Source organism: Cyprinodon tularosa, unplaced genomic scaffold (genome assembly GCF_016077235.1).
Source record: "Cyprinodon tularosa strain WSP-4 unplaced genomic scaffold, ASM1607723v1 ctg274, whole genome shotgun sequence".
Classification (NCBI taxonomy): Eukaryota; Metazoa; Chordata; class Actinopteri; order Cyprinodontiformes; family Cyprinodontidae; genus Cyprinodon; species Cyprinodon tularosa.
In genome coordinates, this window is record NW_024038979.1 from 492,123 (window position 1) to 626,851 (window position 134,729).

Sequence of the window (134,729 nt, forward strand, 5' to 3'; positions counted from 1 at the left end):
AGGTTGAACAAAGGTATTCTCGGCCGCCCTGGTGGTCTGTGGGGGAAATACTGCACTTGCAATTGCAGGAGCACCGACCCGCACCCACAGGCTCAGAAGTCTCGTGAGAGTCAGTCTTGCTTTACGGCGAGAACTGCTACACCCCCCAGTTAAAAGCATGCTCATTGCTAGCACAGTGGCGATCCTTGTGCAGTTGTGCTACGTTCACGCAGCAAAAGCAGCAAAATCGTGTCTGCTGCTTCATTTTTGCTGCTTGAACCAGTTAGTTCTGACGCTCTGGCTGTGCGGTGCAAAAGTGTCTGACGCGCGTTGGGCTGAGCTTCACTATCCTTTCTCTGCCTTGCAGCTATATTTGCTGTGATCATTTGGAATAAAGTAGTTTTAATATGTTTTTAAGTGAGAAAATACACCTGAAAACGTAATCAGTGCCGTCAGTTCATTCAGATTATTATCCTGCCTTCAATATTTTTTCTGTCGGAGCCGCTCAGACCCCCACATACCAGCGGTGCGCCGACAGAAGGAACCCCTTCATCAGCAGCCTCTGGCCAGGTCACGTCCTCGCGGTTCACCGCGGCAGCTGGTAGGTGTTTTTGTTTTCTGCATTTTAAGTTAATTTAGGCGTCAATAAACTGTTTAAGAGGAGAGATCATAGCCTCTGATCATCAGCGCTGTGTCTCTCTCCCTGCTTCAGCTGCTCAGACGCGCTGGGCCTGCTGCTCCTTTGCTGCGCCTTTGCTGCGCCTTGACTCGCGTCAACCATTGACTTTGCATGTAAACTCGCTGCTTCTGTCGTGCCAGCTGCGTCCAGTGTGAACGCAGCATTGTCATTCGTTGCGTTCGCCTGTCTGCTAAGCTCAAAACAACCGCGCCTGGCTTGACGGAGAAACCAGGAGAACAGCTGTGCATATTTACGACAGTGCACTTTTACTTTCGCCCTCTGGGGGGAGCCTCGCTGGAAAATCAACACCGGTTGCATAGTGTACCTTTAAAGTAAGGCACCTCCACAGAATGAAAGCATGATTCAGCCACCATCATGTTTAACTATGGAAATGGTCTCCTTAAACTGGTTTGAGTTGTTCTTTTGTAACACAGAGTTTTTGCAGTTGGGCCCACATTGTTACCACTGTGATATCTGACCACAGCACTGTCTTCCACATATGCTGTGTCCCTTTCATGATATAAATGATTTTAAGTGGATGATCAGGTGTTAGTAGGTCTGAAGTGGTGCCATACTCTTCCCATTTTCAGAGCAGAGCTCCACCCATCATTATAACATAACTCTGCTTTAAACTTATCCACATTTATATCTGTCCTCTGGTTCCCTTTATATCGTTGATAGATATATGGATACAAATGTAAGTGCTAATGTTAAAGAAGATGCTCTGATCAGAAGAAACAAAAATAGCTGACGCGAAAATTAGATTTGTGGAAAAAAAAACATTGTGCATCATGTTGAACTCACTACCTATGCTTTGAAACATAGTGGTTGCAGCATTATGCTGTTATGATAGTTTTCCAAATAATTTTGAGGGTCGCTGCCAGAGAGAAAAACATAGAATAATTGCCATAAAAAAAAAATAAAACTGTTAAAGGCTGCAAAATACCTGAGACTGGGTTAGAGGTTAATTTATTTTGGTATCTTAGAATGGCCTAATCAAAGTCCTGACCCAAATCTAATGAATGATCAAGCACAAGTTTAGAAAATTATGCAGCTGCCGAATTCAGTAAAAACAACATAGAGCAAAGACATCTGGTATTTTAAAACATTTTTAAATTCTTTTATTTATTTTTTTGCTGTGGAACCTGATACTTTCTGCTGCTTTTTTGGCCCCAAATAAAAGTGCTGCTGGCTTGTTTCTCTTTTCATTTCTGAAGCAACTTTTACTCCGTTGACACTCCTCTCTTTGCATTTTTTAGCAAACATCAGCATCAATGTGCTGGTATTACGGCTGGCTCTGGATCAGCACCGTGTCTCCATGTGCTGCCTACGGGGACCACGAAGATTTTGTTTTCATTTTGAAAGGACTGAAGAGTTTCTCTGTCTGATCTCAGAGCCTGTCTTTAGAGCTCCGATTTCAAAGGGTGGCGGAGATAAGACTCATTGCTGAGAGTCACTTTAACTTTTATTAAGTGCTTTAATGTTTATTTACAGAACAGCATTTTTTTTCTAAAGCTTTGGAACAATTCAAGAAACTAATAAGTCAAAACCAGACGCTTTGAGAGCGAAGCTAATGTCCCAGTAAGCTTCTGACTTTAGGTGGTTTAGGAGGGCTTTATGACTTGGATATGAGATTCTGCCCCTCAGCTGGTGGCATTCCTTTCTTTCTAAAATGCAATTATCTTTTCCCATTTGACTGTTTTTGTTTTCCCTTATACGCTCATTTCCTGTTTTGAGCCACACCAGACAATCAGTAAACCTCCACTTCTATTAGAAGTATGAGAATATATTTGCAGCCCCTGGGGGATACCTGTCTTCCTCTTTTGTGATTGTCATAGTGACACCAGAATTCCAGAGAGCCCAGGTCCCGACCTCCTCCTGTTGCACCATAAAGCCCTGACCCTTCACCTCTGCACCTGGGGATGGAGGTCGCAAAACTTACAGCCCTTGATTAGAAAGTGGAGGTATAGATGTGGAGAGGGTGCAAATGGCGGCAGAGGTGGTTTTTAGATGAGTCCAGTATGACTCTTACCCAGAGAGGCATTACCACTCTTTGGAGTGATGGCAGAGGACATGAAAATGCAGAGAAGAAAACAACTTTAGAAGATCTGTTTTTTTCTTAATGAAGTCTGTCTTTAGTTGAAATCTAGTTTCATGACCTTAACTAAATACTTCTAAATGGAAAATAGACTATTAAAAACACAATTATAAATTTAAGGAACTTTTATTTAATTCATTAAAATAAGAATTTTTGGTTCTTCTTTAGCCTTAGGATCCCCATTTTTTTAAACAAACATGAAAAATCTGTCCAATTATAATAAACGTTTTTTGTTTTTTTAAATAGCTGACAGTTGGTTCAATGAGCCTACAATACCTGGATAGCTTGTTTCAACACAACATGGCTTTTGGAACCTTCCACAATGGCTCTTATTTGGCTAGAAAATTATAAAACAAATGTTTAGAGATAAGTAAATGTTATAACTAAGGCAGTTTTTGGAAAACAAATTGCATTGCAGTAGATTGACAATTAAAGTGACAATTATAGTTTCATTAATTAGGAAACTATACGTTTTTTAAAATAATATTCCACTGATTTCATCATCCCAGCATTACATAATCTTTTCTTCCAAAAAAACAAAAATGAAAAAATAGAACTAAATATTTTGTCATGATCTTGGGACTGATGATTGGCTTACAGTATTTATTAACACCATTCACCTGTCTAACTCTGCCCATTTTTTTTTTAATCCCTGCTCATCTGATCCACCTACTCCTGCCACTATTTAAGGGCCTTGCATCCAGTCATCAAGGCCAGATTATCTTGTCCTCTCTAGCAAGTGGTGTGAGAGTTTTTAGAGTTCTTTGGTGTTTCTGATATCCTGATCCTGACCTGTTCTGCCTCTCAACCACCGAGCCTGGCTGTTCCTGTCTGATCTCAGTATTGAGAGGGTTTTTTGCATTACCTTAGTGGTTCTGATTACCTGATCCTGTTCTGCCTCTCAACCACTGGCCCTGCCTGTTCCCCTCTAAATGGTTTGCCTTAACTGCCTTCAGACTGCTGGACCTCTGAGCCTGTCTGTTCCTGTTCTGATCTGTTTGCCTGGCCTGATTTTGAACTCCTGCTTGTTCTCCAGGGCTGTACCATCTGGGACACTGTAGGCGGCACCAACCGCAATTTGTTGGCAGCCCACGAGCTGGTTCCTACCTTGTTCTCTGGGCACAGACTGAACTGTTACACCAGAGTTTCCCGCCTTAAGATCCCTAGCCCCTGCTACTACAGTTCAGATTTTTTAATAAATGCCTTTGGAGTAATCCCACTGTCTGTCTTGCCTTGAATACTGGGTCCTCTCTGCTGAGTCTTTACATATTGTTTTTTTTTATACAGCAAGTTTCCTACACTATGCGCTCATCACAATTAAAATTATCTTGTTTTTCTATTTCCTTTTACATTTGTGGGTATAAATGATATTAATTTGTCTAGATTGAAGGAAAAAAATTATATCTGGAATTAAAGGTTGTAGATCTATTATATGTCAAGCTAAATAAAATAAACATTGTCCACCTAGTCGTCAAACAAGGTTTTTTAGTCCTTAAAGTTTGTGAAGTGGACAAGTGTGTGTTGGGGATGCACAAGACAGGAGGGTCACCTAGGGGGCATTTAAGCAAGCTCCGACAGAAATAATGGCCAGGAGACAGAAATGTTTTTCCATTACCTACCATCTTCACGCCATCTTCATCCAAACCTGGAAAAGCTCTTAAATCAGCATCATCCTTCTTAAAACTCCAAAGTATCCCAGAGGAGGCTGCAGAGATAAAATCAGACGCTAATTCAAAAGTTTTGCAATAAGAAATTCATGAACCGTGAAGAACAAATATCCGGGGATGCCTTGTTAACACAGCAGCAGATTCATTTACAGCTGTGGTCCCTCATGTTTCTAAAACCGATTACATGTCTGTCTGTTATTATAGAAATAAAAACCTCAGCGCTCTCAGGCGTTGTGGAAGCAAACTTGCGGTAATGGAGCTTCCAGCTTCTTAAGCTGCTTTAGTCTGTAATTACATAGGTTGATGTTTTAACTCACATTTAGCCATGTAATGGTCCAGCCGGTGCCTTAGTGTAACTGAAGAATGTGAACCGTGTGCAGAGAGAAAGCCACCACTGATAAGAGCCTAACAGGATTATCTGAATTAGATGTCAGAGAGAAACCTGAACCAATAAAACACTTTAATCAAAATTATCTTTGAGATACTGTATCTACTTTCCTGAAGTAAGAGCAATAAAATGTCAATGGATAAGTTATGAAGATCAGGACATCTAGAGAGGTTGTGTGATCTATGGTTCAAAACAGATTGCAGGTCCCTAAAGAAGACCCTTAACCCCAGAATGCTCCTTGTCGGCTACTCGGTGTAGCAGCCCACCGCTCCCTAAAGAATGGGTTAAATGTAATCGGCCATCAAAACTAACAGGTAAACCAAGGAGAACGGCAATCAGAGAGGCAACAAAAATGACAAATGGAACAGCAAAGCTCCACTGACCTGACAGTAGCCAGATGGATATGTGTAGAACTGAGTTGAGTTCTTCTTATCTTAATTATCTAGGATGGCCGCCGTTCAGTCTATCCCTGAAAAGGAGGGATGTTTAGTAGAATGCTTCGAGCTGATTCTGTGACGTGCCAGCTAGTACCCGCCTTCCATAATACGCTTTCAGCCATTCGGAGCGGCGAATCGTGATGTTTCAGCAGAGTAAGCTGATAGATAATACTTTTTCCATTTCCAGTCAGAAGAAAAGCACAAACATGTTTCCCATTTACAAATGCACAAAGCGCTTCTCTTTGTTCCTTTTTTTCATGTTTCCCTTTTAAACATGTTTGTAATTCCCAGGCAAGGCCCTTCTCACTGGCGTCATTCCTTCATGTCCCGCCCTAAAAAACACTGCTGGCACTTCAGGTCATTCATTCCTGCTGCCACCAGACTCTATAATACTGCAATATAACCACAATAACTCCTGTAAAAAACACTGTGCAGCTATATCATAGTTTTTTTTTATTTATTGACTGTGCAATATTCTGTGCAATATGCTGACTGTGCAATATATGTGAATATAATAGTCATACCACTACCTCACCGTTGTTCCTTACTTACTACACTTTAATGTAAAAGTAAATCCACCTGTATATAAGCCATCCGGATTGTACATATGACACCTCAAATCTTTGTGCTACTCACTTGTATTTTTTTATTTTATTTCTTATTTTTATTTGTTTTTCATTGTGTGTGATACATGTACACTTGCACCTTAATCCTTATTTATCTTGATACACTGTATATATATTGTTTATTCTTAATGCACCTTTTTCCTCCTTGTTTGCACCTTCTTTAATTACTAGGCCAATATCTGACCAGTGAATTTCTCCGCTGTGAGAATCAATAAAGCTCATCTAATCTAATCTAATTAGTTGGTTTATGGCTGGTGGTTCGGAGGCGGACATATTAGCATCTTTCAAGAGGATTTGTTGTAAGACTGAAAACAGATCAGAACAAGGTTAAAGATCCACAGCCCAGGTAGGAGAATCTGTCCAGTCTCACTTAACGAATTTAACCTTGATGTAAGAGCAACAAAAAACACGTAGAGCGCACAGAAAACATAAAAGAAGAAAATTAAGTACCAATCATCCCGAACACATTTCACAACATTTCATTGATAAAAGGGCGGTGGCTGCATCATCCTGTGGGAAGGCTTGTCTTCAGTAGACAGAGAAGCTGCCTGGGGTTGATTGAATGTGACTGACCAGCACAAGGTTTACTTTTTATGTTATTCATCTGGACCTTGTTCCCTTTAGTTAGCCCATTTAAATGTTTTTTTAGATCACTCCACAAAGCTCAGTATTGTTTGGTGCTTTTCCTTCTGTAATTTTATTCAAGGATTACATGTTAGTTTTATGTTAGGTATGTTTATGTATCTCTCCACCCCTTTGTGATCAGCCTCCCTGTCTCACCTGTGTATATAAACTCAAAGGTCTGAAAACTTTTAGTCATTTGCTCCTCGCTGGTTTATACTGATCTACTTGCTTGTTTCTTGCCATTCTTCAAGTCAAGCTGTAAGACATTGCTTCTCATTTTTATTAGATCCTTTTTTTTCACCTACCATGCTGCTTTTGTCTTCCCGTCTGAGTTTGGGTACAGATCCAAGAACCACACTTCCTGACAGGCACAGTATTAAATTGAGTGACATATAATAGCATGAAAAGACATATAAAACATCACACATATTTATTTGCTGTTATAACCACCAGTCTCTGTTTGTGTGATGTATATTATTTTTACTCTAATGCTGCGTTCACACCGGGGGCAGCTGGCGCGACAGAAGCAGCGAGTTTACATGCAAAGTCAATGGTTGACGCGCGTCAAGGCGCAGCAAAAGGTCCCGCGGCGCGTTTCGAGCAGCAAGCGCAGCGCGTCTGAGCAGCTGAAGCAGCGCGTCGGGCGCGTTTTGGCATCTGACGCGCGTGACGCGCCGCAAACGCGTTGCTGCTCGAGATGGAAAAATTGAATTTTTGCTGCTCGACGCGCCGCGTCAACCAATCAGAGAAGCTGATCTGGGAGCTGGCTGGGAGAGAGACACAGCGCTGATGACACAGACTGCTCTGATCACTTCTCTTAAACAGTTTATTAAAGCATAATTAATTTAAAATATATACATCTGCCGGCAGAATATGTTCGCTTTTATTATTCTGGTGCCTGCAGATCGGATTATTTAGATGAAAAACACCTACCAGCCACCGCGGTAAACCGCGAGGAGGCGACCCGACCAGAGGCTGCTGATTAATGGATTCCTTCTGTCGGCGCACCGCCGGTATGTGGGGGTCTGAGCGGCTCCGACAGAAATAACAGTGGGAGGCAGGATTGTAATCTGGATGAACTGACTCCACTGATGAAGTTTTCAGGTGTATTTTCTCACTTAAAAACATATTAAAACTACTTTATTCCCACTGATCACAGCAAATATAGCTGCAAGGCAGAGAAAGGATAGTGAAGCTCCGCCCAACGCGCGTCAGAGCCACTTTTGGACCGCGCAGCGAGAGCAGCAAAGCTGCTTCAGACGCGCGTCAGAATTCACTGGTACAAGCAGCAAAATGAAGCAGCAGACGCGATTTTGCTGCTTTTGCTGCCCCCGGTGTGAACGCAGCATAAGAACTTTACAATATGTTGACATTTTATAACTGTCACATTTGCAATTTTAGCCAAATTTTCCTAGATATTAAAAGTTGGAACTGAAAGCTGGAACTATTTACTCCACAGTATAGATCAGGGGTCACCAATTAAAAATCATTCGGGTCTGAATAAAGAAAATGATCAACCAGTAAAGGTCAGGAGACATTTTTAATTATAATCAGTTACTTTAAACAGAATTTAACAATGAAATAAAATTAGGTTTTTATAAAAACCTCATTAACATTCGTTCAGCTTGATATATGGACAATTTCCTGACTCACATATTTTATGAAACACCTGAACTGACCATTTGTTATTTCTTATTATTTTTAATGGCTTAATGAGAGCAGTGGGCTTTGGGCTGCCCTGCAAGGCTTTAAACCTGGGTTTAAATGACAACAAAGCCATTTGCAAGCCATTCCAGGCTCATTCATGAGCTTATATACATATTCCCAAAAACTAAGACCGTTTAATTAAATGATTGGATGCAAACTATTGTTACTTCATCATACCAGGAAGCAGATTTCTCATCTCCATCAAAATATTTATTTTATACTAGGAGGCTTAAACGTTTCATTAAATCCAGTCAAAACGGCCCAAGAGTGCCTCTCACAACGTCAAAAGAAAGTTTTCATCTCAGGCCTAGATGAAGAGATGCTGATGAGTTTGGAAGCAGAGAACAAACATTGTTCATACAAACCATTTGTGTATGATCCTAATTATCCCTGTTACAAAAATCCACCAAAAAAAGAAAATAAGTGGGCAGAAACTGAACATATGCTGGCAGGATGATGGTGGGGATTTTTTTCATGTCATATTAAATTAAGCGTTCATTTCCATATGTTTTTCTCCTGAATTAAATAATAATATAACACATGCTCTCCTTGAGCTCCAAGGAAGTCGGAGCGGGGCAAGATGGGAGGAACAGCAGAGGCTGTAGGCTTTGCTTTGCGCAGGAGGTCTGGAGCGCAGAGGAGCGGAGACGGAGGATGTGGGATTTCGGGATTAGACACTGTCGTCGGACAACATGCGGTAATTTATAAATGTTTTAAATCAGGTTGGGTCCGGATTAGTTAGCAGGTCCGCTAATCCGTGACCTCTGGTATAGATGTAACACATCTAGAAAATACAGATTTTTTTGGAAATTGCTTAAACTGTCATTCCCCCACTGCCACTCTGGGTCTCTGAGCAAGACCCTTAACCCCACACTGCTCCTCAAGCGCCCCACGATGGCAGCCCTCTGCTCCCTAAAGGATGGGTTAAATGCAGAGGTACATTTCTTTAATATGAGATCAATAAAGGTCAATTAGTATAATTAATATTATTGAATCTAATTTGCAATCATGTTTTACTACAGTCAGAATTCTCAGAAGAGAAAATATAAATTACTTCTCTCTTAACGAAAGTTGCTCTGGGTAAAGAAAATTTAGGTGGATGTCCTTAAATCTAAAGTGTCAGTCGCATTAATAATCTTTATGGTACTAAGCTGAAGCATTCCAAAGTCGTTTTTCGTTCTGGAACAACTGACCAGCCTTCTGCTTTTCATCTAAAGAAGCAGACATTGTTTGCTTTGCACCAGTCAGACTTTTCATGCCAAGATGCCAGTTTGAACCCTGCACTGCAGCCATCCATCTGATTGTCCTCCTGGCAGCGGCAGCAGCCCTCTAAGACGCCCACCTGTCCATCACTGTTTGTTTGCCTGTCCTCTGGCCTGGCGGCTGTTGAGCCAAACCACAAAACCATCTGCCCTCTGCCTGGCCCCGCTCCTGTCTAACTGTTATTGCAGTGTAAACCACGGGAACCCCGGTGCTCTGGCACACTTCTGCATTGTATTGGAGACGTGAAAGAAGCTGGACTGGACCAGAGATTCTGCCTGAGGCAGTGGTTTCCAGTCCAGCTTCTGCTCTACTCTACCCTGTTTGCCTCAGGGCAAACAGGGTAGAGTAGAGCAGAAGCACCAATGCATACTCACTCTGATGCTAATGAGATAACAATAGATTTACTACTTTGAAAGACAGGATCGGCTTGATTAATGCTCATTTCTTTCTTTAGGCTAAAGATTTGAATATATTTTTACTTACTTCCATCTTGATCAGAGGAAAACAGCAAGCGATTTCTATTATTGCTTGTTTCCACTGGGAATTTAACCTAAAGTCTTCGGCAGCCTCAAAAACAGGAGTCTTCAATCCTGGTCCTCAGAATCCACCATTAAGTGGAGGCAGGAACACATACAGGCTCTTCCAAGATTGGAGTTACCATCAACTCAGTTCAGTTACCATGTCACTCTTAAAGAAAAAAAAGTTCACTCAGCTTGATGCTGTTTCTACTGATTTTAAGGGTTGGAAAGGTGTGTTCAGGGAATCACAGGAGGTACAAAGTAGCCCAGTGTATTTCTACAGATTCTGCAGCACTGAACCAATGAAAACATCTGTAAATATCATGCTATAATGTGCTGTCTGTATGGATAGGGATTAATTCATCTTTTTCGCACTGTGCTCATGTATTTAGCTGTTTTCCATGTTAATAAATGGGGTTCTCTCCATTCAGCCCCCTGGATTATTCTTGTGTTTTTGATGCTTTTTGTGTTTTGTGTCAGATCTCCATTAGACATTTCCCCCTGAGTTTATTTTTAGTAAATCTTTAGTCTTCCTCCTTCACCTGCTCTACATTCGGTTTCTGCCCCAACTGCTTCCTCACTTTATATGATTAGCTCCTCTGTTTTATTTGTTATTTTTCCTTCCCTGCTTCAGTATGTAAGCCCTATCTTTCTGTTGCTGCCTACTGGATCCTTCTATTACCTTTTCTAGTCACTTGCAGAAGTTTACTAGTCCTTTAACACAAAAACAAAGACAGACTTCTCGCCTCTATTTCCAGGTTTTATCTGCAAACAAACACTGCAGTGTCCGAAACTTTGTAATGAGCTGCTTGTCAAGTTCCTGATATCTCTTAGAATTATTTGTTTAATTATTATTATTATTTATTAAGATGGTTGTTAAGTTTAAAATTCCACCATTTTTCTTTCGTAGACTACTCAAAGATTCACAGAGCTTCTGCTTTTCTCTCCTCACTTGTCTTTGTTTGAAAACATCTTTCAATTTCCTGGGTAGCGGCCTTCAAAGGGAGCAGGCGGGAGGGTGGTGGGGGGGTTGAGTGGGATGCCAGAGGCACAGTGACAGCTGGGAGGCAGGAGACTCCGAGCCGAGATCAGAGGGTTTGAGTTTCTGACCGCTGCAGACACGGTGTCATTCTCTGAGCTGCTGCCCCTGCTGCTTCCAGACACACACTCACACACAGAAAGTAGATCCAAACATGGCTGATATGATGCACTGAGGCGAAAATGATCAACTACAATTAGCATCTCACTGCAAGAATGCAGATCCTGAACTCTGCATACGCTATATGTAAATAAACATCATTAAACGTGTACTTCATGGAAAATCTTGTAAAGATGTGATGTGATGATCATTAAACCTCAGAGGTGTCTTACGTACTATAGAAAATAAATACAGTATATTTGTGTTTTATGAACGTAAAATTCCTGCAGCAGTAAAGTCAATTGATTATTGTATTTAAACTCCTTAGGAAGAAACAAGCCATCGTAAAATGCAACTTTTCAACTGTTGCCATCATCAAATATAACATAGAAATCCAGATTCCAGTTATGGTTCTTTCTTTTAAGGAAAAAGACCTTGATGTTTCTGGACATGTCATTCAATCTGAAACTAAAATTAAAGTGCTATGCAGTAATGACCTCTTATCATCTAGAAGGAACAGATTTGTGATGGGAAATGTTATGTTATATTTTTCACTTTTGTCATGGTGTCCCAGACAATGTCTTGACTAGGATAAATTTTGAAGAGTCAAAAAGTTTATTGGCACATTTATTGAGAGTAAAGAAAATAAAGCTAAAGTTGTAGTCAGAGTTGCACTTGCTGTCAACCAAAATACAAAGCAGCATCCAATGTCATGATTAATCAAGTCAAGATGCTCTCAAAATAAAATGGCACAGGTAAACTATATTAATGTAAGCAAAACTTAAGAAAAACTATTTTAATGGAAAACAATGAAAGCTGCAACAAAGACTGCAGAACCATTTATAACTCGAGGATTCTCAGACAGCTTTTTGCTAAAGGTAATTTAAATTTTTTTATATGGAGGGAAACAAGTTATAAAGCAACACTATAGAAATAAATCAGACAAGAGACGTGTGGCTTAAAAGCGAAGTGTGTCCCACATCGTCCTTCATTAGCATTCCTGTTGTCACACATTTGTTTTGTTAGTTCTTAGTTAAGGACATCATGAGGAAATTATTCTGGGTTGAAATGCAAAAGTGGAATCTGGGGTCTTCCAAATAGAACATGGAGCATACAGTCAAGTAGTTAACAACATGGCTTAAAATAAAAGTCAAGGTTTTTAAGTTGTTATTAGAAAATCCTGATTTCAGATCACAAGCAGGTAGAGCTGAAAATCCTGACCCAGTTACATCAGTTCTAAGAGGAAATATGGGCTAAAAGTAGTGTTGCACCAATACCGATACCAGTATCAGGCGGGGCCCCGATCCAACACGATCCAAATTGTCCAAAATGGGGGTATCAGTATTGGCGAGGATCAACAAATTGAGCATTTTGAGAGCTGAAAGTTTGTACAGCTATTGTCACCCATTCCAGGTAGGCAATAAAAAGTTCTAATGGATTCACTTTGTATTAATTTTTTACCTGCTTCACAAAGGTAGGCAGCAGTTTGACAAAGCCATGATGGCAATTAGTTTACATCCAAATAGTATGCAGTTCTTCATATATATAAACACACACATTCATTTCAAACAGATGGTATCGGTATGGTATCGGTATCGGCCAATACTTCACAGCCAGGTATCGGATATCGGTATCAGGGCCAAAAAAGGGCATCGGCGCAACACTAGCTAAAAGTCCAAAAAGGCTTCCAGAAGGAAACCTAAAACTGATAATAATAATATCGTCAACGGGCTTACATAGACTATAATTTATATGCGTCAATAAAGCCAAGGCAGCATCTACTCTTTTGTGTTCATGGTATTAAATAACATTGGATGGAAGAATCCGTTTAAATAATCCTGTTATCCAACTTCCAAAAAACTGTTTGTTTATGAAAGAATATATAAAGAACTTGTTGAATTTAAATGAGATTAACCATTTAAAATGTATAAAAACCCTCATCCGGATGTTCACAAACATCAAAAACCTTCTCCACAACACCTGTCCCCAAACCACGCCCTTCTTCCCGTCGCCAAAGGTCTTCTTAGGCTGCCTGGCGACTTGCAACCTCAAGCTTTTATTCCCAGCTGATGATGTAAGTGTTGAGGGAAGAGTGAAAATAATCTTATTCAATATACATAATGTGTTGACTTTGGAAGTGAAACCGTTCTGCTGGAAGGACCGCAGAACCTTCTCTCTGGCAGCGCTCCGGCTCAACACATTTTAGTGATTAATGACCTCAAACAGACTTGAAACATCTGTCCCACTTTCCCATCCAACTGTGTTTGGCCGCTGCATGAGGCTGGCCAGCTTTAAAATAGACTCAGTTTGTCTGCTTTGCTGTGGCTTCAAAGCCCAACCAGGTAATGGTTACTAAACATTATATTGTAACTCAAACAAATACCAACAGCAGTTGGTAGAGCCATGTCAGCCTATTCTGTCCTTGCTATAAAGTGACATCAGCAACCACCAAGCTCCCATTTGCAGATGTGTAAGTGAGCCGGGAATAAGGTAGGTAAGCTCTGAAATACTCTCCTTGTCTTACCTCAGAAACCAAAGTGTTGACTGCCCTCATATTCCCTGTGCATCTCGCACTCTCAAGGAAAAATATGCAAGAGTAGTGCTAAGAAGCCTACCGTTGGGAATGAAAGAGTGACGGTCAGGAGTAGAGCTAGAGGGGAAGGAAGTAAGGAAGAAAAAAGGAGGTGAGTGAAAGATGGAGAAGCAGAGGGACAGAAAAAGAGAGGGAGGGACTGGTCTTTGTTAAGTCCTCCACATCTGGCTTCTATTAGGTTGTGGGGGCCGCTAAAATAATGTTTTTCACCCGACAAGCCTTTCTGTGCTATAAATTACCCAGCAGCCACTGTGCCTTCTTGACTGAAACTCTTCCAGAGGTCCAGTTTTTGTTTCTCAGGCGCTCCGCTCTGCTCTAGCTCACCCTCCCCACCCCCATTCTTGCCCTCTCGGCTCACTGCATTTCAGCGCACCCTCTCAGGTCCACCATACTTCCTGTCTAGTTTTCAAACTTTACTGTTCTCATAATTTTAATAATTTATGTCTTTGTAGGTCATAAAGTTGAGTTAAAGCAGCAGTAAGGCAGAGAAATGCAGCATTGCGACTGTTTAAAAAGAGTTCCCTGGCTCGTTTTAGCAAACAAATTATGGAGTGGTACAATAATCATAGAAAAACATCCAATGGGGTCTGATGAGACAAAATTGTAAGTTATTGACCATAATGATTGCAGTTAAAAATGGAAAGCTTGAGAAGTTACACGAATCATCCTGACTGAGGAATATTGAGGTATTCGCATCATGTCGCCAGTTTGTAAACTTTGAACAATAAATAATACCATGAAAAGTAAAATTATATGGCAGTGTTTAAGGAATATATCTAGAAATCAGATAGGAGGTTAAAGCCTTGCGGACAAATGGATCTCCCAAATTTACAGTGACCCTAAGCATGGCTTCAAATTACTCATAAAGCCTCTTTAGAACAACAGTCAGTGTTATAAAGGGGCCATCAGATAGCTCAGTCCCACTTAGCATTTGTGAGTGCTTTTAAAAAGCAGATAAAATAGATTTATAGATTTATAAAATAGAATCTTTGTGTTATATATATATATATATATATATATATATATATATATATATATATATATATATATATATATATATATATATATATATATATATATATATATATATATATATATAACATATATATATACATAGGTATATATAAAATGCCATTTAAACAGGATTTTTGTTGATCTGTAGGAGAAAAGAATTTTATCAGAAAATCAGTGCATGAAAACAGTTATTTTCCTTCCATGCCACCAGTAAGAGCTATATTTAAAATCTTTATAATAAAAAAAAACAATGACCAACAAGAACCCAGGTTTATCTTACCACAATACATGGTTAGAAGGGTGGTAAAGAAATCTACAAAGAGCACCTTTAGACAGCAGGATATTTGAATTACTGGTTGTTAATTCAGTAAAAATATATTCAAATATCTTTAGAAGAATTAAGAAATTAAATTGTATGTTATGTTAAATTCACAAAGGAAAAGGTGAGTAAAGAAATGGGAAAGACCTGAGTTACAACATGCTGCATAAACACACTTTAAAGTTAAGTGCTTACATCAGAATGTGTAGTATTTAACATCCTTAGTCCATTCCTGTCTAGTGTGATCATTACCAGGGGTGAAGCAAAGTTCAGTGTGCAGAAGCGCATAAAATTAGTGCAGGTATGGAGCTGGAGCCATGAGGTCTAAGGGCCACTGAGGGGGCCAACGCCGGGCCATGCAAAGGAGGGAGGTAGTTAAGAGGAATGGGTTTGGAGCGGCGGGTCAGTACTTCTTCACCAGTAAAACCAATTAGATGAATATGAAAGGACAGCGAGAGGATGAAAGGAAGATGCCTGACCGATGTGTAAAAGAGAAAACGCTGACCTTTCCAAACTTGATTTTGCAGCCATTAACCACCTGCTTTATTAGGGCAGCTGGGTCCATATTGAGGCGGATGCTTCGTCAGGTGATCCCCCTACTCAGCGGCACATCTGCTCTGAAACCAGAGCCCATTACGCCCGTGATTTGATGCATTTAGGGAGCTCTGTTTTTCAGCAGTTACTGCATCTATTATGAGAATAAAACAATTTGAGATCCCATAAAATAAGATTTTATTTAGTTTTAATAGCAGTGCCTGACCTTAGTTTGTCTAGAGAATAATAATAATGAGGTTGGTTAGAAAAAGAAACAGTGTACTACTTATTGTGTTGTTATGGGGAAGAAAGAATGAAGACAAATTTAGGTGTACGCTTTAAACGAGGTACTATCTGGTGTTATGTCACCTTTCCTCTGGGTACCAGCAGTTCTTTAGTCTGCACCAGCAAATATTGGTGTCATAATGGAACAACGTTTACATTGTCCTTCAATAGTTAACACCTGAGATGTTTTATCCTGGTTCAGCTGAACTCCTCTATTTATTTTAATCTGTTTGTCAAAGGGACCTTCAGATATTCTGAGGTGAGCAACAGAAATAAATGAACCTGTGCCTGTGGACACATTTCAGCACATTGTAATTCTAGCTGGTCATGGCCTGTTATCTGGGCTGAGGGGATGTCATCCCTCTGCGGGCACCGATGCCCTCTGTCTTTTCTCCCCCGTCTGTCTGTGTCTCTATTACTCCATCCCATAATTACCTTCTGAACTCCTGCCAGATGTTGAAAGGGAGCCATGTCATGATCCTGTTTAGATGGGCTGACTGTCTGGAAGCTGGATCGCATAGAGCCATCTGCTCTGAAACTGTTTTCCTCAAGTGAAATGCCTCCAACTCATAACTTTACCAGTGATTTATTACGTTACATATCTGTGATGTCCTTATCTGGCACTGGAAAACTGCCGTTGCTTTGGCTATCTGCTATCTGGACGCCTGTGTATCCTCAGGCTGCCAGAGTTTATCTCGGCTTACAGCGGGAATGTCTAGATAACAGATGAGGAACAAGATAGACAGTTTGGATGCTGAGATATCTCCAAAATGCCAGCTCTGGATCATCCCAGTTTATCCAGTTGAAAAATGACACAAACAACCTGTCAAAGACCAGCACTAACAGATGTGGCATTTATGCCTATAATCTGAAAGCCCACGTTACTGTTCTGTTGTGATCTATCGGATCATTTGAATGGAGGCGGGGTGCGTGGGTGGATATAAGCAAGGAAAGCTACTCCTCCATGCGGGAGTCTAAGATATCAAAGCCCCAGGGCCGAGGAGGGTGGATGCAGCGGGAGGTGTTTTCTAGGAGGTGGGGGGTGGGCTTTTGTCTCGAGGCCTCCACCAGGAAGCTTTGAAAAGATCCCCGAACAGGCAGATTTGTCACGGCTCTGGGCTCTCACTTCTGATTGGCTGCAGAAGGCTTGCAGATGTTGGAGCTCCAGCAGGGGGTTTGGATGAATCCAGCTCCTTGCTCTCACTCCACAGGACGGTCATGCAGTACCAGCGGCTCTCTCTGTCTCAAGCACAACCTGCTGGAGCCGGGGAGCTGCATGGCTCCCAACAGACAATGTTCGCTTGAGTGACTCTCAAAGACAGACGCACATTTACCACTTCTTCTTCTTCCTCGCATCAAAGATGAACATCACTGCTTTACCCCCAAACCAAGTCTGCAGCTGAATTATATTATGTTTGTTAACTGACCATGCGTGGAGCCACTTGAAGGTCCTATTGACAGACTAAACATGTTGTCATCGGGTCAAAGCTCTGCACTGTCCCCAAACACAGATTACAACCTCACATGGAATTACTGCCTCTAATCTTAACCCAAGCTAGTTTTTTCATTTTTCTTTTTGTTATAGACCAAAAGTGCAATTAGTTTTAAAGAAGAATAATATTTTTAAGTGCAGTACTGAGCAAACAAACAAATAAAAAATCTCAACCATCTACAAAGTCTTTATGCTTTGCCTCCAAGAAACCAAATATGTTTATAGTCTTTTAGGGTTGCAATGGTCAATAATTTTCCAGATTTTCTCACTGCCTTCAAAGTTTTTATTTGGCTTTTTACAGCTTTTTTTTCTCCTCACAGTTGCATAATGTCACACAACAGCAGAAAAAAGAAGTGTCACTTTTTAAGCTATCATAAGATTGCGCCTTAGAAAAGAAAACTAGTGAATCTATTTTTATCTATCCTTAATGTATTGAATGCTAAGGTCCATTTTTTTTAATGCTGTTAATGGACGGTTTGTTTGGCTATTTCTAGCCTGGACAAATATTTTAAAACTTTACTATTCAGAACATGTGTCTGTTATGATAAGTGTTACCACTAGGAGTCGCTGTGGTGTTAGTATTGTTAGGTGGCAGCTAGATAAGAACAGAAGAAGAATCTGTACGACTAAGATAGCCGAAAGTAGGGCTGCAGTGTTTAATAAATAAAAGTACACAAAGACAAGAGCAAGACTCCTCCATTATTAACAACACGAACACGACATGGTACCAGGAGTAAACTGAGAAGCCAACATGGATTTGAAACCGCCAGAGATCCTGAAGCTGACGGGCAACGTCGACGAAAACTGGCGTACATTCAAGCAACGCTTTAGCTTGTATGTTACGGCCATGGGGCTGGATACAAAGCGGGATTCAAGAAAGGTAGCGCTTTTGCTAACCCTTGCAGGGCCACAGGCCATTGAAGTATATAATACGTTTGTGTTTGAGACGGCAGAGGATAAGGAAAAGATGGACGTTGTGCTTGCTAAATTTGATGCTCACTGCACTCCGAAGAAAAATGAGACATATGAAAGATACATGTTTCGGTCTCGTATGCAGCTGCAGAATGAGCCATTTGACAGTTTTTTGACAGCCCTGCATCTGAAATCGCAGTCGTGTAATTTTGGGACACTGAAGGACTCCATGGTCAGAGACCAGATTGTTTTTGGAGTTGAAGACAAAAAGCTAAGGGAGAGACTTCTCCGCGAGTCCGAGCTGTCGCTAGACATGGCTATAAAAATATGCCAAGCGAGCGAATTATCCCAAAAACACATGAAAACATTCAGTGAGATGCCAAGTGTGACACCAACCGTGAGTGACGGAGCGGCGATCGGTGCCGTGTTTCAGAGGGGGAGACGTCGCCAGCCGACCCGGACTGCCCAGCGGGCCAGTGAGGACAACACATTTTTATGCAAACGCTGCGGATCACAGCACAAGCCGAAGCAATGTCCTGCGTTTGGGAAAGTATGCTCCAACTGCCATGGAAAATATCATTTTGCCAAACAATGTTTCACCAAAAAGAAAGGAGAGCAGAAAGGCAAACATGTGAACGTAGTGGATGATACGGATCTAAGTGATACTTTCTTTGTTGGGCTCGTTAACTTTGAAAATGAAGAGGAAAAAGTTAACAGCATCACAAATGATGACAAATGGATCACTCCTCTGCTGATTAATGGGACTATGGTGACTATGAGACTGGACACTGGTGCTAAAGCAAACCTCATTAGCATGTCTGATGTACGGGAAATGCAGGTAAAACCAAAGATACAAAGAAAGAGTTCAGCACTTAAAGATTATAATGGTCAACCCATAGAGTGTTTGGGTACATGTAAACTTAATATTAATGTTAAAGGTAAAGTGTACACGGTACATTTTTCTGTGGTGAGTGATAAATGTGAATCACTGTTGGGTGATAGGAGCTGTGAAGAGCTAGGGTTAGTGAAAAGAGTGTACTGTATTGAAACAGCCTCAAAACATGACACTAATGCTATTGTGCAAAGCTTCTCTAATGTGTTTAAAGGATTTGGGACACTGCCCTTTACCTACAAAATCCAACTAAAGGAAGGCGCCCAACCAGTTGTGCATGCACCACGGAGGGTCCCAGCTCCACTGCGTGAAGCCCTTAAACAAGAACTTGACAGGATGACCAATCTGGGGGTGATCAAAAAGGTCCAGGAGCCTACAGATTGGGTCAACTCCATGGTGGTCACAAAGAAAAAGAATGGAGAGTTAAGAACATGCATGGACCCGAAAGATCTAAATGAGAACATCAAACGTGAGTACTATCAAATACCCACACGAGAGGAAATTATCAGTGAAATGGCAGGAGCGAATTATTTCACAAAACTAGATGCCTCACAAGGCTTTTGGCAGTTGAGACTAGATGAGAGCAGCACTAAGTACTGTACCTTTAATACACCTTTTGGGAGGTATTGTTTTCTTCGACTACCATTTGGGATCAAATCTGCACCAGAAATATTCCACAGGGCTATGGAACAGATCATAGAAGGCTTAGAGGGAGTCAGAGTTTACATCGACGACATTATAGTATGGGGCTCAACCCTCGAAGAGCACAACCAGAGACTGTTCAAAGTGATGGAGCGCATACAAAAGTATGGACTGAAACTCAATAGAGCTAAGTGTGAGTTTGTAGTACAAGAGATCCTGTTCCTTGGAGACAAACTCACAGCTCAAGGTGTCCAACCGGACCAAGAAAAGATAAAGGCGATACTGAACATGCCAAGTCCAACAGACAAAACAGATGTGTTACGCATAATGGGAATGGTCAATTTCATAGGTAAATTTATTCCCAACCTCACAGCTAAGACGTCCTGCATCCGAGAGCTCTTACAAAATGACTGTGATTTTGCATGGACCACAAAACACGAACAAGAGTGGCAAAGACTAAAGCAAGCTCTCACCATAGCGCCAGCTTTAGCTTACTATGACCACAACAAAAAACTGAAAGTGTCCACTGATGCATCAAAAAACGGCATTGGAGCAGTACTTCTACAAGCTGAGGGGCAGTACTGGAAACCGGTGGCATATGCGTCGAGGGCAATGACCAAGTCTGAGTGCAAGTATGCCCAGATTGAAAAGGAGTGCTTAGGTGTGGCCTATGGGTTGGAAAGGTTTCACAGTTACATCTATGGACTGCCATCCTTTACTGTGGAAACTGACCACCGGCCACTGGTATCTATAATAAAAAAAAAACCTTAATGAAATGTCGCCGAGGATCCAGCGCTTGATGATGAAAATGCAAAAATACGACTTTGAGCTGGTCTATACACCGGGAAAACACTTGGTGCTCGCAGATGCCTTGTCCAGAGCACCTGTTGAAGGCTCAGTTAGCGCAACAGACGAGGACATTGAAAGTCACATAAAAATGGTGGTGACTGCTCTACCAGTGTCTGATACAAAATCAAGACAAATAGCAGAGGCAACAACACAGGATACAGAGCTGCAATGTGTCATTCAGAACATGGATGATGGATGGGTTGCAGTCTCATGCCCTCGATACTATCATGTGAGAGGAGATCTCAGTTTTGTTGATAGACTGGTACTAAAGAAAGGACGGATAATCATCCCAGAAGCTCTGAGGCCTGATCTTGTAAAGAGGATAAATGAAGGGCATCTTGGGATTGAAAAATGCAAAAGGAGAGCAAGAGAGTCTGTGTACTGGCCAGGACTAAACAAAGACATAGAGACACTAGTTAGCAAATGTGAAACATGCCAAAAACACAGGAGTAAACAAAGCAAAGAACCAATGGTGATACCAGAAATGCCCACATCCCCATGGCAGAAAGTAGGGATGGACTTATTTCACCTCAAGGGCAAAGACTATCTTGTGGTAATAGACTACTTTTCCAACTTTCCAGAAATGGCACTACTTACAAATACATCCTCAGCATGTGTGATCACGCATACTAAATCCATATTTGCCAGGCATGGCATTCCATACATGGTAGTGAGCGATAATGGGCCATGTTTCAGCAGTAGGGAATGGCAAAGGTTTGCAACGCAGTACGAATTTCGTCACGTCACAGCAAGTCCACACTATGCACAGTCAAATGGTCAGGCTGAAAAAGGTGTGCATATCCTAAAGCAACTGCTGAAAAAAGCAGCTGACAGCAACTCTGATCCATATTTGGCACTACTTAGTTATCGGGCCTCTCCACTTCAGTGCGGATTGTCACCTGCAGAACTACTGATGAATCGAAAGTTGCGTACAACACTTCCCAGCTATTCCAATCATACCACACAAAAGAAGCACGGGAAGCTTAATAACAAGCTCAAAGAGCAAAAAATGACACAAAAGAGATTCTATGATGTATCGGCCAAACCACTCTCTCCACTGACAAACAACGACACAGTTAGGATTCAGGATGCGGATGGTTGGCATGTAAAAGGAACTGTGGTGAATGAAACTGCCCCAAGGTCCTTCAAAGTGAGAACAGAGGATGGACAGGTGCTGAGGCGCAATCGCCGTAGTCTCCTGAAGACTCCACACATGACCAGTGAGTCCACCAATGCTACTTCAGCACCACCTGGAATAACTGGAACTGTACCTCTGATGAACTGTGATGCAAATATACCACCGGGCAAACAGGATTTGAGAAGGTCAAAACGTGAAATAAAGAAACCTGACAGACTGGACTTATAAAAAAAAAAAAAAAAGAAAGAGATATAAGAGATGTAAAACAAATGTTCATTGTAATTTATGTTTTGAGTGCATGGTTTCTCAAAGTTTGTGTTACTGTTACTTAAGAGCAAAAGTGCTGTCATTTCGCTGTACAATGTTTATCGTTCAATCACCTTAAAGAAAGGGGGATGTTATGATAAGTGTTACCACTAGGAGTCGCTGTGGTGTTAGTATTGTTTGGTGGCAGCTAGATAAGAACAGAAGAAGAATCTGTACGGCTAGGATAGCCGAAAGTAGGGCTGCAGTGTTTAATAAATAAAAGTACACAAAGACAAGAGCAAGACTCCTCCATTATTAACAACACGAACACGACAGTGTCTCATCCAAATTTACCCCCGATAAAGATGTACACAATATTTCTCGTTACCTGATTTAAAGGGTTTTTAAAGGGTAAACTATCCTGAAGGTAAAAATTTAATGTTCTTTGTTTTTGTTTTCATTTAACGTTAGCATCAGTTACAGCATTTGATTATTAGGTAACCTGTTGAAAGAAGGTGCCTGGCACAGTATGAGCAGCAGGCATGGCTGCTAGCTATTTAGCATGTTGCTCTGTATACAGTACATGGTTATAAAGCAGCAGAGACTATCCTCTGCAGCTGTGGTTACAGTGAATTATATGAGGTGTTTCTTTTCTTTGGTTTACTGGATAGTTCAATTCCATTCCCACTTTAAAGATGAGTATTCACACTTGAGAAGTTTAGACCATTCAAAACAAATTTGATTTTTTCTTTTTTTTTTACCATGCACTCTGTGGTGATGTGAATGAATGAATATGAAGTTAATTCAGACAATGCAAGACAAACAAGTTGACAAACAACAATAAATGAATCTACCAAATACACACAAAAAAGATTAGTTAACATCAACCAAACCAAACACCAATTTCCAAACAAGCTAAATTCAAATGAACATAAATAGAAACAAAACCCTCCACCAAATAAACATGTCAGCATACACAGCCAGAGAAGCGACAATGATAAATGTAAATTGTCTGAAAAGGGGTATGAAGAAGGACAACTTAATATTCATACCCCTACCTCTAATTTCTCTTAAATTACCTTAAAGATGCAGCAGTGGTCTAAGGCGTTGACCAAAGCAAAGATCGACCAAGTGATTTATTGTCTTTATGTTACTGTTGCATTTTGGGATGTGGTGGAGAGAATAAGCTATTAGACAAAGGCAGTGTTTTTTTTTTTTTTGTTAAACAGGAAACCTTATGCTTTTACTTTGGTTTTCTTTAGTAGTACTGATTACTTCAACAGTGTAACAGGTCTGACTAAAAAGCCAATCAGACAGTTGCAGCTGATTTAGAATGCTGCTGCCCGTGTCCTCACTAAAATTAAGAAGGTAGAGCACATCACCCCAGTCGTAACACTGGCTCCCTGTAGCTCAGAGATTATACTTCAAAGTACTTCTGTTAGTCTACAATAATAATAATAATGATATAAATGTTAATACATTTTATTTATAGTGTCTTTCAAAATACCCAATGCAATAATACATTAAAAAAGGGAAGGCAATCAGTGGAGGTGTGCAGTCTTGAACAGATGTCTTTTTAGCCTTGATTTAGACAGAGGTAAAGTATCAGTTTTGCATATCAGGATGATAAGGCTGGCGGACGCTCAATAAGGTGGATAGAAGAGGAAAATATAAGGATTTGGGAATGACTAGCAGTCTGAAGGAGCTCTGTGAGGTATTGGGGGGCCAAGATTATGGAAATGAATAAGAGGATTTTGAAATGAATTTTGAAATTGACAGGGAGCCAGTAAAGCTCCTATAAGACTGGGGCGATGTGATGAAATTAGGTTTTGGTAATTACACAAACTGCTGAATTTTGGACCTGCGGAAGGATATGGAGGGATTTATGAGGAAGACAAGAAGAAGAGAGTTGCAGTAATCCGTGCGGGAGGTGACAGGGCTATGGACAAGAACAGAAGCAGAGAGCGTTGAAATAGAGGGACGACGATGATGAATGTTTTGTAGACGAACCGAATTACAAAAGCGCCATCAAGGATTATATCCAGACAGTTGACCTGAAGAGAGGGCCAGTTGGTTAACCATGCTTTAATTTCAGCAAGGCAAGAGGTGAGGGAGGGAGTTTGGTTTACTAGATAATTAGAGTAGGGTGCCATTCCCATTTAATGAGAATTGTCATTCTTATAAGAATGACAATTTATATAAAATTTCTGAAAGATGCTAGCGGAGTAGAGATGGTAGATAATAAAGAGCATGGGTCACAGGACAAAGCTCTGAGGCACACCGGTTGTGACAGGGGATGGATCAAAGCTTTAAGATTTAATTTGGATGAACTGAGTGCAGCCAAAGAGGTAGGATTGGACCTGTTGAAGGGGTGTGTGAGAAATCCCAATTAAAGATTCTATATTAAGAGAATTGGCATTTTAAATTGTGTCGCAGGCCGCACTCAGGTCCAGCAGGAGAAGAATGGAAAGAAGAACTTTTGGCTATTATCAGCAGACTCTGTGATTTTTTAAGACCAGTGTCAGTACTGTTTAGTGGCGTAAACCGGACTGGAATTAAAACATAAAAAATACTATGGGTTATATGGGAGTGAAGTTGGGAGGCAACTGTTTTCTCAGGTATTTTAGAAATAAAATGAGGCAGAGGTTGAATAATTTGTGTTAACTTCATGCTACCATAATGTACTTTTTATTATTTTTTCTCAAGTACAACACTTTTATTTAATGTTTTAGAAATAAACTCTGTTTGCCTTAAACAGTACTCACATAAATACTAAAAGGATTCATTTCAATTTTTGTAGTAGTTCAAAACAAAACATCTGTTATTTGCATCATTGGTGTGGAATAACCTCTGTTGCATTGCTTTTCATCACAGCTCTTGGTTCACTTGGAATTCAGTGTGAATAGAAACAAAAAAAAAAAAACTCATGGACTATTTAAAATGAGCCAAATCACTATGTATCGTATTATAAGGATATTACGGAACAAAGTGGCAACAGGACATCTGGAGATCCAGCATGAACAGATAACTATTTAATCAGAGGATGATGAACAGGCACTAAGGGAATTTGGGGGAATAGGGAAACAGCAACTTGAGTACCAATGGGAAGTGATGGCCAACGTGGAAAACAGCCAATTGCATCAACATAAACACAAAACAGGTGTGAAACTTGAATTTAAACTCCCCCAAAGGTGGATGCCAGATGCATTAATAAGTTCATGAAAAGAAAGGAAATAACAACTCAAACCTGTTTGGAGGGAGCGAATAAAAACTAAATCAAAATCCAGACTACAGGGGCTTGATCCAGAAATTGTTCAGTGCAGACAGGAGACCCTGGTGGCAGCTATGCAGGAACCTTTAAATCTTTGAGGGTGGTGATGGCTCAGTATGAATCTTGGAGGCCAGTAGTACAAAAGCCAGAACCTGTAAAGCTGTAGGCGGAAGTAAATTTAGAACCAACAAAACCGTTTCAGAAGGTTGATCCCGAGGCGAGAATATGCAACAGTTCCAACTTGAAACCTTCATCAGAGAACTTTTGGATTTGAATATGAGACATGTCCACCTTGAGACCATTGTTGGACCATGGGTACTGAAGAACAAGGGACTGAGGAGTAGGCTTTGCAGCTTTCAAGCACTTGTAAGTAGGTAAGTTCACTACAGCGTGGGGCAGACATTTGAAGCTGGCTTCAAGTGACGCAGGTTTCAAGGAGAGTATTAATAGGTTATTTTATATGACAGTGAAATTTGAAGAGGTGTCGATGCATCGCTGTATGATGAAATCACATTAAAGCCGGGGATACACTGTACAATTTTTTGCCCGTTGCCCGGCTGACTTTCCAGTTGTGCGAGAATTTTTTGATTGGGCCAACTTTCAGCTTGATTGTGCGTCATGCGTCGTTTAGTGTACAGGGGTTGATGTGGGGCGATTAGCTTCTTCTTCCTCAGAAGAATGGCAGGGGTGCGGATGAAAATGAGTTCTTTCTGTAAAATTGACAGACCATAGTAGCCACGTTTTTAAACCCTGTAGTTTCGTCTTACAGTCATACAGTGTGAGCTGCAGCTGCGTGCAACAATTCAGAAAATCGTACGGTGTATGCCTGGCTTTGGTCGAGACGCATGGGGTGTTTGGCCAAAAAGTACGTACAACATGCCTTGCTGCAGCAGTGGTCTTGGTTATATCAGATAGATCTAACCCAGCTTGCTAGCTGTAGTGTGTACTTAGCCCATAAATAAGCTAATAAGAGACCAGTTTTGCACTGCACACACAACGCCATGCAGGTGCGTGCACACCTGCCCACAGACAGGGGATGGGGCAACTTGCGAGTTGTATGGGTTGACTCAGGCTATTAAGTCAACAAGTCCATCGAGTTTGGAGGCATCTTCACATTGGAAGAGAAGGACTATGTGTAGCAAAGTGGCTTCCTGGTGCCTGGAGATGGGGTGCAACCCACAGGTGAATCATAGAATACAGAATCTTTGCCAGTTTGATCTTCACGGCATATATCTGGCTACACCACTGCCTTCACAGCCACTGAAATGGATCCGTGGCTGATAGCTGGATCCAGGAAGCAGGCTGGTTCATAATATTCCTTACTTGGAACAAATGGTCCCCAATTTATTTGTGGAAAATGGTCCCATACTCTAGTTTCTTGTGTAAGATTTCATAGTATTCTGTGGATCTTTGGACATTGATATTGTTTTAACATTGAATGTTAAAACACGAAAAGCTAATTTTTGTCTGAAAACCTTTTTAGGGAATTAAACCCAGACACCTTTAGTTTGTGACACTTACTGTCTTCCTGTTGAAAAAAAATATCCAACTCTATCAGTAAAATTACAAAAAGTTTGCTTTCAAGTTTAACCACAGCAAGTTGAAGCAGAAACTGATTTTGATCAAATCAGCTTTAAAGTTGGCACTAAAGCGTATTTAGAAACAGTCTAAAAAGAAAGAGCAATTAATATTTAAAGGATGATTGAGGCTCTTTGTTGGGTTCGTGTTTTCTCGCTAATGTGGTTAAATGGCAGAGATTAAAGGAAAAAGGATGTCTCAAAGCTAATGCTCCTGACCTCACCTCTCATTGAGTGAACTAATTGGTGTGATTAGAGCAGAGATTACTCCTCTGCATGTCTTTGGAGGGATCCTGTCTCCCGTCTCAGTCGTGTTACCCTTGTTGTGGAGACGGATAAGAGTACAGCACGTACATAGTGGTCTTGTGATGGCGAGTCCCACTGGGAAGGAATTGTAATTGCTTTGCATCAACAGACTGATGCTTGCTGAAGGGTCTGGCCCCTTTGCAATCCCTTTCTGGCTGAGTTCAAGAGGCAGATATGCTATCTGGAAAATCTTCAGGCTCCTGGGTTTGAAAACAGTTCCCATATTGTCCCCTGTTTGACAAAAGCTGAGAAATAAACACTCTTTTCTGTTGAATTATGCTCTAAGTCTAAAAATGTAATAAACATTTATGGATTAAATCATTTCCTTTTCTTGATCAGATCTTAATTTTGAGTTTTGGCCAATGCGCAGAAATACAAATCTGATCATCTCAGTTTGTGCCCAGTTATTTTTACAACAAAAATCTCAAAGATTTTTGAAAAACTAATGTGGGCCTTTTTCCATTAAACATCAAGAGAATCATGGATCATAACACGTTGTGGAGTTTTTCTTTTGCAGAAACAAAACAGATGTGCCAGTTTTATTGACAATATGTCTCACCAAGTCAAAAGTATTTCAGCCCGAACTTGGAATAACGCCATCAGAAATGAGTAGCAGCAGTTTGGCTCTTTAAGGTCACAGAGATGCCCTGTGAGGCGGATCCCTTTAAGGTCTTATTTTACTATGTATAGCACATTTTCTCCAAAAATGATTTAAAGCAGGAGAAACCCACAAAAAATTTCAGGGTAATATAAATTGTTGTCAGTGTTGAAACTGTGGAGGTCAAAGGGCACAGCTTCACAAAAAAAAACCGACAGCAGTTGTCTTATCAAGTGAGGATTGGCCTGCTGTGGTTCTAAGGTGTCTTTGAAGCGCGGCGCCCCCGTAGGTTTAGCATGGCGTGACTCGAGGTAAACGGGGTGAGGAGAGCTATGAGGGGGGACGTTCTGGTTGTAGTTATCGGATGCCGGTACAGCATGTTGGAGAGATAACAAACCCAGAGGAGGGCGGGCAAGTCAAACCAATCGCCTTTTTTTAATGCGCCTGCTTGCGGACAACTGAGGTCTGAGCCAGTAATACACATCTGTGCCTTATTTTATAGCTGTTCAGTTTTGCATCGGTATGCACAGAGGGCAACAAACAAAGCCCAGTTCCATCATGTTCCCACATCTAGACCTTTGCTTTGCCCCCACCCCCCCACAGCGAGGAACCCCGTCTGGACTCACATAGGCATGCATCACAGTGAATGCAAAGGTACAGATCTTATATTGAAGCTGCATTCCAGCCTCGCCCCCACGGGGTACATGACAGGCTTTACTTAAAAGAAAAAAGGCAGGCAAGGGGAGACTTCAAGTCTGAAGAGGATATTAGAAAAATACATTGAAAAAAGTCGCCTCTGGCAATTTCTTTCACTTTCAGGAACAATTTTGTACCTTTCCTTCAGAGGGGAAAGTGCATTCAGATGGGAGGGGGGGAGGAAAGAAGGAGGGTTAATGTAATGAAAACCAACTGGCAGGCCGTCACTATCTATCTGTCCCAGTCCAGGGGTGCATTGACATGGAGAGGAAAAACAGGCCTTTTGCTAATCCAGTCAAGACTGAGCTTCTCTGTTCTCTTCGCTCTCCTCTTGGTTTCTGGCCATCTATTCTAACTTCAGAGAAAACTTTCTAAAACTTGACTGGGACCCTTGCAAAACAAAACACATCTAAATATGATGTTTAGTTGGGTTCTCATTCACCAACATCCACAGTTTTACCAGCATTTATTAGAGCTCTATGCTCTTATGTTATCTCCTTGCAAAAACATTCATAGATCTCCAACAGAACTCAATTCCACTCGGTCTCAAAAATCCAGCGTTAACTCCAAAGAGCATCTTAAGTCATCTGAAAAACCCTTTACTGTAAATATAACTACAAGCAATTTAGGCCTATTCTCCACCAACTTTTTACACTTAGAATTCTTCTTTTGCTATTTTCTTTGCAAAACAGTTCTGCTTCTTCAAATGATATCTGTGTATAGCTGAATTACTATAGCTATATGCTAGGAGCACCATGCATCTATAGAGGCACACTGAATGCAAGTTTCTTTTTGTTGTTGTTTTTTTTTCCCGTACTGCTGCACAATCTTCTAATGTGGCCAGACAGTGAACAACATAGATTACTAAGTATCCAGCAGCAGCCAGCCCAACACAGAGGACACGTCTTACACTAGAATAAACACACCAGCAATCATTAAGTAATCTTTTTATAATAGAAAGGTTTGGTTTACATTGTGTCAAAAAGGCCATATTTCAAGGAAGAATGGGAAGAAAAGAAGCAAGAGGAAAATAGGAAAAACACAGAGCTGTCTGTTGAAAATCAATACATAACACCTTGTTGCTACCTTATTTACTGAAGCAGAAAGTGGAGAGAGATTTGGTCTACTTTCAGCAAATGTTTTCTAAGCTAAAGTTAGTTCACTTTGGAGGATAGCAGAGTAAACTGTTGATTAAATAAATTAAAACAGCAAGAGTTACCATCAGTTTCTTCCACCTTATGAGAGGTTAGACGGTATTCAGATGAAGAATCAGCATCCACTTGTTCTCTAATAATCCGCTGTATAAAACCCCCTCCACACTATCTGCCTCAGAATCCAGGAATAATGTTATATTTTTATTGACAAGTAATATCAAACCTTACTCTCACCTCATCACAGCACAAGCTAAGAGCTGCAGCGTTAGATCCTGATAACTGACCAACGGTTTCAAGGCAAAAAGTTTCTTTTGTCAGCTTATGTTTTAGTTTGTGTGGTAAGTATATACATTTGGGGGTTATTTCAATTGAGTTTTTTTTTTTTCTTTAATTGTGTTACTAATGGTATCCATTGTATATTTTTCTTGCCTTTACATTATAGTATGTTTCTTATCTCAGTGTGAAATCAAGTGAAGTCAGATTGAAATTTCCCAATCCTACTTGTCTATTACAGTTTTTCTCCATTTCTTTGGTAAATTCCTCACATAAGAGTTGAATTAAACATCATGTAACTTGTATACATCTAAAAAGCAGTTTTTATATGACATATTTATATAAACAAGTTTAAATACTGTTGAACATTTAAAATGTTTTTTTATATCCCAAAGCTCCTTCCTATATTTTTGACATAAATGCTGATGACATGCTGACCAAAATTTTCTATAATGGGTCTCTGTTAAATAGTCGCACCATCCACAACATTTAGGCATTAGTTCATCGTATAAGTAATCTGTCCTAAATTGGCAAATTGCTCCCAGGTGGACTTTTTCTAACAAAGGGAAATGTATGAAGCAGGCCAACCAGGCAGGAACATTACCATAGGGGCAGCCAGAATGGTGTGGCGACATATATGCTCGCTACTGATGTCTTCTCACCTTAGACACCGTCTACAGGGATTACATACCTGAACAATAGACTTAACTATAAAGTACACATAATTGGATGAACTATTTGAGAAGGCCTAGTGAAATAATAAGGAACAAAAGAGTAGTTAACCAAAACTTATGGGGAAACACATAGTAACTAATCAGGAACTAGTGGGTAGTTAATAAGTAAACAAAAACAAACTAATCGGGAACTGAGGGGTAGTTACTAAGGAAACCAAAGAGGAATAAATAAGAAAATACGGCTGTGTCCGAATGTGCAACCTAACCCCTATATAAGGCTAAGCCATGGATTAAAAATGTAGTGGACACGAAATTTCCCACAATGCACTTTGAAGTAGAGTACACAAATGGTCACTTGATGAGATCCCAGAAATTCTCTTAGTTGTTTCCGAAAGAGTCCTAAACCTGCAAAGTCACAGCTTACAAAAACAACTTTTCTGAGAATGAAATTACTGCTTAGCTATGATTTCACTTACTGAGGAATTAATTTTGTTCTTTCGGTCATGACCCAAAGCTCATGACTATACATAAGAGTAGGGATGTAGAGCAACTGGTAAATCGAGAGCTTTGCTTTTTGGCTCAGCCAAAAGAACAAAAGATCCTGGACACAAGTGGCTGAAATTAGTTTTCTCCGTAGTGCGTCTTCGCTCTCCCTTAGAGATCGGGTGAGGAGCTGAGGACTCAGAGTAGAACTGCTGCTCCTCCACGTAGAGAGGAGCCAGTTGAGGTGGTTCGGGCATCTGGTTAGGATGCCTCCTGGGCGTGTCCCTGGTGAGGTATTCTGGGCACGTCCCACCGGGAGGAGGCCCAGGGGGAGACCCAGGATACGCTGGAGGGACTATGTTTCTCACCTGACCTGGGAGTGGCTTGGGGTTCCCCCAGAGGAGCTGGCCCAAGTGGCTGGAAAGAGGGCTGTATGGGCCTCCCTACTAAAGCTTCTACCTCCCTGGATAAGCGGAAGATGATGATGGATGGATGGATGGATGGATGGATGGATGGATGGATGGATGGATGGATGGATGGATGGATGGATGGATGGATGGATGGATGGATTTTGTCTTAATCACTACCTGACCATAAATTAATATTTTTATGCACCGTTAAGTTAAGCAAAACTATCCTTTAGTTCCTGATTAGTTGCAATGTGTTTACCTGGTAGCTAAACAATAGTCCATATAAGGCTGGCTGGGTGTTGCCCACTAGTGGTAACTACCCATTTTCTACCCATTCCTTATTAGCTCTGTAGGCGTTCTCTCATACTTAATCACATTTTGTGTACCTTATTGTAAAGTGTTACTGATCTACCAAATTATGTGACAAATTGGGACAATGTTAGTTTCCACCGCAACAACAGCATCAGGCAAGGGTGTGTGATCCATACCTGGATGCTGATGGAGTTCCTCCAAACTAGCATGGAGATTCAAGTTAAATGATCGCCATGCAAAGGAAGCAACATGTAAAAGACTTAAATGTTATTTGCATGTTGGATCTTAAAAGAAGACATTTTATTATGATGTGCTCTAGTCTCACGTCTCAAATAGGCAATTAAATAAAATATCAGTGAGACTAATAGAAAGAGATCAATTAAAGGGAGGAAAACGTACAATAAACATATCAACTTTCTTATCAACTGTCGTCTTGCTTGAAATGACGTGTTGCGACACAAATGGTAATGTTTTTACTGTGGTTTTCTTTTAGTATAAAGTGTTGTAAAACTACCAACATAAAATGGTAAAAAAGTAAAGGTGTAGGAAAAACAAATTGGATACAAGAGCAACTCCTCCTTTCTCTGGAAGGAGAATAGAAAAACGCTAAAAGTTAAATTTTTCAGCATCTTTAAGGTCTGTGAACACTATTTTATTCTTCTGTACTATATAAGTGGATAATTTTTTTCAGTTTATTCGGTATCAAATATGTTTTCTATTATCACATTTATCTTTCCAGGCTTATGAAGCTATTTATTTTGATCTTATTTCTATATAAAAAATGTGTATAATTGGTTTATATGATTCCTTACTCAGCTGCTTTATTGGCGAAACAGTCAAATAGCTTACTCTGTTTCTGCCATCTTCTCTGCTGGAGAAATTCTTGGCTCACTAAAAGTCCTTAATAGTTTTTCCATATAGGAGCTCTCTTAAGGCTTAAGGTGCTTTGTATGTAATTTTCATCTTAATGGTTTAAATTTCTGAGAAGAATCTTAGAATTTGATTCATTCTAACATCACTATTTTAATTACCTCAATAGAAGCTGCTTGTAATCCTAGGATTCTTTGCAGCCACAGTCTTTAGGGGTTACAACCAATAGTTGTCTTGGCAACAGATCTTTAACCTGAGATGGATCTCTTTAATTCTATCTAGATTAACTGAATTAAGATCCTACTTTCTGGTTTTTTTTCCAGTTGTAACATTGTCTGATTTTCAGATTAACTCACCTAAAGTGCTTTATTAAAGTTGTGTTGCTCCAGTTGTGGTGCCATTATTTCCCTAACTTTCAGGCTTTTATGAAACAGATTTATCAGTTATTAATATAGAATTATCAATATAGAGCTTACTTATTCATTAAGTGACTTTGGAAGGTAAGTGATTGCACTAAAGAAATCAGAGTAGTGCATCTAAATACAAATGAATTCAAATTCATACCATAGTTTTATTTTTTCTATCACTTTTTGTTAGTCCCTCAAAAAAAAATCCATATTAAACATGTTCGGGATTGTGGTTGTAGTGTGATACAATGTGAAAAAGTTTAAATAGTGGTATGATAACTTTTGTAAGGTATACTTGTACTTAGGTATACACATAGGCCCTAACTGATGTGGAATAAGTACAGTGGATTAATTACGGTCACCAGTCTGATGCTAAACATCTTCTTGGACGCTAGTCTTTGAGATGAACAGGCTCTGAAGTGAGCTCTTTAACCCCCACACGCTAATCCACCATGCCCCACTCCACCCACCAACTACAATATTAGCTTTCTTGCAGCTGCCTTGTCAGGTAATAAATATGGGAATGCTTGTTGCTTGGCATGTGCTGAATTACTGAGCCTCAGAATGAAACCAACTATGAACTCTGGTGCTCATTTAGGTTAGAGTTGATGAAAAGCTTCCTGTTCATCTGAAGCATTTTTTCAAAACATCTCCTGCTACCTTTTAATGCAGAGAAATTAGTGTATCTTAGGGCATGTGATATGTCATTAATAAATCTATTAATTTATTTTAATTTTGCTCACAATTATTAGTACCAATATTTGATGAAGCTGTTGTATTATCTTTCTACTGATGAGAATTTGAAAAGAAAATGAAAATATTGTGGCTGAAATGGAGGACATAAAGACTACTTGCCTCACTTATCACTTATGGTTTTTATTTTAAAATATAGAATCATTTGGCAAATTACTGCATTTGAAATAAAAGCTAGTATTACCAATGGAATTTTGACTATTTAGTCAGAGCATATGCAGAACAAGCTCATGTAGATACCGTTACACAAAGAAAGACTTGCAAAACTGTCTTCAGGTTTTGGAGACACTAATGTGAAGGCTGCTTAAAAGAGAGATGAAGTCTGATCTTAAACAATGGTGAATGTCCAACACGGTAAGTTAATGATGCATCAATAGTTGGAGGTCAAATCAATTTTCTGCTACTCCACACAACATGCACTTTTCAAAAACTAAGAGCTAACATTTCCTTTTTTCAAGATTTGACTGTTTAAAGTGAATAAAAGATTTAAACAAACCCACAGATAAGAGATCAACAGGTGGTGGACTTTGGTGGGTGGGAAAATAATTTCTCTCTTTCCAGGAAACGATGTGTGAAGTGGATGGTGTTGTAGGATGGACAGGCAAGTGAGCATGGGGTGATTTGAAGGAATGAGAGCTGCAGCTTTATAGAGGAATTTCAGAGGATTATTGAGATATTGATGGCCATTTTCTAAGAAGGATTATTCCTCAGATCCAAGGAGTGAAGGACTCAGAGGGCAAGAACAGAAACAAGGATGGATCTAGTTCCTGCGGGAAAAGAGGGCAAATTCTGATAAGAGTAGACATTGAATGACAAGATAATACTGAGAAAAGTAGGCACAGTTACCCATCTGGTTGAGCTGATAATCTGGCATCTGTCTGAAGGGGTCTGTATCTCTTTATGCTCCCCCTCAACAGTCCCGATTAGCTGCAGCAGCACGGCCATGCCTGGCAATCAAAGCTTTCCACAGAAAAGGTGGAAGAGACACATGCAAATACACATGGACCTTTACACAGATCTGAGGATATCACAGCTACTCATATACCTTTGATACTAAAGTAATTTATAGTAGCTGCATTATAACTGAGTGTATCTTAACAGCAATTGGACTTCAATGCAACATCCCGATAAAACCGTTAATTAATGTACAGTAGGTGATAAAGGATTTGCACATTTAGCCAACTCCTTTGTGCACAAAATAGTCTCATTTTAGTGTGTAGTGTCTGTTCACTTCTAAACAGAATTCCCTTTGGGAATACCACAGTGGCCATTAGGTTATAGTTTGCTAGTCCCTGATTAGTTACTCATTATTTTAAGTTAATTTAAGAATTCGTTTTTTTACCCTATATATTTATACATACCTGTGAGTGTAATAGTTAACACGTCATACCAAGTCTTTTTCAGAGGAAGAACCGAGAAGTGGCTTTTAACATTTCTGAATGCAGCTCTGTATTTAGATGGTTGCTAACAGGCCATCTAACTCCCCCTATTTTCATTACTTTAAGTCAACACACTCCTCTCATTAACCAGTTGAGTTTGAAAGGTGGGGGGAACCTTTCGTTCTCACCACATTTATTATTGGCCGCCTTAATGAGCACTTTGGACCATCACCTTCATGCTGTGATTTCTAGCCGAGATCAGAGGCCCCGGACTGTTGCCTCGCCTGTGAAACCGGCAGCCTTTCCTGACACTTAGAGCTGTCTCGGCCAGTCTGGGGACACAGCTGTGCCCAACATGGTGAAAGGTGTGAAGACCTTGGCTTTGATGAGCTGATGGGAGAGGAGGCTTACAGAGGAGATTGTGAGTAATAGCACCGGGGCCTCGCTGAAAGGGATGATATCCATAAAATATATTAAGGTAGAATATATTTCCTCCATTAATGTAAAGTCTGAGCAGATTTCTCAATATCAATGAGTTTATGACAAACTGACTTTTAAGTTTTTTTTTTAAATAACATTATAAAATTAGTATCCATATGGCACTCCATCCATTAATCACCTCATTGGTTTTCTCTAGGCCTCCTATATGGCAGTCCCATTCTCAACACCCTTCTAGCAAGTATTCTAAAATATTCTCACCATTCCTCCTCTGTACATGTCCAAACCATCACACTCTTGCCTATCTGGATTTATTTCAAAACATCCAACATGAGTTGCCCCTCTGATGCATCTATTCCTGATCCTATCCATCCTGGCCACTCCTCATGAGAACCTTAACCTGAAACCTCCAGTTTTGCCTCCTGTGTCTTCCCCAGTGCTACTGTCTCTAAACAATGCAGCATTGTTGGTCTCACTACCATCTTGTACATCTTTACTTTCATGCTAACTAATACTCTTATAGTATTGTAATCACATGAACCAAGACCAAGGAGGCAAGACCAAAACATTTAAAGGCCAGGGCCAAGACCAAGACCAAGACCATATAAGATCTTGGTCTTGGTCTCTATTTCTTGGCCTCTTCTCAATCTCAGTACTCCTTGGTCTTGGTTAGTGTGGTCTTGACTACAACACTATACTCTCATATTAAAAAACGCACCAGACATTTTTCTACTCATTCAAATGCATTTACACTTGTTTCTCCATCCCTTTCCAACTGTTTTGGACTCTTCTGAATCTCTGCTTTTTGTAACCTAACAGCTCCCATTTGGTCCATGTCCTTCACACACATGTATTGTCTTTCTATGACTAACCTTAATCTTTTTTGGGGGGTGTAATCCTCCATCTTTATTCATCACAGAGTCATCTGCAAATATCACAAACCATATAATTTCTCTCTAACCTCATCAGTCAACCTGTCCATCACCAAAGCAAACAAGAAGGGGCTCCAATCCTTTTCCGCAATCCCACTTCCACCTTGAATTTCTCTGTTACACCAACAACACACCTCATCACTGTCTTACAGCTCTCATAAATGTCCTGCACCACTCTGACATGCTTTCTGCTGCTTCAGACTTCCTCATACAGCACCAATGCTCCAATGGGCATCCTGTCAAATGCTTTCTTTAGATCTACCAAACCACAATGTAGCTCCATCTGATCCTCTCTGTATTTCCCATCGACATTATCAAAGCAAATCCTGCATTTATAGTTCTTGTTCTTGGCATAAAACCACACTGCTGCTCACAAATGCTTACCTCTGACCTTGGTTTCCACTTCTTTTTTCCCATAATTACATTGTATGACTCATCAGCTTTATTATTCTGTAGTTGCTACAATTCTGCACATCTCACTTGTTGTTGAAAATTGGTACCAGCATTCCTTCTCTCCTCAGGCACCTTCTTGTTCTTCAAGATTTCATTGAAATGTCCAGTCAAAACTCTTCCACTGTTTCTTGAGGGCTTCAATAAATTCTCAGGTATCCTATCAGGACCAGCAGCCGTTCTACTCTTCATCATTTTTAGTGTCTTCCTTATTTAGCTTTCCTTCCTTCAAATACAGAATATCCTCTCCTTTGTCTTTTTGTTTTCTCTCATTTTTTTCAATCATCAACTCTTTAAGTTCTCTTCTTATCTTCCTATAACATTGTCAGTAGATTATGATCCGGATTTTTTATCATTCAAACCTGATGAAAATCCTTCACATTTCTGTCTTTCTTACACAGGACAATATTAGTCTAAATAATATGTAACTAACATCAGTAATTAAACCTTTGATGTTTTTATTATTTTTGTTGGAGTTAAAATAATTATATTTGTCAGTTAAGTTAATTAGGGGTTCAGAGCTGTAGGAAAGTATTGTCATCCTTTCTTCTGGGAAATATTTCAGATCTTACAACAAAAAAAAGGCAAGTGTAGCCTGAGTCAGCTCAAAAGAGTGGTTTTAAATTGATGCTTTCATTTATTAAGAAAAATTAAGAAAAGGATCTAGTCTCCTTCCACCTAGGATCACATGGGATTTGATGACTTATTTCTTCAATTTAAATCATTGAAAAAATTTGAATTAACCTTGTTTATTAAAAAAATAAAAAAATAAATAAATAAAAAAGCTCAGTTTACTTTCCGTTACATATCCTGGGATGATTACTGTCTAACCTGTAGAATCACTTTAATAGATCTGATCTAAAGAAACCATACAACAGTATTAAATATTGTCAATGACAATTAACAAGTATCACAACAGGTTTCCACCTTCTGACACTTTTTCTGATTATCCCACAATATTTCTGTTTTATGAGTCTTAAAAAGTAATGGTTATTTAACCTTATATTATGAATAGGCTGGGTTTGATGCATAAAGGAAATATATAAAACAATAGTACTGGGGTCTAAAGTGAGATATCTCTTTTGAGGTTCCATTGCATTCAAGGATGTAAAAAAGAGGAGGTCACTTACAATTCAGCCATGAAAAGACCTCCAAACTGATGGGAGAAAACATCTTTCCCTTCTCAGGTTACAGTCATGATACCTGCAAATAGATCCACTCTGAACACGTGGAATGATCCATTAGTCACTATCAAACCATTTCAGAAAGCCAGTATGATATACACGTACTGTGGCAGTAGGTGCTTCCCCCTGCACCATAAACTGCAGTAGCTTCACAGAGCTGTCATTCTGCTTCTCAATTTATTCCGGCTACTTTGGTTTCCTCCATTTCTAACAGTTAAAGCATATGTCCTTTACTTCAGTTCAATGATCTGTTCATAAATTTTCTTTATTATCTTTCCTAAAATCTGAAGATGACATGCACTAAAATTGCTATGGCTTTTGAAAAAGGCAAATCCTGTTGTTAAGATTTAAAAAATACCAAATAGGGTAATATTCACATCACATCAGAGACAATAATAAAAAAAAAAAAAAGGCAAAGAAATCAGACCTTGTTTTGGTACAAAATGTTTTATTCAGCCCAAGAAAAAGCCAAAGATGCCAACAGAAGATGGTTCAAAGGTATCATTATCGTTTGAGAAATGAGCTCTATATCAAAACACAATAAAAGCCACAAGGAAAGGGGGGGAAATGTGTTAAAAACAACCCAATAGCTACGTTAATGTTTTCAAAGGCAAACAAGAACAACGTCAGTTTGCTGTAATCTGATGAGGTGTAAATGCAAAGTCAAATATGACTCTTATATTTTATAATTCATACAACAAAGATGGCCAAAATGTATTACAGCGTCAAATTGTAGCCTCTATAATGTTAAGTCTACCACTCAGAAGCTGCAGGAGTTTATCCTAAAAAAAAAAGAACAAAGAAAAAAAAAATACAATGGGGGACGTTAGGAAAACTCATGCTGTGTTGGGGTAGAGACATACATATCATTAGATATATGCCTCTGCAGAGAAATACTTTCTTTGCAGTAAACTCCCTCTGTGTGATGAGTGTACCATAGTTGCATTGTTAAATGCTGCGTCAGCCTTAACAAACCAACTCTTATCAACTGACCATGCTTCTGGCCGAAAGAAGACATGGCAACATTACATGGATTCAGCCCTTAGTTAAGTTTTGTCAGAAAAATACATCTTGAAACAGGAGACCTTTCAGCTCCCACTGGTTCTGTCTACCTGCCGTCTGAGATTTATTGGACCGGGGGAGATGAGGAGACCAGAGGGATGGAGCAGATTGTTCACGGACATAACTTGTCTCTCAGGCATGTGGGGGAGAAAAACATGGAGATGAAGAAAGCTGGAGGAGATGGCATTTGTAAGAAGAAACTTTAAATAAAAATAGAGATCTTAATGAAGATATTAGACATTCACATCCCAATCAAAATCCAGGATTTTTCTAAAACTAACAAATATCTTCTATTTCCCTTAACTTTGGTAGTATGGCAGTGTCTAAAATAACTTTTTCAGTAGTGTTAAAGTTACTTTAAAGTTAGAGAAATGTGGGCAAAGTTTCAATCAATAAGCAAAGTTGAATCACAAAAGTGTATATTCACAAACTTTATGGCCATTTGATATTTTCATTTTGATGTTTTTTGTATTGTATTCAAATGTACTGGCTATGCTTATTTCCTTTGAGGAAAATTGAGACCTCAAGCAGAAGCTTTAATACCTTAAGATTTTGCTTTAGGACACGCCTGCACAGGATACTGGCCCTACAGGGCCAAACTTGGACAGGCCTGCTTTAGGGTCTATGAGAAGGGCTTCTGTTGTAAGTGTTCCAAAATTATTACACTTGAAGCAGAAGTAACATTTCAGCACTATATAAGATGTATTAGTCAATTTGAAATAGTAAAATATTTCAAAACAAAAACAGATTGATCAGGGACCTCATATTTAGGTTTTCTTTAGCACAGCATCAGTATTTAACATAAACAAAACATCAGACCCTTACTGTGCCCAGATTCAGTGGCTGGACCCAGTCCAGGTAGGCTGGGTCCTTCTGAGAAAATCAGGAGGCCAGAAGAGTTTGGGAATAGATGCAAACAGGTCCAACCTTCTCTGACTGCCATCGCTCCTCACTCAGCGTCTGCTCTGTCGCCCAGCAGAGAAAGAATGGATGCCAAAATTCTTACTACTGTTTTGTGTGCTAATTACCTTTTTGAGGAGCTTCAGCAGCACATATATCAGATTGTAGTCCACACACTGCACAGATAAAAACTTTCAATAGACTAAAAACTACCTGTAACATGTCTGACTTACCATCTATTTAAATGAACTATTCTCATTAATTTAAGATCTCCTTTTTACATACTTTTATTATATTAAATTGTACAATATCCACTACTGTTAGTCGCATTTCCGCTTTTCCTCTGAGCACGGTGCTTCGACCCACCATGAATCATGGGATTTGCTAGTCCACAAAGGATCCACCGGACCTGTCCTTCTAACCAGGGTGGGAAGATGGCTGGATTTTTTGGTACCATATGAGGGAGTCTTCATTTGAACAGGCAGAGTCCCCACGCTGTGACATCATCGGCCAAAAAATCTGGCTTTCAGAAGACGCAGCCTCCAGATTTTAGTATTATCTCCAGAATCTGCCTCCCTATCATGACTCTGGGGTTCCAAAATGCAGAATGTTTCATGACAGATAGTGGTTAAAAGCTTGGTTCAGCCTTTTTATTATCTGCTTAAAGCCCTACTCACCCTTTTGCAATCTGAATAAACAGCAAACACGTATGAACATACACTGCCATATTTTACAGATTACACATCTAATCTAAATTGCATATTATATTGCTATGCCTTTTCTGGACTTCATTTCTACAAAATACTGATTCCAAATTCAGCTTCTTAGCATTTTCTTTGACAGTAACCTCTTCCTTGCTGAAGCAGTGGTGTAATTTCAGGCAGCCCTTCTGAAGACTGGATGATTGCTGACAAGCTGGAAGCAGAATCTGAGCAGGCTTGAGTCAGGTAGAACCAACTAGTGACATGCAGAAAGAGTAGAACAAGACCAGATTCTGAATCCAGTGAGAATCCAGCGAGAGCAAGCGTAGGAACACAGGAAGTCTGGCGGCACACAGCTGAAATAAGTTGCATAGAGGCTGGGAGGAAATATGATGGGAAAGAGAGGCACAATAACAGCTGTGATAAATGAGGGTGATTGGGAGAATGGCAGGTGCATCTGCTAATAAATAAGCAGAGCAAAGAGAGGCACGCAGCCAATCAGCTAAAAAAATAGTCAAACAGACAGAATATAAACAATATAACCCACTGATCTACAGATGAACTGAAACTCTGTGTTTGAAAGATTTTATTTACTAAAAATAAAGGTGTATCATCAAACCATCTACTCTAGGGCCTGGGAGACTCCAGTTATGTAGCTCCAGGCAGTCACAATAATAATTGCTGATACCTCAAACAGTCATATGGTACTGCACAACAATTATGAGACTTCATGATCTCCTAGTGAAATGCTTAACAGATAAAAGAGCAATCACTATAGGTGAAATGGAAAAATAAATACTCAATCACACCTTGTCCTTTGGTAAACACCAACCTTTTTTATCTCTATCCAAATCCGTGAAATCAAACAAGCGCAAGTTCATGCTGGAATATGGTGCAGAGATTAAAGCCCAAGCCTGGGATGATACAGAGGAGCTTTGTTCCTGGATTATTTTAGCACTTGTGTGAATGCCTGTCATTTCCAGAGATAAGTTTAAACATTCAAACATTTTGGGCATGCTCTCAGCCTCAAGCTGACAAATGTGATCTTAAAAATCTTCTCTGAGGAATGCACGCTGACAGCTTTGTGCCCTTGTCTAAAACATAGGCTACATGATTGATGGTGCTTCCTTATTGACAATGCCAGCTGGAGGATGTTTGTGTATAAGTGCGTTCTCACATATAATGTGCATTTGTTAGTACGATCAAGTTGGGATTTGTGTGTAGATGAATGAGATGTGTTACCTTTTTTCTATGTTTTTTTGGCAGTCTCTCACCAGCTTTGTGTTGGACAGATTTTAAAAGTTTGTTATGGTTATTTCTTCATCGAGAAATAAAAAACAATTTTTTTGTGTAGAGATAACATGATAGGCCTGTCTTGAAGATAAATGATTTTTAACTATTGCAAATGTTCTAATGTGTGTAACATAACAAATGATGACTTCATCTCTAAAAAGAACAACATTACAGTTAGCATACATGTCTGACAAATCACTTTTCAAGGAGAAAAATAACCATCTTTATCAGATCATCTTGATTTCTGCCATCTAAATCCATGTTTTAAAAACATTTCTGGATGAAGATTAATTTCCTTTGCAAAGCCATCAAATACATTTTTAAGCAATCGACAGTCAAGGGGAGTTACTAAGTCTTTCTGATTATTTTATAGTCAATTCAGGTTAATAAAACAAATTATGATAGTTCTGTTTCCATATTAATAAAAATTAGTTAATTTAAAAAAGCAGCCAGCTCTAGCGGTAATCCACATTTATTCAACTATTTTTAATCAATGATTATCTTCATTAGCAAAGCATAGTTTGTGAGAGTGAAGAATTTTATGTTCAAGCAGGTGGTGCTTACCATTTCTTACCACTATGCATACCTCAGACTTCTAAAACAAGTCAGTTGTGACATCACCTTAATTATACAAATAACTTTCACACCGTTGTGTGTTGTTCTGTAAAGTCACGCCCAACTGGCTGTGTGTTAGGACAACAAAATCCTGGTCAAACATTAACTCTGCACAAATATGAAATAAATTCACAATACCTTCCATTCCAATATCGGATTCAAACTCCAAGTCAAACATATTTTAGTTAAAACTATTTAAATAAGCTATTGAAACTTATCTAATAACTTCTACATATGCATTGGAAAAAGGCTAATAAAAATGGCTGAAAAGCAGTTTTGATAAATTCAATGGTATCACAGTTTGGCATCAATTTTTTGAGTGAAAACCAAGGTTCATTTTGAAAAGCTTCGAAACTGTTAAGTATATCTTTTTAAATAAATGAGAGAATTTGAAATTTCTTCAAACCATTTCACAATGCAAATCCTATTGGTAAATAAAATATTATTTGGTAAAAGAGTTTTCTATTAGATATTTTGCCTAAATCAGAATGTGTTCTTAACCTTATAGGATTGTTCCAGAAGGAATGTTAAGGTGCAGGGACCCTTTTAGCTTCTTTAGCTAGGTTTGGCTTGTTAAAACAATCAAACTAGTAGCTACTAGATATAAGTGGACTCATTGTAAAGGACTCTCTGGTCATATTTTGGCAATCAAATGGTACAAACATTCCAGGAAACACATAAACTTTGTCATATCAATGTTTAAACCCTTATCAAATCTAAGTTTGTCCTAAATTTAAGAACAACAGTCAAAAACATGTTAGATGCTGTTAGTATCATGATATTGGCGCTGGTGGCTGGCTTAATTGCCTTTTCCATTCACCTGTTTCTCTCTGCCCTGTTGCTCATCACCGCTCATCTGATCCACCTGTTTCCAGCACCTATTTATGCTGCCTGTTTTACAGCCATCAGTTCCAGGTTATTTGAGCTTAGTGTGAGAATTATATAGCGAACCCTGTGATGTTGCTTGACAGCCGGATCCTGACCTGTCCCAGTCTGTTTCTGCCTGTTTGCTTTGGTCGGACTGCTGTTTGGACTGTTAGCGACCTTGGATCTTTCTCCTTGGTACATCTGCATCTCTCTAATCTTCTGGTTTGGACCCCTGCTTCGTTACCTGCTCTGGATTTTGTTTGCTGGCTACAGGCTGCTCTGAACCATTCCTGGAACTCTCTGGGTGGCTGCCATTGTATGTTGTGGAGAAGTCATCGGACTGGGTCCCACTCCTTCCTCTAGACACGAACTGAACTTATAACCAGGTTAGTGATTCACATGCTCGTTATAGTTCCCCATCCGAGCACAGTGATCACTGTCCTGAGTGTCTGTCTCTACCGAGAATCCATCAAGCTAACGACTCGCATAATCCAGAGTTTTCAATAAAGTGTTTTACCTTGAAGCAAACCTGTTCTGTCTGTCTGAAATCTGGACCCTTTTGTCCGAGATGTAACAGTTAGCATCTGTTTGCTTGCTTTAGACAACAGCAAAACAAATAAAATAATCATAAATTATCAAAAAAAAAAATAATTTAGCTAGAAATGCTTTCTCTAACTTGTCAGACCTGAAGCCTTTGTTAAACTTTGTTTTGGAAAGCAGTGGCATCTCAAATATTCAGTAAAGCCCAGCCTGGCTAAGGCTGGGTTTTCTATGGGGTCTGTCTTCTGAGGGCCTAGCAAGGAGGCAACATGTATCCATTTGTTGTTCTCTTGGTTCATCAAGTCTGGGCCTTTTGCTTCTAAATAATTCCTGAAACTTAAAGAAAATGTTGCAAACATTCTGTTTTGCAGAAATCTGGTACTGGAAGTTCAACTTTAAGCGGTCTGGGTGAGTCTGGTCATCATTTGCTGGGGTTTTAAAAACGACCTGATAAACAAGACTGGTTCTAGTCTGTAGACTGCTCTGGTTCATCTGGAGATTATTGTAAAAGAAGGATGCTTCCTCTGTTCAAGAACATATTACAGAATCCTGAGCATCCTCTTTATGAAACGGTCGTACATCTATAGAGTACCTATGGTCTTTAGCAGATCCAGGGTAATACTAACTAATAAGTGATCATTCAAGATATCAGCCATCACCATCTACAATAACTCTTTCAAGAAATTTGGCAATCTTTATCCCTTACAGCATTTCCTGTCCCCTACTAGTATTATATTTTTGAAATTTGGAAAAAAGGTGGCACAGTTTTTTTCACTAAACACAGCTTATGTGAAAAATGTCCAAAACTGCTTTATTTAAATGCATTACGTATGGTAAACATTTGGGAATTGGATACCTTAGAAGTGTAATTTTCTGAAAAATAAACAATGCAGTTTAGCATTAATAATTTAATTGTAACTAAGAATTTTTTCCACTGTTTGCCAGAGGGAAAAAATGGTGATTCAGTTGCAGAAATGCAATTAAAAATGTCCTTTTTACTGCTTCCTTAATTGGCTTTTTGTGTTCTGCTGGATGAACATCCTTGCTGTTTGATAGCCCTGAAAACAAAACATCAGGGAGTTATCACTGCACTCTTCCTAAGAGGAAACAAGCTGTTCTCTGCATTCAGACTTAGCTCAAGTGTGTGAAGGTTATATGACCAGGCGGGGTGGGAGTGAAAGAGAGTGTGGTGACCTGGAACAGCTTCATGACTCTAGTCTAAGGGCTTTAAAAATCCACACGCCGGGGCTCTTGATTGAACCCTCCGCACGCCCCACTTGATTGAATACAAGGGAGCCCCAATGGAAAAGTGATTGTTTATTTAACAACTGTTATATGGAATACCTAGGGACAGGAAGTCCTCAAACCAGCAGAAGCTACTATTTATATTGGCCCTCATGGAAGTAAACATACTCACAGCCCCTCCTCCTCGTAGCAGACACCCTACCGTTGAGGAATGCACCCATTCACAAGCTGGTGGCCATCTTGAAAGTTTGCCTCTTGCTTCCTGTTTCCATGGTTACACTCCAATGCCATGATAAGGACTCAGAGGCTTAATCCTCTTCATCTGGCTCATTTTCTACATCGCTTCATGCCACTTGGACTGAACTGGAAAAGCCAGTTAGCCGCAACAAGCCTTGACTTTCTTTTTAGAGACTGAATCAAACACAGGAAATGGGAAGAATGTGGCTGCAAGCTAAAAACATTTAATCAAAGCTAAAGTATCTGTGTGATGACCAAAGTTATACATGGGTCTAGTGAATTTAAGGTGAAGTGATGGGCCTTAACTTTATGAACTACGAGCCTCTGCGGACAGAGGAAGGACTGGTTCAAACTACTACTTTATTCTCATTCATCTTAACCACCAAATCACAAAGACTGTATATAGAGAGAGAAATAACAAGTTTGGGAAATATTAAAATGGATTTACCACATATAGAGGTTGATGAAGTGATGAAGAAACGGATAAAAGCTGGAAATGAAATATTGTTGAAGAATTCATTCTTTTCTGTGAACATTAATATTCATTGGCTATAAACCAATAAGTCTGACAGTATCACCACAAATGTTTAGTAGATAAATGCTAGATGAAAATAACATTAAGACAACACTAAAAAATAAAAAATGAATATACTTCAGTTGTTTTTAAAGGTTATTTTTTATTTGGAACTAGAACTTAGCTAATTCTAGAAGAAACAAAGCATAAAGATGAAAGGCTTTCTCTTTGTTGTTCATTTCAAGTTGTACACCTACACCTATTAAAGATGTAGTCAAACATTTTTGACTATTTTCCTGTAAATACTGTATAAGCCCTGTAAGAATCATTTTTTTATACTATTCAAATTAGTACTTTGACAAAAATATAAAACTAAATCAAGTTAATCTATGGTAAAGAATTTTGGAGCAGTTTTAAATAATGCACCTTATTTGACGTGAACGTTGACAAGATCGTCAGACGATGTGTTGGGTCGCCGCAGAGTCAAGAGGGACTCAGATTGATCTACTGTATATGGAAAAGTTCTGGGAGACGTGTGAATAAGTGAGACATTACAGACATATGGAATTCCCAGAGAGACAACAGCGCATAATGTGATCCCGCCGTAGTGATGCAGAAAACAGATGGAGAAGACATCTTCACCCTTGACCTTTCCACATCCGTGAAAACACACAGATGTTAGTGCACACTGAAGCACAAACACATAGGGAGACACACACCTGTCTCAGTCATGAGATCTATGAACTTCTGAGGGGAAGTTTGTTTAATCTCTCCAGTAAGACGATGTCATTTTTCTCATCCACATATATTCAATTCAATTCAATTCAGTTTATTTATATAGCGCCAAATTCACAACACATGTCATCTCAAGGCACTTTACAGTTCAACCAGATCAAATTGATACAAAGTTTTCTATCTAAGGAAAACCAGTTGATTGCATTGACTCATTGACTCAAATACAATCCCCCACACTAGGCATGCTTGTAGCGACAGTGGAGAGGAAAAACTCCCTTTTAACAGGAAGAAACCTCCAGCAGAACCAGGCTCAGTGTGAGCGGCCATCTGCCGAGGCCGACTGGGGTTCAAGGAGACAGAAGCAGAGATACAAAAAGCAGCTGTAAAAGGCGGCCCCGTCCAGGAAACACACAGCCAGGCAGACGAGCTCCAAGGCAGCTCCCATGCCAGAGGACGAAGAAAGCACATCCACTCAGTCACGGTCAGAGAAACAGGACCACACTGGAAAACAGGCCGATCTCCAACATCTATAAACAAGGGTGTTGATAGAAGCAGCACAGCTGATGTTTCTTTCCAGGATGACGTCACAGCCAAACAGGAACAGACGAGGCAAAGCTACTCTGAGGAAAAGCAGAGAGAGCAGAAGGTTAGAGATTGAACTAACAGATTCTGCAGAATAGGAGAACAGAGAGAGAATGAAGCAGAATGATGAAATGGGGGTCCCTATGTCCTCCAAAAGTCTAAGCCTATAGCAGCATAACTATAGAGATAGCTCAGGATAACCTGAGCCACTCTAACTATAAGCTTTATCAAAAAGGAAAGTTTTAAGCCTAGCCTTAAAAGTAGACAGGGTGTCTGCCTCACGGACTAAAACTGGTAGTTGGTTCCACAGGAGAGGAGCCTGATAACTAAAAGATCTGCCTCCCATTCTACTTTTAGAAATTCTAGGAACCACTAGTAAACCTGCAGATTGAGAGCGAAGTGCTCTGTTAGGAACATAAGGAACAATCAGATCTCTGATATAAGATGGAGCTTGGCCATTTAAGGCTTTATATGTGAGAAGGAGGATTTTAAATTCTATTCTTGATTTAACAGGAAGCCAATGAAGAGAAGCCAGGATAGGCGAGATATGATCTCTCTTTTTAATTTTCATTAGAACTCTGGCTGCAGCATTTTGGATCAGCTGAAGGCTTTTAACTACAGTTTGTGGACTTCCTGATAGTAAAGAATTACAATAGTCCAGCCTTGAAGTAACAAATGCATGGACTAGTTTCTCAGCATCACCCCTGGACAGGATATTTCTAATTTTTGCAATGTTCCTCAGATGAAAGAAGGAAATTCTAGAAACCTCCTTGATATGGGACCTAAATGACAGGTCCTGATCAAAAACAACACCAAGATTTTTTACTTTATTATCTGAAATCAGTTTAATCCCATCCAAATGAAGTGACTGGCTAATCAGTTTCTTTTTCAGAGACTCTGGTCCAAAGACTATAACTTCTGTTTTGTCTGCATTCAGAAGCAGAAAGTTAAGAGTCATCCAGGTTTTTATGTCTTCAAGACATGCCTGTAATCTATGTAATGGGTTAGCTTCATCTGGATTTATAGACAGATATAGCTGGGTATCATCAGCATAACAGTGGAAATTAATCCCATGCTGTCTAATAATTCTACCAATTGGGAGCATGTATAAAGTAAAGAGAATTGGTCCTAGCACTGATCCCTGTGGTACTCCACAGGTAACCTTTGAGCGTGTTGAAGATCTATCATTAACATGAACAAACTGAATTCGATCAGATAGATAAGATTTAAACCAGTCTAGTGCTGTTCCTTTAATTCCAACAAAATATTCAAGTCTTTCTAAAAGAATATTATGGTCAACTGTATCAAATGCAGCACTAAGATCCAACAGGACGAGCACAGATACAAGTCCATTATCTGAGGCCATGAGAATATCATTAGTGACTTTCACCAGAGCTGTTTCAGTGCTATGATGAGCTCTAAAGCCAGACTGAAACTCTTCAAAAAGTTCATTATGGTGGAAGTGATCGCAAACTTGTTTGGCAACTACTTTCTCAAGAATTTTGGATAAGAAAGGAAGATTGGATATAGGTCTATAATTGACCAAGTCATCTGGGTCAAGAGACGGTTTCTTAAGCAGAGGTTTAATTACAGCAACCTTAAAAGCTTTAGGTACATATCCCTGTAACAGAGATAGATTAATCACATCTAAAATGGAGGAGGAGATCAAAGGGAATACCTCCTTAAATAACCTGGTTGGAACTGGATCTAACATACAAGTTGAAGGCTTAGATGAAGACAATAATTTTGCTAATTCAGAGAGTTCAACTGGATCAAAGCAGTCTAAACCCAGTTCAGATTCCATGACTACCTCAGGTACAATCGCGGATAGAGGAGTGCTTATGATCTTATTTTTAATAAGATCAATTTTATTTATAAAGAATCCCATAAAGTCATTGCTGCTAAGAGCAGGTGGAATGGACGGTTCAACAGAGCTATGGCTCTGGGTGAGTTTGGCAACTGTATTAAAAAGAAATCTAGGATTATTCTTATTCTCCTCTATTAATGAGGAGAAGTATGCTGCTCTTGCTTTACAAAGGGTCCTCTTATACAGCAGTAAACCATTTTTCCAGACTAGGAAGGACTCTCGCAGGCCTGTGGGGCGATATTTTCTCTCCAGTTTCCTAGCATTTTGCTTCAAAGTACGCAGCTCTGCATTAAACCAAGGAGCAAGCTTTCTATTTTTAACGGTTTTCATTTTCAAAGGAGCTGCGTTGTCTAAGGCAATACGCAGAGAACTAGCAACCCCATCAACAAAATCATCAACCTGTGAAGGGGAATAAGCTAAACTTTTGCACTCTGCAGCACTGCTCAGTGACACAGAGGAGAGAGAAAGTGAAGCAGATTCTTTAAAATTTATAACTGCACTATCTGATAAAGATCTACTAAAATTGAACCTTCTTTTGGGGGAGGAGAACTCTGTTAAAGTAATCCTGAAGGTTATTAGAAAGTGGTCAGAGAGGACAGGGTTGTGAGGAAATACTGTTATTTCTTCACATTCTATGCCGTATGTCAGCACAAGATCCAAAGTATGAAGATGAGAATGCGTGGGACTATTCACATTTTGAACAAAGCCAATAGTGTCTAAGATAGCATTAAAGGCTGCTCTTAAGCTATCGCCTTCAATGTCAGCATGGATGTTAAAATCTCCCACTATGATGACCCTGTCAGTATTTAATACCAAATCAGAAAGGAACTCTGAAAACTCATCTAAAAATTCAGAGTAAGGACCTGGTGGACGATACAAAGTTACAAAAAGAAGAGGTTTTCTTGCCTTGAAATTTGGATCAGGGAAATTAAGGGTTAAATGTTCAAAAGAGTTGTAGGTATTAACTGTTTTGGGAGTAATCAGTAAGTCAGACTGGAAGATTGTTGCTACTCCTCCTCCTCGCCCAGAACTTCTGGGGATGTGAAAATTTAAATAGCTTGAAGGAGTTGCCTCATTTATGCTCACATAATCCTCTTGCTGCAGCCAGGTTTCTGTAAGGCAAAACAAGTCAATGTGATTATCACAAATCAAGTCATTAACTAGTAGACTTTTAGAGGAAAGCGATCTTATGTTAAACAGACCGCATTTAATTGTTTTAACTTTTTCCCCAATTTGAGTTATTTTGATTTTAATTAGATTATCATGATTTACTCCTTTGGGAATCTTTGCTAATTTATTAGATTTTGGTCGTGGGCAAGACACTGTCTGGATGGAGTAAAGAGTGGGTAACAGTAGAGAAGCTGCAGAGATGTGTGTTAAACTACAACTCTGCTTCCTGGTCTGCACCCTGGGTGGTCAGGGTTTTGGAGGACTAATAAATGTGGCCAGATTCCTAGAAAGAAGAGCTGCACCATCCAAAGTGGGATGGATGCCGTCTCTCCGAATCAGACCAGGCTTTCCCCAAAAGGATTGCCAATTATTAATGTAGCCCACGTTGTTTTCAGGGCACCACCTAGACAACCAGCGGTTGAATGACGACATGCGGCTAAACATGTCATCACTGGTCAGATCAGGGAGGGGACCAGAGAAAATTACGGAGTCCGACATTTTTTTGGCAAACTTACACACCGAAGCAACACTAATTTTAGTGACCTCCGATCGGCGTAACCGGGTGTCATTACCACCAGCGTGAATAACAATCTTACTGTATTTAACCTTATCCTTAGCCAGTAGTTTCAGGTAGGATTTGATGTCGCCCGTTCTGGCCCCCGGCAAACATTTGACTATGGTCCCTGGTGTCTCTAATGCCACGTTTCTGACTATGGAGCTGCCAATCACCAGAGTGGGCTTCTCAGTGGGTGTGTCACTGAGTGGGGAAAACCGGTTAGAAACGTGAACGGGTTGGTGGTGACCAGTGGGCAGAGATCCACGACTACGCTTTCTGCGTACAGTTACCCAATCGCCTGGCTGCTCAGGCACTTTTGGAGGACAGCTACGTGGGGGGCCTACTTTAACTCCTGGATGTTCAACAGCCTGAAGCCTGGATTCTAACTCTGACACCCTCGCCTCCAAAGCTACAAAAATACTACACTTATTACACATCCCATTATCACTAAAGGAGGCAGAGGAATAACTGAACATCTGACACAGAGAGCAGGAGAGAGGAGAGGAAGAAGGAAGAGTTGGAAAAGAGTCAAGGGAGGGAGAGAGAGAAGCCATAGCAATGCTAAGCTAGCGCTAGCCTAGGCTAGCTACTTCTTGCTATTAGAAATAAAACCGTGTGAAACTGACAAGTGCTCAGTAGAAAAGTGCAGCAGAAGGTGCTATGTTTTAAAGTAGTCAGTTAGAGTTACTTAGATACAGAGATATCACAGAGAAAATAACTTAACTTCAGATGGAGATCCTCTGAACAGCTGCACACTCAGTTAATCCAAACAGGAAGTGAACAGGTCCAAACACATGTTTCCTCACCTGAGCAAAGTTTTATTTCTTATTGAAAGATATACATAGTCCTCCTCGCATGTGCTCCCAGTGAAGACGTCTATAAAGCTCTAAAATAAATCAACCAGTTATTTCTCTGAACAGGTCTTAAATCGTACAAACATTTCATGTACCACAATTATTGACATACATGCAGGTGATTTAAATGCATAGGAGAGGATTCTCAAAAATCTGTATATTATCCATTCATCTTTCTTCACTCTTGTAGTATTCTCTTTAGTTGGCATAAGTTTAGGGTTAGGGTTAGGATTTTGTATCTGCTGAAACTTTTAGTCTTAGTTTCAATTAACGTTTACTGATGACAGTAATTGATTTTTCTGGAAGATGTCACAAGATTTCTGTCTAGAGTATCCTTATACTGCAATATACTTTAACTAGGTTCCCAAATCAGACAGGATTTTTGCACATGCTAGAAAAGCTACTGGAGTGAATGTCGCAACTCTCAGAATCCATATAGACCATATATCTTTATAACTGCTACAAATAGATGCAACTACTAAAATACAACCTAGATGGGCCAATAACCACAAAGAAAAATCATATTATATGTTATGGATATATTCTGTCTGTACTGTAAAGATTCAGACCCCTTGTAATGCCTAAAAAAGCAACAAACAAATTGAACTTATTTCTGATTAATTCAGTCCATAATTTTGCCATGTGGGAGCTCCACTGTCAGGTGGACGACTAAACTTTAAATATAGGCTGAAAAAACACTAAGGCGAGTAAAAGACTACACACCAAAAAATAGTTTACTCTGTTTTAATGCAGTTGAAGATATCGTTAAACTGACATCAGTCTACCACAGGATTTTAACTACACTGACATGCATGGCATGTCTGGTCTGATTACTCATTCCGCTCATCTGTTTATCACCTCCCAGTTCTCATAACTGCTCATCTGATCCACCTGCTTCAGTCTCTATTTAACCAGCCCTCAGACCAGTCATCAGTGCCAGATTTTTTTTCAAGCCTTTGGTGAGGTGTTTTTGAGCATTCCTGTGTTACTGATTGCCTGATCCTTACCCGTTCTGCCTCTCGACCTCTGAGCCTGCTTGTCCCCGTTCTTATATTTTTGTCTGACCTGTCTATGCACTCCTGCCGGATAAATGCATGTCTTGGACCCAAACCTGGAACTGCTTCCTACTCTGTTCTGGTTTCCCCTCGGCATCTCTTTGGATCTCTGATCTCCTGGCTCTGATTACCAAGCACGTCACAGACATCGTCTTTGGCTTTGCCACCTTGATTATCCTGCCTTCCTTTGTCTGCTTGGTTCTGATCTCCGGCCTGTCCTCCGACCAACGAGACATCAGTGCCTGGGACTTTCCTGGACGGCGCCCGCAGCGTAGTGTTGGCAGCCAACCGGCTGGAAGCAACCTCACCATCTGGGCCGGACTGAACCATAAGACCAGGTTAGTTACTTAAACGTTCATTATCATCTCTGCCTTAGACACTGATGCTGGATCCTATTGTTCTGAGCTTGACATGGCAGACAGAACAACCACTCCAGTTCTGTCCTGCTAAAGCACAGGTTTCAGGTAAAGTCGGGGAAAACATATTAAACTGTACAAAGTTATGTTTTAAATAATAAGACAGGAAAGGCTTAAGTGTTGCTATGGATATTTATTGACACCGCCATGCCACTCTTTCCTACTGCTATTTAACAGTAAACTTAAAAAGCTGTTTATTTTAACCTCCCCGAATCTGTGGTGGAGGCTAGATAGAGTCCTTGCCCTCCCATGTTTGTGATACATTTTATAAACGTTGGCCTGTTTGTTGTTAAGGGCAGGTTTAAATAAGCAGTAGTTTTATAGTATATTCTAACATCTTTCCATTAACAAAAAACAAAGGGCATTTGTGTCACATGAAATTAACTCCACAGAGATACAAGGTTTCATTGATTCCTGTATATATGGCTCAATTTCATCAAGTTAAGCAAGAATTGCTTTAGTTAGATTTATCAGGGTTAGGGTTGCAAATAACCCTCTTGAATTAAAAGAGAATAATTATCTCTAAGCATTAGCTTATTTTCCCCTCGTAAACCATACACTGAAATTAAAGGCATGTTTTCCACAGTTTTTATTGTGAGATTATGCCGATGTAAAAGATCAATTTATTTCAAGACTTTTCACACATCTTTATGTAGGGAAGCAATCATTGTAGAAAGGGTCTGATAATTCAATTTATTTCATGATAAAGGTCTATTTTCTTCATAATATTATTTAACTACTTTTTTGTAATCAATAGGGTCTGAGACCACAAGAGTTCAGCTTTAGTATAGAGTAATCTATTAACTCTGGATGGCTCAGAAAGAAGGCTTTTGTGTCTTATCTGAAAGTATCTTTTAATAGCATGAAGGAGTCAAACATCACGCAGGCCCCTGCTGTCAGAGTCAACAGACGGAGCTCTGCTTCACAGGTCATAAACACTCTGGTGACAGTGGTCAGAGGCTTATTATCCTTACACCCAAGGACAACAAAATGAATGTCCCAACTTCAAACAATTACAGCTGGCAGGGCACAGATCCCTTGTTAGCGTCACTCTTCAATGAGGCTCTCAGGTGGAGAAAGTCTGTATTTTAGTGTAAACGGCTTGTGTCTCCCAAACAGACGTCAAGATATAATCTCATATTGGCTCAATGTGTTGCAATCTGTTTGATCAGGATGGAGGAGATGTTGGAAACAAGGCCCGTATCAGTTAAATGTAGGCCAGGGGTCAGTGCAGCTTTGTGTGCTGAACTTTTCTGCTGCTATCAGAAGCTGCTGTGGCTCAGTGCTCCGGATAAGTGAGCACATACCCCAGGGGGCCAGAGACAGCCGGACTCTGAGGGGATGAGAAATGTCTGCGCTGTCAGCTCTGGTTCCCAGCATGGCCTTTCTCCCCTCCTGCCCCCACCGAGCTTCTCCGTTGGCCCTTTGTGTGCAGACCGTGCTCCCTGTGGACTCTTCACTCTCTATGGCCTTTCAAATGCGACTGTGTCCAATCACCTTTCACTCCTTCCTCCTCTGGATCTGAAGCCTCTGTCTCCATCTCCAATCAGCTTCTGACCCCGTAGAACGAGAGATATTAGAGAGCTGAATACCTGCTTAAAGAAAAATTACTCTCTGGTATTGTTGAGGAATCTGGGAGGCAGGGGGTCTAGCTCATACAGAAAAAAACTTACCTTAGAGAACATTAATAATAGTTAATATCATTCATTAATATCACAAGGTTTTATCCCTGTATGATATGGAATGTATGAAATGGCTTTAATGTGAACCGCTGGGTCTCCACCCACTGTCCTGAATGTTTAAATGTGTCTCTGCTCTGGTGCACCTCAATCAAATCTTTACATTGCCTCCTCAGTAGCCATCAAGGGTTACAGAGGGATGTTAATCGCAAATTTATCTATGTAAGGTGTGTCCCAAACAAATGCACCATCATCAGTTTAGATGACTACAGGCCCATCTCCCTGAAGGTTAGTGTCTTGAAACCCTATAAGCAAAGGACATCGAAGGCTCCCTGGCCCCCTCAAACTGTACCACCTTAAATATCTAGAAAGGAATTCCAGGATTACATTTGTGTACTTCAGCTTTGCTTGTAACAACATCAACACAGACTTCACTAGAAGCTCAGCCAGCTCGTGGTGTAGGCCTCTACCTGTCAGTGGCTCACCAGCTCTCTATCTGAGCAGCATCAGCAGCAAGTGAGACTGAGATGCCAATTCTTTCTCACAAGTTCCCCCCAAGGTTGTGGGTTATTTGTGCTTCCTCAAAACTGCTATTTCCTCTGACCTTTGTTGCTCTCAAACGTACTGTAGACACTGTTCAAATAGTGGAACTGTACTTCCTGCAGCAATTCAAGAAGTACAACCTTTCTCAGGAACTTCTTGTCATCTTTTATACAAAGCATGACATGTCTAACTAAGAATAGGTTTGCAGAGGAATCACCAAGGCTAACCTTCCCTGCATCCAGGATTAGGACCAGTAGAATCTCTGCAGATCCCACACATCCTGAACATAAACTGTTCAGACCAGGGGTCTCAAAATCAAATCCTTAAGGGCCGGTATCCTGAAACTTTTAGATGTCCTAAACACCTGAATTAAAAGGCTAAACTAGTTCACTAGCAGTAGTCCAGCTCTACTAATAAGCTCATACTGGATTCAGATGTGTCCAACCAGAGACACATGTAAAAGTTGAAGGATGCTGGCCCTCAAGGATTTGAGTTAGAGACCCCTGGTTTAGACCTTTACCTTCAGGTTGGTGTTAAAGATCATTATAAAAATGAAAAAACAGCCACCTCAGAGACATTCTCCTACCCCATCCTGTTAATCTGAGGAACCTCTAACAGTTAGAGTGAACGTCTATACCATTCCTGTCTGTTAAAGGAATAGTACACCCAAAACATGATTAGCCTTCATTTTCTACTCACCCCCATGCTGAACAACACTCTGGAGTACTTTTTTGATATCTCAAATGCATCTGGAGATCTGGGAGGCTGCTTGCTGTCTGCTGACATTCAAATAATGGAGGTCTATGGTGCCCGAGACAGAAAGGTCCATAAAAGTCCACAAAAAACTTGTCAATATTCCTCCATACTGCTCGTCCAATGTATTCCAAGTGTCCTGAGTGGGTAGCATCCAAAATTTACTCGAAACGAAGTCATTTAGAATGTTTTTAGAGCATAAACAGTAGTGTATAGGATTTCCTGAAAGCGCGCACATGTGCGTTCACAACGCTACGGAAGCCGGCAGACCAAACCAGATGAAAGTGCGCATTCAGCGTCTGCTCTGCCAATAATGCAAGCGTAGAAGAAGAAATGTGCTGTTTACCTGTGCAAAGAAAGAAACAACGAAAGAAAAATGTCTGAGGACTTCAGTGTTGAGGAAGAGCATGAGTTCTTTGCTGAGCTGAATGCGCTGGTTTGGTCTGCCGGCTTCCGTAGCGTCGTGAATGCGCATGTGCGCGCTTTCAGGAAGTCCTATACACTACTGTTTATGCTCTAAAAACATTCTAAATGACTTCGTTTTGAGTAAATTCTGGATGCTACCCACTCAGGACACTTGGAATACATTGGACGAGCAGTATGGAGGAATATTGACGCGTTTTTTGTGGACTTTTATGGACCTTTCTGCCTCGGGCACCATAGACCTCCATTATTTGAATGTCAGCAGACAGCAAGAAGCCTCCCAGATCTCCAGATGCATTTGAGATATCAAAAAAGTACTCCAGAGTGTTGTTCAGCATGGGGGTGAGTAGAAAATGAAGGCTAATCATGTTTTGGGTGTACTATTCCTTTAAGCTTAGAATTCTGTTGTTTTTGCTTTTTTTTATTGGATCATTCTTATTTCCTTTTTACACATTTGAAATTAAGCTGTCCAAAGTTGAATTCCTTGTTTGTTTTAAGCTCATTCTGATGCTGAGTCAGTCCAACCTCTGGAGGACTTCCTGACACCTTGCAGGAGCCTCATTTTTTCAGATGGTGAGCTGCACCTGCTGCCTGCAGCAGGGTGGGCCCACTGCTGTCACCAAGCCAACACTGGAACACATAAGTACTTCTTCAGGGCTGATTATGCTGTTTATTCATGCCCATACACAAAACAGATGACTGTTTGATTCCGACTGCTGGTCTGCATTTCTGAGCAGGCGTTTCTCCAAGTCGGAGGAACTGTTTGCAGAACATTCAGGCTGTCTATGCAGCAGAAGACTAAAAAATAAACTTTTTTTTTTTTTAGTTTTTTTTTTTAGCAGTTTTCTAATAGAAACAGAATATACCACATTCAATAAAAATTACAACCACCTTTAATTCAGTCTTTGTTGCACAAATCGTTATTTTAATTTTAGTTTTATATAATATTCTCCAGGCTTTATAAAGGTTTTGTAATGCTTTGGAATTTGACTCTCTCTGAGGCTAAATCAAACCGATGTCCTGTTTTAACAGCAGATAGATTTGGAGATAACACAATATAAAAGGTTTTTAGTTTTGTTTCTTTAAATCATCAAAAGCAAACCATGCTTATATGTTCCTGTTTAAGGGCTGGACTCAATCTGAGGACTAAAAAACTCCAAAAAGCTTAGAAAACTATCAATTCAAACATCTTAGATGTTTCAATTGAAGTTTACTGGAAAATATTTTTTTAATTCTTGACCACATAATCTCGAATAAATGTTTTCAATTTCAAAAAGAGTTTTTACTAAAGGTATTTTTATTCTTATAGGACTTTGAAGCCAAATATAAAAACTGCTTTCCTCTCAATATTTGATTACTTATCTTTATTTGAAAGTTGTTGTTATAGTAGGTTTGTAAAATATTTATATATATATTTTTTTATTATTATTTTTTATTTTTTTTAGGAAGCAAATGAATTGTAAATAAAATCAACTTTGCCAAATATCTTCTTATTGTGGAATGAAAATTATATTGTTTTCTTCAGAAAAATTTTAAAAAGACCCACAGAAGAATATTTTCTAACCAAAAATAAACAAATACAGCAAAACAACAATATATTAGATCATCTATAAGCAGAATAAAAACAGAAACATCAACTTTTGCTTTTAAATTGTTTGTATACATGGAAAAAAAAATGAAATTAGAAAAAAACAAATTTTTACTTTTTTTTTTCTATTTTTCCCCTAGATATGAACAGTTTGTACTTGAATGTTGACTTTTTGTGTGGATTTCTTTGTTTGATAATCATTTTGATTGATCTTTTTTTTTTTTTTAAGATTCCTAGGCTTTTCCTTAACGATGTCCACACGTGTGCTCAGAGGGGGGAAGGAGGAAGTTAGTTTCTCGTTAGATTGTAAAACTTGTTAATGCACAGCTCCCTGCTCCCTCCCTCCCCTCTCCTAGGAGCCGTGCAGAGCTGCGGGGCTGGGACATTCCTGCTTTTAACGAGCACCCCGGCCACTGCCATGATTTGCTGAGCAACTCGACACTGACTGCCTTCAAAGATGCGTGTGTGGACGAGGCAGTAGAGCAGTAGAGCTGGAGGAGGCGCAGTAACGGGACAGAAACAACCGGGATCGGACTCAAACTTGAGTCCAGACAGAAAGGGAAGTTGGCGCACCTTGTCCCCCTGAAAGCCTGCGCTCAAGACCTAAAACTTTCCACCTCCGAGGGTCTTCATGTTCCTGCCGTCATTTCGCACTTTGAGCCCGTTTCTAATGGAGGGCCCCGCACTGATCTGGGATCAGAATAATGCTTTTTGCTGCTGCTGAGGGACCCGAAGCGTCGCAGCTTTCGCCCTCCTGGCAGAGAGGTAAGGGAGGCGGAGAGGAGCCAGAGGAAAGGCTCGGTGTGCGCACCGGAGCCAGCTGAGTGTGAGTGGGAATAACAAAAGAAAGGTGACGCTAAAAGGAGCAGTGATTGCGCTGTTTGGTTAACTCTGGTGCGCGGGGGCGCTCCTCCTTGGTGCGCGCTATAGACTCTACCTCTGAATGCATGCTTTATGCTCTGAGCTAATACTGCCTTTTATTTGCCTAATGGAAAGTTGTGCAAGAAGTTTGAAGAAATTACAACCCTACACTGTAAACATAAAAAAAAACCCAATGTTGATTGGTTTTTCTAACTAATCACACACATCTTAAAAAGTTTGGATCAGAAATACGCACCGATCATACCTTGATAAACACAATTTTAATGGAATTCATGACAGATGTATAATCTCCAACATGTATGGATTTAGTTTTGCACAAAAACATAAGCTGGATGAAAACACATGTTAAATATAGCTGAGGTTTGAAGTATTTATATAAATTTGTATGGGATAGTGCAACTAACATGATGATGGCGTTAGTTAGGATAGAGTGATTAGATTTGATTGTCAATTACTGAGGCTCTCTCCTGAGGTAGTCCGCTTGCAACTTACTGTTTTTAATCACTTTCTAAGAAGACTGTTTAGTGTTCCTTCATGACCCACTCTAAATGAGATTTTTTTTTAAACCAGCTAAATATTTCTAAACAGATTTTCTTTAATTTGCACCAAAATAAGTGTGTAGCCAGCTGACTGACAGTGCACAGCAACAACTGCAGAAGGGTGGAGTATTTTTCTACACTCCTTATAGACAGGAGGATTCCTCACCATCTCTGGCATCTCAGTATGGCAACTTGAAGCGATATAAGGAAAAAGTTAAACCCCTTTAAAACTGTCTTTTAAAACCTATTAATTTAATGTAGTATCTGCCTGATACTGGAATTACCTTATTGAAGATATGATGGCTAATGATTTTGTTTTGCTTAGATAAATTCGGAAAAGTTTCAATTGGAATATCTGTGGGTAGTTCCAGGAGAAAGTGCAGAGCTGCTGTCCCTGGGATCACTGAAGCAAAAACAAAGGCTTAAATATTTGTTCGGTAAACAAGTCCTTGTAGTCCTGGAGATTCACCCAACACCCCAATTAAAAAACAGATCCCTGCAGGTTGGCTTACTTTCTGGTAAGATGAAAGGGTACTGTTTAAAAAAGACAAATATGTTCTCCCTGAACACATTAGTGTTACCTTTCACATGGGTCACATTCGCATAGAAACCTGTCGGCATAAACTACCAATCATGCAGCGAGCATCGTTTTTATTTTTAATGCAGAGACAGAAATCTTTTATATTGTTTCAGGTCAATATTTTGTATCATATAAGGCGTTTTGACAGGTGCAGAATCCAAGTAAAGTGGCATTCAGCTGTTTGGAAGGTGTTATTTGCTGAGCAGGAATGTATACTTGAGGAAATCGGAGGAAAACAAAGCACACAAAAAAAATAAAAACTGACTTAAATCTTAAAATTTTACACTGAGAAAAAGATTTTGATATTTTAGCTTGGTCCAGATGTAAATCCCCTGATTTAAATGAAAGATGAATTAAAATTTCTAGAGGACTTCCAGGATTCCAAGTTTAAAAGTAAGGCTTTTAAAGCCCTTCATTCACTTCCACTGTCTCCTGTTCCCACTTATTACCCTACACATTGATTTTGTTCCCATACTGCTGGTGTTTGGGAGAATTTCCCTGCAGGATAGACACTTCAAGAAGTGATCAGTGGTGAACAAAGTCTGGAACCCCTCTCTCTCTCTCCTGGACATGCAGTCAGTGGGACGCACATGGCTGCTCTCAGATAAAAACCCTCCCAAAGTTCAAACACTGGCACATGCATTGTTATCGTCGGGTGGGTGACAAGAAGACACTTCCGACGGTTTTCAGATCCTTTCATTGCCTCCTAATGTTGCCTTTGACCAACGCTGAGGTGCTGGTACTTTGGGCTCACGTTCTAGTTCTTCTGTTTTTACTGTAGTTTGATTTTCAGTCCCTCAGCTTCAGTCTGAAGTTGATTGACTTGATAATTTTGTTGAATTATTTATCTTTTTTTTGCATCAGTTTCTTTCTATTGTTGTTGAGAAAAAAAAAAATATATATTTTTTTTATGAGAGCTTGTCAACAAATTATGATAGTTTTTATATATAACCTCCGCAGCTATACTTTTAAGTGCTGTGTTTCATTGCTTTTTAAGGTTAAAACTTTAAAAAAGCTTAGCGACATTACATTTAATCATAACATGAATGTATCAAAAAGCACAAATTCATCAATTTATCATAACAGTAGCTGGCTTATTTAAAAACCAGCAGTCCAGCCACTAGAGTATTTTTCTTTTTTAGCATAAGTGACCACATTGTTTCCTCTATAGTGTGTCTGTTTTGGTGATTCTGAGTGAATGAGCTGTCAGAAAAAAGTTTTTAAGCGTGTAATTTCTTTTTTTTTTTTTTTTTCCGGGGAAATTAATAAACCATTAGTGGCCCTGGCCCTTATCAGACCGACCCACACAAAGAACAACCGCGCCATTAAGAGGGCTTGAATAATCTTTGAGCTATTAGGGCGCTTGTTAATGATAAACATATGTTGCTGTAGGAAAACTATGTTAAGTGGGCAATTTAAATGTAAGCATGTGTAATGATAGCAGCCGCTGCTCTCATAATGGCTCTCTTGATTTTTCCTTTTTTTTTTTTTTTTTGCAATGCGACGTTGTTTTCACACAGCCACATGCACACCAGCAACGACAAATGATGGCTGAACACTAACAGCTGAGTGTGGCTTTCATTAAAAGTAAAAAAAAAAAACAGAAAGTGAGCTCATGTGTGACTTATAATGTAGTTCTGGCTTCAAAATGAGATCACCTTTTAGGTTGCTATATTTCATTTAGTTTGATGATTGAAAGCCAAATTTTATTTTCTTAGAAATTGTAAGATATAAATTTTTCAAAGTAAAAAACTTGCTTTCTTTCCTTTTGATCGATCAGTTAGACCTGGTTAAGGTGGAAAAAGGTGTGTCTATAAGCCAGCAAGTAGATCCATGCTCTGTGGATATATCAATAAGACCTCAGGCTTATGGGACCAGATAAGACAATAATCATGTTTGGAAATTTCACTGTTTTGGTTTAATTTAATGGAGAACTTCACATAACCTATTGTTTTTATACATTTTAGCACAGGTTTTTAAATTTCCTTTTTTTAAATTCTCCTTTTTCTGTTTTCCCAAATGAGGATGTAATTAATCTGAAACTATTATAAAGTTATTTTAGCTTTTGATCAAGACACCATCAAATGCAAACCAGGTTAAATTAAAGCTATAGAATAATCTCTTATTTTTTAAACTACTAAGAATGTGCGCTGTCAGTCTGAATCTCACAAGAACTATTTGAATTTGAATTTTTTTTAAGCATCTTAAATAGTGCTGCTCAAAATTTTTTTAGATTGTAAGGGTATTTTTCTAATATTTATGCAACACAGTCTCACCTATATTGCCAACAAAAAGTCTTTATAAGCCAACTCTGTCAACACAATGTGGTTCCACCTTTCTTAGTCTAAGGAGAGATATATAAAAAAAAACGATGGGCTAACTCGCCAATAGAAGGATGATTTAATTGAAGTTTGTATTCAACTTTGAGTATTTTAAATTTCAAACTTCAGTTGATTAGTTCTGTTGATTAAATCTAAACTAATGAGAAACTTTAAACATGATCAAGAATTTGCATCATAAATACTAACAGCTAATTTCTGTATATAATATATATATGTTTTGTCTTTTAAAGTGTATTTAGCAAACATTTTCTTTCTAAATAGTGCCAGGTATACTGAACTGTACAGAAATGCTGTTACAGCAGTCTTATTATTTAATTCAAATACACGTCAATGACCCTGATAGGAGTTTAGATAAAATAAATATATATATATATATATATATATTCTCACATGGACCATAAACTTTTTTGTTTTTCACACCTGTTGTCTGATATTTTGCTAGATAGATAATTAGAAATATTCTAGGGGTTCTTATCAATGTTTAAGCAACAGATTTTTGCCTGCCAGCCTGACAAACAGTCTCCTTTAGCTGACTCTGTCAGTGTAACATTCAAGAACTACCTCCCCTTTCATTTCAGAATTATGAGTCCCAAACGTAGATACAGAGCATCAATCTTTATACACACACCTTCATATTTGGAGCTTAAAATAATATCTGGAGTTATTTACATTGGCTTTTTGAGACAGACACCACTTTATCAAATATTGTGGCCTTTTAAAATATTGTAAGATCTTGTAATACTCCTGCTGAGCACTCTAAGCTCTTCTGTTGTGTTTCTGTGGTGAATGAATGGATAAATACTTAGTTAAGGTGGAAAACAATTAGTCTGACCTTCATGTTTTAAGCCAAAGGCAAACCTGAATAATCATATACAGGTTTGCCTGTATATTCTGGTGCATTTTCGGAATTAGGTTTCACCTAATCATTCTATTATTGCTCAATATTGGGCATGGCTGCCATGTTTGTTGCATGTCTCCCCCTTCTTCATCTTTTTCCTGTCTGATCACTTTCAAAATAAAGGCCACCCATGTTATAAAGCTAACAGATGAACAGGACCAATATCTTTGGCTCCTTTATTTTTCTTCGTAGACATGCACCGATCATCTGGCTTTTCTTGGCTAATACCATTGTCAGTTTTTCTTCAAGATATGACCTATTAATTCAGTGCCTGATTCAGATTTTTTGCTTTTCATTCAAAGAACTAAAGGACATACAAAAGAAAGAATGGGCTGCAGTGATATAACCTGCAATGGAAAATTAAATATTTGGAAATCCATGTCATTTAGTGCAGGCATCCCCAAACTCGGTTCTCAAGGCCCCCTGTCCTGCAGGTTTTAGAGGTTTCCTTGCTCCAGCACAGCTGATTTTAATTGAAAGCTGATTAACAGGCTTTTAGTCTACTGCAATCATTATAACCAGCTGTGCTGAAGCAGAGAAACCTCTAAAACCTGCAGGACAGGGGGCCTTGAGGACCGAGTTTGGGGATGCCTGATTTAGTGCATCAAAGTATATGTCTTGAACACATTTTTATTACATTTCAAAAAACTTGCCTGATTGTGCATTCGGTTGGTTTATGGACTTACATTGGTAAAAGTTCTCAATTTTGATTTACTAGATTAATACAAAGAAATAAAAAAATAGATCTGTTTTTGGGATGATTCCTGCAGATGTAGAATAATTGTGTCAGAAGCCTCGTCAGATTACTGTATTTCTAATTGATCATCATCTTTACGGCATTTTGACTGCCAGAGTAAAGCCACCATTTTCCCTGGACCTCGCAGATAGCAACTGTTTTCAGCTCAAGTACAACAAAGAAGAATTTAGAGGCTTGTTTTATGGTTGACGTTTGACCTTTCAGGCAGCCGTTCCCAAACTAAAATCCTGGCTTGTTTTGAACTCCTGACACCTCTCATTGCTTGGAGATTGAGTCATGCTGCAGCAGTTTCTAATGCTGGCTTTCATTTTGCAAACTTCAGCTCCTATTTGTCAGTGATACATGTGAACCTGAGGGTTTTAGATGGACATAGGAGCTTTGGGCAGCGGGCCAGAGACTTGGTTGGTGCTGATTGACAGTGCCCAGCAGCCATGAACATGGGGTTGCTCACAATGATGCTTGTTGAGAGCGCCCTGCAGACTTTACTTTCCCCTTTTAGTTTCTTCTGTGAAAACATTCTTACACAAACTGTGATGCTTAAGTTAGAAGCAGCCATGAGGATGAATGCAGTAGCTAAAAGCCTCGCTTCTGTTTATGTAATTCTGTCATTAGTAGCAGTTCTTATCAGCTCAGAGCTGGCAGTGTAATTATTTAAACTACGAAACACACATTCCTCTCAGAGGGACCCTCTCCCAACCCCCCTAATCCATATCTGTAAAGTGATCCAAACAGCTTGGTCCTCGGTCTACTGGACGTTACTCCGTCACGTTTTCAGCCCAGCCGTGTCCGACCTTCTGAAACATCAGAGGTGAGCAGAGCACGGCCCGGCGTGCGTCCACCGGCCTTTAGCCGACGGTTGGATCAGCTTTCTGAATTTTTGGCGTCGTGAAGGACCTGAAACCGGATAATGACTTTCGAGAGATTGGAGAAATGAAATGAGAAACATCGGGCCATAATTGTTAAGACAAACAAACAGTTTTTGGAGCAGCAGAAACAGATGTGGAAGGCAGCCACTGAACGCCAGCGAAGGCAAACTGTTCTGCTTCTCCTCTGAAAGATGGGTTGGTTTCTGTTAAGAAAATAAGAACACAGGCTCCAGCTAAATGTATACGTGTCTATGTTCTCCAGTATGATAAGGGAATGTAAACCAATACCACACACATTGCTGCTGTGAGAAGGAATAAACCATCTAGACAGCGTCCAATGGCATTTATGCATCAAGAACAGTTTATTTGACAGGAGGGGGGGGGTTATTGTAAGAAAATATTACAATCGTGGTAAAAGAAAAAAGTATTCCCTTCTCAAATATGAGTTGTATGTGTCTGGACAGGATAAAATTTCTTTTTAAAAGTTATTTAATCTAATCCAAACTGTAGAAAAAATACTACATTCTTTTCTGTCAGTATTTATAAAACGACGATAAAGCCAAGATAGTAAAGACTGGACTAAGAAATAATCACACCCCTGCTGCTTCCGTACGGTTGGAACTTGAATGGTTCCACCATGATGTGGAAGACACTACATGAAACCAGTAGTTTCGACTTTTTTTCTGCTCTGGAAAATCCAGGAGTTTCTAAGCACCATTTCCAGGGAGAAATACACCATCAGTGACCACCGAGAAACGACTTTTGTTTGCCTTCCATCTGGAAAGGGTTAAATGTTCTTTCAAACTGTGTTGATACAATGATTTTAGTGATAAAGATTTGTGCAGAGCTGCATTGATATGAACCACAAGAAACGTCTTATCTTTGGCTGATGAGACCAAATTCAAGACTTTTGGCCTAAATGCTCAAACATCTCACATCTCAGCTGTCAAAGCACAGTGGTGGATGTGTAGTGATGTGGGCTTACTTTGCAGCTACCAGCATGAACTCCTCAGTGGAGATTTTCTTCAAAAAAGAGGAATTGAGGTTTTGAAATAATTGATATGCTGTACTGGAACGTGAAGAACTAAGCACAAATCAATGTTAGTAGTGTCTGCCCAATAATGTGAGAGACTAAAAAAGTTGAATATTAAAAACTTCAGCTTCTTGGTGCTGGTTCTATAACTCAATCAGTCAATGATTATAAATTGATGTTCCATATGCAGAGATTCCATAATTGGTTATTTGTTTTTAACACTTGGGGTGAGAATAATTTAAACTTGGAACGTCTCCTGATATACAAAGATGTTTACAACCATTAGTGGATGTATATTCTCTCGCCTCCACACCGTGTAGGTCAGATCTTATGCTGAATGTTGTGATCCTGTCAGAATCAACTTAAAAATGTCAAACAGGAGACTTATGACAGCCATTGTTCGGCAGCTTCTTCTCGTGTCATTTTCTTAATAAATCCTCCCTACCAGGAAGGAGAACCTCTGACTCTGAACTTGCAAGCCAAAGTTTTGCTGACAAAGATGTCAAGAGCTTTTTTTTGTGCATTCTTTGCCCTCTTCCTGTTTGCAGGATTCATTTCTGTTTCCTTTCCTGTAAGTGACCTCGCTCAGTCAGGCAGCCTCAGTCCATCACCTCAGTGCGAGGCCCCCAGGAGTCCGCCCTCCTTCTGGAAAGCCGTGAACGACCGCAGCTTTCAACTCCCAAAACGCTCAACCAATGAGTCCCGTCTGACGTGGGTTTTCTGCAGGGACAGGAATGCCTGCACTGTTTTAGAAGCCGACGCACAGATCAGGGAGACTATATTAAGGCAAAAGTAGTGGCTGGCACTCCCCTTTCAGCTGACAAACAGGCTTCTTGTTTGAAGGGCTGTTTTTCTCCCAGATCAGAGCGCAAAGCAACGTGGAGACTGCTGCTGTTGCCTGCCTCTGGGCCTGTGGTTGCGGGTGCCATTTTGGTCCTTCCCTCCACCAACATGTGGCTCTTCAGGGAGCAGCGGAAACCCCTATTTATAAAAGATATTTAAAGTGAGCTGAAAAAAACTAATTCAAACTGGCTCACAGTGTTCTGGGTTTAAAGATGGGACCATATACTCCTGCTCTGTGGAACAAACTGATCGACATCTCTCACAGGTGCTTTCACCCAGTAGCAAGCAAAGATGGACCTCAACAAATATGAAGCATCTTAGTTTTTTTGCTTTAATATTTTTCTTTTTATGTCTTTGCGTTGTCCCAGAAAGTTCCTCTTACATGTGTAGCCTGCAGCAAAAGCGTTTAAAGGAGTTTCATCTTTATTTTAAGGGCCAGATGTGTGGATTTATCGCCCCGTGAGTTTGTTTTGCAATCGCCGCACAACAAGCGAGATGTGCTACAAATAGAGAGGGATAAACATTTAGACAGCCTAAATAAATCGTTGACACTCTCTGTTTAGGAGTGAGTATTTATCTTGAGGTCCTCAGGCTTGTAAGACAGCTGGTTTGTTTGCAATAGATTTGTGGATTTGGTGAAGAAGACTAATTATATTTTAACCTTTTTCTTGCATGTTTGTTTTGGTTGAGCAATCTACTTGCGGGGGTTCACGTTTTTGCAGGCGAGACGTTCTGTCACATAAATCCTCCCCTCCATGGATCTACGGCTATTGCTTTATCATGCTTTCAGAATCCATTCATCACAGAGGAATGAAAAGTTCTTTTCTTTCTCACGCCTCTCAGGCAACAAACAAAAAGGCAAAGTAACTCCAAAGAGTTTTATCCCTGCATTAATTTGAAACTCTCAGCTCTATTTAGACATTTTAATTTTATGTTGTACATGTTTAAAAATGTTTTATTAACAGTAGAAAAAAAAAGAAAGAGAAATACTAAGATTTCCAGGTACCACTTGACTAGCAGACCTTTAAAAAAAAGCAGTACAGTAGGATGTTGGTTTTTACATTTTATTTTGTTTTCTGTTGGTTGCTTTTTTTTTTTACTTGTCTACTTGGAAGTCAAAATTTGTTCCACCATCATGAAAAACCATCATGTTGCCCACTACAGTGGCCAAAAAGTACAGCTTTTTTAATGTTGGCTATTGTGTCATAAGGAGCTCTAGGCCATTGAGCCAATTTTGACAGCAGACAAAGGTAACTCAAGTAAATAGTAAATGCAACATTTCAAATGTTTGTTGATTGTTAACAGAATAAAACTATCAGGAACCAGCTTGGATATAATGGGAATTGTGTGAGGAACTGTTTCCAAAACCCAATTAATGGTTATATCCAAGTGGTACTTAATGTGGAGCTAGTTCAAGAAATTGAACCCTAACCAAGTGAGCTTCAACCCTGCCCACCTGTAATTGTTTAAGTGGATATGAAGGCCTTAGATTTCGTATTTGTAATTGCTTCCTGTCTGTAGGAAGACACTTTGCCTACGTTCACACTGCCGGCCTTGATACTCAATTCTAATTTTTTTTTTTTTAATCCGTTTTTTTTTGGGTTGCCGTTCACATTTCCGAATATATGCGACTTGTGATATCCAGTGTGAACTGCAGTCATACAACGCAAGTTTCCTGCATGCGCAGTAGAGGACGCAATGACATCACAGGCCAGCGTGCTCTGTGTTTACGGAATTAAACATGGATGGTAGTGCTGGAGCGCATCTAGCGATCTTTCCCAACCATAAAAACACAATATTTTCAAGATGTTTAAACATAAAAACTACTCTCCGCTAGAGTCCTGCACTGGTCGAGTTTTACCAACCCGCACCCGCCCGAACCCGTTAGGATGACTACCGAACCCGACCCGTCACCCGCGGATATCTTCAATTCAAATCTGAACCCGACCCGTTGATATTTAACCCGCAACCCGACCCGTTAACACATCAAGTAATAGGCTATAGTACGCTGCGCTGCAGAACAGCAGCAGACGTGTATGCACTGACTGTGGCCTTTTGGAGGGAAGCCCACACTGCCGGCAGGGCTTTAAGCTACAACAAGGGTGACCCCAGTGCCTAATTAATATAACATTTCTGATGTCCATAACAACACACACGAATGAAAAAAAAAAATCACCAACTACCCGCCACTAAAAAAATATCCGCCGACCCCGCGTACCCGTTTATTTTTATTTATGTATTTTTCACCCACAAAAGAGCATTTTAGCGGGTGACCCGTCAGGGACCCGTGGGTACCCCACCCGTTGCAGGAGTCTACTCTCCGCATCATCCTCTGCCATGGTTGTTGTTTTTTTTGCTGCTTCCTTATAGCAAGACCCAGAATAGTGACCTATGTTGGTTACCAATGGCCTTCAGGTCGGATGAATGCGACCTGGCCGTTAAGACACAGGTTCCATTGAAAAGATCAGATTCGTATCGGATTCAGGACCACATAGCCAAGCGGCCTGGGTCGGGTTGGAAAAAATCTGATCTGTCACTTCAGGTTGCGGTGTGAAGGTAGCCTTTGAGTGTTGCTGTGTAACTAGTGCAGTCAGTGTTTGGGGCCAGACCGACAGGATGGAGTCTTAATTGGCAAATAGTTGGTGTGTAACAACAGCTACAATAGGTTAGTATTGATACGTGAGTGTAGATGATCCAGCATCATGGTGAATTAAGGGTTAGTGAAGACCACCAAAGTGGGTTAGCATTAAAACGGCATCATCTCCGCTCAACTACTTGAACTGGTTCTGTAATTGGCCCTGTCACTGAGATTATCTTTATTTCAAGCCTGATATAATGGGAATCACAACAGAGTTTTTCACTTCTGCCTCATAGGTTCACAGAATAGGTTCTCATATATATCTTGGGGCCCATCAAGATGTTTGCGGTTTTTATGTCCAGTTGTTTTATTTATATTTTGAGTTAAATAAATATCTTAATTGTGTTATTCTTACCCAATTTTTGTTCTTGCACTGAAAATAATGACTTTTACATAGGCAAGTCCTTGTAGTGCTTTTATTAACTTTGCTTGACCAATCTGTTCTTAGTAAGGTTTACCACTGAGCTATGTTTTTTTGTGTGTGTGTGTAAAGTGGTTGTCACTTTATTTATATTGGTTCTAGATTCAGTCATTCTGTAAATAATCAGATAGGTTCAGCATTTGTAGTCAGATAGAAACAAGTTTTTAAATGATAAAGGTGGATAGTGACTATTAGTTTATAATTTAACAGGGGGGGAAATACCTTTCCACCCCAATCAGGTTGTCTTTGATACCTGATAAATTATTTCTTTCAAAAATGCTTTGTTGTATTTACTTTGGTGAATTCATTGCAGCTTGCCATTAAGCAAAGCTTATTCAAAATGTTTCTCAACTTGTAACTGTGACAAAAGCTACGTTCACACTGTAGGCCTCGATGCTCAATTCCGATTTTTTTTTTGTGAAATCTGATTTTTTTGCGTTGCCGTTTACATTTCCAAATATATGCGACTTGTATGAGATCTGCTGTGTAAACTGCATTCACACAGTGAATAGTAGAGGACGCAATGACGTCATAAGCCAGCGTGCTTCGTGTTTACGGGAGTAAACATGAATGTAGTGCTGGAGCACATCTAGCGATCTTTCCAAACCTTAAAACCTCAATTTTTCAAGATAGTTAAAAAAAATACTGCTCTCTGCATCATTGTCCACCATGATGTTTTTGTTTTTCTTGCGGCTTCTGTGTAACAACAAGCAGAATAGTGACCTATGTCGGTTACCAGTGGCGTTCTGGTCAGATGAATGCGACCTGACTGTTCAGACGCAGGTTGCATTTGGAAAGATCAGATTCGTATCGAATTTAGGACTAGGGCTGGATATTTTCGCCAAAGTCCTGAATCGATTCGATTTTGATTAATACAGTTCTAAATTAATATTGATTCGATTTGTTTTTACAATAATGAAAGTGGTTCAACTGTGTGTCAGAATACTCATGGATTTATTTTTTTCCTGTCACATTAAACACAAAGTGCAAACTTGTAAATCAGACAGTTTAAGCTTGAGAAGTGAACAAGTGCATTATCTTCACTGCACAAACCATATTTGCAGGGTCTGTATCAACTACAGGGCGTTTGCTGGTCAGCCCCCATATGTTAATGTCTTCAGCCAACCTATTGTGTATATTTGCAGCTGTCTGGCTTGAAGTAATGAGTGCATCTTTCCTGCTCACGTTACGCGCGTCACTATAAAAATAATCAATCTCATTCCCTAGACATCGATTCTGCAAAAATGTAAAGTAAAAATCGATTAATTCAAAATCGATTAAATAGATTTTTTTACCTAGCCCTATTCAGGACCATATAGTCAAGTGGCCTAGGTCAGATTGGAAAAAATTGGATCTGTGTTGTTCAGACATCCATGAAAAGTTCAGATCCAGGTCGCATTTGGGCCAAAAAAATCGGATTTAGGTCACTTCAGGCTGCGGTGTGAACGTAGCCAAAGTTATGTTTTTAATGTCATTACCAAACCCCAGTCCCACTAAAAGTAGCCTTCAGCATATATCAGTGTGTAAGGACAACTTATATTTTTTGCGTGTTTTGCTAATTGCTAACCATTATACAACAGTTTTGTGGTAGTTTTGGTAAAGGAAAACATAATACCACCAGTGGTACTAGTACCCGTGTCTAGAAATGTAGGACTTATCCATTTTTAGTTTAGCAATGTTTTAGCGAGTAGGGGACACATTGGGAGGATGCTGAACAGGAATTGTTGCCATGGACACGAGCAGCGGAAGAATTTGTAGTGAGGAGGGATAGATTTGAGGGCAGCTGGATCAGATCTTTGAATCCCCTTACAACTTCTCCACTCCTCCCCACCCCAGAGAGGTCGGACATTGTTGAGAGTTTCTTTTATTCCCTCCCCTGCATCACATCAGTGTTTTCCCATCATCTCTCTAATCAGGACTGATATTGCGGAATGTGAGGCTGTGGCTTCCTGCCCTGCTGCCCTGGCTGCACAGCTCCCGTCCCTCTTCCTGGGATGAATAAGACTCTTGGCACATGTTAGAGATCAGTGTTAGAACAGACCCTGCAGGCAAGAAAGGCCGTCTTGTGCATTCCTGCTATCCATCAGAATTACCTTTTCGTCTGAGTTAATGCCCCCCCCCATGGGCTGAAAGGCCTGTGAAATCAGCTGGAAGGGCCCAGAGAGTTCAGACAATAGCAGAGGGTGGTTAGTTACATGCACTTTGCGAAAGGTCTTGAGGTGGCCTTGTAAGGCTGTGATACTCAGAGATCTGTTTCCAGTGTCCGAGGGTGCTATTGAGTTTCCTCCCTGTGCTTAATCCCTCTGTTCAGGACCTTGGGAAACAACCATGCCTCCTCTACCCTCCTGCAGTTCCCCCTCACAGATTCCCAGGAAAAACAAGACGGTTTTGAACAATCACCAATTAAGATGGGCTTTTACATACTGTACCATTCAGTCTCTACTTTCTATCCCCTCCGTCTCAATCTTTCTGCCCCCTCCCTTTCTCTGTTCTCCCAGCTCTCTTGCTTGTCTTCTCGGCCAACATGCCTTAGGGTGGAATTAGCGCTGTCTCCCAGGTCCCAGCCCTGAAACTTGGGGAGTGTCGGGCATTGGTTGAACAGAAGCGTTGTTGGGAGGCGGGGGTGGGTGTGTGTATCCTCTGTAAACAGGGCTTTGTGGGATGTGACTGACTGATCCCCTAGGGCCTCTCTTTTCATTTCTCTGAGGGTCGAATCCCACTCCACAGCAGTGGATGTCAGGACTTTGGCGTCAGCGGGCTCTGGGACCATCTTGGCCCCTTTGTCACCCTGCACCTCCTGGGCTTCTGATGCTCTGTCCGTCAGTGATACTGACAGATGTGCCTCAGGAGGAAAACTGAACACATGACAGTTATAATCTCATAGTCACAAAGTATATATCAGGTAATTGAGGGCTTTGATATACCTTGACTTATGATTTTATTTCAAAGAATCCAAGATTTCTTGTCATTTTTAAAATTGTTAGAAATGTTTTTTTTTTTTTCATTATTTTGTTGTTTGAAAGTTTGTTCTGGACCTTTACTTTTTAGTCATTTTCAGTCTAGTATCTCAAAAACAGATGATATGTCAACATACATGAGAAGTCAAGAATTCTCTTGACCAGTACTCAAACTTTTATAATGATCTCCTGGGCCAGTTCTCTAGGCCATACTGTAATGATGGGCATTTTAAAGCAGCCACAAAAATGTTTTTCTCGGGATGATTCCTTGTGAGACAGAAAATAAGACATGGACGAAGAATAGGGTTTCATGAAGCATTTTATGTGGACTCAAAGGTCACATATTTCCACATTCCAAGTAGGAAAATTATACCAAAATTTTAAGTGAATGGACCAAATGATCCGTTGCCTCCATCCTGAAATCCATTATGGCTGCCGCAACTCATAGTTTTAACTGTAGTAAATATGTATTGCGAATAGCTGTTGGCCTTGTCACTGAGCACATCAGTAAGTAAAGCTGCAATTTACAGAACTAGATTCTCTGTGTACTCCCATTGGTACACAGTTTAAAGGAGGTACTTTTTTTTTTACACAAGAGCAGCTTTATAATTTCTTTTAAAAGAAAATAGTTCAGTTAAATCAATTGAAGGGTAATTATTCTAAAGACAACAGTTAAGGTACTTAGCCTAACATGGTTCCTTCCTCTCTACTTGTCTGCTGCCCTTATTTTAGCACAAGCCAATTAGCATTGGACTGAAAATAAGTAAAAATAAAAAACAAAGTAAAAACATTGAAAGATTGTTTTGAGGTTTTAGTAAAATCCCATCCCTATTGTTGCAAATATGCAACAAACTATTTGTGTTATGCAAACGGGTAAGATTGTCCGGCATTTTCCTAATACCAGTTATTATACATCCCTGATGGTGCACTATATAGTTGACCAATATAACTTTTGTCAGAAATTTGCAATATACCAAATTTTTTATTTTGTGCAATTGTCAAAGTAACAAGATCAGTTTGACAAAACAACTTTTTCTTTTTTGCGTTTTTTAATGTGTTTACATAAATTCAGGTGTCAAGGGATTAATCCACATTCCAAGTCTTGCAAAAGATAAGAAAGGATGCTCCCTCCCCTCCTGTCCCACTCTTAAAGTATCAGGCTCTAATCAGACAGAGTTAGGTCCAACCAGAGGCTCCATGTCTCCACTCATTAGTTTGTTCCATGGCCCCGGGAAGGCTTGGCAGATTCACCTAGAGAGATCATAGAAGTTCATAATGGTGTCTTCCATTGGGGGAGGCCCTTTCCATGTCTGTGGGCTGAGCTGTGGCCTTGGCAGACGTGAACACCATTATCTGTAAGCCTCTTCCATAGAGTCGAATAAAACGAGAGGAGTCGGGGCACGGCTGTGAATGTTTCACCTCTCTATACCCCCATCTCCTTTTTCCCTCGGCCCCCCCATTGCCTCCCATCACTCAGTTTTGAATTATCTGCCATCTCTTTCAGTTTTGTGTGTCTGTCTCTTTGTGTGAGTCTGTTGTTGGCCCTCTCTGTGGAAAGGAGGAATGTGTGCTCTGCAGTTCCTCCTTTAGTGAGATGTGGGGCGAGTGCAGACAGGTTTGGGGTATAGCATGTGAATCAGCTTCTGCACACGGGTCAGATTAGACCATCGTACCAGAAAAGACTCGCTCTGTCTCTTCCACCCCACTGATCTCCTTCCTCTGACATCTCTGTTTAAGTTCTCCTTGTTATAGGATACTCTTTATTCAATCAGATTTTTTTATTTAGGACCCTTGCACCCGTTGCCAGCGCAGTCCGTATTGGTGTCGGTTATCAAATTTAAGAGCTTTCTACTGTTTTTCTTTCATTCATCTGTGCAGTGTTGTGAGGCAAAGAGGCCGTCCCCCTGCTCCAGTCAGCAGCACCAAGTTGTGACCTGTTCCTTCTCTGCCCTCCAGCTCTTTGATGCTTCACCGCATTGCTTTTGTCCCTGTTTACCCAATATGACAGGGATATGGGCCTTCCCCACATACTGGGTGCAAATGGGGTTTTAAGTAGTTCCTGTGGTTAAAAAAAAAAAGTGCAGGTGGACCCACCTCAGAACTCGGATCCCTTTCCCTTCCCTGAGGGGATCCAAGGCATTGTGTTTATTTAGCTTGTGTCATCCCTAGGGATCCCGCTTGCTCTGTGTTCCTGTGTTTTGAGTTTTGGATGACTTCCTAGATGAGCAGGTAAAGGTGCTGTATCTCAGTAATGTTTTTCCATCAATCAAAACCTTTAGGATTGTTTTCAAACTTTCAAACCAGGTGTCAGTCGAACATCTCCGAAATGTACACAAGTCAACCCCCCATGCCTAGCATATTGAACACTTTGTGCTTGAACTCACTGACACCAACTTCAGTTTTACTTTTTCTATTAATGCAATATCAATGTATGCAATTTTAACATTGTTACCAGAATAATCAGACTGCTATAAAGCTTAGCCGACTATTTCAGAGTCAGGAGTTCAGGTGCTTTATGGCTGTAGTTTATTCAGTGACATTTGTTGTTTAAGGCATCAAAAACTTTTTACAGTGTGGTGGTCCATGTCTAACAAAAGGAGAAATTAAGATATATTCGGTCCTGTGTCAACGTTTCAATAAAACCTTGTCAAATGGAAATTGGAATTTATTATTTTAGCTGAAAAACCCAGGGCAGAAGAAAGCAGCTTCTATACTTCTGTTACAGTCACAGTTAAAATGACTACTAATTGTTTGTTTTTTTGTTTGTTTGTTTTTGAAGGTTTCCACAAAAAAAAAAAACTTTGTAAAGTTATATTCTTTTTTTAATTTAAATTTTTTTTAGGACTAGTTAAGAAGGGATATCTCAGTCCGACATCAACATCAGTCCTGTATCAGGCAAAAAAACTATTATTAGATTATGTTGCTCTGCACCTAAAATCTTCTTTATTGGCAACGCTTTGCTTCTGTCTAAAGTTTATTCAGCCAACTGGTTAGTAAATGGGTCAGTTGTTGTCATGCCAATTGCTCTTGACTATTCTTCTCTGTTCAAGTAATATTATTTGATTAAACCTTTTCTAACATTCAACACAAAAAAAGTATCAAAACTAGATGTGATGTGCTCTTATATTGCAACTGGCCAATATCGGTATTGGTCAGTTCAAAAGTGCAATATTGGCATTGTATTGTAAATAAAAAGTTGTAGGAGGTCTTGCCTATTGTTGAAAATAGATGATAGCGTTTTATGTTAAGACAAGAAAGAAAATGTGTCTTTTCAAACAGCCAGTTGAACGTAGCAGATGGCTGATTACACAGAGTCAGGTTCTGGTCAAATTGGGGGTTTCTAGCTTTAGAAGTAGAGTTTTCCTTTCCACTGTTGCTACATGCATGCTCAGTATTGGGGATTGGCCGTCCACTGTTACAGAGTTTGCATCCACAGGGAGTAAATGCCACAAGCCAGTCAATCTGCAGGGTTTCTCTTAGATGGACATTTTTTTAACCAATGTTTGGATTAAATTCACTTTTTTTTTTAAAGACTAGTTGGGTCTGAATAAACTGAATTTAAGAAAAGAGTCGAGACTGGTTTGAAATATTACTTAGCTGTTGCTTGGATTCCTTTTATCTAAAAGCTACATTATTTTTTTTCGTCTTCCCAAGTGGAAGCAGGAGCTGCCTTTGGATGCAGCTACTGTTGCCTCAACAGAGACTTGGCTCTGCGATTAAGGATATGCTCATGGTGTCTGTCTCCACCGAGCAGGAGGCCTCATGGTGGCGGATGTCACAGGAAAAGCCAAACAGATAAGAACCAGGAATGATGCCCCTTTGTTTCCTCGTAGCGGCAGATCAATGGGCCAGATAAGGCAGCTGTGTGTGTTTACACAAGGGCATTCATGGCCCAACGGATGTACGAGCTGAGATGAGAATGAAAATAAGAGAGAGAAAGCGAGGCGAATTCAGAATCATATCTGGTGTCTCATTGCACCTTGTGCCAATATGCCTATGCTTTGCTTTGCATTGTTATAGCACTGTTGTTATTATTGTAATTATATATCATTATTCCGGTAGAGGAAGAGAGATAGTTTCCAATGCTGACATAGGGGCAGTGCAAGGGGCTTGTTGCAACCTGTGAGATGGAGAAATGCCAACCTGTGTGATGTGGGTTGATGTGCCTGACTAAGCACGCTCATATTTAAACCTGAGCTTTAAATGCAAAGAGCATACATCCTGAGGTCTAATCCCAAACCCTGAAATCAAATTCCCAGATTCTTAGTCATTGATGAAAGGTCTTATTTTATATATATGTTGGCATGCATCTCTACTTTGAGCAGCTTTTTGCTATTCCTGTTTAAAGATCAGAATAAATCCGATTTTTTAACAATTAGATATTTTGTAAAGCTTTTGTTAACCCTCCTAAACGAAGCTGTCGTAGTTTTTGTTTTGTTGTTTTTTTTATTTTGGAAAATAGGACGCCACTCCGTAAAAGAGCTGTGATGATGAAATGATCTTTTATTATTCGAAACCATGAAAAAAGGTTGTGGAGTAGACATTTTAACAGCTTTACCTTCTTATTGTTAGCACACTTAGCATTGCTAGCAAACCTGTTGCCTGTAAGGCTGCGGCCTGAGGACCATTTATGCCCCTTTGAGATGATTTACTATTTCAAAATTAGAAGTAGTATAAATTAGCTTTGCCAACTTGGTCTGAAAGAAAAAAGTGAGTAAAAAAAGTTCTTGCATCAGTAAAAATTAAAGGTTGAAATTTTTTTTAATTGACAGTAAATATGACGAGAAACATCCTTCAACTTTTCCTGGAAACAAGACTCAAGAGTCTAAATTTATTAAATAAACATAAATATAAACCAATTATTTTGGACCCAAAGTTCTGTTTTGGACCCCTTTGCAAAAGATTTGGACCCTCCCACCCACCTGCTATAAGGGCTCTGCTCTCAGATAGGTAGTACACTGTGTTCAACTACAAAAGACATTGAATGCTCAACAGCAATAAAAAATAGGACTCCCTTTGTAGTCCCTTCAACCTTCCTGTTATCAGCTGAAAGTCTTGCTCTCTCTGTCTGTCTCAGCGTCATTGCTCCACAGACCTCTGGACAACATATTGTTTCTCCTTATGGCTCCTTATTTTTGGCATGTGGAACAAAACTAGGGTCTTTCTTATACCAACATTCAGTAAATGTAAACGTGAAGATTTACTGAAGAACTCATTCTGGGTATTGAGACTGTCTTCAGTTATGCAATTCCTATTACATAAAAGATGCATATTTTCCTTGGCTGTCGGGGAAATGCTTACAAAAGATTGTGGGTTAACAGTAAAAAAAAAGAAAGTCTTGCAAAATTTGGTTTAACTGATACCATATCTTAACAGTTTTGTTTTTAATCTGACCGGCTGGTCACAGGATAAAATAGATCATACTGATTGGCAGATTTTAGTTACCAACCCATTTATTGGCGCTTCTCTCATCTTTTGGGTTGAAAAAAAAAAAAGGCGGGTTTGTGATTGAAACAGTAAGAAGTGGGGTGACCCGGGCCACCAGACACCCGCTGGTTCATCCTCTTTCTCTGCTCTTCCTTGACCCCCGACCTCAGAGTGAGAAGGGGGCGTGAGCCAGGAGCTGGAAGAGTTTATTATTTCCTGCCTCTTCTCTGCTCCTCCTCCCCGCCAATATAGAGACCACAACTAAATCGGGGTGCAGCAGTAAGGGGTTTTATCCCCAAATCACTGGATGAACCCAGCTAAGCCAGAGTTTTAACATCTGGACTCATTAATATATTTCAACTGTGCAGGCTGGATAAAAAGTTGGACATGTTGGCCCTGATGTCTACAAGAATTTATAGTTTACAGTTCTAAGGCTATTTTAAGTCCTTCAAGGACAATATAGGCATGTTTATGATGAAATATGGACTTTGGCACTATGGAGTAATCATACTTTAGAGAAAATATTGGTTGTTTTCTTCCAAACATAAAGAAAGAGACTTGCATTCACTCCAATGCTACCTCTCCTCTGCCTTTTCATGACATCACTCCTGGCCGTCCAGGCTGTTTTTAAGGAAGGTTTAACAGAAGAAGCTCGAAGCTCGTTGCCAAAAAACCTTTCCTTATTTAGTGAAACTATGTATATTAGGTGCTAAACAAGCCTTTTTGTCTCAAGTATGAGCAGAAATGATCGCATGCTGCCTATCTTCACCATTTGCTGATCAAGCAAAGCTTAATTCTTGTTTACTGGGCAGGTGCAGTGCGGTCAAACAGGTGCATCCTGGAAGAGACGGGATAACAGTCTCCTATGCAGTGTGGTGATGACCAGTGCAGGTAGTGGCTGCTCAGAGAGCGGTATTAATCAGGATTACTTGGACATGCATGACTCAAGAAAAATACCAGTTTGGACATAATCTTGATGAAGAAATCACATTTAGTTAAAAGCTCAAAAAATAAGTTTGCATGATAAAGACACTTTATCACAAATAAGAACAAATAATTTTTAGTATGTTGCATTTGCTGCACGCAGAAAGAAAAGTGCAGGAAGTATAAATGTTGGATAACTGGTTTTCCTCAGCCCCTCTATCGTACGCCTGCCAACTTATTACAGTATATTTTGTTGCAAATGCATGTTGGCTGAGTTCTGTTAGTCGTAGGGAGCTGAAAATGAGCTCCTACTTTCTTTGCTGCAGACTTGAGAGGAGGCTAAGCAAACTGACCTATTTGATTGTCAGGTATTTAAAAGAGCTTCTTAACTGGAAGAATAAGGGTTAGAAACCTGTTCACCTTCTGCCATCCCACCCAAGCGCCTTGCTTTTTTTCACTTGACCCGCCCTTCAGCCTCAGTTGGCCCTTCCGTTAATGTCTGCGGGCCACCGAAGCACGAGTGTGAATATCTCAGCTGGACGGCCATTGTCTGTGCAGCCTCGGGCTCCAGGGCTGGTTAGCAACCAGGAACATGGGATCAAAGCTGCCTCTGGATTACTTTCAGAAGGAGGAACTGCATTGACATGGGGGGGGGGGGGAATTTTGAAAAGATGGAGGGAGGCTCCTAATTTTGAGTCCTCCTCTCCTCCATCACCTTTAGATTTTCTCTTGCATCGATGAGTCAGGCTGTGATGAACCTATGAAAAAGAAACGCAATGTCATAGTGGGGGGATATTGGAAGTGAGGTGACTTTTTTTTTTTGTATTCATTGTCCACTAGTAGGAGATCCCAGTAGGCCTCTGTAAGGGCGCTATAATAAAGATGATGAGAGGAGGAGAGCAGGCATTGTAGTGCAGGATCAATTAAAAAAAAAAAATTCATCATAGTCCAGCTGTAATAAACATCTTAATTTTTTTAAATATTTTTTTTGTATTTTTGGTGCGTTTGTAGACGCTGTGATGCTCATCAGTTTCCCTGTGTTCTCTGTGTGTGTTTTAGGTTTTCTGAGCGGGCGAGAGCAAGCGCTCCAGGCAACACGGCCTGCTGGCTGGGGTGAAAGGCCGCCATGGACAGTGGCCTCAGGGTCTTCCTTTCCACTCTGCTGTGTCTCAGCCAGTCCTTGATTATCAGCTGCTCATGTAAGTTCCTCACCAGCAAACACCCTTTTCAGTAAATGCACCACTTCATGCTTTTGGATTAAATTTCAGACTGGTGCTCAGCAGGACAATGAAAATTAAAACTGAGAACTGTTTTGCACGAATCAGAAATGAAGTATGTAGAAATAGAAAATAAGAACAGCAGAAATAATGGATTAATGCCTCTTGGGTTTTTGCCAGACTTTCAAAATCTGTTTTCTAATTCAATAACTGAATGAAAATAACAATAAAAATGTTTTATTCATTAATAACGTAAGCAAGTTACTGAGCATGTTGCTTTAGTTTCTGCAAATCTAAATCCTCCAAATTCCTTCACTTTATTAAAGCCATCTAAAAATTATATTAATCAAAGAAACTGTTTTTCTAATATGAACTACGTCGGAGTAGATTAGTTTTTTATAATATCTATTCCAACCCTCATCAATAATAGTACACCGAGGACTATGAATCAAACCTCTCCCTACAATCAAAGTTTGGATTTGTTTTTTGTTTTTTTGTTTTTGTTTGCTTGAATCAAGAGTTTATAATTAAAAATGTTAACGAAATGAATGATGATGTTTTGTAGGACTCAAATTTAGTGACTGATCTCGGATTATATTATTATTTTTAAGAATTCTTTAAATTATTGAACAATACTAGATGTCAGACTTATGGGGACCGAACCCTGGTGTTTTTCCTTGGTGCCTTCTGTGTTGCATATAAATGCTCAAACTTTGAAACTAAGGCAGGAATGTTGCAAAGAACTCATGGAGAAATTAATAAAAGGTATACATTTATTCTGCTTTCTGTTTAATCCCAGCTCTGCTTCTCAAAATCCAACAACTGAATTTCAGTTCAGGATTCAGTTACTGAACAAATAGAGAGAATATTGTATTTTCAGGTGTACACTGGTAGTGTTGGGGGAAAAAAAGACAAAAAATCTAATTTGCACTTTTCTGTCAGCAGCACAATGATCAGCAGAGATGCTGTCCTCTATTAAAAACCCAAATGTCTGTTTTAGTAACATGTTATTTTTCTCCATTTTTAAGACCAACCGCATATTTAGCTCAGTCGTCACTCAGTCTAAACTTTCTACTATAGATGATCCATTCCTGACATCTGTGGATTTTTCATTCCATGATAGTACTGGTGCCTTTCATTTACTAAGAAATCAGTGCATCTCTAAACCCTATGGGTTAATAATGACCCAATCATTTTAAAGCTTATTGAACTGTTCACCTTCTCCAAATAATTTCTATGTGTGTAGGAGTCTGTGTTACTTAGTGTATCATTTTGTGTCATAATCTAATGCACTGGGCAACCATTCGTAACTCTGGACCTTTTGCCTTGTTCTCTCCCCAGCTCAGCATCCCTCTTTTCTCTCTGAGCCAACCTCTGTGGTCCAGAGTCCAGGTTCTGTGGTCCGTCTGCAGTGTTTAGTAAATCCCCCATCAGCAGCTGTTTCGTGGCACTTTCGGGGCCTGCCCCTGGATCAGGACACCCTGCCCGGCGTGGAACTCGCCCTGGGTTTCCTCACCATCCCCAGCCTTACACCCAACCATGCTGGCATCTATCAGTGTGTGGCACGCTCAGGACGCGGGCCGGCGGTCGCTAGCCACCTTGCCCGCGTGGCTTTAGCAGGTAAGGATACAGCGGATGACCCCTCTGTGCACACTTCACTTCAAAGAGTGGTGAAGAAATGGTGGAAGTGGCCTTGAGAAAAGGAAGTCCACTTTAGCGAGTGTTAAAAAAGTAGAAAGGATATCAATCCTCGGCTGCCTGCTGCTGAGTGGCAGAGGGGAAGGAAGCAGTTGGAGTTTTTACTCGGGCAGCCTTCCAGATGCCTCTTACTGCTATCCTTAATGAGCCTTGGGCTTTCCTGTGTGGAAGCGTGTTATGTTCCTGCTGGGATGCTGCTTCTCTTGGCCTCCACGTAAAGTGCTTGACCCTGATCTGAAGCTGTATCAAGCATGAATTGAACCCCTCTTTACAACAATAAACAAACCCAGCAATCCAACACAAACAGTTCAGCTCAAGTATTGCCGATCATACTCGCTCTCAGCGGCGCTCTGTATTCCTCACAGTAAGCGAATGCTTTTGTTTTTCTCTTCATGCAGAGATATCTGAATATGAAGCTGGGCAGCGGCGGTCGTTATCAGCGCAGGAAGGCAGTACGGTTGTTATTGAATGTCCTCTGCCACGCAGCACTCCTCCTGCTCGACCGAAACTGAGAGTCAGAGGCAGCTGGATCGAAGAGTCGAGAGGTTTGTTACAACAAAATAAACTTCCTCAGGAGTTATTTAGTCGGTTTCATACTGCTAAGAAAGATCCCTATGAATAACTACACAGATACATACACCTCAATCTAAAACCCTATTGGCAACCATTTTATTTATAATGCAGACATTATTTTCACATTTACATTCAATTACAATTTATGGTAAAGGTTTACAAACATCCTATAATGGTACAGTTGAAAAAAAAAACAATTAATATTCAGTTCATGAACGCTTAAATTGATTCTTATTTGGATCAGAGATCATATCAAATCCACCAAATGTATCCAACTAGAATAAGTCCTATCATTACTTTAAGCTGTAGGGTAATTCAGTCCATCATTTATTGGCACTCCGTAACAAGGTATGTATGGAAGGAAGTCCAGATGATTGCATTAAGTCATTGACTTTGCACCAGTAATGACAGCTTTCTAAGCATGCGGAAACAGTGGGAAGGAACCTTCCTATGTTAATAAGAAAATACAATCAGCAGATCATCAGTAGGAAGCAGACAGAGATGAGTCACAGAAAAAAAAAACATAAACATCAGAGAAGCAGTAGTTTATGTGGGAGAGAAAAAAAATAAAGGTACATTCAGGAAGCGATAGCACACCAGACTCCAGTCGTCTCATCAAGTGAGTCCAATCTGAACATGATGACTTGATGAAATGACACTTTGACACCCCTGTTCTAAGGAAAGAAAAGTAATGAGAATGAAATTTATGATCAGCAGATTAATTCTGGAAAAATGTCCGAGCTAAAGACAAACTCTAAGCAAGGGGTACTCTCTATGGGAAATAAACACAGGACACTGGACAAAGTTAAGGGCAGCAACAGAACTGTCAGTGATTTCATCCAGAGGAGATGCACCTTTCATTGCTTTCTAACGAAGCGCAGAATCATTCGTTTCAAAATATTAAGAGATCTTAAATTGATTTGAAAGCGTTCTGTGTAACTATACTGTGGCTGAATGAGCTGTTTTTGTTTTACAGATAACTATTTAATACTTCCATCTGGGAACCTGCAGATTATCTCGGTGTCAGCCCAACAGCAGGGCATGTATAAATGTGGCGCAGTGAACCCTGTTACTGGTGAAGCTGTTGTTCAGTCTCATGGTGTCAAACTGTTCGTGAAACGTGAGTAAAACAAATCGAGGTGCAGAGTTCTGTAATTTATTCACTCCCTGTTTCTGTCTACTAAACTGGTGCATTCCATGCCTGATTCCAGGACCCTCTTCAACCCCCCCAGTTCAGATAGTTTATCCCACCGCTCCGATGACGCTTTCGATGCAGCATTTGCAGCCGCTGACGTTGGAGTGCGTCATTTCTGGGAGTTCTGTACCAGCAGCCCGGTGGTTTAAGAACGGCAAGGAGGTGACATTTGGGCCTTCGCACCAGAGACAACACAATAACCTGGCTTTTGTTCGGCTGTCGAGGAGCGATGAGGGAAGGTACTGCTGCGGGGTTGAGACCGAGAGAGGAACTGTGTTCAGCCCTAATTACACTGTAAATGTTCTTGGTAAGGAAAAAAAAAAAAAAAAAAACTTAATTTGAAGATTTCTTACTGCAGGTGATGATTTTTAAGGTGTTATCATTTCTCAAATTCAGAGCCCGCCTCTATTGCTGAGGCCCTGGGCGACCAGCGCATCCCCATCGGCTCCTCTGCTCGCTTCACCTGCGCAGGGAGAGGAAACCCCTCCCCAAACGTCACCTGGCTGTTCAACGCCGAGCCAATCGCTCCGTCGCATCGCCTCCAAATCTCTGGATCCTCGCTGTTGGTTACAGATGTGACGCCGCAGGATGAAGGGGCGTACCAGTGTGTGCTGGACAATGGGATCGGCTCTGCACAGTCACATGGTTTTCTCAGCGTACAGTCAGGTATGAATCCTTCAACTGATCTTAAAATCAGTGTTTGAAAAACAGAAAAGATGAAAATGCATAGACCAGTGTAACCTGGCAGTTTTACCATCCCGGGTGATACAAACCTCTTCTGTCCAATGTCAGGTCTTTGCTTTTCCTCTCCATGGTTCTTACATGAATTTTGAACAAAGTTAATCTGCTTTATGTGCTTATTTAAGGCTGGGCACCTCTTGCACTTTTTTTTCTTAAAAAGCTGAATGTCTGGTACAAGATATGAACTAAAAAGTAAAAAAAAAAGGAAGCAGCTAGAGTCCAGAAAAAAATATAAATGACCTTCAGATGCCTGGAGACCAGCCTTCAAAGATTACAAGGAAGTCTGACTTATTGCAAATGAAGCATTTCAAACTCTCTATGCTCAAAGTGCATTTAAATAAAAACATAAAAATGATTTTTGACAGTAAATGTTTAATTACTTTTTAAAAGGGCCTCATCAGAAAGTCTGAAGAATGTTTATTTTAATTAGTGAATCAGAGTTTTCCATTATAAAGTGTCAGAAATCAGAAAGACCCTCATTGTTTCCCAGGAGGAATAAATGAAGATGTTATCTGATCAACAGGTTGGACTAATGGGATTAAGGGATTAATTATGGATTAATGTAGCATTAGTTTAAAATGGAGCTGCTCCTTACATGTATAAGGAAGGGCTATATGACAGCTGTTGGTTTTGTGACGACTACATTAAGAAGATTCCAGAAATGTAGCATCGCTGTAAGTTTGTTTTGGTCAAGGTTGAGGCTCTTTACCAGATGGGATCTATGTTGATCTGGACATACTGTATCTGCAGAGCGTCCCAGCTCTGTTAGTGTGACTGTGTGTGTCTGTCAGCGAGGGGGAGGGGCTAAGCCAAGGCCAGGGCCGCCCTCCTCCTGAGCCTTGAACTGAGCGTGAGAGTGAGCTTTGTGCGCACCGTCGGGGATAAGCCCCGGACGCTGGAATGTAAGGAGTAGTCGTAGAGGGTTATGACGAGGACCAGACCACCCAGCTGTCAACATCGTACACAACTGCCTCTTATTTATTAACACATCACAACCCTCCTCCTCCTCCTATCCTCTTCCTCCCCCCCGAATGCTCAGCCCTACTCCTTAACTCTCACTGCTATCTGCAGTGATTAATGCAGAGACACAAGGAGTTCAACTCAGACAGGATCAGACGGGGTCACTGCTTCGCACCACAATACTTTGGGCTCAGCTTCTGCAGACCACCTTAATACACAAAGAACTGAGGCTGATAACTAGGAGCTGTGGTAAACACACTGTGAGTGGTACCAGGTACGGAGCTTATCCAAGCCTTCATTTCAGGAGTAAACTGTTATTATAATGCTTCAAGAGAAATAATCAGAACAAATATTTTAATTCAAAGTTTTGCATGAATGTTTTCCATCACCAAAAAAAAAGACCTCCCTTCACACATAAAATGACAAATCTAGCTGCCCTTTTTCTGCCAGGACTGTTGCATGGAGTTAATCTCAGTTTTTCCTGCGTAAGCGTTCGTCAAGTATTTCTATTGCAACCAGAGGCGACGTCACACGCGTGAAAGAATAATCGCTGCAATGAAGGGTTGTACAGGATATTACGACCCCTGAGTTCACATTTTAAACATACCTTAGCATCTGATAGCGATTAGCATTATTAGTTTAACTAAAAGTATCTAACACTGCTAAATAAATAAGTACATTAAATGTTAACCATCATTTTCAGCTCCTTCGTTTTTCTTGAAAAACAGATTAAGATCATAAAAGGGATAAAATAGAACAGCTGTGCTGTTGTGAGCCTTCCTGTTATGTGCCAGAAGAGCTGCTCTCTCTCACAACGTGAATATACTTCAGATTAGAGATGGAACCATGCAAGATTTGTTTTTGGTGTATTCGATTTTTTTTAAAATCAATCTAACCAATCCCTGAAATGTCCTGAAGATATTTTGGAGCCGATTTTTACGTCTATTGCTTTTTTGTCCTCATTAACATGATAAAAATGATAAAATAGTAATAAATGTTTCACAGGTCGTAATTAAAACAAGGAAGCGTTTATTAACAAATTAAAGAAAAAACAGAAATTGGAGGAAGAGGCACTTCATGTGATCTTAAGGCATGACTGCTGAACATAGGGAAACTCATGTAGGTATCCGCTGATACAGATAGAAAGAAACACAAATAAAACTAAAGTACCGGTATATGTCTCAGTATTGATGGAGGCCGAATTGTTTAATTGCTTTTAATAATTGGAGACCAACCAATTATTGTTAAAAAAAAATATCATTATGATAAATTACTCTGTTTTTACTTCCTTAACTTTACTTTCAGTGTTAACCTCTTGTAGCATCCATAACTACTAGATAAAGTACCTGTACTCGTATTTAATGCAACTACAGCTCTGAACCTGGTTTCATATTGGCTGTTTCAGCATAGTTACATTTGCATGTTTAGGGTTCCAACAAAAGAACGTTGAATTTTTTTGTTAAAGCAATTAATGCCACGAAATATGGTTTTATTTGGTATTTATTTTGCCCATCTGTCATCTTAACATGTAGTAGAACAGTTGTCTGAATTCATTCCTTGATGTTAAATATAAAACAGGATTTAAATAGGATTTCTCTTTTCTGATTTAGTGTGAATACTGATATGCTTGGACCAAACTGGGATTTTATTCTTTCAGCTTTCACAGGGATTTTCTTCTTCGAGTGGACTGATCACACCTTTCATGCTTATAAATACCAACACTTTTGACCCTCTAATCTGCAACTTTAAGATGAGCTTTTGCCCAAAACTTGCCTGAAGGTAATGACCAGTTCATTGCTCCAGGCATCCCCAAAGTGGGTCCTGGAGGGCCGCTGTCCTGCAGGCTTTAGAGGTTTCCCTGCTTTAGCACAGCTGATTATGATGCTTGCAGTTCAGCAAAAACCGGTTAATCAACTATCAATGAAAATCAGCTTTGCTGGAGCAGGGAAACCGAGTCTAAACCCTGCATGACTGACAGCGGGCCGCGAGGAACGACTTTGGGGATGCCTGCATTACTCTATAAGACTTTGATTTAAGTATACTAAACAGAGAGGCGTCGCTGTAAAACACAATTTCCTTTAACATACATTCTTACATCTCTGACTCACCTCTGACTTCATTTTTAAACTTGTTTAAATTAAAGGATTTTTTAAACTCATTAGACTGGCTTCCACACCAAAGAGTTGTTCCTGCACCCTAGCTGTGCTTCGGTGTGTTCTGTGATTGGAAAAAGCTCATGTTTCTTTTCAGAATGGTCTGACTGTTGTCTGAGAATATCAAAACAGAAAGACATCTGACCACAGAATGGAAACAACGTCCCGAATTATAAAACAAAAAGTTACAGATCTTATTGTGAAAGAACAAAATACATTTAAACCGCAGCATAAAATGGAAACAACAAAGCTGAGCTTCGTACAAGGCCGTTTTGTTAAACAATAAGTTGACTTTAAAGCTCCTAAGGATCTAGAGAGAAACAGATGATTCCTGGGATGAAGGAGTGAAGCACAGATTTACATAACTGAGGCTCCTTGGTAGTATCTGTAATCCTCAGGGATTTATCATCACATTCACTTCCTTGTCTCCATCCTCCTTGCTGATGATGAGGAGCCTGTCTGGGCCTGACCGGCCTCTTTCTGTTGGATTGCCTTGGAGCAGCTGACCTGGTCCTGGTTTCAGCTCTGAGTGTTGCAGTAAATGAGGGAAGGAATCGGACAGAGGAGAGGCTGGATGTGGGGCTGCTGAGGTCTGATTCTTTCTGGTATTTTAATGGTCGGTGTGTGGAATGTGCTGCAGCTGGCCGCGGTCCGGGGAAAATGTCTAGTATTACCAGCTTCAGGCCTGTTTGTTTTACAAAGTAGGTCGGTGTGAGCAGCAACAGCAGCTTGTTACAGGACCCTGAGCCATGAAATGCACCCCGTGCAGAAAACCTCACTCTTCTTTGAGTTTGAACGATCAGCGCTGCCGTTGCCAGACCTCGTATCAGCTGTTTGGAGACTCCCAGTTCATGCATTTTGCCTGGTTGTGATCAGGAATTCATTCCAAAAAATAGGATTTAACTTCTGCAGAGTTTAAGGTTTATTTTTCTCCATTTGGTAGATTAAAGAGCGGGTTCCACCTGTATGACCCTCTGACATTGCTTCTCCTCAGTGAGAGCTACACCGTTAAAGGTATAGTGGAGGATTTTTATGCAATTTTTTGGAAGGACCCTTCCTCTGCACAAAATTTTTTTAATGCACAGCCCTTTACCCGCTCCTGAGAGGGAATGCCTATTAAATGCGTGCGAGAGCGTGCACATGCCCATTTATTCTCGTGCTGCTCTGTTTAAAAGTTGCTGTTTGCATCACTCATACAAGCTTACTTTCCGAAAGAAGATTTGCAATTTTTCCACTATGTCAGAGTCACCACCGGTAACCAATGCAGAACATAAAGACATATCCAATAATACATATTTAGAATCAGTTTATACCAATTTAATGTCAATTCTTTGCAGGCTCTATAAAAATGTTATGGTTCTTCTGTATATCAGATTTAATTTTCTCTGTTCTTTGAAAGGTCTCTTCTATTTAGATTTTTTATGTGAAGGTTTAATTAATCGTTTTTTACTTGTCTTTATTCTACTCACTGTTAAATGTCCAATTGTCTTAATTTTCCCTTCATCCATCCAACAAAGGAAGAAGTCCAGCAATTCTGACATTTATTAATAGAACTTTATTTTTTAATCCTCTACATGACACCTTAGTTTTACATTTTATTTACATGCGTATCTTTTTTTTTTTTTCTTTTTATGCAACTTTAAATACATGTTTTTAAATCTGCTTTTTGGATTTGTTTGTAAATAAGGTCAAGGTTCACAGATTAACATAATGCACAATGTTTTTAAAGCTAAATAAAAGTCTAAAAGTTTAAATCTCAAAAAGTATATAGTTTAGAATCCTTCCAATTGTTTTGCAGAAACAGACCCATGGAGATTCAATCAGTGGAGGGATGACAGTATCTGATCTGATCTGGTTTGTCATCGATTCTGATTTATTTCCATAAATCAGAAAAGAAAAGCAAATGTCCAGTATTTACTTTCATCACAATCAGTTGATTGCTTCTTACCTACAGTTTACTTTAACCGCTCTTTGTTTAGGTGAGATGTAAAGTGTTTTCTCCTCTAGATTAAACATTTTCAGGGTTTTACCACGTACAGTATTGTTTCTGAGTCACCAAATACTAATTTTAAAATTTTAATTAAGTTTTAAAGTTTATTTTTGGCAGAAGTGGCCTTTGCTTTAACGTGAAATGGTGGCCCTAAACTTTTAGCAAAGGAAGGAATCAAAGCTATTGTTTTGTTCTACAAAAAAAGTGAAAAACTGTTTCTGAAATGTAAGGGGATAAAATCAAAAAATGTAAAAGTATTATTTGCTAAAGTGTTATTATTTAAGGGTTTAATGTAGGGCTGCAACTAATGATTATTTGGCAAAGCTGTTGATTTGATGGTTTTTTTTTTTTTTACCTATGAATTGATTAATAATCGAATAGCAAAAGTTAACTTAAAGAAGGCTTTTTTTTTAATTGAACCAGGATAAACAGGGCTTAAACAGTTTTTTTTGTTTATCTTAAATGCAAAATGTTCACATATATATATATATCATGATGATGTTTTAGTCATGGTTTAATAAAGACCGACTAGATCGTCCTCGTTGTTGACCCTGGACATTTACACATCTGATGTTTTTTCTCCTCTAAGGTATATTTAATATTCTTTTATTTGCAGGACCAGAGCTGGGACCCACAGCAGGTGTGCTGCTTGAGGCTTCACCGTCGCTTCACCCAATTCAAAGCGACGAGGGAGACGACGGCTTCCTGGGCGAAGATGACGACCCGTTTAACCCACCAGCTGACAGGGGCAGCGGGCGCTCCACTCCAGAGGCACCGATCATCACCAGCCCGCCGCAGACCCACAAGCCGGATGTTTATGACCTGGAGTGGAGGGCTGGTCGAGATGGAGGCAGTCCCATCAGTGCTTATTTTGTTAAGTACAGAAAGGTGGGAACATATCAGCTGCAATTTTTCTCTCCTTTATATTCAAAGCTTCTTTAAAGTGTGCATGACTGGACCAGGTGAATTAATAATGCAAAGCCTGTGCGGGTAGTTGTTTCCCCCTTTAAAACACTCTATTTGCTTCAGTAATCACCTGAGTGCACTATAAAACTGCAGCAAAACCAGTAAAGACTGTACTGGCAGAAAGGCTCAGACTTGCCTAAGTTGGAAATCATGACATGAAACACAGGAATTTTTTCTGAGATCAGAAACAATTACATTAAACTGAAGTTGGAAACTTTCTCTGTCACTTACTGGCATCTGTGCCTGTGTTTCTGTTTCAGGTTGACGACATGGGGATAGTGGTGGGAAACTGGCAGACGGTCCGAGTCCCAGGCAGCGAGAAAACGCTGCGGCTGTCGGAGCTAGAGCCCTCCAGCCTCTACGAGGTCCTGATGGTGGCTCGAAGCCCAGCGGGTGAGGGTCAGCCAGCCATGCTGACGTTCCGCACAGGAAAAGGTGAGTCCAACAAAACTAAACGCTAATTTCAGTTAAAAACTCTTAACTGGAAGTGACTTACGTCAGGTAAATCAAAGTGAAAATCTATTGGCCCGGACAGCTTTAATAAAGAAGAATGAGTCATGTTTAAAAGAAAAACAACAGTTATTTACTATAAAAAGACTAGTAAATTTCCCATGATGGGAAACATTTCCATTATTTCCAAAACCATAGAAATGACCTTGTGAAAGTTTAGGACCATTAAATGAACTGTCATGGACTTCTACTTGTGCTGTTTTTGTTAATGTAGTAGTTTTCTACATTTAAGCTGCTTTTTTTCACAACTTTTTCTTGTAAATATCTAATCACCTTATTTATTAAATGGGACACCATTTAATAATGAGCATAAAAGGAATCATGTTCATTATTGTGCTTAATTACATATGAGGAACTTGCGCTACACCTCCTAACCATTGGAGGCAGTAATGAGTAGGGGTGGAACGATTCACAAAATCCACGGTTCGGTTCGATTCACGGTTTCGTGGTCACGGGTTTCGGTTCGGTTCGATTCGGTATATGTTGATTGTTACACTGAAATCCCATAAAAATTTAGGAAATTAATGAAAAAAATCCCCCAAAAAATAATGGATTGTAATTATTTTAAATGATCCGCGGAAACCCTGGATCATTTCCGTATATTTTGCTGCTTTGAATTTAATCATCATCTCCAAGGAACTCAGAGCAGAGCGGACGGGAGCCACATCAGAGGCTGTAGCTTTGCTTTGAGCTGCCGGTCTGGAGCGCAGCGGGGCGGAGCGGGGGTTGCTGACGGAGTATGAGGGATTTCGGGGTTAGCATGACATGTTGGCCATGTTGCTGGCAGCATAAACAAAACGTGTTGAACAATGCTTGCACTTTTATCCACAACTTTCTTTCCGTCGTCATCGTAGGTCACTCTAAATGCAAAGTGGTCCCATACAGCAGACCTATAAAGTGCTGCTGGCGTAAGGTGACCAGATTTCTGAAATCAAATCTGGGGACATTTCTTGCTCGTGGATAAAAATCAATACATCTTATCGAGATGAAATTAGGAAACGGGGACAGTAATGGTTTCATATATTTTTACATATTTATTAATATTTAAACAACAAAAATCAAGTGTAAAAGCCAGGAATGTGCCTTTCCAAACGTTTAGTGTATCCTAAGATTAATAACATGAATAGTGTTATTAGTAGAAAACTAGAACTGTGTCTCTTGGTTGGGGCAAAGTGGTGGGGGTGGGAGCATAGGGGTCAAGGGTCATTAGCAGGGCTTTCCAATTTTGTCGGGCCCAAAGAGCTCTGCCACCTCCTAAGGGGAGAGTGACATGAGGAAAAGAAATTTAGAAAAGTAAATACAAACATTTATTCTATGCCTGTGGCTGTCTGTTGAGACTAGGGTTGTCACGATACTAAAGTTTTCAACTCGATACAGATACTAAGGAAAATATTCGATACTCGATACCATTTTTGATACCACAAGGATAAAATTTCAACAGAAATATTTTGATTAATAATTAAAATACCATAAATAAATACAATAAACAATAAGAACAACATTTTGAGGTTGTATTCTGTGCACAGTATTTAGCAAGCTTGATAAAAAAAACCTTACAAAATTAAAATTAAGTGTTCCTTCCTTGGCTATGCTTTGCACATAACAATGACACTAGCCAAACCAGTTAAGAAACAAAAATAATTCTCAGCAGCTGCACCTGTTACAGAAAAAGTCTGAAACTGAAAAGTGCGTAGAATTATTCAATCACAGTGTTCAGAAAGTGCATTTTCCTCTATTCTGCACTTTAGATGAATGACTGCTTAGGTGCGACTGGTACTCGATACTTTTGAAAATGAGTATTGTATCCAGATACAACGTTTCAGTATCGATACTTTTTTGAGTATCGATACTTTTGACAACCCTAGTTGAGACAGAGTTCCCCCACCTCTTCAAAAAAGTGCAACAAATACTTATTCTGTTTACATCTACTGTACATACCTATAAGAAATATATTTTTTCTTCATTAACATAAAAAAAACAAGTAGTAGTCAAGCCTGCAGGTAAAGGTTCATATATGTTTCTTACTGTCGCCTAGCCACATCAGGGGCCTGTGTGTCTCAAAGTAGCAGGTTCATTTTTCCTACTACCCTGAGTATACAGCCACTCTGTGTTCCACAGCATACTTTGCACACTACATCACTCAATATGTTAGTTTATCACTCAAATCATGTCAACGCTTTATCACTTGAACTTTATTAATACATATTATACATTTTAAATGTTTGAAACAGAAATATTAACTGAACAGGGTCTGAGGCAGTGGCCCTGGTAATTTGGGTAAAATAATATAAGAGAAGACATAGCAAGTAAAAAGCAAAATAACCTTTTTAAATGTCTTAAACAAGTTTAACCATGGAACAGCAGAATAGGCTTAACATCAACACAATGTATATAATCCAAGAATAGTCCATATTTATAAACAGCAATAACATATACATATATAATTTCCCAATGGAAATTCTGATTGTAATTTCTCCGTAAAATGACACTTCCTCTTCTTTGAAAGAGCCATATGGTCATTCAGTCTTGTCTGTTTTCTTCCCTCTCCACCTTCGCTTTTGTTTCTAGCCCTCTTTTGACTTCTGCCTGCTCTCTGCTTTACTCCTCAAAGTAAATTTTTCTCCCTTCTTGTCAACCGTTTTTTCTATCAGAGTTCCTAGTTTCCTCCTCTCTCATTCAATCTCCTTTCTGTCTTTCTATCTTCTTCCTCACTCCTCCAGCATCAATCTTACATTATTCTAAAACAGAGACATTATATAATCAAAATCACCTCCAAAAAAAATTAGGATGTGCAACATGAAAACTTATTATTATTAATATCTCATCTAAATACTAAAAATGCTAATTACCACAATATTAGGAGCTACAAGCAAAAACCACATAATAAATGGACATTAAACAGGTGGTTATCTCTATCATTCTCAGATCATGTAGATCTTGTCTTATTCAGTTCTCCTGTTACTGACTCCTATTTTTTCACAAGGAACTTTCATATATATCCAAACTGAGCAGTAAAAAAGCACACAAAAAACTGGAAGTCTATGCTCATAAATCACAACCATAAATCATCAAAACAAATTGAAATAACTCTACTTATAATAACTATCTGAAATATAAACTAAAGGTCACCTATCCATTCTAAATCATCTTTATACAAACCCTTGTTGATCCCTGGAGAACCAGCGTACCAGATTAGCGCCTTACAAGGAGTTTTCAATCATTTTGCTACATTTTAACCCAGCGTCTTTTACTCATGCTCAACTCGTGGTCTTGTCTTACTTTTTATTATTGTTTTAACCTGGACACAAACCAAACATTTATCACAAGATCAGCCCGATCAGAATAAAATTAATTGATTAACACACTCACCATCACTCAGCGTAGCTCCCCATCAGTTGCCACAGGTTGTAAAAAACGAACTTCCACTTCTTCTTCTTCTTCTGTTTTAAAAGTGATGCGCTCTTCTTCTTTTTTGTGTTTTAATGGCAGCTGACATCCAAATGGATCATTACCGCCCTTCTAGTGGTGCGCTCTGTTCCTTATCTTTATGTTATCAGCAGCGCAACCAGCTACCGTAATACCTATTTTTGCGCGCAACAGCTCTACCGTAATAACAGTCTACACGCAACATTTTTCGCCTCGGTAAAATCGGGGACATTTCCGGGGACAGCTTTAGCCGGGGACAGGTGGTCCAAAACGGGGACAGTCCCCGGAAATCGGGGACGTCTGGTCACCCTATGCTGGCGCGTCTTCCAACTCCTGTTCTTTCCCCCTCGCCATACCCACACAATTCTCCACAACAACTGATTTTTTTCTCTGCTACACCCGGCTAAGCTGCTTCGCTTCTTCTTCTTCTTGTTTACAACTGGTGGTTGGCTCTGGTTGCAGTACCGCCACCTTCTGCTCTGGAGTGTAAAGGCTTGGCCTATGAGAAAAAGGAGCAGCGCATGAACCAAACGAAACACACGCGAATCGAACCGAGACAGTCGAACCGAACGGTTCGGACGGTTTTCATAAATCGTCCCATCCCTAGTAATGAGTGACTAAAGGCCAAACAACTAAAGCTCTAATTAAGGCAGTGTTGCCAACTCAGCAACTTTGTTGCTATATTTAGCGACTTTTCAGACCCCTCCAGTGACTCTTTTTCAAAAAAGCGACTAGCGACAAATCTAGCGACTTTTCCCAACCCCGTTCTCCCGCTTCCGCAGGAGTCCCTCTCAGCGCTGCAGTCAGAGCCACAGCATATTTACCGTAACAGCGTCCAAAATGAAAATGAGCCGCGCAGATGCGCCGGGATTGACTGCGCAGGTTGATCACGCTGGAGTCAGCTCCCTCAGTTGCTGAACCTTCCATATATTTTTGTGAGCAGGCAAGCACAGCCTGTGAGTGTGGAGGGAAATCTTATTAGTTTAAAAAAATAATAATTAACATTATTTGCTCACATTCGTCATTGATTCTTTGTAGTCTTTTTTTTTCCATTTAGATTGTTAATGTTGATGAAATGAACAAACTTTATGGTTCAAAATGTTCCTGTTTTACCATGCTTTTTAAGCTCCTTAGTGGACCACAAGGGAAAAAAGAAAAAGTAAAAAATAAAAGTTTTTTTTTAATGCAAATTAGGCAATGACGTCATTCAGCAACTTCTAGCGACTTATAGCACAGCCAATAGCTGCTTTCCCCAACTGAGGAGTTGGTAACACTGAATTAAGGCCCTGTCCCAGTATTTATTCAGAAAACAAGGTTGAGAGTGCACATCTAGCACATCATGGTCAGTTGTTGTTCACCAAAATTATGCTCAAGTATGAATCTCCGTTAAAAAGTAACAAAAAGATCTTTAATATGGTGGATGGGCAGAAGTCAGGACGCTGCAGAAGAGTCCACCACTCATCATTGCTAAGCACATAAGCTGAAAGGTGCTAGCCCCAGAGCAGATCCTTTTTCCAGGAAAGTTTTGGAATGAGAAATGAAAATTGCTCAGGCTCAATTCAGTCCCTGGTAATGGCTGAGAGGCCCGGCAATGAAAATAGAGATTTATTGGAATGTCTTCCAACAAACTTCTGACATTTCTAAACCTTATTCTCCATGGCTAATCACCTGAACGTCCAAAAGAGTGAAAGTAAATGCATTTCTGAAATATAGTTGGCATTATGTTGGTCTAGAACACATTGCCACTCTTTTGAATGAAGTGTTTCTTTTCCTAGGCTTTAAACATTATTTTCTTCTTTTAACACAGAAACTATTTATTTAATACAGAGAACAGAAGAATGCTCCTTATGTAAGGAAACTGCCTGAGCCTCATATATTACAGCTAACATTAAAAACATAAGTGAAAGTGAAATCTCCGCCTTCTGTACTTGATTGTTTGAACTGTCTGACCTCTTGAAGGCATTCAGAGAGCCCTGAGATGTTCTTCTCAAATTGACCAGTTAGTTCATAAATATGACAAAAAACTATGAATAAAAAGACAGTAGTAGTCTACACCTTTGATCCCAATAAACGTGAACTTTTCAGAAGAATGTAGTTTAAAGTGTTGCAGAATGATTCAGATGGGTAGGAGTTTGACATCAGCTGATGTTTCCGTTATCCAGCTTTAATTTTACATGCTTTTTTTCAGAAAAGACCACCTCTTCCAGCAACAAGAATCCTTCCAAGCCTCCCATCATCCCAGTCCCACCTAAGGTTCCAGAGGACCGACCGACAAAGACGATCTATGGAGTAGTTCAGCACGACAGGGGTAGGTGTAGAGCCGACTGCTGTCTGTCTGCCGATTCCTGTCGCTCTGCATTTTGCACAGTCTGACTGGAAGAGGGGGACTGTGGTTGAGTTTGCTAGCTGCACACATCTCAGGGCTTAATGTTTAAAAAAAAAAAGAGCTCTGCTTTGTTTCTGCACGCATGGAAGCACAAACAGCAGCTGACAGCATGCAGCGACTGCTTGGAAGAGAAATGCTGTAAGCAGAGAGTCTGTCAGACTGAACGGAGCGTCGGGGTCGCATTGTGTGCACGTTTTACTCACTTTGCTACCAAGCGTTCTCTGCTTGAGGGATGATCTCTTTCTCTAGCTAACCCTCTTCTCTTTCCATCCCTCCTGCCTTCTATCTCTGTGAATAACAGCCTTGATAGTGAGTATACATCCTCCAAAGCTTCTGTCTGATCCGTTCCTTCCAGATAAACATCTTTGCCTGATGCATGTGCAGAACATGACGTTAAATATGGGATTTGGGTGAGTTCTAAATAAAGGTTTATTTGTTTTCATCCCAGTTCCAGAAGCTCCCGACCGTCCAACCATATCTATGGCCACTGACAGTTCGGTGTACGTCGCGTGGATCCCGCGAGCCAATGGCGGCTCTCCGATCACAGCGTTCCGTGTGGAGTATAGGCGCGGCCGCAGCACAGAGTGGCACGTGGCGGCGGATAATATCTCACCTCTGAAGCTGTCTGTGGAAATCCGCAACCTGGAGGCTGGTGAGTTTCGATAAGGCCGAGAAATCCAAAGGACTTCTGTGAGATTTTCCTCCTGCATCATCACTGTGGTGCTTAAACATGATCGTTTTCATCCGCCAGGGTCCACCTACAAGTTTAGAGTTCTGGCCTCCAACATGTACGGAGACAGTCTCCCCAGCACTCCATCCAAGCCCTACCAGGTGCCACAGGCCAGCTCACGCAACGCGGACCGGCCGGTGGTCGGACCTCACATCTCAGCGACGGACGCCATCAGTGACACCCAAATCATGCTGCGCTGGACTGTGAGTTGAACAATCCAAACATTTTATTTCAACCCTTATTGAGAATCTGACTGTTGAGTTTATTTAAGCTTTCCCTCTTGTTTATTTAGTGGTTATCCAAGTATGATGGTACATTTGCCAGTTTAAACATTTTGTAACGGTTTGAGAAATGAGGACAGAAACAGAAGAAAAGGATATATTTCTTTTGAAGACGATGAGGAATGGAAATAAACCTGCTTCTCTAGTGTTTAGAGAACTCAAAAGCTCTTCATGCAAGGATGAACAATGTGTTGGACTGTCATAGTGACACCGAAGCAGAGATTCAAAGGTTGTGGGTTTGAATCCCAATCACCTCTGTCCAAACAGGTGTGATAACTTTGAATGGCTTCTCTCTTATTTCTCGGCCTTTGATGCCGTTTAGTTTGTTTTATAAAATGACCAATATTTCAGTCGGTTAAGATTTTTATATAATTAGCCAAAATAATTACAAAAATACATTTTTTGGCCGATTTCTGATCTGAAGTTTTGTTAAGGTTTGACCAATTGATACTGGCGCTGATGTAGGATTAAAATTGTGTATTTTTTAATTCTAAATATAAACTGGTACAGTGAATTGGTTTTGTAGACGCCTACATTTAACCCTTTCTTTAATCTGAAAACTAAAATCTACTTTTAAGATTTTAACCACCGATTCACCAATCAGGTTTTAATTATATCAACAATTTATCTTTTAAAATGTATAATGTGCTCAACTTTTATCCATCCAGTCCCTAGCTCACCTATTTTACCAAATATGGTCATAAGCTGGACAAACAACTGGTGGCGTCACAGTCTCTGTTTTTAAAAGCAGTCCACTTGCTAAAAGTAATATAATGCATCATGGAAGCAAAATATTTAAACAAGGGTTAAGAAAATTACACAGGTGACTGAGTCAGACGCTCACAACCAGTCTCACCTTCACACACACGTCCCTCCTCACACACACACACCCCTGCTGACAATAAAATGAACCAGCAGTGGTTTATGGTTACATAATGAGAAAGCCTTGTGATACTTTGATGGTTCATCTATATAAAAAGGTTCAGAGAGACATCTCCTAAACTGGAGGATATCTTGTGTTTTGCAGCAGCAGTACCTGTCTGAGCTGCTTCCTGTCCATGCTAAGACTCACATCTTTCAATGAGCTGATGATTGCTGATTAAAGGAAACTCCCTTTCTGTTCTGATTCTGCCGTTTGAGCTGCTGATGGATGCAGATAGTTCCCCTCATTTTCTATACTTAACTTTAGCCAGCCTCATTTTTTTCTTCGGGCAGACGGGGCAATCACCATCTGCTGATAACGAGGCCCACCATTAGCCGCGGGGGAAACACGCCCCCTCTTTGGGTTGTAATTGCTCACTGATTTTCTGTGGTCTGACAAAACTGTTTTTTCCTTTCAGTACGACCCTTCCAGCAACAACAACACTCCGATCCAAGGCTTCTACATCTACTACAGACCCACAGATAGCGACAACGACAGCGACTACAAGAAGGAACAGGTGGAAGGTGAGGGAAGCGGTGAGCTTGACGCCTGCTGCAGATTAAGTTCACAAAGTGTTTGTCGACAGCCTCGTCCCAGCGTAGATGTAACCTCACAGCGGGCAGATAAATTGGGCGCTGGAAATGTAACGGATACTAGGAGGAGAGAGAGAGGGAGACATCCCTGCCCCTTTGATTTATAGAGACAGGGTGTCTTCTGAGGTCTGCTTTTGAGAAATGGTGGCACGCTAATGGTACAGAGCGTAACCGGAGCCGGTCCAGAGGAAGGGGCTCAGGTTGCTTCCTGGAATGCTAACAGTTGATCCTGGTGCAGGAAGGGAAGGAGAGGCATCTATTCACTCAACACCACTCTGCAACCTCTGAGCATGTGACCGTCCACGCATTCATGGGTGTGATGGATAAACTCTCTGCCAGAGTGATCTTCAAAACGCCAAAGCGACTGAAAAGGTCAATCAGTGAAGCGTAGGACATAAAGGACTTTTTAAATCATTTTGATCTCTTTGTGCGTTTCCATTAGGGTTGCTCAATTAATTTAGCCTGGGTGCCAGTCCGAACTTAGTCCCGCCCACAAGGTTTGAGTTCGGGGAAGTTCGGTCTGGCTCTGCTCCATAGTAGCGCGAGTATTAAAGCCCACTGTCAGGCGATCCAATCAAATTGTCAGGGCGGGCTTTATACGATAATGGACAGATGATCAAGAGTAACGTTATCAACCACGTGACCAAAGCGCGCTTGGGTGACAACAATAATGGCTGCCGCTGGAGAGTTTGGATGAGTAGATTCTGCTATTAGGTCTGTTCTAGAAGATATCGACAGCAAATTAATTTTAAAAGAGGAACAGAGAAACGCGATCAAGTCTCATCTTCTTATTCTAGGCGTGAAACTGCACGCTTTGATTTTTGTGGACAACAACTATGCCTCGCTTAAGATACGTCACGCACTCCGTTGCCCTTATTGGTTGTAGATCTATCCAATTGAGTACAGAGGCATTTTTTTCCTGGTTCGTTCAAAACACGGCCCATAATCACAGCTCTATGGAGCAGTATCAGACTCATATTCTGACTAGAATTGAGTCGGACTACGTCAGGCTACAATTAATTGCATTTGCAATATAATCGCAATTTCGAAAAACACAATTTTCAAATCGTAGAGCCATTACATTTTAGTCACATTGCATTCAATAAGAATACCGTAAATTCTCTAATATTGGCCTGTATTCCAATAGCGGCCGGGTCTCTAATAATGGCCGGTCTCGCTGTCAGAGGAGGTAAATAATGGCCGGTCTCTAATACAGGCCGGGGCTATAAACGTTTTTTCTGGGCATACCTCAACATTATACTTGTGGTAGTAAGTAACATACAAGTACCACAGCCCTGCGCAGCTGGACGACAGGCCGACTGCTGCCCGTCTGCGCGAGGAAGAGAACAGACACGCAGCAGAACATGAGGAGGAGCGCGAGTGATGAGGAGATTAAAGGGAGAGATGAAGAGGAGGAGGAAACTGAGGAGGAGGATTAAACAGAATTGGAGGATTTTTTTTTTTTTTTTTTACTTCAAACCAAGCGAGACATGGTAACTGTACTTTTTCAATAAATGAACCTAGTGTTTTATAGGTTCAAATAGACACAAAATCTCATTTTTATTCATTCCACTGGTAGTCTGTTTTGCTCAAATAGCAATAGAGGCCTGTCTCTAATACTGGCCTCTATCCAATAAAGGCCTGGACCGCGATGCACTTGAGTGAAATAAAGGCCCGGGCCTATATTAGAGAATTTACGGTATATTTCTAACTCTAACTCACTTATGGTGGGTTTGCTGTCACACAGAAGGGAGGGAGAGTTGCAGCTAGCAGCAGATCCATGCATGATAATAAAAGTAAGAAACTTTTTTTATGCAAAGGTTACAGTAAAGACCTGCAAAAATGGATTTTGGACAAACAAGCTTTGAATGTCATGAAAAATCTGAAACCCTGGAGTCACACCCTGCAGCACAAGCATCTATGTGCTAGTGCTTATTGCAATGGAAAATGGTGATATTTGTTGAAAATAACCGGTTTTATTTAACAGACTTGCTCAGCCCTATTTTCCATCAGTTTGATCTAATGGGCATATTGAACTATTGCATGGGGAAAGCTTAATGGAAACTCCCTGAAAAAATTCGTTAAAGGTTTTATACTCGCTTGAGGTGTTTTTTGCGGAAAAAAAAAGTTGATGCACAAAACAGAAGATGATTTTTTTTCTAATCAGCTCTGACTTAGTCAAGTTTTACCTTTAATGACTGATCAGCTGTTTCTGCTGTTGGCGTATTCCCAGATGTTCCTATTATGCTTATAGACATAACTGGAAGCAACATCATCATTACTAACGTATCAATGTTAGAACAACTTCCCTGATTGCATTGCTTTCATTAAAACTTTCCTCCATTAATGGTGGTCAGTGCTAGATTTCAGCCTTTAATTCCTCTTTTTTACACCCATGCATGACGACATAACGTGATCGACGACAGAGGCCTTTGTGTTCCTTGGTTAAACCCAATGGAAACACAGCAAATTTGCATTTCCTTTTTTTGTACCTTTAATAGTTTGAATTGAAAACCTGCTACTAAAAACAAACTGGAACAATGATTAGTTGCTGAGTTTGAAATCCAGACAGCATGCCAGTTTAGGTCAAGATTATTCACCATGATACATGTCTGTAGTCTCATTCCAACCTTTTTTTAGGCACAAAAAGCAGCGGTCTACCTTCGGATGTTTCACCTCAAAAAACAGCTCGGGTTGTATAATGCAACCCCAAACTCCCTCCATTGTGCCTGTCAGTAGAGAGGACTTTTGCACTCCTCAACTGGTTTGCCCCACACATAACCATCGGAACCAACTAAGTTTATCTTGGAACACGGTTCCAGATATTTATGTCTTTATTTTGCCCGTCTTCAATGAACTGTAATCTTTGTTGTGCATTATCTTTAGAAGGGGCATCATTTTGAGACTGCTGCCATGCAGCCACTAACAGGCTAAACCCCCCCAACCCCTTTTCCTTTGCAGTACGCTTTTATTTCCAACAAACAACCTCTGGATATGATGCTGAGCGAGGCACTCTACTTCTTTAGCCTTTTTTCTGACAGTATACAGTAATTAAGTAGATGTGATTAGATTTTTTGTTTTTCATAAAGAATAAAATGTTTAAGAACATAGTTTTGCACATTGATAGCCATCAAAACAGTGTTTATTCCGGGAATAAAACAGCAGAACTATATTAATCCCATCATTTCTGTTTTTAACAAAACATAAAGCATGCAAGTGAATTCAGTATAACACTGAGAAAATAAAGAAATAAAGAACATGTGTTGATAAAGGCAGCCAACTTCCAGAAGCTTCTTTAGATAACAGCTGCTCTAACCGATGAATATAAAGACTTTTTTTCACACGCATAATTAACAAATCAGAGAAACTTTAAGCATTTCACTTCCTCTCTTGCCGTGATCTCTAATCTCAGGCTGAAGACCTGCCCACACCACGGCTTCTTAGCCAATGAGCCTGCAGCAAAAATCTATTTGCGCTGCAGAAGGAGGGCGCCTATGAAAAGATGCTTTAAAGGAATAGTACACCCAAAACATGATTAGCCTTCATTTTCTACTCACCCCCATGCTGAACAAAACTCTGGAGTACTTTTTTGATATCTCAAATGCATCTGGAGATCTGGGAGGCTTCTTGCTGTCTGCTGACATTCAAATAATGGAGGTCTATGGCGCCCGAGACAGAAAGGTCCATAAAAGTCCACAAAAACGTGTCAATATTCCTCCATACTGCTCGTCCAATGTAATCCAAGTTTCCTGAGTGGGTAGCATCCAGAATTTACTCGAAACGAAGTCATTTAGAACGTTTTAGAGCCTAAACAGTAGTGTATAGGATTTCCTAATAGCGCCCCCATGCGCGCTCACGATTCTACGGAAGCCGGCAGACCAAACCGGCGCATTCAGCTCGGCAAAGAACTCATGCTCTTCCTCAACACTGAAGTCCTCAGACATTTTTCTTTCGTTGTTTCTTTCTTTGCACAGGTAAACAGCACATTTCTTCTTCTACGCTTGCATTATCGGCAGAGCAGACGCTGAATGCGCACTTTCTTCCGGTTTGGTCTGCCGGCTTCCGTAGAATCGTGAGCGCGCATGGGGGCGCTATTAGGAAATCCTATACACTACTGTTTAGGCTCTAAAACGTTCTAAATGACTTCGTTTCGAGTAAATTCTGGATGCTACCCACTCAGGACACTTGGATTACATTGGACGAGCAGTATGGAGGAATATTGAAAGGTTTTTTGTGGACTTTTATGGACCTTTCTGCCTCGGGTGCTATGGACCTCCATTATTTGAATGTCAGCAGACAGCAAGAAGCCTCCCAGATCTCCAGATGCATTTGAGATATCAAAAAAGTACTCCAGAGTGTTGTTCAGCATGGGGGTGAGTAGAAAATGAAGGCTAATCATTTTTTGGGTGTACTATTCCTTTAACTGATGGAGTTGTAGTAATGTGCTGCTCTAGAAGCATTACAAACATGTTTAAGTGATTAATTGAATTAATGAGAAACTAACACAGTTACATAACCTGCTACTCCCAACACTTGTTTTCAGTTGTTTTCAAGGGGAATTAAACTTTATATAGTATATTGACTACTTTAAGATTGTATCAGTCCAGTATTTTATCAGACTAGTTTGCAATATTCTGTTTATGCGTTTGGCAGACGCTTCCATCCAAAGCAAATTTCAGATGAGGATAAAGCAATGCCGTAAATATCAAAGCTTATAATAAGTAACTTAGAAGGAAGATCACTAGCCAGGTTCTGTGACGGCTGACAGAGGAGAGGGTGTAGAGATGGAGAGCAGGCACAGCGGGAGGAGCAGAAAGAGAGGGAGGAGGAACATACAGGGAATGAGCTCTTACTGCAGATTAAGTTTTAGATGACTTAAATACACGGTGCTGGTGGAGGTGAGTTTCCACCAAACTCAAGTGCTTTAATGGATTCACTTGTGATAGAAACCTACATTAGAAATCCAAAGGGATCCATTTATTATTTGAAATGAAGCTGCTTTGTGAAATGTGCTGCGGTTCTGTTTACTCCTTTCATTTATGCTCAAGACTAAACTCTTCAGGATCTAGATTTTAATTTGCAATCACAAACTTTATGCAAAAAATAATAATATTAACAATAAAGATTCTCAATTTTAAAATGATTTAAGATAAAAAAGCCAGTCTAAATGCAGCTAATTCAATGACATAAATATTTACTCCTGTAACTCCCATGTGTTAAACCATAGGTCTAGGCAGCAGGCTTTCAAAGGGTCACTGTTGGCCACTCAGACCATAAACAGCAGCTTATTTCAGCCTCATTTGTTGGAAATGTAGCGTTTCCACATCGGGAGGCTGTTGTCTCCTGTGTGATTCCACAACGCGTCGCGGTGTGACAGTGTGTGGTTGTGCAGCCGTGGGGAATGTACGGAGTGGGAATACTGGAGGCGAGCCAGAGCAAACATGAAGCGGCCATATATGGAGCTGGATCAGAGTGAAACAACTGTCTGGGTCCTGCTTGATCTGAAGCAGTCGGCTGTTGTGGTTAAGAACAGGGACTGAACTGGAGACAAGACAAAGAGCTGCTACACACAGCCAGATGAACAAATTCTGGCTCCTTAAGGGGAAATACACAGGAAGGTATCTGTGGTTCAAATGTTCTCTGCTGTAGTGAGGGTTCCTGTGGGAAATGGTACAGATTTCCAGGTCAGAAATGTGAAAATGAGCATATGGAGAAACATTTGTTTCCAGACGTTATCCCTTATGTTACCATTTAAAACTTGTATTTCCATCCATTCTTCCTTCCGTCAGTGCTTCATTTCCTTTCTTGTCTTTTTTAGCCATTCTTTTTTTTTTGTTGCCTTGTGTCCTCTCTCCTTTTCTTTTCTACTTTTTATTTTTTTATTTTACATTTGTTTCCTTCGTATCCTTCGTATCCTTCCTTCCTTCCTTCCTTCCTTCCTTCCTTCCTTCCTTCCTTCCTTCCTTCCTTCCTTCCTTCCTTCCTTCCTTCCTTCCTTCCTTCCTTCCTTCCTTCCTTCCTTCCTTCCTTCCTTCCTTCCTTCCTTCCTTCCTTCCTTCCTTCCTTCCTTCCAGGTTCTGTATTTAAAGTCTGAATACTATATTCATATCTTGCATAGTTCACAAATTGAGTGCTGCAGCAGTGCTTTAATAGCCTGGGTGCCATTCCGAACTTAGTCCCGCCCACAAGGTTTGAGTTCGGGGAAGTTCGGTCTGGCTCTGCTCCATAGTAGCGCGAGTATTATCGCCCACTGTCAGGCGATCCAATCAAATTGTCAGGGCGGGCTTTATGCGATGATGGACAGATGATCAAGAGAACGTAATCAACCACGTGACCAAAGCGCGCTTGGGTGACAACAATAATGGCTGCCGCTGGAGAGTTTGGATGAGTAGATTCTGCTATTAGGTCTGTTCTAGAAGATATCGACAGCAAATTAATTTTAAAAGAGGAACAGAGAAACGCGATCAAGTCTCATCTTCTTATTCTAGGCGTGAAACTGCACGCTTTGATTTTTGTGGACAACAACTATGACTCGCTTAACATACGTCACGCACTCCGTTGCTCTTATTGGTTGTAGGTCTATCCAATTGAGTGCAGAGGCATTTTTTTTCCTGGTTCGTTCGAAACACGCCCCATAATCACAGCTCTATGGAGCAGTATCAGACTCATATTCTGACTAGAATTGAGTCGGACTACGTCAGGCTAGTGCTTTAGTGCAAACATTTAAAATTAACTAAAAGGACTGAAAACTGTTTAATGAGAATTTAATTCAATTAATTTGGATATCATTTAGATAACACACATTTCACATGTCATCTCATTGCACTTTACAGAGACAATTCAACCAGATCATACAGCCATATTGTTTCAAGGTTTCCTGTGTGTAACCTTGGCATTCATCATTTTTTAAAATTATTTCAGGTTTGAAAACCTGGCACATGATTGGCCACCTGCAGCCAGAGACCTCCTATGACATCAAAATGCAGTGCTTCAACGGTGGAGGGGAGAGCGACTACAGCAACGTTATGATCTGTGAGACCAAAGGTAAGGACAGCCAGAGCTCTCACCCTGCTGATCTATGATCTGCTTTAGTTACGGTACACGGCGTTCCTCCTCCTCCTCCTCTCTTCTTCACTGCAGCTCGTCAGTCTCCAGGTGCACCAAGTCAGCACCCCTTCACCCCTCCCGGTCCTCACCCTCCAGATCCCCCAATCTCCCCCGGAGGTCTGCTGTATCGAATCGTGGGCTGCGTGCTGGGAGTGATGGTGCTCATCCTCCTCTCCTTTATCGCCATGTGTCTGTGGAGAAATCGGCAGCAGAACAACATGCACAGTGAGAAAAATATCTACCACTAAGCTGTGTCCAAACAAAAAAAAATAAAAAGCTCTCAAAAAAAGCTTTTAATAATAGTTGGCTCCACGGCGGTTTATGAGTCATATTCCCAGTCTTCACTCCAGTGCATGTAAGGATCCCGAGGTGCTTACAAACGTCTTGGCTTGTAGTTCGCTAAACTCGCCCCTTCACCCTTTGGAAGGGGAAATATTAAAACTTTGGAGGAAATTTGAAAAAGAGTCAAAGCTCCACTTTCTGTAGCCTGTTCCCCATCATCGTTGTGACTGTTTGTAGTTATTTACTGGAAAACACAAATGTTGGGTCGTCACTGTGATGAGACACCAACATTAAAGAACACATTTAGCCACAACACAGTGCGACATTTTCTCCTGTAACTTTGATCTTAAAATAATTAGAAGTTTAGATTTTTTTAGCTGTGAAGAAATGACTTTTTTTTTTTAAACCCAACCTTGCAGAGTATGACCCCCCCGGTTACCTGTACCAGCCGGCGGACCTGAACGGCCATGTTCTGGAGTACACCACGCTGACGGCGGGCGGTGGGCACATGAACGGGGGCGTCCATGGGGGCTACAGCGGCCAGATGTTACCTCAGGGCTGCCATCACCTTCACCACAAGCTCCCCAACGGCATGGGGCTGCTGAACGGCTCCGGCGGCTTCATCTCACCCGGCCACCCACACGGCCACGAAGGCTCGCTGCCCCACAGCACCCATGACTGCGACCACCCGCACCCCCACCACCACCTGAACGTGAGTCCTCTGCTTCAAAGCTTAACTGAAACATTCACACTTTGTTTTTGTTGTTTGAATAGATTAATTTTCCTTTTTTTTTTGTCTTAAAAGGGTGGAAGCATGTATACAAGTCTGCCTCAGAAAGAGACGTCTGATTGTATGAGCTGCCAGAACATCTGCAACAACAACAGGTGGGAAAAGATCAAACATGTTGATGTTATTGAAGTTTTATCTCTAAAAACATCCAGGTTGAATATATTGCCCTGTGGCCTTCCATTTTATAACACTACTTAATGACTTCTATTACGCCGTTGACTTATTATTTATCTTTGGCCCGATGTCGACATGTTCACGTTTATGATCACGGTTTCCTACTAAAGCGCAAAACAATCAGCTGTTTCACCGTGTCTTCTGTCCCAGATCCTCCCAACACATTCCCACAATCAAATAAGCTCAGTAATAGTTAGTCTAATGATAAAAGAGGAGTTCTGTGGGATAAATATGTTCACCTAAAAATGTTTCGTAAATTAATTTTAAGAAGGGTTCATTAAGATGACCCTGTTATATAAAGTGTATCAAAGTCCAGTTAAATTGGTTATCGGTCGTGATATTGGCTCCTATCAGAGAGCAGGTATAAACACTCTGCAGGTTATCTGCAGCTGCAGCTGTTGGAGCAAACAGGACAAGTTCTCTGTGAGAGGTATTGGTGTAGAAATAAAAAATGTTAAACTTTTATTTTTTTTTTTTTGTATCCTTTATGGTGTAACACCGTCTCTCGCTTTTTTTGCCAAAACTCTTTTGTATTCAGGTTCTTGCGCATCCGTGTCACTGATTATTCTCATAACAGATAAATAAATTACTCCTTTTTCACATCATTTTATCTACATCACACAATATTTCTGATATTTTTTATTTTTTATGGTTCAATACAGCCACTGGGTTAACTTTATATTCATCAGGCTACTCATTATCTGCTGTTTCCATGGTTACTGCTTTGATTTCTAAGTTTATATGCGGTGGTCTGGCTGCTGTTTTTTTTACACATGCTCTTTTCTGCGGACCGTATAAAAAAACAGAAAAAACAAACAGAAATAGACCGTCTTCTCTCTCTGAACTTAATGTGTGGCGTCTCCAGCAGCAGCTGCGTTCCTATTGGCCAATCAGTGGATGTTCGCCATAGCAGATGTCATAATGTGGGATCGACATTCTAAACTTCAGACTCTGTCAGATAACCATAGCAAGTTTTCTTTGGTCGCAAAATGCTAAAGAAGCAGACGTCTCAATCTGCCTCATAAGACCACAGATTTAGAGCCGCGGCCAAAAATTCCTCCACGTTATTCATGGAGCCTTTTGTCTGTGACAGCTGATAGTGAGAGTGAATGGGACACACCAACTAAAACTTATGAAACATTTCCAACATTAAATCATAAGCTTACAGTTCTTTGTTCAATTTGGGTAAAAAATAGGTGTTAAATAAATGCATGGAAAAGTTAATTATGAATATAAAAAAATCACAGCAGGGAGGTCAGGAAGTCAGATAGTTTTGCAGTTCAGAGGATGGATTGAACAGATCTATCAAGATTTGACGATACTCTTATGTAGACAAGATGGGCAAAGGGGGGAGCACACCTTTTTAACTCCAGAATATCTGCCCGGGTCATCAGCTCACATAGGAGATGGCAACATGTTGTCTACCTTCTCAACAAATCTGGCCTTTATTTGAGTGCATCAAGAATAATGACATGATTAATAAGTTCCAAAGAAGCCATCTGCGTTTGGTGGAAGGCCAACACCCTGAACGCACCACACTCACTTTGAATCCTGGAAGGAAACCTTTTAAAAGTTAAAAACGGTTTGAGACGGAAGGGGAAGTTTTTATCTTCCAACAAAACGAGCCTAAACTTACCGTATGAGTTTGATTGACTCAGTCAAATCCCTGCATCTAAGAAGCTGCTGCAAGACCCACGAAAAATCATCTTCACAGAGGCTCTCCATCCATTCTGACTTGCTGGAAATGTTAGTCTCCTTCCTGAAAAAGCTGCAGCTGTAACTTAGTGAAAGGTGATTTAACAAAATATGGCTACAGGATGATTTTTCAGATATTAATTGTAAATATATATAAGAAAGTGTAACCTTTCCGTTCCTTTTCACTTCACAATTATACACAACTTCTATTTAGACTAACATTAAATCTCGATAAATTTCGCTGAGGTTTGTTATTTTAATGGAAGGAAATCTGAAAAGGTCTAAAGGATGCAAAATAATGGATCTTTCAAAGCAAACTGCGCTGAAAATATTAAACATTCCTCACATTTTATAAGATGCAGCTGACAGCCAGTGCTTCTGAGGCCCAAACAGTCTCACACACACATGCATAGATGCAGCTTTGGCCTCCAGCTTGTCTTGTTTATGTATTTAAGGGTCCCCAGCATCACAGTTTACTCTGTGTGCATCCAGCCAGCAGACCTAATGAGCTCTGTGTTTATTTACCTCTGGCTGCAGAGGAAGGGGGGGACTGGGAGGGGTTGTCACAATCCCGTCATCTATTGATGGAGCGAACTTGAGTTTGGGGAAACTTGGGACACTTTGCTGCAGGCAGCATTCAGCCTAAAACCACAACATGTCACTGTTACATCAGAGCTCTTTTGGAGCAGTTTCTGCAGCTGTGTCGGAGTTCTGGGCTTGTTTTATAGTCTTTCTGTTCACATAGAGGTTTATTCTCATTCGCCGTCTTGTTAATCTGCATTCGCATCTCTTCCTCTGTCTGCCCAGATGCTACAATAAGACCAACGGCACTCTGACTTTAATGCACCGCGTGGCACCTTGCCAGCAGGACGGCCTGGAGATGGTTCCTTTGGGCCAGGTTTCTCCACAGTACCACGGCTCGGACCCAGAGGCCGATGCAGGCTTCCAAACGCCTGATGGGAACAGGGAGTCCTCGCCCTCCAAGCATTCCTGTTGCCTGATCGGGAGAAATGAAAACTGTCAAGGGGATAGCACAGGTGACTGAGCCACTTTTTATCCATCTATTTTCAATCACGCTTATCCCTGCTGGGGTTGTGAGGGGTGCTGGTGCCTATCTCCAGCTGTCAGTGGTCGAGGCGGGGTACACTCTGGACAGGTCGCCAGTCCATCGCAGGGCAACACAGAGACCAACAGGACAAATAACCATTCACGCACACCAAAGGAGAATTTAGAGAAGGCAATTAACCTAACAGTCATGTTTTTGGACTGTGGGAAAAAGCCGGAGTACCCGGAGAGAACCCACGCATGCACAGGGAGAACATGCAAACTCCATGCAGAAAGACCCCTGGCAGGGAATCTAACCCAGAACCTTCTTGCGGCAAGGCAGCAGGTGAAAAAAAAAAAAGTAGAAAACTACCGTATTTTCACAACCATAAGCAGTCTCAGTTATGTGTGCCATTACTGTATTTTACACACACATAAGGCGCACCGGATTATAGGGCGCATTTTTTATATACCGGTACATGTCCTCTGCTACGTTTAAATACCTCTACTGCGTATTTAAAAATAGAGCGGGATCAAAACTTAGTATGATTGTGATTTATTCATGTATTTATTACAATGTATTAATTAAACCCATCAAAGTCATCATCCTCCGTTTCTGAATTAAACAGCTGCACTAAATCAGACATGCCAATTTCCCCTTCTTCGCTGTCAGAGTCACTTTCCGTGCCGGGCAGCTCCTCGGAAATGATGCCAGCTTTTGCGAAAGCTTGAACAACAGTGCCAGCAGACTGTTTAGTCCAAGCATCAACAATCCATCCGCAAACGGTGGCGTAACTTGCCCGGCGCTGCCTTCCACTTTTCGTGAAACTGTGGTCTCCGTCTGTCATCCATCGCTCCCACGCCGCTCGCAGCCTTACTTTGAACGGGCGGTTCACACCGATGTCGAGCGGTTGAAGTTCCTTTGTCAGACCTCCCGGAATAACAGCAAGCACAGCTTTCATTTGTTTCAACTTGTTTTTCACATCGGCTGTGAGATGGGCACGCATGGAGTCACAGATTAACAGCGATGGTGATGCGTGGAAAAAACCACCTGGTCTCCTCACATACACCTGCCTCAGCCACTCTTTCATCATCTCCTCATCATCCAGCCCTTTTCATTAATAATGACTTCCACACTTCCCCCCTTAACGTTCTCATGGTGGTCTCAAACGTCCGCAGTAACAACACACATAGGGCGCGCCGCACTATAGGGCGCGCCGCACATTTTGAGGGTAAAAAAAGACATTTATATGCGCCTTATTGTCGTTTATTTCCTTTAGTATCATAAGTATTACCTTGGTGGTTTTTTTTTTTTTTTTTTTACAGTCCCTCACATCATATTTATGCTTGTTGCGGAGAAATCTGTGGAGTTTTCTTAAAAATTGCAAAACCATCTAATCTTATTTTTTCTCCATCTTCTTAGCAGCTGAGGAGGAGCCAGAGGACAGCGTGGAGATGGAGGACTGCGTGTTGTCTTGGGACGGGCTCGGCCTGCCAGACTTGGACTGCGACGAGAAGCCTGGTTGGATCACCAGCGGCGGCCTGGTTGGAGAGCTGATCCAGGCTGGGCCGCAGGAGACCTGAAGAACGGAGGGAAGCTGTGGAGGACAGTCAGAGACACTGCATGTTACGCTGAAAAAGACTCAGAACTGTTGGACTGAGATGCCATGAGAGACATTACGGGATGAAAAGACTCGGAAAGAAACAAAAAGACTCGTCATCCCACTGGAGGGAAAACTCATCAAACTCTTTAGATGACTTATTTATTTTTTGTAGTAGTAAAATATTATTTCATATGAATGTATCTGTTTAAAAGAAAAAAGTTTGCCTTTTATATTATTTATGCCTTTTGGATGAGAAATACTTTTTACGGTATTTTTGTTGTTGTCGTGTCCCTTTGTGTCCCACTCCAGTGCTGAGATTAGCGACTTTCTGTGTAAAGTTTTGTAATAATATAAAAAGAAGATATGGGAGACATATTGCAGTCCTCTCAGAATGTCTTTCTTTTCCCCTCCATCGTGTTCAGCACACCCTGAACTTCCGGGCCTCGGTCCAAACCCATCCATATTTCTGGCAGGCCTTTGATGTGGCTCGGCGATGGGCCGTTCCGCTGTGGTGACCCCTGAACGTCGGGAACACTCCCCGCACTGTTCAGATCAGGCAGGCTGCGCCGTGCTTCATTGGATACTCGATAGTTCATCACTTTCCAGAAAAGAAAAAAAGAAACTGGTTGCTTTGAGAGCAGCTTTGACCTTTTTGGCCCCAATCTGTTGGAGAAGTGAAGCAGTCAGTTGCATTAACACCGAACTCCAATGTCTGAGCTGCCCTCTAATACTAATCGGTGGATCCTACAGGAGGTTAAATGGGATCACACCAAAAACCTGCAAAAAACAGATTTGCAACAAAACAAATAATGTTAATCTTTAAATGAACTGATTTAGGTCCTTAAATTATTGCATGTATTGATTTCCAGTTATTATATTGGGCAGTAAGAACATATGTTGTTAATCCAAAGACCTAGAGATGAACTAAAAACATCATTTGAAGGCTTTTATTGCAAAAATGATTTTAATTTCATAAAGTACAATCAGTAAAGTCTGAGTTTATCATCAAGTTTAAAAAGAACGGCCGTCCCTATAGTGTCTCCTTTTATTTAAGAAAATTATGTAATCAAAGGCACCATTTTATATTTGGATAGTTGCCCAGGGCAACAGGAGAAGGGTGTATATACAATCCCCAGATAAAAAGATATCTGTGCACATCGGTTATGACTTGACTAAAATTTCTATTACTCTTGATCCACAGTCGGTACCTACCCAGCATCAGGGATATCATAATAATGGAATACTTCTGTTAGGTAATATCCACACTAGTTAGATTTAATAGAGTAAATCTTTACACCAAACACACTTTCAGGAGTAGTTTTGTACTTTTTGCTTTTACTCGACTAATATTATTAGAAAGGACTGTTAATCTTTAGTGAAATTTCTTGCTACCCTACGCGAGTAACTTCATTGAAAAAAAAATAATCAGGCCTTTTTGGCTCAAAATACACACTAGACATACTTTCATAAAATTTTATCGATACGATTTCTTGTTTTTACACAAGCTTTGTTTTATAGGTTTTTTTTTTTAATCTGCTAAACTCATTGAGGCCATTTCTAGGTCAACTTGGTCAAAAGGATTAGTTCATGCCACCAAATCAACAGAAGTGTTATTTACTTCCATGGCTGCAGGTGGATAAAGTTTGGTTTAGAGAAACTTGACTAATCTGCACAGAATCCCGACCTCATAACACCGTTAGGATAAACTACTGTGGAGCATTCAATTCATAACCCCTCCCTGCAAACCTTGATTTTTAAACAATAGCTGCTTTAGCAACAAATTTGCCTCTATAGACCAGAGGATAACAAACATTTTAGCTTCTGACCCACAAAATGATCTCAAAGTTGACTCATGACGCAAACTATTTAAGTTTACAAACATTTCTTCAAAATCAGGGTCTAAAAATTTACCCGACAGCATCAATGACTTCATAACCTAGTTTTGTCCAGTTTTTAGTGATGCCTTCATATCTTTAAGCATTTTAACATCAATGTTTGTTGTTTAGTTTAATTTCTAAAGTGGATCTCAAGACCCCAACTTTAGCAATCAGTGCCATAGATTAGAATAGAATGTCATCAAAAAACATACATTAAAGCCAATAACATTAACTGTTATAAATATATTGGTTCTATACATCTTATGTTGAGCAATTTGTTTAAGTAAAGGCTTTTAAATTTGTTGTATTTTAATAAGCACAACACAGATGTTATTAGTTAATCAGTGCCTGAGTAGCCTGCCTATTCCACACTGTTCAATCTTACATAATTTCATGCTTGACAACATCTTTTAAGTAAAAATATGCTAAAGCAGTGCTACTTTTTACTTCAGTATAATATTTGACTTCACTATCCACCTCTGGTAATATCATAGGATATTTTCCTGGTATCCTGTATAGAAAAGCTCACATAGAGTTGATCTCTAACAGAAGGATAACTGACTTGATATTCTATGATATTTTTATTTCTTCTGACCTTTTCAATTTCCATAAAAATTTAAAGCACTGCATTATCTCATGTTTTATGCACAAGAAAGGGGGGCTTTAAGAGGAAAGGAGAACTGTCCAACTGTTTTAACAAACTAATATGATCGTTACACATTATGAAAGTTGCAAAATTCTTACTAATGTGTTTATTTTGCTTTAAATGTAGTTTAAGTTTAATTGGGAGACCTAGTGGGGTTTTATGTAACATAGATATGAACAGTCAGAGGCTTCACCGAACTAATTTGACTTGGGCGCATGCCTTATAGGACCTCTTTGCCCCAAACATTTCAACAAAACTCTGTGACTGTGTCTGCTTTATAATATTACAGGAAGTCTGACTGCTTGGAAGAAAAATGATAGAGGGAAGACTAAATGGAGCCCATGGTTTCTGCAAACAAAACGCAGAGTGAAGTCAGCTTTATTTAAAAGTTCAAAGCTCTAAGTTAAGAACATTTAAGAATATTTTTTCATGTACATGATAGATTTGAGTCATAGTCGCCAAAGTGCTGAGTCAACGTTCTTGAGAATATGGTTTTATAAAAAGATGATAAATGAGGAGGTCCTGAACTCTGTGATCTAGACCACAAGTTTTTTTTTTTTTTAAGTTTTTTCCTTCTCTGCATTTCCTGTATTGTGCATTTAAAGCACACTGATAACAAAGCCACAATAGTAGAGTAAATATTTGTGTTTTTAAAGATTGATATCTTAACAAACCACCAAAAGTCAAACAAAAGGGTCCTAGATTTATAATATAGAAATGATGACCATCAATATAGACGATATCTGGGAAAATTTTATAAGAAATAAACAATTAGGAAACAACGCTTATGAGAGCATACCTTTTGTTAGTGAAGTGATCTAACCCCTTTAAAGGAACACAAACTGGAGGTTGAGTAGATTGGCCAACAGCTTTTCCTAACATGATAAATCAGGCTTTCTGATTAGTTGCTGATTCATGAAGCATATTTCCTAACCCTGATCTATTTGTTTGCTTAGAGTAATCTCCCTGCCATGCTGGCTGATTGCAGCTGATCGGGACTGCAGGGGGCGGATGCGAGGCCTCGCTGTGCTTCACTGAGGGTGACTGCGGTGCAGGCTTTCCAAACGCTCGGTGCCTGTCTGCCCAGGTTCTCTGCCAGATTCGGCTGTCGCTCCTCAGGCCCCGGCTTGCCTGGCATCCTCTCCTCTCTCATGGTGCATACGGTATACAGGTGCTGGTCATAAAATTAGAATATCATGAAAAAGTAGATTGATTTCAGTAATTCCATTTAAAAAGTGAAACTTGTATATTATATTCATACATTACATACAAACTCATATATTTCAGATGTTTATTTTGTTTAATTTTGATGATTACAAATGACAACAAATGAAAATCTCAAATTCATCATATCAGAAAATTAGAATATTGTGAAAAGGTTCAAAATTGATGGCCCCTGGTGCCACACTCTAATCAGCTAATTAACTCAAACCACCTGCAAAAGCCTTTAAATGGTCTTTCAGTCTAGTTCTATAGGCTACACAATCATGGGGAAGACTGCTGACTTGACAGTTGTCCAAAAGACGACCATCGACACCTTGCACAAGGAGGGCAAGACACAAAAGGTCATCGCTAAAGAGGCTGGCTGTTCACAGAGCTCAGTGTCCAAGCACATTAATAGAGAGGCGAAGGGAAGGAAAAGATGTGGTCGAAAAAAGTGTACAAGCAAGAGAGATAACCGCACCCTGGAGAGGATTGTGAAACAAAACCCATTCAAAAATGTGGGGGAGATTCACAAAGAGTGGACTGCAGCTGGAGTGAGTGCTTCAAGAACCACCACACACAGACGTATGAAAGACATGGGTTTCTGCTGTCGCATTCCTTGTGTCAAGCCACTCTTGAACCACAGACAGCGTCAGAAGCGTCTTGCCTGGGCTAAAGAGAAACAGGACTGGACTGCTGGTGAGTGGTCCAAAGTCATGTTCTCTGATGAAAGTAAATTTTGCATTTCCTTTGGAAATCAAGGTCCCAGAGTCTGGAGGAAAAGAAGAGAGGCACTTCATCCACGTTGCTTGAAGTCCAGTGTAAAGTTTCCACAGTCAGTGATGGTTTGGGGTGCCATGTCATCTGCTGGTGTTGGTCCATTGTGTTTTCTGAGGTCCAGGGTCAACGCAGCCACATACCAGGAAGTTTTAGAGCACTTCATGCTTCCTGCAGCTGACCAACTTTTTGGAGATGCAGATTTCATTTTCCAACAGGACTTGGCACCTGCACACAGTGCCAAAGCTACCAGTACCTGGTTGAAGGACCATGGTATCCCTGTTCTTAATTGGCCAGCAAACTCTCCTGACCTTAACCCCATAGAAAATCTATGGGGTATTGTGAAGAAGAAGATGCAATACACCAGACCCAACAATTCAGAAGAGCTAAAAGCCACTATTAGAGCAACCTGGGCTATCATAACACCTGAGCAGTGCCACAGACTGATCGACTCCATGCCACGCCGCATTGCTGCAGTAATACAGGCCAAAGGAGGCCCAACTAAATACTGAGTGCTGTACATGCTCATACTTTTCATGTTCATACTTTTCAGTTGGCCAACATTTCTATAAATCCTTTGTTTTTATTGGTCTTCAGTAATATTCTAATTTTCTGATATGATGAATTTGAGATTTTCATTTGTTGTCATTTGTAATCATCAAAATTAAACAAAATAAACATCTGAAATATATGAGTTTGTATGTAATGTATGAATATAATATACAAGTTTCACTTTTTAAATGGAATTACTGAAATCAATCTACTTTTTCATGATATTCTAATTTTATGACCAGCACCTGTATTCCTGGATTGACTCTATGTGGAGCACTGCCTGTTATTATCAGATCTGATGGCGGCAGTAGTGCCATTAAGGTTGGCAGAAAATTTTCCTTTTCTTTCCCAGAAACAGACGGGCTCAGTTCTCGGCTCTTTTTTTTTAAGGTTTGAAACAAAAACAAGATGTAACTAATGGTCCACAGAGCTGGCTCCTTTTCTAAAAGCCTTGTTAAGTTTGTTTTCAGCTTTCATTTTCTTTCAATTTAAACTCTTTCTGGTCTCTGGAATAAAGAGGAACCAAACAATGGATTCGAAAACGAAGCCAGGAATGACAGAAAAATTGGTCTGGAGGAGGAAGGAGAGGACATGCTGATGGATGCGGCCTGGTCTAACAAGACTGAGATAAGGCAGAAGGTTGTGTCTGAACGAGCTTCTTCTCCATCTCCCACATCCGTCAGTCGGCACCCTGCTTTGGCCCTGCCCTGCACCCCTCCACCCACTCGGCCACAAGCCCTCATTAAGGATCCCATTGGAACAAGAAAGCTCATTGTCCAGTCTGGAATTTTACCCCCTTTTTCTGCATATCCGACCTGTTAACGCCGGTTCCGCCCACCATTCTCTTCCTCCTCAGCACACTCTGAATGAATGAGACCCCATGAATCGGGCAGTGTGTCGTTAGCTTAGTCGATTCAGCCTAGGGCGCCTTTTTTCTTTTCCTCGAGATGTCCTAAACCACAGGAGACCATGTTGCAGCTGGATGAAAGCCAACGAGGCTGCAGTTCTGTAGGTTTAGGAAGTACAGATATGCAAAGGAGCCAATAAAAAGGATGCATACAGGTGTCAGTGGGGGGTCTAAGTAGAATATCATCAAAATGTTATCTATTTTAGAAGTTTAATTCAGAAAGCAGAGAGAGGTGTATTTCACTGCTTGTTCTATTAATGTCTGTCAATTCTATTTAGATTTTTTACGTCTTTGTATCTAAAAGGCAAGAGCTGTGTCCAAATTCATTTGCTTTGGGTTTTTAGGCCTTGTATTAGTCCCTGATCCAATTAGTAACATTCAGGTGATTCAGAATTAGTTCTGGGTCTAAGGGTGCGGGGTTTGAGAACCTCAGCATCTTAGTTTTAGGAAGAGAACGCTGGTTGGGGTGCATCTCAATTAGATAGGGATTCTCTAGGTGAATCAGCTGCAAAACTCAAAATATTTCAAACCTGCGTCCAGAATGTAAATGTTTGAAGCCAACCCCAAATGAAAGCCCGCTATCGCATTAAATACCTACAAACTGACGGTGAACTCAGAGTAGAACTGCTACATCTCTGATCCAAATAGTCAGTTAAGGGGAGAAGGGCAACCTGATGAGGATCCCATCTAGGAGCATCCCACAGCTTGGAGGTGTTGCAGACACTTTAGGAATCCCCCAGAATGAGAAGACCTTCATTGGGAAGAGGGATATTTTGTAGTATTGTCAAGAGAAAGATGAGAGGCACAAGAGCAAAGAGTTGAGACATACCTCAAGAGGCCGACGAAAGCAACCTGGGAAACAAATCAGCAGAGACAAAGACTCAGCTTTTATCTTGCATGAATACAAAAAGAGCCTCTGTAGAGAATTGGGTGCAGGAACATACTTCTCAGTGTCAAATATGAACATTTTAGAGTAGAAATACATCACCTTAGATGCTTCTGTATTAATTTTTTAACGAGGGGTACAAGAAAGCTGGGTTAATGAACCGATTCACTTAAAACAAAAACAAAAAAGCAGCAGTAGGTCTATTCAAGACACACTGATAGTTTTTATTACATGCTGTGATTTCTATTATTAGATATTTAAAAACGATTTCCTTAATTGAAGCCTCAAGCAATCTAGTGTTCCCTTGAGATCTATCTATTTAGATAACTATCTATACTCAGATCAAAAAGCAACTCAGCACCTATTGAAAATGAAGGAAAGAGTAATGCACACTATGTACTACATGGGAAAAAAAAACATCCAGGTGGTTCCAATAGTGAGGACTGAGAAAGGCTTTGAAATTGGAACCTAAACCTGCATGTCTAAATGGCTGCAGGAGACAATGGTGCAGCCCTAACTGATCAAAGGACCTCAGTTTGCATTAGGTTTCACTTAGGCGAACATTTAACATAAGTCTTCCTTAAACTTACAGAACCAGACTCATATTTTCCATGATTTAACTGCTTTCACTGGTTGTGTAGATATTTAGCACAGAGAATAGTTCAGATGATCACTTTAAAGCAAAACTTGGTAGCTTGTCACAGATTGTCAACACAAGAGCACTGATTGTGAGAAGAAACTCTGGTTCTGGCTCCTTTAACTGTTTTTTAAGATAGTTGAAGGAAAAAAAGTGGCTAGAAGCCAAAGGGAGTGCTGGGCCTTCATTGTGTTTTGTTTTTGGATTAGAATAAAGGTTTGAAGGCTTCTCAGGCAGAGTCCCAGAGTGACTTCGAATGTTTGAACCGTGATCCAGAGATCCTGTGATGAGAGCTCAATCTTTTCCAACTGAAACTGATACCAAGTTAAGACTCCTTTGTTCGCTGAGTAAATAAACTGCAGACTCTACATTAAACGTCTGTGAAACGCCACTTCTGCTGTGACATCTTTTACAGTTAGCGCCATAATTTATGTCTGTGTATGCATGGTGGGCGGGGCTTGGGATACAGGGTGACAGCACAGCAGAGAGGGATAGGAGGATGTTTTATGTAGAGAGGGAATTAATGATGTTGTTTTTCTTAGAGACACCCACTTAACATTTAAAGGTAGTTGTGGGATTGAAAGCATGTGACCTACAGAACCAAAAACTAATTGTGCACATAACGGTTTGCCTAGATTTCTTCACAACACTGAATCAAAGACTGGAATTTTGTAAAGGTAATGGTAGGACTCAAAGACAAACAAACATTCACACCTAAGGAGAATGTAGAGAAGCCAATTAACCTAACAGTCATGTTTTTGGACTGGGAGGAAGCTGGAGTACCTGGAGAGAACCCACACATGCACAGGGAGAACATGCAAACTCCGGGCTAGGTCGGGCTAGGAATTGAACCTAGACCTTCTTGCTGCAAGGTGGCAGTGCTACAAAGAGCAGCTTTGTATTCCCCTGCGATAGACTGGTGACCTGTCCAGGGTGTACCCCGCCTCTCACCCATAGACAGCTGGAGATAGGCACCAGAACCCCTTGCGACCGTGCTTGGGTGACAGAAGATAGACAGTAGGACTCAAAAAGGTGGTTTTATAAGCAGTTTTAATCTATCATCATGAGTGACTACTTGAGTTTAACATTTAGTAGTATATTTTATTGCACGTGCTAATTAATCAACCTCTGCAAGATGTTAATCAGAGGGTTTCCTTCATCTTTGCTGTTGTTTATGCGTAAACCTGATGTAGATGCTAAACTCACATAAAAGGTAAAGATTATGCAATATGCATGGGCATTACATTGATTGAACATTGTGCAGCCCCATACTGGAATTACTTTCTGTAAAAAAAAAAATATTTGGAGAAAAACCAACATTTTTAGACTGCTGAAAATGAGATAAGTTAGTTGTTCCTCCCTTTTTTTTCTTTCCTCCAAATAGTTCCTGACAAACTGTAGTTATATTAATCTGTCTGAAATCTAACATCTTCTGATACATATTTTAAGTCCAATCTTTAAAATCTTTTTTGGATTCAATTTGTAAAATTCCAACATTTGTGAGAAAGGTGTTTTGCTAGTCGTGTTTCTGAAGTTGAGACACAACAGCTGCAATAGTCATAGTAACCTTTATTTTTCCATCTTTACAAACCACTATTGCAATCTACAGTTATCACCACTAAAGGGGTAAAAGGTCACATTGAGACATCTGCAGTCATTTCAAATAAATAACAAGATGATAGAATTCAGCAATAAAAGATTAAACTGCAGGAAACTCCTCATTCATCCTCTACTTCCAGTCTGGTGAAGTAAAAGGTTATCCTGGCTCCTTCGTCTGTGTCATACAGAGCCTGGCAGGTGTACATCCCAGCAGCTTCCTTCTGCAGCTCCTCTATGACCAAAGCAGAAGTGTTAACCTGCAGCTTGACGCTGCCCAGGCTGCTGGACTGGGACTGGATCTTGGGACCCTGTCCGTAGTTGTGGGCCACCGCCATGTTGTTATCGGTTCCTGGTTTGGTAAAGCCCCAGATGTAGATGGAGGGCAAAACGGAGCCACAGTCCAAGGTGACCGAGTCTCCCGGAGATGCCGTGGCGTTGAAGCGAATGTATTCAACCTCCTCAGGGTCAAATATCTCCAAACCTGCAAAACAAGACGACGGGGGTCAATTACTGTAATCATCAACAAAGAAAGACAAGAACACAGCCTCAGGGCTGGCAGGTTTATTCACTTGTGTGTTTCAGAACCAGCAACAGGTACTTAAAGACAGTTTTCAGCCTCTGGGATCCTTGATAGATCAAATTTTATGACTCTCTCTGGCTTCACTCAGCAGTCTGACGAAATAATAATACTAATCAGGGAACAAAAATGACCAGCCTCAGCCTGTCGCTACCTGAACCTCTTTGTTAAAACACAATGAGCCTTTACCTTGAAGGGGAAGTGCCAGGAAGCTCAGGATGAAGCAGACATATGGAGTCATCCTCAGACTCTCTGTGGTGCCACAGCTGGAAATGTGAAATCAGGAGCGTTGATGCCGTGTGGTCCACCCTGCTGTTGATACGGAGAGCGACTGAGCGTGTTTCAGGCACCAGGAGGGAGAAATTCTGTCAAACTAAACTTTAAATTATTCATCTGTGTTTCCACCTCCCCGGCGTCGCTCCATCGGGCCCGTCTCTCTGCTCATGACCGGGTGACTGGCTGGATCTAAAGGAGGAACGGATAGGGTGTCAGGATGATGCAGCGGCTTCATCTATTATTGAAAAAGCCAACTGAGGAGAACCTTTTTAGAAATTCCATCACTTCTAAGAAAATTAAAAAGGAAGTCCAGGGAAGGTCAGGACCTTTGGGTTTCCCAGAAACACTCATAGGTTGTTCGTAACCTTGGAAAGGGTATAAACACAAACCGCCATTCATGGTGAGAGCTAAAAGAATTAGCTCATCAGAACTACGGAGAAGACAGATCCCAGTTTAGGACAGGGAAGACCAATTATAATATAAATCTTCACTGCAAAAAGGACCTAAAGATTAATAAAAATGTCTTAAAATAAGTGTATTTATTCTTCATTTGAGCAGATGAATACGATGACCTGATGGAGTGAGTATTTTTACCCGTAAAATAATATAATTAGATATTATGCACTTGAAATAAGAGCCTGCATTTGTTTGAGTTGGGAAAGTGTCTCATTTATCTGCTCAATACAAGCAAAAATGCACTTTAAGAAAATATACTGACTTAGATTTGCAAATTTTGCAATGCTTGCTAAAGTATTTAGAAAACTTTCAACCTCATTTTGTTATTTGGAAGCACACATATTAATCAGTTTAATCTAGATTTTATAGAATAGACAAACAAATAAAGTGAAGTATAATTTGGAAAGAATGGTTGGTTAATTGTTCTTCCTTGGACTTTGCCTGGTTTTACTGTCCTTCCAACATTAGTAGACCTTTGATTAATGATTAAAAAATGAGGAAGCTTAAAACCTTTGCAGAGTGTGGATGGAAACTGTGCACCAGATGTGTAAAAGAACAAACCTGTTTAACGTTCAGTGGAAAAAAACACAAATGCTTCTGTAGTAAAATCTGTCAGATTTTTTCAGGCCTGCGGGCGGCACCGTAAGAGGCTGAGGCTCAGTGCTGCCGCCATGCATGCAGTCCATAAACCTGCTCTTATACTGGAGGCAACCCCAGACTGACGAGAAACCTCTAATTAGTAACAGCTCTACATGGAGCTCGTTTTTTCCTTCGCTGAATCAGAAAAGAGGGCTAAATTTAGGATTGTGCTGGAGGAAAAACAGATGGAATATTAACTGCAGAAAAAGACAACATTAGAGGCAGAATGAACTGGGGTGTTAAATTCCAACAAGTTCACACAGATTGTTTTCTGATAAGCCAAAAGTTGTGTGAGTCTAAAAATCAGTGTCAGTGTTTCATATAGATAACATGAATCACAGCGCTGTAAGCATGTCATGTAATGTGGAGGTCCTGACAGTTTAACCATCTTATGGCTTAGTTTTAGTATTTGAGACGGCAAGAAGGAAATTATGGAAATTTCAGCTTCTGATTTTACCAATTGAGGATATATTCTTTCAATTTCTTGAAAACGTTCTCCTTTATGGTTTTCCTCATAGCTTCTTTCAGTAATTGGGTGAAAAGAAGGTTTTTACTTATGAGGATTTAAGGTTTAATTTGAAGGATTTCCTTGATTCTGCTGATCAAATTTCTTTGACTAACTATACAACACCAAGTCTGACCAGCTCTGTTATGGAGAACTTTGCTCCATTTGTTGTTCAGAAGTATGCAGCAACTTTTTTTTTAAAAGCCTTTAATTTGAAGGTGGACCAGAAGGAAATGGGATGGATGAAGAAACAGAGGTTCCCACTTTGATTGGAAGTCCATCATTCTACAGTGAGAACGATTATTTTCAAATGGTAACAGTTAAAGAAAGCTGTCAGACTCCCTGTTGGTTCGCCCTGAGCTCAGATTACATGGGATTAGAGTCAGATTATAACATAAACATATAAAAAATTAAAGGGCTCTATCTCAGCCTCCAGAGGTTATAGCATGTAAGTGATTAAAATCACCTCATGCATTTCTGCACCAGTAGCTCACTCTGGTATCAGACATAGATCTTCCAATTATCTCTTGGCTTGATTATATTTCATTTCTGTTTTACACTTTTATGTTTGCTTGATTTATTAGTAAATTAAGCACTTTGTATATTTTTACCATAAAAAGACCATGTAAATGGAGTTAGAATATTGCACATGCACACAGTGATTAAACAAGGAACCTTAGAGGTTTATTGTGTCTAAAGTAAAGTTGCCATGCAAGTCAGCAATCCCCAAGAAAGAGGAAGCATCCACAAAATATTGTGTGAAATTCCAAATGGATGTTTGATGCCAGGATGGAATATGAACCACAGCTTTCACTGGAACGGGAGCAAGAGCTGCAGAAGCATTCAGATTCCTCAGCAAAGTTGATGAATACATGAAAACGTGGCCTTATTAACACTGATATTAGTGACAGCAATTCTATTCTTGGTCTCTTAGATATAGCAACAGAAAGGTTTGTAAGAGTTGCATGGAGGCGCAGATTGTACCCCGCCTTTTGCCTATAGACTGCTGGAGAAAGGCACCAGTGGAAGAAGATGGATGGATGGATGGATGGATGGATGGATGGATGGATGGATGGATGGATGGATGGATGGATGGATGGATGGATGGATGGATGGATGGATGGATTGGATGCTATGTAATGCATACACTATTCGCTATTGTTCAAGTTTCAGATTTTGTAATTTAAGCTGCTAGCAAATAGCTCACAAAGACGTTTATGTCGTCTGATCAGCCTTAAGGAAAAAATGTTGTCCAGGCCCAAAATGGGACAAAGTAAACACTTTTAGGATGAATGTATGGCATTAACTGTTTAATTTGAAGATTAACATACGTTTTTTTTTTTTTTTTTTGTATTTTTCTCCTTTGAGTAAATAAAAAATAGAAACTAACTCGAGAAGTTTACTTGTTAGGAAGTGTTGATAGGATATATTTAATTTCTTGAAAACAAATTTGAGAGAATCCTTTGAGTTGTATCTCAACGATCGTGAATTGTAGCCAAAATTGTAAAATTGTGACTAAAGATGTCTTTGGCATTATGCATAATACAGAACCTCTCCTGCTATCTTTCAAGCACGGAGGTGGAGGGGTAATGCTTTGACCTCCTCTGGATCTCAAAGACACTCTCTGATGGTTGAATATTGGCTGAAATTCATCAATTAAACACAGCAGTACTGAAGCCACAGCTAAGAAGCTGTCTCCATGGCCTAGTCAAAGTCCAGAACTTTAAGAGAGCTGTGCAGAAACTCTGTTTGCAAACCTCAATGAACTGAATTGGAGCTCCAGTGACGAGCGAGACAAAATAAGGTCAGGCCAAAAACATCTGCTAAGAGTTATTCCTACAAACTCCTGAATCACAGGGTGGAGTTAGACTTTAACATGACCGTAAAACAGCGATGAAAACTCTGTTTTTTCCATGACTGTTTATACTGGTTGTGTTGTTAGGATAGGTATAAATGACTTGGACTGATGTCATTAGTGCAAACTCTTCTCATCTTTTTTGTTTTTTTTTTTGTTTGAAGAAACAAAAACAGATGAAACAATAAGAAAATCAAATAAATTTGTGTTAATGAAACTGATTTCAAAAGTGATCGCTGTGGACATCCCAAACTTTAAAGAGGGCATTTACACTTTAAGTCTTACAGCTTCAGTTTTTGCTATTATGCATAGAACAAACAGGAAAAAACAAGGCAGATGTGTTATCAGAGACTGATGTGGACTGCTGGAGACAGAGATGACCACATTCCTCGGTGGTGAAGCACATCCTCTCTGAAACTCTGCAGTCCTGCCGCATCGGCTGGCTGCCCGGCTGATTCTCCTCCAGGAAGAAGACCAGGCTGCTGGAAAATTGCAGTTGTTTGAAAAACCGAATATTTTGGACGGTGTTTGAAGCTCAGTAGGAGTCTGGGGGACAGAGCGGGAAGTTTCATGTTATATCCGGAACACTTTTGGTCCAGTGAAAGCATTCAGGTGCAGCGAATCCAGCCCAAGCCAAGCTCTTGTATTTTCTTCTTCATCCTTGGCATTAGATGAGAGAGCAACAACCAGACCCAGATAACCAGCAGAGATCTGCATTCCCCATTACTGCCACCCCAACATGTGCCACCCCCCCTCAGACTGTGAGATCCTGGCAGGACTGGGTTTTATGTGCGAGTGAAGCTGGCAGAACAGGTGGGTCCTCTGAGCGTGCCTTGTGATTAGATCAGTCATTATTATGCTGCCATTGTTGAAAGCAGAGCTAACCTCTCATTTCAGGGGACCACCACCAGTACTGGAATGTGCTGCTCAGGTTTAACAGAAGATGATTCAGGCAGTGGAAGAGAAAAATATTTTTTTCTCTGGCTTTACAGTAAGGCTGTGTTTTAAATTACGCTCTAACAAGATTCTGATTTTGTTCTTTTTTTCCTCTCTGACACAAACTGCTGTCCTACCTCTTTGTTTTTCTTTCTCATGAGAATGGGTTGGCCGTTCTCCAGCAATGTGGACTTCATCTGATTTTAAAAAACGACTGCCGCCCAGCCCAGTCACCAGCAGAGGGATGGACCACACATTGAGCAGGTGAAGGCTGTTTTACTCTGCTGCACAAGCTAGCACCTTGCATCCTGGCCAGCTTTCCATAATTTTATTCGGGCAAACAGCCATGGATAAGTTTGGTCTCGTAAAAAACAGAACCATCCAACCAGCACCCCCCACCTCTCCTTACAATGTTAGCCTTGACTGTGGAGGGCTCCTCACAGGGCCTCCATCTGAATCAGAGCAAAGCCACAGCTGATGGCCTTGGGACAAGGAAGGCAGGAAGGGGCCTCCTTCCTTAAGTAAGCCCCAGGAGTACACAAGCACAAAATATTGTTTAGGAGATTTTTTACCCATAAATTCTGCCCTGCAGAAAGACGTTTGTTTCCCCTTTGAGTCCAGCTTGAAAAGAAACAAAATGCAGCCCTGTGCAAAGTAGGTACAGGCAATGGATGCTTAAGCATTTAACTGTTCTACCTCAAGAAAATCTGGACAGCTTACCAAGAAGGTAGCTGTAAACAAGATGGCCGATATTCTTCTATTTTAAAACCAAGAACTTTATTTCAGCAGATTCGGCTAATTTTAGATATTGCTGTAATTGTCTTTAATTAATAGGTTTTGCCTCAATAAAGAGTTTTTCTTTGTATGTCGGTTTGTTCTGCCCTTTTTTTTGCCTATTTACAAAGAATAAATCCTGCAACAGGAGAGTCTGATGTAATAAAAACAGAAAAGTCTGACTTCATGTTATTTAGCATCTCACTAGCATTTTTTTCAGTGTCCTGGTTCAAAGCGTGGTTCGCAGCAGGCCAGTATGGGTATTTAAAAACCACAGGACAACACATGGTCTGGCTCTTTCCCCCTCTGGTGAAAAGAAGAGCCAGTCCATGTCAGGCAACGGTTGCGTAGTCCTGGCTGAGCTGACCTAGAAAGAGCCAGATGAGGAGCGGGGTTTAAGCACCACGGAGGCCTTCTGCAAACAACATGTGGAAAGGCTTTGGTGGCTAATGTAGCGTGGAGTATTTATATACTGAGCAAAGACTTGACCACTGTCTGTCAGGCAGCAGATATGCCTCATTCAGCTTTGACCTCTGCAATGATTTCCTGTAGAGCACCTTGTCCTGGACAAGTCTGCTACCTGGCTCCCTGTTCTTCGTCCTTTTCCCTAACGGGAGGCCCAGCCGGCTCCTGGTTCGGCTGTTTAGTGCACAGTAGCTCAAAGCAGCGATCCTCTTGGAGCAGGTGGTCTTTCATAGAATTCTTTGTTTTACAAATAACAGCTGAGGCCCAGAAACATGAGAAACGCGCAATAATCCAGGACATTCATGACTTCTCTGGTTTAATCCCTTTTAATTGGGTCTGATTAGATTGGCAGAGTCTTGATGACTCAAGACTTTTTTCTTTTTTGAGTTAGATGCTTGTGTTGTTATAGCTGATAGAATTAATGATTGAAAAGAGTTTAAGTTTTGTATGTTGTTCACTAAAAAGCTATGAGAAAAGCTCTCATAGATAGATAGATAGATAGATAGATAGATAGATAGATAGATAGATAGATAGATAGATAGATAGATAGATAGATAGATAGATAGATAGATAGATAGATATTAATCACGTATTGCAGTATATGTCTAGAAAGGGCCTAATTGGTGTTAGAAGTAGTAATTATACAAGCAATAATAACCACTAGAAATGCAGAATTAGGAAAGCACCTAAATAGAACTGATCTTAAAGCTTACTTAAAGCTACAGTGTGTAACTTTTAGCGACATCTAGCGGTCAGACTGCAGACTGCAGCAACATGAACATCTCCACCCCACCGCTTCTCCCCCCCAACAGTACGGCGAACATTACGGGACAAAATGTCTTCCACGACGCCCGCATCACCTACCTTCTCAAGTGATGATGTTTGTTTACATAGATCATTTTACAGATAGTATTTCATTAGTCTGTGTAGGGTATAGATTTCATGTAGACTTAAAGCTGAAGTCTGTAAGTTTTAAAAATCACTTTTTTGTCATATTGGCTAAAATTGTCCCTATGCCCAGACAGCAGTACATGTGATATGTAACCTGTGAAAAAAACTGCTTCAAATGGTACCGCCTACTGCCTGTATTTCAATCTGGAAAGAATAATTCGGGACGAGTCAAAACAACCAATCACAGCCAGAGGAGTGTCTGATGGAGTGTCAATCACAGCTCACACATGCTGAATCCCGCCCCCCCCCCCCCCCCCCCCCCCCCTTCTGGTCGCATGCGGCTAGTGCAGATGCTGTGAGAGGGGTGGAGCTTGGAGGTGGGGCATGAGGGAAAGCAGAGAGGGTGGGGGAGTTGCGTGAAACCTGTTTTTCTTCAAATTTTCAGTCGAAGTCTATTCTCTCCTCAATGTTACAGACTGCAGCTTTAAGATAATAAATATACCCGTTATTTTTTCTACATCGTTGTGACGTTTTGGCGATCTCGCAATCGTTAGTTTGTTGGCTCTGCGCTGCAGTAGCGCAAAGATGTCTGCCTCCATGGCTGCGAGACCCGCTCCTATGTAATTATAAATAACGAATTCTAAGGCAACGCAAATATTAAGGTTAAGAGGCTGAGCTCGTAGATGATGATAAATAACATAGTTATGTATAATATATTACATTTCTGACTGTATATCCCTGTAATTATTACACACTGTAGCTTTAAAACTCACTGAAATTTAAAACACCTTGTGTGAAAGAATTAACATGCCTTGAAATAAATTGGAAAAACACTAAAAGGTTAATTGTGGGGATGGGTGGTGGGGGTTTAACAGTGGTAACTGTCTTAGCTTACCCTAGCCAATTGGAGACTGGTTTGCAGATAGTTACACTACAGATAGACCCCCCCACACACACAGGCTTTGTGGAGCCCAGAACCTTATCAGTACAAACTGCTTGCTTCAAACTTAGCGATGGCTGAAGCTGGTGCTGGGAAAATGTATTTATACCTGAAAGCAGGGCTATGATGATTGAAGCCTTCAGTTACGTAGGTGTGTGTTCATTTACTATTTGAACCAATAGGAAAAATGAACTTTCAGTAGCCACACATCACCACCAAGCATTAATGGTTTAGACAAATATTCTAGGACTAAAGAGTCTGGGTTAAACTGTCATCCATACCAAGACCAAAACCGCTGGTAACTACATCTGTCAGAAAACAATGGGGGAAAAAAACACTTAATGATCCCTAAGAAATTGTTTTTTTGACTCATGAGAAAAAAAGCGAAACTTGATAGAATGTGTTGATTCTGTTATTCCGTGGTGTGATGTTCTCGGGTTACTTAGCTGCTTTAACATCTGTATAACTATCAGTAATTGATCAAGGTTTATAGCAATAGCAAACCACCTCTCTGCATGTACCATACAACCCCCCACCCCCCCACCCCCACCCCCCCACCCCCCTCTGTCCACTCCGTTTCCTGTTAGTCCTCTTTCAAAATAAAGGACACTAGCGATGCGCACACAAGAAAAAGCAGTTTCATTATTTCAAATGTTTCAACTTTTGGGGATAGTTTTTAAAAGACTTTTTATATTAACTGCAATTTATTTCCTTTTGGTGTTAATTAATTACTTTTTAATTTAATTTAAGGGAATAAAACACATCTATTGTACTGTATTGGCATTAAAGTACTTTTATTGTTCCACAATGGGGAAATAGTGGTGTTTACAGCAGCAAAAGGTAATAGTATAAGTTGTTACACAATGTGCACCTTAGAAAAGTGTTACATTATGTAACAGAAAATACTGGAACAAATAAAACAATTCAAATAATTTTAGAACTCAGCTTTATTCCTGAATAATTAGGAACCTTGTTGACTTTAATACCCTTGTTGACTTAGTAATACATTTAAAAAGAATATCTATTAAATAAACAGTGTTCAAACTATTGAATATTTAAGTATGACTCACAGTAATTCCAAGATCACAGATCAAACATAACATAAGCTGAACTGAATCTCTACAGTCAGTTGACTAATTTGGGTGTCACTGTCAGCCTTCTTTTTCTACTCAAGCTGTTAAGGCTGGAGCGGTTGACGATCACGTTCTGTTATTATCCAATTTATCACCACATTTGAAACAGTGAGCCCGACACTGACATGTTGGCAGGCTAAATGTTAAGATGTTTCCATTAAACTAAAAATTAGCTGCCTCCTCTGTGAGGGTGAAATTACTGTTTAGTTTTCCCGCTTGCATAATGGCACTGTCAAACATAGTTTAACTCCTTCACGTCACTTGGATGGTAAATTCTGTGTGTAATTAACAAGCATGCTTCTGAATTTTCCAAATAGAAATAAACATAATGCAAGTTGGCAGGGTTGCAGTTTATTCAATTCACAGCAGTAGGAAATCTGATGATGCAGGAGAGTTTGGCATAAGATTTATCGGCATGAAATGGTTAATGAGATGTTGATATGAATGACTGAAGATGAAACAACAGTTTACTTTAATCATCAAAGGCTCTCATTCAAACCCTGTTGCTTTCCAGCCATGTAGCATAAAGATTTTTTTTTTTCCTGAGCATAAGGTTTCAGTGTGTGTCTTCCTCCAGACATTTTCGAAATGACTTCAAAACCCTTTTAGCACTTTACCTCTGGAGTTTGAAGTGACAGCGCTGGAATCCACTGTTGTTTTGAAATTGTTCCAAGAGACATTCCTGGCTGTGTGGCGAAGGCTTGGGTAAATGATCCTTTGTTAGATCTGCTCTGAGCTCATTGGATTGCCCTATTTTAAACCGTGTTGGTCATTCAAAAGGGTTCTGTCAGACAAACCGTTTATCTTGGCAACCAAAAACTACCAGCTGTGAAGATGCTGAAACACGCTGAAGTTAAATCGATGACTATGAAGAGCCAATTCTACTCCTCATCAGATTCACTCTTTTGGTGAAATCAGGGCATGCAATTAATCTGGACAAAGTGAAAACTTGTTGGAAGGATTTGTTATCTAAAACATATGCATGGAAAAAACAACAGCATGAATCATTGTTCATACTGAAAAACCTATTTCAGCTAAAGCCAGTTTTGGCGCTGAAAGTAAACTTAAACAGAACTTTTAATGGATTACACTAAAATGTTCATTTTCTTCAGCAACTTTATTCACTTATTGATGCATATATAGATTAATCACACACAGATGGGTGTTTTTATGTATTTTCTGTTTACATCTTATAAAAACATGGCTTTAAATAAGAATATGATAGTGAACAAATTTAAAAGCTGTTTTTAAGATGATAGATAGATAGATATCTATATCTCTCTAGATATATAGATATCAATATCAAGATAGATAGATATAGATGTAGATATCTAGTTAAATAGATGTAGATGTCAAGATAGATAGATAGATAGATAGAGAGATAGATAGATAGATATAGATGTTTCCTATAGTGTTATTCGTTCACAGCCAAATAAAGTAGCTTATTTTGTTTTTATTTTATTTATATTAACCCCTGAAAGTTATAGCATAAAATACCAAGGTGAACATGCAACAATGATAATAATGCTGCTTAAATACAATGTCATCATCTTCAAGCTTCGTTTTAAATTAAAACGTTTAAGGTTTGTTGAAAATGGAGATTTGTTTAAAATGAATCATTACTTTACAACATTTCAGCAATGCAGCTGATCTAGTTTACAGTCATCTATAAACTTTACCACAAACCGACTATTTCGAGATTCAGGGGAAGCAATGTTTTGTGCTAGGTGCATCTGACAAATTTTATTTTATAATAATTTATTAAATCCTTTGAAAATAAATTCAAGAATATAGATGATATTAAAGGAGGTTTGGTGTAAAATGTTAAAACCTAAAAGACATTTGAGGAGGAAGTGGAGGCTACTGGTAGCTACAGCTATCAATAAAAGGCTTAAAACATACGTTATTGTCATTTTTATATAAATGTATTTATTTACTGCCTGAGTTATTTTTTAGGACCTTTATTTTCTTTCTTTTTTGATGCTTACTTTTTGTAACTGAAATAATGGTAGGTTTTTAATGCAGATCAATGTTTGAGAACATCTGATCTTGTTTGTGTGTCTGGTGCTGCTTGTGGAAAGAGGAAAACTAAGAATTCATCTCAAATGTATGACATGAAAGCACACTGTGTTGTTGCTCAAGCTGTTTTCCTCAGAGTTAAACCACAGCCACTGTCACCAGTGTACGGAGCATCCATTCACACTTCCAGTGGCCACAGAAACAAACACAAAGATAAACAACAAATGATCCGCAGTTCAGAATCCAAGTTTCAAAAGCAACGCATACATCTGCTGCAGGCTGTTTCGCTAATGTTGGTTTCTCCATTTGCTGAGGGGTTTTTGAAAGGTAAAGACATTAAAGCATTTTACTTTTTTTTTTTTTTTTCAAAAACAAGCTTGAACCCCGTAGTGCTTTCCCCATCTGGAAGCTGTAGAGGGCTAGTCTAAAAGATAAAAATGATATGAACCGCTGCTGGCAACTCAAATGTCCAGTCTGGGATCAATTACATAGACAGGGCCGAGAGAAAGAGGAGGAAGTACAGATTCTATATCATGGCTGGGTACTAACACAGGGCATGAAGACCACATTAACCCACGTACACACAAACTTAAAAAAACCTGTGAGATTTGCTGCTTGTGCACACAGTTCCTAGTGTCTGGTTATGGATTGGCTGGGACCGCATGCTGCCACATTCCCACCCCACTTGCAGACTGCATTTAACAAGCGACTGATGGCAGTTCCAGATGAGGACGCTGTCAGCAAGCTGCTCTGCGAGGATCAATAATATAAACCCTTTTGTCTGTTTCACAGGTCGGTGTAGTTTTACGCTGCAGCAAAACCCTTTATACAAACCAGAGAGATTTGATTTTAAGGATTACATCCTACCCCTATGTTTGTTTTTTGCATATTTCAAACACTTTTTTTATAATCGTTCCTGCAACAGTTAACACATCTGTCTTGCAGTCGCAAAGAAATGCATTATGGGTCGCTTAAGGCATAGAAGGAGGAGGGTTTCACTGGAATGAATATGAATAACGCAAAGTAAAAACAGGCAGGCCGAGCAGGAGGGGAGAGAGTGGGACCGAGACAAAGGAATTTAATAAGATCCAGACCTCTTTGAGTTCTCACTGTTTTAAAAGACAACTCTGCTGTATGAACAAGTAGGCTCGCCGTCTCACTGTGACCTGAGTCGGCAAGACCCAGCAGCCACTGCTCTGTAAATGTTCACAACAACACCTCGAGTCCCCATAACCTCTTTTAGGGTCAAGCTTCAATTCATAAATGTTGCTGGACCTCACCTCATGTGGCCCTAGTAAACGTCTCAGACGGCGTCTGCTCTGCGTCAGCCATCACCCAAACAGAACCCAATACCTGGATTTGTTTGGTCTCTTATTTCACACAGACTCACCAGATTATGTAAAGTTATGCATAAAAAGAAAAAAAGGCAAGGGTTTAATTAGTTAAAATATTCAGACCTAAACAACTTATTTTAAATAGTCTATATGTGATGCCTTTAATGGTTGTAATGAAAAAAATGCCATGAGAGTAACTAATTGGTTATTATTTAAAAAAAGAAAACTGATTTGATTAAACCAATTATTTGAAAAGGTGTTAAATAGAACTATAACTTATTCTAACTTGTTAAAAGCTG

General features: G+C 40.1%; 1 protein-coding gene across 5 annotated transcripts; it reads left to right on the top strand.

The window, feature by feature from the left end:
- The first annotated feature begins 58,780 nt into the window (after positions 1 to 58,780).
- On the top strand, positions 58,781 to 112,684 carry cdon (cell adhesion associated, oncogene regulated). 5 transcript variants are annotated; one of them, XM_038289940.1, is made up of 20 exons: positions 58,781 to 59,167; positions 79,398 to 79,476; positions 80,569 to 80,708; positions 82,068 to 82,346; positions 82,823 to 82,969; positions 83,974 to 84,117; positions 84,209 to 84,499; positions 84,589 to 84,858; positions 90,653 to 90,924; positions 91,263 to 91,437; positions 97,127 to 97,246; positions 97,773 to 97,976; positions 98,076 to 98,257; positions 99,676 to 99,793; positions 106,772 to 106,894; positions 106,991 to 107,182; positions 107,659 to 107,951; positions 108,045 to 108,124; positions 110,706 to 110,935; positions 112,366 to 112,684. In XM_038289940.1, the coding sequence occupies exons 3-20, from the start codon at positions 80,636 to 80,638 to the stop codon at positions 112,524 to 112,526; spliced, it is 3,354 nt and encodes a 1,117-aa protein (XP_038145868.1). In that variant the 5' UTR covers positions 58,781 to 59,167; positions 79,398 to 79,476; positions 80,569 to 80,635; the 3' UTR covers positions 112,527 to 112,684. The 5 variants fall into 5 exon arrangements, with proteins under 5 accessions (XP_038145868.1, XP_038145867.1, XP_038145870.1 ...); XM_038289939.1 differs by lacking the exon at positions 79,398 to 79,476; XM_038289942.1 differs by lacking the exon at positions 79,398 to 79,476 and having other exon boundaries at positions 112,369 to 112,684.
- The last annotated feature ends 22,045 nt before the right edge of the window (positions 112,685 to 134,729 follow it).

Excerpts from the sequence above, each read along its gene's own strand:
- cdon (XM_038289940.1), top strand. The coding sequence starts at position 80,636 with ATGGACAGTGGCCTCAGGGTCTTCCTTTCCACTCTGCTGTGTCTCAGC. Across the intron at positions 84,118-84,208 it reads TGTCAAACTGTTCGTGAAAC|GACCCTCTTCAACCCCCCCA; the intron begins GTGAGTAAAACA and ends GCCTGATTCCAG. Across the intron at positions 106,895-106,990 it reads TATGATCTGTGAGACCAAAG|CTCGTCAGTCTCCAGGTGCA; the intron begins GTAAGGACAGCC and ends TCTTCACTGCAG.